Source organism: Gasterosteus aculeatus, chromosome 2 (assembly GCF_964276395.1).
Source record: "Gasterosteus aculeatus chromosome 2, fGasAcu3.hap1.1, whole genome shotgun sequence".
In the NCBI taxonomy this organism is placed as follows: domain Eukaryota; kingdom Metazoa; phylum Chordata; class Actinopteri; order Perciformes; family Gasterosteidae; genus Gasterosteus; species Gasterosteus aculeatus.
The window spans coordinates 19,484,603-19,628,781 of NC_135689.1; the positions used below are offsets into that span (position 1 = coordinate 19,484,603).

At 42.1% G+C, this 144,179-nt stretch overlaps 5 protein-coding genes across 11 annotated transcripts; 1 reads left to right on the plus strand and 4 right to left on the minus strand.

Annotated features, from left to right (window-relative positions):
- Positions 1 to 6,704: 6,704 nt before the first annotated feature.
- plagl2 (pleiomorphic adenoma gene-like 2) lies at positions 6,705 to 41,838 on the plus strand. Of its 4 annotated transcripts, none has more exons than XM_040193717.2 (4): positions 6,705 to 6,980; positions 34,373 to 34,522; positions 34,616 to 35,121; positions 35,947 to 41,838. In XM_040193717.2, exons 3-4 carry the CDS (start codon positions 34,781 to 34,783, stop codon positions 37,430 to 37,432), a joined length of 1,827 nt encoding a protein of 608 aa, XP_040049651.1. In that variant the 5' UTR covers positions 6,705 to 6,980; positions 34,373 to 34,522; positions 34,616 to 34,780; the 3' UTR covers positions 37,433 to 41,838. The 4 variants fall into 4 exon arrangements, with proteins under 4 accessions (XP_040049651.1, XP_040049652.1, XP_040049653.1 ...); XM_040193718.2 differs by having other exon boundaries at positions 6,718 to 6,904; XM_040193719.2 differs by lacking the exon at positions 6,705 to 6,980 and adding an exon at positions 7,000 to 7,449.
- A 1,596-nt stretch (positions 41,839 to 43,434) lies between these two features.
- Positions 43,435 to 60,219, minus strand: tm9sf4 (transmembrane 9 superfamily protein member 4). 2 transcript variants are annotated; one of them, XM_040192451.2, is made up of 18 exons: positions 60,005 to 60,219; positions 57,199 to 57,309; positions 56,660 to 56,759; positions 56,418 to 56,574; positions 55,994 to 56,141; positions 50,070 to 50,193; positions 49,867 to 49,988; positions 49,594 to 49,705; positions 48,765 to 48,835; positions 48,531 to 48,663; positions 48,126 to 48,207; positions 47,942 to 48,017; positions 47,758 to 47,841; positions 47,346 to 47,521; positions 47,180 to 47,243; positions 46,972 to 47,091; positions 46,659 to 46,748; positions 43,435 to 45,813 (listed from the first exon to the last, which is right to left on the minus strand). In XM_040192451.2, exons 1-18 carry the CDS (start codon positions 60,020 to 60,022, stop codon positions 45,664 to 45,666), a joined length of 1,938 nt encoding a protein of 645 aa, XP_040048385.1. In that variant the 5' UTR covers positions 60,023 to 60,219; the 3' UTR covers positions 43,435 to 45,663. The 2 variants fall into 2 exon arrangements, with proteins under 2 accessions (XP_040048385.1, XP_040048386.1); XM_040192452.2 differs by lacking the exon at positions 60,005 to 60,219 and adding an exon at positions 59,919 to 60,001.
- A 140-nt stretch (positions 60,220 to 60,359) lies between these two features.
- hck (HCK proto-oncogene, Src family tyrosine kinase) lies at positions 60,360 to 74,277 on the minus strand. The gene is made up of 13 exons (XM_040192454.2): positions 74,015 to 74,277; positions 68,819 to 68,958; positions 67,712 to 67,742; positions 67,456 to 67,558; positions 67,252 to 67,347; positions 67,006 to 67,109; positions 66,068 to 66,217; positions 65,524 to 65,676; positions 65,243 to 65,425; positions 64,806 to 64,882; positions 63,406 to 63,559; positions 63,027 to 63,158; positions 60,360 to 62,266 (listed from the first exon to the last, which is right to left on the minus strand). Exons 2-13 carry the CDS (start codon positions 68,948 to 68,950, stop codon positions 62,064 to 62,066), a joined length of 1,518 nt encoding a protein of 505 aa, XP_040048388.1. The 5' UTR covers positions 68,951 to 68,958; positions 74,015 to 74,277; the 3' UTR covers positions 60,360 to 62,063.
- Positions 74,278 to 75,782: 1,505 nt separating this feature from the next.
- rbbp8l (retinoblastoma binding protein 8-like) lies at positions 75,783 to 86,941 on the minus strand. Of its 2 annotated transcripts, none has more exons than XM_040194332.2 (14): positions 86,650 to 86,941; positions 83,481 to 83,563; positions 83,346 to 83,388; positions 81,335 to 81,430; positions 80,911 to 81,023; positions 80,641 to 80,716; positions 80,017 to 80,204; positions 79,891 to 79,934; positions 79,541 to 79,602; positions 78,636 to 79,290; positions 78,444 to 78,543; positions 78,290 to 78,348; positions 77,985 to 78,126; positions 75,783 to 77,320 (listed from the first exon to the last, which is right to left on the minus strand). In XM_040194332.2, the coding sequence occupies exons 2-14, from the start codon at positions 83,539 to 83,541 to the stop codon at positions 77,259 to 77,261; spliced, it is 1,701 nt and encodes a 566-aa protein (XP_040050266.2). In that variant the 5' UTR covers positions 83,542 to 83,563; positions 86,650 to 86,941; the 3' UTR covers positions 75,783 to 77,258. The 2 variants fall into 2 exon arrangements, with proteins under 2 accessions (XP_040050266.2, XP_077950102.1); XM_078093976.1 differs by having other exon boundaries at positions 78,636 to 79,293.
- A 29,225-nt stretch (positions 86,942 to 116,166) lies between these two features.
- On the minus strand, positions 116,167 to 122,954 carry gata5 (GATA binding protein 5). Of its 2 annotated transcripts, none has more exons than XM_040194365.2 (7): positions 122,277 to 122,954; positions 121,248 to 121,857; positions 119,511 to 119,680; positions 118,435 to 118,563; positions 118,102 to 118,186; positions 117,819 to 117,937; positions 116,167 to 117,281 (listed from the first exon to the last, which is right to left on the minus strand). In XM_040194365.2, exons 2-7 carry the CDS (start codon positions 121,756 to 121,758, stop codon positions 117,162 to 117,164), a joined length of 1,134 nt encoding a protein of 377 aa, XP_040050299.1. In that variant the 5' UTR covers positions 121,759 to 121,857; positions 122,277 to 122,954; the 3' UTR covers positions 116,167 to 117,161. The 2 variants fall into 2 exon arrangements, with proteins under 2 accessions (XP_040050299.1, XP_040050300.1); XM_040194366.2 differs by lacking the exon at positions 122,277 to 122,954 and adding an exon at positions 122,024 to 122,269.
- Between the last annotated feature and the right edge of the window lie 21,225 nt (positions 122,955 to 144,179).

The following is a 144,179-nucleotide window of genomic DNA, read 5'->3' on the forward strand; positions in this document are numbered from 1 at the left end:
GACAGAATACATTTTTTTGGCTCCAGATTTACTCTCAACTTTAGGCTTCCTGATTCAACATTCAGTGACGAGTAAAACAGAGAATCTAACATGTATATAAACATGTCATTGAGGTTCTGTTCTGAGTGATCAGAATTGAATCAAACAAATAGTAGTTGTCGAGACTTTAATGACCTAATATCCATTTTCATTTATCCTTTAAGCTAAAAGCCTGTGTTTGGCTGCTGTGCTTCTGAATGAAAACATCAAAGTAACAAAAACATTTTGGAGGTTAAGATTTCTTTATTTATTGTTTTGCAAACACTGTTGAATAAATTGTATCTTTCCTCTCACTTTTGGCCACAGCATGCCTTAGTGATGGAAAAGTAAATAGTCATTTGGGTTCTTAAGATTTACCTTGGCCTTTAATTAGTAGTTTTAAGAATACTAAGCAAACTGTGTTGACGAAATGCTTGCTTTTAACCCCCTTCAGCACGTGTGTGCCACCCATGTACCTTATCAACCTGCTGCAGTCCCCCGGTGCCGGCTGCTTGCGACCTGATACCCTTAAACCGCCTTCGTCACAGAAAACTCTATCTCCGCCGAGATAGACTTCCCCACCTCCCGCTCTGGCGAACACGTAAACAGGAGGCGAAGAGGGCCGTTATTTGCATGTTGTGTAACATTTGTGTTTTTGCCAGAAATCATTGATTTTGAGTGCGTGAGAAGTGAATTATGACCAAATAATAACTTAATTAATTTTAATTCCTTTATTTTATATATATATATATATATATATATATATATATATATATATATATATATATAGTTCATATAGACTAAGTGTGTCATTTTGTTATTGCCACTGATTATTTTACCAAAAAAAAACAAGAAAAAGCATTGACTAGAACTCCACCGTAAAAATGACAGCGTCACCGTATTAGACATTACGGGCTGTTTTTTTTAAACTGTAAATTTCACAGTTCGGAACTGTTATTTGTTTACAGTAATTTGCTTTAAAAACAATATACGGTAAAATACCAGCAGCAGTGGTTGCCAGAACTTCACCCTAAAATTGACAACGTCCAAGACTTTACAGCATGTTTTTTGGCAGTTGTAAATGTCACAGTTCAAAACTGTTATTTGTTTACGGCAAATGACTATTAAAAAACAGAAATATTACAAACTTGTTGACGTAGTTCGTGTTAAAAACAACATATTTGTTGAAAATACGGTAAAATACCGTACTGAGAAATACCAGTGATAATGTATAAGACGTTACGGTATGGTGTTTTGGCCACTGTAAAGGTTTTTCATTTACTCCAAATGAAAAGGTGTATTGTAAAGCTGTATAAATTATATTGAAATATGATACAATTTTAAACAGCTGTTAAACTGTCATCCTAATTACAGTCCTTGTCAGAGATAAACACAGCACTATAAGATTTACACTTTATTACAAAGTAAATTGCACAGAGAAAATGCAAACTCCACACAAAAAGACCACTGAGTGGAATCGAATGCAGGATTTTCATGTTCTGAGGAGACAGTGCTAATCAACACTCCATCGTGCCGTAAGTAAAGGACTACTGCGGTGTATACTGGTTTTGTTCATATTACGGTGTATTGCTGTTTTTAGTAAAAGGTTCTACAACAGTGAGATGCTTTACAAAGCATGACTGTAAACAATACAATGCTAGCTGTAAAGTGTATGATATATTTTATCTCCATTGGCACCACAGTGGTCTGTATATTTAACATCAAAATTTTACAACAAAATAAATTATTATATATTTTATTTTATTTGCATAAAAATCACAATATTGAATGAATTCCATATTACGGTGCACTTCTTTTGTGAGTACAATTTGTAGTACAGTTAACAGTGATATGAATGCCAAAATAATTTTCTGTGCTGACATAAATATTTATGGTGTTTCACTGGCAAATAAACTTAATTTAACCCATTTCCATTTAATAGTGTATTACTGTTGGGATTTGACACCGTAAATATTACTAACTTTTTTACAGTGTACAATGCTAATCAGTAAGTGTCATTGTTAGACAGTTGCAGAAAATGCTCCAGTAATGTGATGATATAGTTATAAAGATTAAAAAAAGATTTTAAAAACAAACAAACACAGGACTGTTAACCAGGAGACCGCTGTTGGTAGTGTTGGTGCGTCATTTTGAAGATGCGAGGTTGGTACATATATGATACATTATTTATGTTGAGTTCTTATTATAAGCTCAAACATGATGTTTTTTATGAATGGAACTCAGTGTTATTGTTTGAATTCACACATTTAACGAACTAAGCGTTAGTAGTTGGGACGAGAAAATGGTAGATTCTACAGAGCACGACAGGGACAACCTTTTTCTGTAGACCAACGCTTCAAGCGGTGGGTCCACACTGGGGTCCCTACAATGTCACAAAGGCAGCGCTGGCAGAAAAAGTTTGGGTATCAATAAAGTAATTCCTAAATAGGTCATTAAAAAACAATTTGGTAAGAAAATCCAACCATTTTCTGTTGGATTTTTCATTAGAAAAATCCAACAGAAAGTAATCTCTGTGTCGAACAAGCGCTGATGAAACGAGAAATCATCTCCACCAATGAACACGACTTTAGTGGTATTTGAAACGTTAATACTATCTCCATGAGTAGAAGGCTAACCTTCGTTTACACATATTGTAAAACTAAGAGTTGAAATGTATTTAGCTTGTGTTAAGCCCAGACCTTGTTTCAGGCTTCTAACCAAAGAGCCATTGGCTGAGATGATAACATCAGGAATTTGGCCTACAGAATCACGTTAACACTGCAGCGCTCTATATTCACGCCGCTGTGTGCCACCGAGAGCTACGGCTGTGTCTCTCATCCCCCCAAACCTTTTAAGTTGTTTATCAATCATCCCTGCTATTGTAAACCGCCCATCTGCTTCAAACAAATAAACATAAAAACAAACACAGTCGTGTCCCACCCCGAAGAGAGCATCGCTGGGTATCCTTGTGGTGAGAAAATACACTCCAGATGTGAAACACATTGTCCCTCCTACTAATTGCTATTGTTTTCACTGATTTTGGATCGCTTTTATTTTCGGTCGGAGAGGCTTGTTTGAGCTTCAGGGCTTTATTGTGAGTCTGATGGCGTTGAGACGAGAGATGTGAATGAAACTGAGCTGCGGATAGGACTACTGTTGATCACGTAAACATGGGCAGATGTTTCCACTCAGCTGCCTGATGAGGACATTACTTAGGGGAGGTCATCAGAACTTCTGTCTCTCGCTCATACCCTTGCATTGCCTCCAATCGGGGACTAATGAGGTGTGCGGTAGCACAGGGAGACACGCAGGGGGGAGTGGCCTGCTACGGAGAACGTCCCCACTGTTGTCGTCTTTACTCGCCAATTTCTGAAAACATGAGAGAGAGTGAGGGAGAGAGAGTCCTTTGCGATGTACGACAAAGAATCACCTGTAAATAGGTAAATAACAGATACAACTACTGCAATGTCGCTCAAACAAACAAACAAAATCGTGTACAAAATACAAAGGCTCCCTCGTCTTGGTTGTGGGAAATTGCTTCACCTCAGCTGTCCATCTTTAGTTGTCCTTTTTGCTATGTCCTTGGCAGGGAAAAGTGGCAGGGGGGGGAGAAACTAAGTGAAGATGGGCGGGATGCACAGATACCGAAATTGGGCCGATACTGACTCACACAGCGGGATCAGGGATTGACCTACATTGAGTTTACTGGGTTCTGGTTGGGCCTATATGTGCCCATAGGCCAGGCGTCAGTTATCTGCCGGTGGACAGAACAGCCGAGGTTGCTATTTAGAGGTATTTCAGGTCTGAAATGCAGAAAAGTACTTTCTATGAAGACGATGTTTGACTTCATCAAAGACCTTGGAGAGCTTCCAATCGAAGAATTCCTCTATTTCTTTTGACTTGTTTTTACCGGTGCACCATAAATTCATAATAACAAGTGATAACTTGGTATATGTACACATCTGCAAATCTAGTTATGATATTTGGTTTAAAAAGGTTATGAGAGTTATGTTTAACTGGAATGGGACTCAAAGCTCAGGTCTTGGTATCGGAACGGAAAAAGTAAGATCCGATCACCCACAGCCAATCTAAAGAGGGATGGTCACCTCATAAAACCTTTTTTTGGTACATGTTTCACATATTGTTCTGATAAAAACAGGTGTCGTAATGACATACACTTTGGATGGAACATGCGGCTTGATAGTAAAAGTAATCTTATTATCAGGCTCACATAAAGTTTCATATGTGACCTTCCTTCCTGTACCATTTGGCAGTTACTTTGAAAGAATGAGGGAAAAAAAAGCCTTCACCAAACTGTCAGACGTCTGACATCATCTTTTTTTCCAAACATAATTTATTACGGGCAAAATAACCAGCTTTAAACAGTTCATTGATTTGCCTTTATAATACTTTATAATGCCAAAGTTATAATAGTTTAATTGTATAACTTCCCAGAGATGATTGGATTTAAAAAATGAGAAAATCCCCCAATGATTATGTATTATGATTATGATTATATATTATTTATTGCATTTTATTGTAGAATATTTATTCTACAATAAAATGCAATAAATAATAGCAGTCTTATTTTGCTCAAATATTAACGTCCCTTCTGTTTCCCGTCTTTGTATTATATCTAAATGTGATTTATTTAAATGTGCAAGGATAGGATTCATTTGCTGAAATTTACAATGATCTCATATGAACTTTGAAAATGTCTTTCTTTGCACTTCTTTAAATGTCTTAGTAACTAATGAATAATGGATATATATATAATATATATATAATTTTTCTTCAAGGTTATTTATATATAAATGAGTCATTAAATATTATTAGTTAAATGTATATAATTGGAATGTTTATTGTTATTATTAATAGTATTACCTGCGAACAAACAATTGCCTATATGAATGCTATAACAGCCGAAACTGCTGTATTTTGGGTTTCAGTTCAAAACTCAATTATGGTCATTTTTACCGCTTTTAGAAAATAATTGTTTGCCTGAAGATAAAACAGTGACGTGACATTTTTAAGCTCAATCGAAAGCTGAACGACATCCTGGTCTTCACGGTGACATGTGCTCATTTTTAAGAATGTACAATACAACTTCTGCAGCACGTAACAAGATCAGTTCCACTTCTTCAACTGAACGGAACGGATCATGAGGCCGATTCCGATTTAAATAATAAATACAAAGATGACCGTCTACGGAATCTAAGAGGACAAAACACGCGCACACTGCGGTGTATGAACCCCCCCGGTCGAACAACTGGCACTTTCCACCCAACTCCACTGTATTCAACATACCGAACGCCTCTTTTATTTTTGGTGCTTTCACGTTCGGTCGTAAAAGTCGCAGTAAGAGGGAGCAATCGATTACTGGGCAAAAACGCCAATAAATAAGTTCTCTGTGATGCTGTGAAATCTTTTTTTTTCACCAAGAAGATCAAGTGTCTATATGTTGCCTTTTTTAAAAAGGAAATGAAAACAGGCATGAGACATGAATCTTGTTTTTAGGGGTTTTCGCACTGTGATCTCCAACAACATACACACGGGCGGGGGTTCTACAGGCGGTTATAATGTGAGCAGTAGGGGCAGCACTTGAAAGCAGCATTATTGAAGAGTCTCCCTCTCTCCCCCAGCCCCCAATGCTCCCTCCGCACATACACGTCCACCCTGCGGGCTCGGTGCGACGGGTGGAAGCCCGGCGAGGGGAAAGGGTCGTTGGGGAGGGGGTGGGGTTAGAGGAAACGAGTTAATGTGCCCTGGAAGTAATTCTTTAGCCCCCCTAAACAACAACAAAAAACACAAGAAAAACATAAGGTGGGAGAAACAGGATCGGCCCACCAGTAGCCGGTGGTAGCTGCCAGTGGGGGGAGGGAGGGGGGGAGGGGGGGGGCGGGGGTCCGAGGCGTCCGCATTCCTGCAGATGGACTCGAACACCCGCCTGCGTCCTTGTGGACACTGGTTGTCACGGTGCACGGTTCAAGTACATGGGAAACCACATGTTCTTTGAAGGGCGACATTTAAACTATTATGTTTGTCATTTTTTGCATGATTTATTTTTCGTTTAAAGACAATAAATACAAGAAAATGTCACGGTTCAATTACAGTCGTATATATATATATATATATATATATACATACAAAGTTTTATATACACACAAATATTTATATAATATAATAATAAATATTTTTTACGTTGAGTTCATTATTACAATATTTTGATTTCCTGTTTTTAATAGTAAAACATTTTCAACTATTTCGTTCTCATTGGGATGTTTAAACTGTTTAAAAATATTGAGAAATAAACCAAGTCGTAATGAGGAGAAAATCAATCAATAATCTGTATGTATCTGTATTTTTATGAACGATTTTTTAGAACTGCAAAAACGCATAAAAGGTATAGACATTAAAATGAGGATCAAATGAAACAAGCCAAATTTATAGACCAAATATTGTAATAAAAGAATTAACTATTCATAAGACAATTTATAAATATGAAATGCCAATTTGTTAAACTCTGGCTCCGCTATATGTAATAATGAATTGCAATAGTTTAAAGGGTACGCATGAGTTGGACTGCAGGTGTATGATCTGAATAAATCGCTTGTGAACTGGGGACACTGGTCTGAAAAAAGAAAAACAGCGAGCTGTCCCTGCTTGAAAAAAAAAAACTTTGTGAAAGTGTCCTGACGTCACACTCCCACAATGCTTACCGCCCCATAACTCCGCTGCAGCCGCCTGAGGGGAGCCAGGCATACTCTCAGGCCCCGAATATAACAACAATTATTCTGAGGAGGGGGAGACAAAACATCGGCAAAAGAAGAAGGAAACGACGGATCGAACTGGGGCGAAAATAGCGGCGGCGTGGGGCTCTCCCGCGGTGAGTGTCTGGTCCGAGGTGGAAGTTACCGGGGCTCCATGTGAAATTCAGTAATGCGGTGCTGGAAACTTTTCCGGTGGGTACAAACTGCTCGTCCCCCCCCCCCCTCCTCACCCCTCCCTCCCCCGTATGTGTGTCTCTCTGCCGCTCGGTAACAGCTTCTGCACGTCCTGCTGTTTGCACGTGTCGGCTTAGAAAACAACTTCTGCTTTTTTAACAACTTTTTTTGGATTTACATCGCAGCCTCGCGCGGACGTGCGCGGCGCTCGACTTGTTGTGACCGCGCTCGGCGGGCAGCTATCGCGGCGTCGGGACTCGTTTTTTCTGCGTAATCCTCGCGTTCTTTGGCGGCAGCGTGGAAAGGGAACGTCTGCGTGTATTACTGTTAGCTACGCGGTCTTCTTCTTCTTTCGGAGGAAGCAGGGTGCGGGAATTACGTTGCAAAGGCGATCGGGAGGTTGTTGAAACGCTGTGCACATTTACCCCCCCCACCTCCTCTCGTGTTCCGTGCATGTTTTTTTTGTTATTTTTTTCGGAGTGATCTGGTAAGTTTGGAGCACCCCCCCCCCGAAATATGCTGAAGTATTTAACAAAAGTTGGTGGCACGCTGTTGCAAGGAAGAGGGCAGGAGTGTGTCCGCTTTACGAAGGGGGGTGGGGGGGTGATAAAAGCGGCTGTTTTTTTTCGTGTGTGTGTTTATGCTCTTACGTTTTACAACCGAGTGTCTTCATATTATTAAGCCCCCCCCGCTGCAGCTCTTCACCTGCATTGTGTCATGCTAGTTTCGGACCCTGCATGTGTCTTCTGTGAGGGAGAGAGTGCCTCAATAACGACCAAGACACCCCTGCCCTCCTCCCTCCCGTCAACGTTATGGGGGGTTGGGGTCAGAATGGGGGGGTTCCCTTCATGCACTTGTTATTGATGGCTGACTTGCCTGCTACTCTTTTTTCATTGGTTCAGCAGCGTGGCAATGGGCAAACACTGCCGTTGAAATAACTTCCAGTTTTGGGGGGCGTGCTCCCTTGTGTGTGTGTGTGTGTGTGTGTGTGTGTGTGGGGGGGGTGTTGTTATTTGCTGTTGTTACGTCAGTGTTATTACATCAGCTCCAGGCCACAGGGAGCTGTGTTGGTGATTGTCTCATTATTGAATTGGCCAGGCTGTGAGAATGGAAAACGTGTTATTATTAAATAAATGGGATGCTTGGTGTCCACTGGAGTGACCCAAGAAGATGCTGATTATATTTGGTATTTATCAAAGTGGTATTATTTTGCTATTATGGTGACAATTTATTTGAGAAAAGAAGGCAAAATAATTGGTGATTTAGTGGCAAATAAAGCAATAATTGTTTAACACCTGCAACATTGACGAAATACATATATGTGTGTGTGTATGTTTATTTATATATATAATATATAATTTCTCTCGAAAAGTGTAGCAGGGTTTTTTCCCTCCACTTGTAGAGTGGCGCTGCATGTTGCATCAAGGCCCGGAGCTCAATAATAAGGAAATGGAAGTGGTTCTGTCACGAGACACAATGGCTTTGTTGCTGCCAGTCGCTGTGCACGCTAAGATCAGAGTGTGTTGTGATGTTTGCCCCCATCCTTCCTGACAGGGTTTTCCTCAACATTTAAAGAACCATATTGTAGGTATTTTGGTACCCCTGTTGTTTGTGTGTAATTGGTATAAAGTATTATATAGATTTGTGTACGTGGTTTAACTATAGTGGTGAGGAATACATGGATAAATTACTTATTTGATTCATTTTTTATGTCACAGGCCAAACAATAATGAATTAATGCAGTTTTCCAGAAGATACCCAGCATGAAAATCTGAATTTTCAATCTAAAATAAGGCACAGTGCATGAAACAGTTCAACTTTGACGTTACAGTATAACTGCTGTGCCCAGATAGTACAACAATACTGCTTCTCTTAAATGTAATCTAAATGAATTCAATACATTCAAACTAATACAGGGTATGAACTAAGATGGTAGGAACAAATATTAGGATGTATGTAAAAACTAGAACTTTAGATTAAATGAAACAAATACTTACATTACTTACATTTCTATTTGTAATTAGGGCTGTGCGATATGGCCAAAAATCCATATCACAGTATTTAGAAAGATTCTGACAGGTAAACACCTTAATTCATTGACCCTGAAAAGGACCGGTGGCTTCCCCGCCGCTTGCTGGCCAACTTGCTCGTAACTGGCCGGCGAGTTAGTTTGTTAGCGTGTTAGCCCGTTGTGGCTGTTAGTGTTGCCACCAGAGGCTCGACAGACTTCGCAATAAATTGTTTTCTGATCTGATGTAACTTATGTCAAACTTTCCAAAACCCAAAACCCTACAAACAGACACAGCTCCTCTCTTGGGCACAAGTTGTGTTGGTGCATCTCTGGTCCCTTGTTGTGCTCTTTTCTGTGTTTTCATGCAGCAACAGAGTTACTTCTTGTTGTGAGCTTTACCCAGCATGCAGTTCGGCGGAGTAATTTTTATAAATATACAATTATTAGTGTTGCAAATAGTCTATATGTCACAAGCTGTTGTGTTGTGGTGTTTTACTCTTTATACACTTTACACTTTATAAAGTTATAACCATGACTCAATCTCAACACACGTAAGATAAGTAGCTGCGACCGCTGGCAGCTCCTCGATGACGTGTAATATAAATTATATGATATGTTAAATTATGTGTTTTTGCAACCCAAGAGGTTACGTCGGAAATCATTTCATTAAATTTATTTGACATCTAGCAATGGATGTCAAACAAATAGATGTGTTACTATCTTACAATAGTCAGATTTGTTAATATTGTAGAAAACATTGCGTGGCAGTAAAGCCCAACAGAGGTGTAGCCAACCGCAAAACATTTCATCGCAATTCCAACTTTGAATATTTTGTCCTATCCGTCAGCAATTGTGTGCTACTGCTACTCGCTGGTACCCCGAGCTTTCTGAGCTTCTTCTCATTAACCGCCGTGCACGGCCATTACTTCCATGCGCCCTTTGGTGGGAGGCAGGACGTTTCATGTTTTGCCCCTTTGTGATGGAGCGAATGTTTTGTGAGAGAGTGGGGGGAGAGAGAGAGGGAAGGAGGGAGAGAGAGAGCGTTTTTCTAGCCGGACGGGAGGTCTCCTCGTCTAAAGGTCCCCCCCTCCCTTGCGCCTCTGCGGGCAGCGGTTGGTAGTGGCGGCAGCGGCGGCCACAGGCTGATTTCCATGAGAAAAGAGCATCGCTGAGGTTTAATGGAAGGGACGGCCCCTTTGACGGGACAAGTGGTAGTTAATAACCAGGGAAGAATCGGAAAAGCTCTGATCCCTTCCTTTGTACTTCTTCACCTTCTAGAGGCAGCAATGGGGGGCAGGGGTGACGGGGATGGGGGCATTAGGGACACTGGGTTCACGCTAGAATGGATGTTGTTCACCGAGGGGATGCAATAAGATTGGGCTATTTATTATTTTAAGAAATTAAATGAAACATGGCAGAGAACATGGCAAACTAAGTTGGCCAGCTGTTGATAAGCGTTTGAGAAATTTGGATTCCTTTGTTAAATGAAAAAAGGGGATTTGTATGAGTTGTCATATTCCGCAGGTATGATAACAGGACAAGTAATTCTAGGAAGAATTGTTTGATATGTACCCAAACCCTGTCAGCTAGTAGCTGTTCCTGTCCAAGCTTTCTCATTGTAGTTTAAAAGTAATATGTTGTGTATTAGTTATTTAAAATGTATATGAAGGTTTATAATTTCAAGTATTGTCATTCACTTAGACACTGTGCTACCAACAAATGTTTTAGATTCAAAGTGTGACCGTAACTCATCACATCGGTTCTCGTCACAGGGAAAAGTAGAGTTTGACAGCGAAGAAAGACGCCATTTTCTTTCGCTGTTCTTGTATGACCAGTTGCTTACAGCAATTGGCCAACGCTAGCATGCTTTTCACAGATAATGCTAGTGCTAGTTATGTTTACAACATTTAGCTTTACCAGTATTGCCAGCGGATACCGCAATGTGGCCTGCTAGCTTACTGAGGGGGAAGTAGAGTCGTTTTTCTAATAATCTTCTATAGGACAAAAGGAGTCGCCCCCTGCTGGTTGGTAGAGATAGTACAAGTTTAAGAGCCTTCAGCATTGGCTTCACTTTTCAGGCCTGGAGGTTGCTTGTGTGCACTCTCACCTAGTGCACACCTGTCTGTTTATAGACATATCGCACACTCTCTGAAAACGCGTGCAATAATCTTTGGTGCTGCGATATTCATTTTACATATATATGAATGTCACCAACATTTAAGTTGGTCGCGCAGCCTCCGTCCCTTTTCCTTGTGGAAAGAGGGGCGGGGCTTATGCAGCGCGCACACAGACACAGAGCGGACACCGACAGGTGAAGAGAAGCAGCGACCCAACCCAAAGATAACTAAGCTAAAATCTCGCTCCAAACAACAACCATCCGCACAGTCTTTCAACCTGAACTACTTTTTTTCATATTTTTTTCACAGTTCGATTCTAATGTCTAACTATTCTGACAAAAAAACGTTCTTTGTACTTTGAAATAGCATACTTTTATTACTATGTTATTATATTGTCATTATGTAATCAGTGGCATAAAATGGTCTGAAAATTGCAATAATATCGCACAACAGAAATGTGATATTGTGACAGCCCTAACTTTCGATAAAGCCAAAACACACAGGGAACACTGCTCTTTACGTTGTTTAAAGTGAATACAATACATGTACTGCATTTACTTGGCAACCATGACAGAGAGTAGAATTATGCTTTGCTGTGTAAAGCAAGTGTTCATTGCAGCACACACACATGCATAAACACACACACACATGCACACAGCTATTTACTGGGGTAATTAAAGTTAAAATGAAAAACCTTTTATTATGCAGAGGCACAGAGTTAATAATACATGCAGCCACATGCTCTCGCGCCTTCGGACCGGCGGGTTCTGCAGCATGCCGGTCACAAATAGTAAGAGGATGAGATGCTTGGACCACATACTGCCACTTTTCCTCAAAGATCTTTTTCTAGTAAGCGCGGGGCAGCTGTGGCTATTCAGAACCTAGATCCATCCATCAACCAGCACCCACGGTTTACACACACACACACACACACTTTCCTCTCTTTCTTTTCTCTCCCGGGTCCATTTCCTCCTTGTACCTTCCTTCTTTTTTTCTGTGCCCTTTTTCCTTTCTCGCTTTTTTTTCTCTCGCACCCTGTCCCTCCATCCCTCTCAGTTTCGCCCCTCATCCATCCTTCTCTCCCGTACTGAGTTTACAGGCCCCGGGCCACTTCCGCCAGGCTGTCTGCAGCAGATTTATTAATAGGCTTTTCTCTCTCTGCAGTAAACACAGCGCTGGTTAAGGGGTCCTCTCTCAGACACTGATAGACTTGTACTTAACCTTAGGCACTGTATGACTCGGGAATAGAAGGAAGTCTGTTTTAGAGATGATCCACTGCAGATGAAGTCACCGAGGGACATAAACACAAGTAGTAAATAGAAGTGGCTTCCAGTAAGGCGTTTGGTGACATTTGAACAGGTCGAGTTTGTCATGTCACTAAGTCATTTTACGACTCAACACATTTTCTTTCCCGACCTGGAGAATGACTGCAGTTTGATCTGCTGCCGTGCACGTCAAACAATGACGGGAGTAATGGAAGGAGTCATGAGATGCAAAGTGCACGGGGAGGATGTGTTTAACAAACCAACAAATCCTTGCGTAAAAGATCTGAAGATATCTTAGAAAAGGTATTCCTCAATTGTCATTTTACTTTTACTCCAGCAACACCTGCCGAATTCAGCTTGTTATATCTACACAATATTCATAGTAGGGCTGCAACTAATGATTATCTTGATAATCGATTAATTTCTTTGATTAATCAATGAATCAGTAAAAAAAACGGCATTAATAAGCTAATTTAATTTCCAACCCTTTATTCTAAAACAGAACTGCAAATTCACATTGCAAAAATACTTCAGAAAGTACAGGTTGCTCCTTGAACATAATAATTAATAAAAAAATAAAAATAAATACAAATCAAAAAATGTAACAATTTAACATTTGTTTTAACGTCAGAATGTTCTCTATACTACACTCACAAACTCTCACACTCACAAACACACCCCCATGTTCACTTGAAGCTTATTCATTTAATTATTACCATCATTGTAGTGCAAGTAAATGTATACACCCCATCTAAGTACAGCTAAAAAACAACCATGTGATATGTGATGAATTTAAAATGGCATTTGTAAATAAATGCATTACAGGCTTCTTAGTTAGCCGCGCTGGTTTGATGGATGACAGTGTCTACAGGCATAACATCAACTACCGTGAAACCCACAGTATATGCGCAAGCGCACTAGACTACCGTATATGACAGCATTAAAAAGTTCAACACACACAAATATATTTGTCAACAATAACCGATATGGGACAAAGCACGGAATATATAATATATATATAAGACAGATTGAAAAATGAATGCCATTAATGTGCAAAAGAGGCGAGTAAATAGAAATGTGTCTTAGTCTTGCTAACAGCTTTAGTGCTGTTATTAGCGAGCTAACGCTAGCTTGATCAGCTGGATGACGAGTAAAGCTGTCGCAGAGCTGCTGGAGGCTCGGTGCTTTTATTTTTGCTCCGCGCGCATCTCCGCAACTCATTGAGTGGCGTAAGAATGACGCAACGAACCGATAATGAAATTCGTTGCCAACGCTTTTAATAATCAAATTTTATCGATTTCAGCGATTCCTTGTTGCAGCCCTAATTCACAGGAATCAATTTAGTTAACTTAAGGAAATATTTGGTTAGTGTTTTGGAAAAGATACTTGTTTGAGCTCAAATAACTACTACATTATGAAAGTTACATGATTAAATAAACCAACTGACTAATTTTTCACTTTAAACAGAAGTAAGATAACAACCCATGGCTGTTACCATGTAGCGTGTAAAGGGTCTCCGTTTCCAAATGTTAGTCTGTCTGTTAGTGTAGTAGTCTTCTATTACTTTGATGAGACATTCATTTGATAAAAAATTAAAAGGCAGTACAACAATAAGGCTGAAAAACAAAATAATTTGTATTTTTTTTATGATGACTTAAAAGTCTGTCACTTTTGGCTGTAGTGTGTGTTTTTGAAATATATATGTCACTTATTGAAGTAGCTATGATTCATTCCACATTCTTCTATATATTGTTTTGTGTTGTACAAAAAGCGCTCACCCATAAACTGCAAACCCACAAGGACCTGTGATTTGTTGTAAACTGTCACAGAGGTATTTTATATGAAACAGCATTTTGAAACAAACTCTTACTCTTACTTTTAGGATTGTCTTTGTTACAGATGAATCTACTGATTCTCTTATAAAATGTCTGAAAAAATGAAAATAAAACTAATACTCTGATCAAGTTTCCAAAGTGGAAGCGGAAACCAGGGAATTTTGTATTTATTCCATAGACGCTTTTTAATTTTTGATGATGAACAAAACCATGAATAATTAATTTATTGGGAAGAGTTTGGTAACAATCTGAGATATTGAATTTCTTTGGGATGAAATAAAGAATATCAAAACGCAATAAACTTGCTCATAAAATGAATATCAGATGATCTAGTTCCCACCTTCTAAAATGTGAGTATATACCGTCCCAGCCAATTGAATACTTTTGAAAACAATTAAATTCATACAAAACTTACTAGACGCCCAGGATATAAACAAATTTAAATTAATTTAAATGTAATATTTATTACATTACATGTCATTTAGCTGATGCTTTTATGCAAAGCGACTTACAATAAGTGTATTTCAACCATAACAAATCTTACTGCCACGTGCAGATCTTCCTGCACTTTTTCCCAAACACAACTGTACTCCGAAGTTGCTCATTCCCTTACATTTTGGTTCATTCTAGGACTTATTTGGGCTGTGTCAATGTTCACATGGTGATCTGCCATTGGAGCAGAAGTGGAAGTATCAGATAAAGTGCCGGTACAGTCTAGATGCATGCAGGGAGAGGACGATGCATGCCCGAATGTTTATCGAGATTCAACGTGTGTGTATGTTAACAGTAACATATAGTGAGTCAGGAAATGGGATGGAACCTGATCCATTCGGAGAGAACGAGAGGAGTATGACTCCTGACACACTCCCCGCTGCTCCTGATTCATCCTTAGCGAGCCGACGAGTATGAGTAGGCATGGGGGGGGAGGAGTGCCCGTCACAGCGCCTGATGACGCATCGCCTCTTTCCGTCCTTCCGAAAGGGATTTTTAATAACAGCCTCCGCCACCCCGCCCTGCTCAGCAATCCCCCCCTTAGTAAAGAATGGCAGAGCACAACCTCCTTTGAACAACCAGAATCTGTAAAAGATGTGGAGTGATGAGAGTTAAAATCAACCACTGGATAAATTACTCTCTTGATTAAAAAGCTTCCGTCTGACAGTTGTTGTTTGTAGACATACACACACCCTGACTCAGTTCAGAGTGAGACACACATCATGGCAGAGAGAGGAAATAGATCTGAAGTGTTTCTCCAGTATATGCTGAGAGCTCTGGTTGTATCACACGTTAGTGATGATGGACAGAGCTCGATTTTAAGGATAATAAATGAAAGCCCATCACTTAGCTAATTGTTTAGCTCAAAATATACTTTAAATATTTTGTATACGTCTTGTTCTGCTGCGCAGGAAAGACAATTTAGATACAAGAACAATATACTTTTAATTTTGTAATAATTAAACAGTACCAAAACAATATCAACAAGGAACCAAAGCAAAATGCAGAATCAAATTTACGAGTACTAGTATCGGTCCAATAGTCCAATAGACCAATAGACTGCAGTGCAAAATAGAATACATATATATATATATAGTATATGTACATATATGTACAAACAAAAAGGTTTTTTTTAACGCCAAGGCAATTTTTTTTCTTCAAATTAAACAATATATTAACTGTTTAAGCAATACTGTAAATATGAATAAATAAACACTTGGCTTCAAACCACGGCATTGAACTTTCAAACTTCAAACTATGAACAATATATTAACTGTTTACAGTTCACAGTTTACATTACATTACATGTCATTTAGCTGATGCTTTTATCCAAAGCGACTTACAATGAGTGCATTCAGCCATAGGGATACAAACTCAGAAGAACAAGAAACAAGAAAGTGCAAATAAGCCAATTTACGATTTGCTATAGATGAGTGACGTTGCAAGTACAATTTACTTAGTGTTTCCCCTCTGTAAGAACTTGAAGTGTATCTATTAGTTCATTGGAATTTGGGGAATATTAATCATTTCATTTTAGATTTATGTTCATTGTGCAGGAACTAAAGATATGTAACATATATTGAAAAGCATTTCGGTTGGATTGACGCTCCTTGCTTCGCTCCATTTATTGACGTCATGATTACAGCAGGTGCAACACAAAACAGCTGCATCAGGCAAGCGAGCATATTGTGTTCTACCATGTGATATAGATTATTTCTATATTTAGCTTTATTAACGCTTTGCTTTCTCTTCGCTCAATCTCTAGTGTGTATTTGTATGTGGTGTGTAAATAAAGTTTTTTCAATCGGCTCAGGCACCGAAAGCAAGCACCGAAATTCCCGTTTTGGTATGCTAGGACCGGTCGTATAGTAACCGGTGCCATATTAGTACCGGTTCTCGGTACCCAACCCTATTCAGAAAGTAGTCTGATTGCCTTACCCATTATATACTGTCTTTGGTGACAGCTCCCGCAACCTCCACCTCGTTATGCCATTTGTCCAATGATGGTCCAGTTCTGTGGTTCTGTCGGACAGGCCACCTCGCGTCAGCAAACCTGTCAGCTGTGGACGTGTCTGTTGTCCATGCCTTGTCTCATTCCTGGATCAAAGATAATGACATTTGACGAGGCAATTTCTTTTCTTGTTTTTCCATTCTGGCATATCTAGTTTTGCAGTTTAATCAAGTTGGCTTTGTTTGTGTGCCTAAACGATGAAGTATCTGCACCAACGCAACATTTAAATACCACTAATGCGAAGATTAAATTGTTATTCTCATGGGGCATTTTACTGTTTGCCGCCCATATATAAATTGTCACTTGTTGCATACCGGCAGGATGCTCACACTCTTCCTCCCTATTTTGTCTCCTCCAACGTGCACATCAACCTGCTCCCCCCTCACTGTACATTTCTCTATTTCCCCACTTTCCTTAAGCGTACTTTTCCATCTAATTATTTTTTTTGAGTACCATTCTCTTGTTAGAGCTTTGAATTCCCCCCACCCTTTTCTCTACTCTCTCTCTCTCTCTCCCCTCTTTTTTTCTCCCTCCTCTTCGCCCGCCCGCCCCCCATAACCACTTACCAAATTAAACAGCCCCGCCCCCTCGAATGCATTCCATCAGCTTCTTGAACACACACACACACACACACTTTGCACCAATCACGTAACGGCACTCGGAGGGCACTTCCTCGCATCTCTCTTCCTCTCCGTCCACTTTCTCCCCCTTCTGTCTCCCCCTCTCTCCGTTCCCCTCAAAGTCTCAGGGGGGAACGACAACAAGTTGGAAAAATGAAAGTGGGTTGACAACTGCGAGGTCCCCTCTGTGCGTCCCCTCCAGGGCCAGTGTGAAGTTTTCAGTTTGATTGAAGGCCTCCTTTCTGTGGTGTGCAGTGTGAAAGCTGTCCTAATTGAATGATAAAGTGCCCTGAGATGGAGTCCAGTGAATAGCCAACAATGGCCAGCCTGTGTGTGGTAGAGGGATTTTGGTTCACATCCAGCCTCAGCCTCTCTACTCCGAGAGGGGAGCCTATTATAACACTCTCTGCTGGACTCGGTCACGTGACGCCACCTCGCTCCCTGCTCCTCCCCCACTTCCCCCACCCCTCCCGTTTCCCCCTCGGCCAATCCCGTCGCATTGCCGGCCTCCTCTTTGCTCTGCTGCTTTTGGTTGGATGGTCGCATTTTGCCAGCAAGTGACTTTCTGTGGCAGCTATCTGTGTGTGTGTGTGTGTGTGTGTGTGTGTGTGTGTGTGTGTGTGTGTGTGTGTGTGTGTGTGTGTGTGTGTGTGCGTGTGCGCCTGTGCCCGTATTAGGTCATAGTGTACACTGTACACTGTCCACTGCTCACAGGACACAGAAAAACTGACAAGGAACTTTTGACCCATTTACCTATTATTAATGCAGCATTTCCCCTGGGATTACAGCTTTGGGAGGGGCAGACGAGTGTAAAATAAAATTTCTTGGGGAGGGGGGGGTGGTTGAGCTTCCCCGCTTTATAATGGTAAGGCAACACTGTAACACTGTTTACCCATCTACTTCAGTTCTGGGTGCTTTACCTGAAGAGCAAGTTTGCGTGTTCTTAAGGTGGTCTGAAGGTCAGAAGTTAAGAAAAACAAACAAAAATGGGAACAACTCGGTAAAGAGGCATTTATGTCTTATTGGATTTGTCCTCCAGCTCCGGTTTTCAAGGGATAACTTCAATTTTAGATTGAGGGATGTTTTTTGTGATGCTTTTAGCCTTTACCCAGTTCTCAATCTACACAGTTTAATGTAAAACTTGAGCAGTATTTATATGATCATATTATATATATATTTACATATACTGGTTTGAACCCCTGCTGCTTTGGATTGTTGTGAAAGACCACTATCTCCCTGTATTCTCAGCTAGATGGCAGCATGGCCACCAAGAACCCATTTGATATGTTTTTATTGACGGTTAATCTGATAACTGGGTTCCGTGGTTCCGCTGCATGTGTTTTTTTGCTCCTGGGGGGTGGGGTTGTGTGCTCGCCGGGTGTGGTGCAGTGCGGGGGCACATTGTGGTATGGCATGCCGGACAATCTGTTAACTATTTTACCCTCAGACTGAAACCTAAACCTTTTTCTCAGAGGGAAAATACACACACACACACACACTCAGAGAGCTTCTAACAGAGCTCCTTACATTCCCCGTCATCCGCACACACACACACTCTTACACACAAACATACACACACACACACACATATAAAGTGTTGGAGCGGTAGTGAGAAGACCACCCTCTGTCATCCCAGTCATTCAAATGAGTGTGTGTTTTTATCTCTGGGGGATGAAAGAAGGGAGGAGTGCTGTGTTAAAACTGGGGGTGCAACAGATCACAAACCCAAACGGATTCGGATCATATTTTGGATCACCAAAGAAAGGAGGAGTCAAATCTAACTTTGCTTTCCATGTATTAAGTAAAAAATAAGGACTTTTTCCTACACATGGCCCCCCCGGCCAAAGAGGCGAACCCGACGTTGTTGTTCCCAGGTCTAAAAACTGCGTGGGATGGTTGTGTTTTAGGTGAGATTTTAGGTTAGGTGTGTTGCAGCTTTTCGTTGCCACTGTTTTTAAACGTTTTTAAAAGTTGACATACCGTCTCTTCCACGTTAATTGACGCAGCCTGAGCCCGCCTCTGCTTTCGATAAAGAAAGCAGACAAGATATACCCTGCGATAAGTCAATATATTGAGTGTTGTGTCAACATGTGTCCCATATATATATATATATATATATATATATATACAAGTGATGAATAACCAACGCGAAAATACTAAAATTGACTTCTTTAGGGATTTTATTGTGAAAGGTAAAGACAGAAGGACTAGGGCTGAATTCAAATAGTCAAACTAATTACCTCATAGGAAGTCTATTCCTAACCACCTGTCCTTGACATTAGGAGTTACAGAAATAAACAACCGCTGTGTTTACAGAATCTGACTCCTTCACTAATCTACGTAGTGTTATGATTCGGCGGATGTTGGTGACGTTAAAAGAAACGCACCTTAGATGCCTTGGCCCATGTGTTGTTACAGGGCTAAGTCATGCAGTCATGAACAAACAGTTTCAAAGTATTACTTTATTCACATGGTTGCAATATAAATGAGTTATGCTTATGGTTACTTACATAATCGGCGTCTCTCGGCCGTTATCGTTAGTTCACCCGCCACATGTATATGTGGGACGGAATTATCTCTCTTCCTTTCGTAAAGGATGGTCCGGTGGTTCCTATGCTAAAGGAGCTAAGTAGGGAAGCATTGAAACTCATTATTCAGACAGCTCTTATTATTATTATTGTACTTTCGGATGATTTCACTCAGTTAGGAACCTTCCTAAGTAAAACGGACTATTTCGGGTTGCCTTTGTCTTTGAAAGGAGTAAAACAGTTTGCCGTTCTAGTTCAGACTACGGAGCCTCCTTAATAAATTACTCACAACCTTCTCACAACTTGGTTGGTTACTGCCTTTATTGGCACTACTTTTAGAAATCTGCATTGGGAGGCTGGGCAATGCACTGCTTTTGTGCTACCTTATATTATAGTTATGTGAGAAACCAGGTAGGCTGGCTGTACGCTTTGATTTTCTTAACGTTGACAAATTCCACACAACAACAAATGTTTTCATGACCTGATTCCACTGTTGCATAGAGCTCCATTGTTGTCCGAACACACATCATTGAGCACCTCTGTTCATAGGGGGACATGTTCCTTCATCACCAGCAACACACCGTCCCCTCTCACGTCCTGGTGCAACATATACTGGCACCAAATGTGGATTCATCCGCCGCTGAAAATGGTTCCTTACAAACACGCTGTTTGCTGTGTCTGAGTGACGTTTGATAAAAACTGCATCGACCAGTTGATTCAGGAAACATGTGGTAAATATTTTCGTCTCTGGTGCTGAGGCTGAGTGCCACAGGCATTAAAAAGAATTAGAAGACTTATTGGACTAGATAGATTGTCTACTTAAACAGGTTTTACAACTCAAACTTTGTTGTTGACAATTTATAAAGGTCTACTATTTATAAACTAACATACAAATGACAATGAGTGTGAAATCTTCACCCAATTTGGAAATGACAGTTAAACTCAATTTAATGTCACTAGGAGGCTATAGAAAACGGGCCCTCCATCTATTTGTTGGTTGTTAAAATCAACGTGGAAGTCAACATCGAATACTTGCTTGTGTTCAAATAACAACGTTGACCTCAACAAAATAAATAATCGGGCTGCGAGAACCTTATCGAAACTTGAAACTGAGTTTCTTCTTGTTATGATTTATCTGCCTGTCGGATTGCCTTTTTGGGAGCTCTATCAGATTCCAAAACTCCACAGAATTGGCATTCTTATCAGTAAAGAAAATAGAAGATACGTGTTGGAAGATCAGTCCATTGCTTGTTGTGTTTGGCACGCCATGCCCTGAGATCACCCAAGAAATGATATTGGGTTCAATGAAGGGGGGAAAAAACTCACTTAGCATGGGAGGTGACGTGGTCAAGCTGTGTAAATCTCTCCCATTAAACCAAAACTTCAAAGTATTTGAGGACAACTTGTTTTCTTCAGCAACACCGGTGCTTGAGCTTCTTCTGCGACAGATTTTTCTCTGATGTCTCTTGGCTGGCTGTCTGCTTGAAGATGAGAAAAGTCTTGACAAGAGAGGCAGAGGATCTCTGGATGCCAGGGTGGAGAAAGAGGGATCCATGGCCTGTCATGTGTCATGTGGTATGACAACAGATCGGTTAATATAATATCTTCCTACCGTGCATTTGAACCTCAAGACTGAGCTCGATGTTGGAACATATCAGCCAAAGCATTTGTGAAGGTCAACACGCCACACATTGTGAAGTACAGCACATTCATGTGGGTGCGGGGGGGTAGAGCTCGCAAATGCATGCATTGCAAGTACCACATGAGGTCACGGAGGTGGTACCTCTACCTGTTCTGGCGAACCATTATGCTAGGCCTTGTCAATGCACGGCTGATCTACCGTTGTGACTGCAAACTTCTTGGTGTCAAAAAGCCAATGGAGCAAAGGATCTTCCAGGCAGAGGTCGCAACAAGCCTCATTCTGAACTGAAAGGGGGCGGCCATCACTCAACGCCACGTCCCCTCCACCCCCTTTGAAGAGAGTTTGTGTTGGAATTCCAGATGATGTTTGCCTGGAACAGGTTGTCCTCTGGCCTGTAAAGAGTAAGGAATAAGTTTACCATTAACGCCCAATATGACATATATGTAACATCGTAGATCTCTAACAATAAGGCGGGTATTTTGAAAACTATGGCAGAGATACGTTCCAAACGTTGAACTCAGGGAGACGTTGTCCAGCGGTTGCAGAGACCCGACTTGCAAGAAGATCCGAGGGACCGTTCATTGCTGCTTGCACCTTTAATTGAAATTGTAGCGCTGGAAAAAAAGTAAGCTATGCACTATTTCTCAGAGGAGATTGTTATTAAAATAGATTTATTGACACTGACAATAATCATTGCAGCCCTGTTAGATGTCTATGCAGCTGCCTTACCAGTTTTGTATTGTGCGTCTAACTGCACTCCATAGTACCTTCCCCCCTTCGCTTGTGTCTCTCATCTGTTACCGTATAGGTGCTGCTCTGCTTCCAGCACAAAGACCCATCTGTGAGTTCTGACACTGGGGAGGGGCTTTGCTTTTTTCCAATCTGATCAAGTCCGGCCTCGGTGTGCGAAAGTTGTGCGTTTGCGAGCCGCTCTTTACCAAAACACCCCTTCGCCCGCTGCTGATTGCGAACATTTGCGTTGTCCGCCCTCCTCGTCCCCGTCTCTCACTGTCTCCCAGCCAGCGGGCTGCTCTCTCTTCTCTTTTCATCTCGTTCTGGTTATGTTGTTAAGCCCCATCTCTCCTGCTCGCTTGTCACACGGCTGTCATCCGCCTCCAATTCTCAGAACACGATCGAGTTTCAGAAAAAAGAAAAAAAAATTCAAGGAATGCAAGCTGCCCACTGCCCTGTTTATGCAAGAATGTTGTTTTTACAAGTCTCTACCTTTTAACACCCCTTTCCTGCAACCCCCCACCCCTCCCACACACTCACACACACACACACACACACACACACACACACACACACACACACACACACACACACACACACACACACACACACACACACACACACACACACACACACACTACTTTTCTCCTTCCAATACCCTGAGCATTGTTTAAAAATACACATGGAAAGCGGATTGAGACGGAGACAAGGGCGTTCGGCAAACAAGACACGAAACAGAGGGAAAGTTAGAGGTGGACCCAGAGGGTAAGAAAAGAGGAAAAAGTGGGAAAAGACTGTGGAAGCTGTCGATTTGTGTAAACAAAAGCCAATGGAACAATACTCGTTGTTTTAAGCTGAGCTGACGTTGCCAAACTTAGAAATTATTTGTTGCTGACCCCATCCGAATCAGAGAGAGCCAGTGGCAGCCTGGGGAAACAAAAGTGTGGCTGGACTGACTGTGTGTGCTACAATCAGAGCTGCTAAATGATCACTGTGTGTGTGTGTGTGTGTGGGGGTGTGTGTGTGTGTGTGTGTGTGTGTGTGTGCCTGTGTGTGCCGGTCATTCGTAGGTTCACTGCAAAGCTGATAACCTACAGCGAGTGTTGTTAGCGTTCAACAGGGACAACGTCACTCTACAGATTCAGTATGAGATGCTGGAGGTAGAAACATAGTAAACCATCACATTGTTAAACAGGAGGGGGCTCGTTGGGTCAAACAGGACTTTACCCCAGGAGATCGCTATTTGTGTCCAGTGTGAAGGTTTTGTTACTTAACTCCGGTACTAAACTAAGACTGTGTGCTTAAGATACCTAACAAACATAACTTATTAAAAACCTAACTGAGTTGTTGCCTTAACCTAACCAAGTGAACCTAAGAAACCAAGCAAAGCTACGTTGAAAGTTTATTTTGTAAAAAACACGGTGTGTATGTGACGAGCAGAAACACTACGTCTCTTATGAACACAGGCGTTTATTTTAAAGAAAAAAGTGAATTTCGACTAGCATGATTACTTTAGGGCGGCACGGTGGTGTGGTGGTTACCACTGTCGCCCCACAGCAAGAAGGTTCTGGGTTCGTCTCCGCCCAGTGGCCTTTCTGTGTGTAGTCTGGCTGGGATAGTGGTGATGAGACCAGACGGAATTATCACCTCAGTTTGAGCATCATTTGGCTCGAAGTCTCGGTTTTCTATTTAGTCTCATCGCCGCCATTTGAAGCAACAAGCAAAGGTGCACTGTGCAGATTGAACATGTGTGCCGGTAATGTTGGATTCATGCAAACCACAGTTTCCCCCTTCTAGCCTGTAGGTGTATCACACGTGTCTTCCCTCCCTCAGCTCCCGCCCCAGATAGTCATTGTAGCCCATGCAGGTGTCTCTGCAGTTAAAGTGCAGTTCTTTGTGGAACTGTTTTAACGCTTCCTGTGGCTGTCATTCTGTATGTTTGCTTCTGTCAACTGTTACCTCGGTGAGCTCTATTATCTGTATTAGATGTTAGCTCTGCCAGGACTTTTACCAGCTGCTGACGAGCTCTCCTCCTGCCGACGTGAGGAGATGCGGCCCGTGAAAGTCCGGCGCTCAGTTCAAGCTGCAGTGATGCACAGATACAATTGTCCCGCTTAAGTGTGCAGATGGAGAGAGAAACAATAAGTGATCCGTTGTGGAATCAAGAGTCCAAACTGAAGCGGCTGTTGCTCACTTGAGGCCCCACAGGAGTACTGAGGAGACAGACGGACAGACACAGAGATGCACACATACTTGTATATAGTACTACTCGGGTAAATATATCAAACGTTCCTGAGAACAGCTGTTCACACATTGGACTTAATATGGCATTTTTGATACAGTTTAAAAAGTGTGCATGTTTGTTGTGTCCGCGAGGGCTCTGCTCTTAAACCATGTCGCAGAGAGAAAAAAGAAGAGGTGGGGGTCATTGGCGTGACGCCCGCTGGCACCGTGCCCACATCTCCGGCTGCTGTGGAGCTCCGTGTCACAGGCAGGACTCCCTGCCAGAAGGGCTTTCCCCAGAATGAACTCTCACACACACACACACACACACACCTCAGTCATGCTGCCCATGTGTATAGTGTCAACATTTTGATAAAGCCATGCCAAGCAAACGGTATGTCCTGGCTGACAGTCTGACTTGGCAGTTTTCTTTTTCTCTGCTTACTAAGAAAAATAATAATGTGCCCTTTTAAAGGCGTTAATATAAACTTAATGAATTTACGTGGAAATGCTGAAGGCCAATTTACTTAGGTACTTTATTTAACCAGCTGAGAATATACATTTTATACTTATTCTCCTCTAGGGCTCGACAGTAACGTTAATCCCGTCGGTCCCCAGTGAGTAAATGCGACAGTGATCACTGATAATGCGACATTGTGACCAACAGTCTTATCGAAATCAAGCGGTTGGCACTGGAAAAAATGGTTCTTTGCAAAACATTTGTAACTTAAGGCTGTATTCTGTAAGTTTGTAATGTTTACTGATAAAAGCTTTTGATATGATTAGTTAGTTAGCACATTAAATGCTAGTGTAGGAGCGTACACTAGTGTTTACAATGTTAAAGGATGTCCTATTTTTTATTGTACTCATAAATATAATATATAAAGAAAATATATTTAATATATTACAAACAAATGTAAGTTGCTCCCCACACGCACAAATTACTAACCTTATCAATTGAAAAGAGCTGTTATGCATTTTCTTTGAAGACCAATGGTAGGAGGAGTATGGCTGCATTCACCAACTGGCTTGCAAATCACAAATGATTTTTATAAAAAAAGAAGAAGAAAAATCACAACTCTGCTTATGATTCTCTGAATCACTCGTAACACTATTTCTGTATTTCCTGCCCTGTTTTGGAGGTGACTACACACAACAGCTTAATTGGTATATGCACAGTAAAGCCAACAGGTCTATTTTATGAAATCTATGCATTATTATATTAGTAATTTCTGGCCATTTCAATTTTTTATATCCATTATTAACTTTCTATCATCAAAAACACACAGTCAGCTGACATTAGCAGCACATGTGTTCATTTGAACTTTGTTAATAACAGATACTGTGTGATAGAAGTAAACTATTGTCAGAAAATGTTTACAGTTATCTTAAAAAGCTATCTTGTTTCCCACCGAGCCAACGTCAATGTGTGGGGGCTGACCGCTGAACTGGAATAATTTGTTCAATATTCATTTGTAACACAGAACTTTATTGGTGTAAATACAAAACGGATTCACGCTTATACAAACGTTGTACTAAAACACACATCACTGGATATAACTATACACAATTCACACTATATACAACTCCCATAGCTGTAGTACACATTTCTCGTTTTCAGGACACGCGAGACAGACGAGGTGTGCACAGAGGGGGGGCCTGTGTGTGTGTGTGTGAGTGTGAGCGTGTGAGTGACAGAGACGGAGGGAGAGCAGGGAAAGGACATGCAGCTGAACGAGTACGCTGCGTGATTTAAATAGCGTTAAAAAAAAATACACCAAACGCAATGTGTGGCGGCCGGTGTTGAATCTGCCGCAAGTGGCACCGCCGCAGATTAGCCTGTGCGTGGGAAACATTGAACATACAGCAGGCAACACGACTGTCCCTTATGAAACAGTCACATTCAAACAGTGTCCGGTTTCATCATCCAAAGTTGTCAAAAAGCGTAAATGAAAGCTTGTTGTCACCACATTAAATAATGCGTAAATAAACAACAATGAGGAACATGCCATTACTTTAAGGTGCACATAATTTATGTAGTCATAAAATACTATCAGCTGCTTTCAGTTCATACTGCTCACTAAGCTCTGTTGTTTTTCTAGTATATTATTAAATGGGAAAGAGTGGTGCTCGGGCAAATGTAAATTTTTCTATATATATATATATATACATGTATACATATATGTGAGTGTGTATCAGCTGGCAGCTAACTAACATCATGGCATGGAGGTGTTTTTTTCCCATCCCCCAAAACAACTCAAACATGTTTTAAGAACCCTTTAATATCCCAAAGAACCATATGAAAAACAGAACCATCCATTAGATAAAATGGTTCTTTAGAAGCTGATGGTTGGAACCACACCGCCTTCGAAAGAAACATTTAGGAATCTTTTTTATTCTGGGTGTAGTATGCAGTTTAAATGTCAATTACAGAATAATAAAAATGAATAAAAATATCATTAAAGTAGCAGCATATTTGAAGGAAACCAAAGTTAACTTGAAACTAGATTCTGATGGTGTCAACGACCCTATCTGGTTAAAAAAGTACTGGTAATGATGTACTCTATTTCTAATTCCTAATTGCCTAAAATGTGAAAAGTGGAGTCCCTTAAACTTGGTCACTCTTCTATGATAAAAATACTTTTGGTTTATTCCCTCAGTAAACATGGTGAACATGAGTTTATGGTCTCACACTCATGCTACAGCTTAATGTTAATGTAGTATGAAATGGTCCATTTAGAGTCAGATTGACCATTTAGCAGAGTGTGTTTTATGGAAGGGCTTAAAGTGGTTGAAAAGTAGCTGTTGCGGTGAGATCCATATAAGGCGTCTCTATTGCACTCCTCTACATTGAGAATATGGTAACTCCTGTTCATTGGTTAGAAAAGAAATGACGACGCCCACTTCCTATAAAGGGGATTACGGTTTTAGTGTGATACAATAAATCGGTTCCGAACACATTTTCCTGTGTTCATTCCTTATGAATGAACATAAACAGAAAGAGATACCAAGCTGGTCTACATGTGTGGAGTCAGTCACTCTTCTAATTAGTCTCCACTGAACCTCCAATCATCGTTAAAGTGAGTGTTACCCAGATGTCTCGCTCGATTCGACAGTAGCAGCAGGAGCCCAGAGAGAGGCCGGCAAACGATTATGACACGGCTGAGAATATAGAGCGTCGTGGCTGTGATGGTGATGATAATGATGATTCAATTTAGCGTCTCCATTGCAGCGTGTTTGATGTGGGTTCATGTTGGGCAGCTTTTAGACGCACATAAACAAGGTACAGGCTTTCAGATTAAAACAGCTTGTTTGGATAGGTGCCTCCCGAACGCGTGCCGTCTGCGGCGACCACAGCAGGAGAGCGAAGAATAGGAAGTGGCGAGAGCAGAAGAAGAAGAAGAGAGGGGAGGTGAGGGTCTTAATGAGCGCGTGTTTGAGTTTGGATGTGGTACACAAACCAATGCAAGATGAAAGAGTTGGTGCATCTGGGTAGTTGTCGCTCATTATTATTTATTAAATGCGGTATAGGCCAATTGTGGACAGCAAGATGATTCCTGAAGATGGAACGTAGCGCCTTGTGATGAGACCTAATCGGAATTATCCTCACTTTGTTGTGCAGGAGAACAATAACCGGGTTTCTGTTTGTTCAGCAATGATCAGTGAGAAGGAGCCGGGGGGCAGATGGACTAAACTAATCTGAGCACAAGGAAACTCGGGGGGAGTTCAGAAGGGAAGGAATGAATAGTAAAACGTATTCAGGCTAAACATTTACTACTACAGCAGCAGACAGATGGTCCATTAGGTCCATTAGGTGATGACACTCAGGTGTGCCAGCTGCCGTGGCTCAGGAGGAGCCTGTTGGCGGGCAACGGCGTTGCAGTTTAAAGCCTTCTGTCGGGAGTCGGACGGGGGCGGCCTGCCCTGGCGTCATGCTAGCCAGCTAGCCTCGTTCCATTAGCCTTCTTCTCATCTGAGGAATTGAAGCAATACAGAAAGAGCCATTCCATTTTCCATAAGAAGTTGAAATCTTTTCTAATTTATTTATAAAAAAAACTGCTAATTATTTACCATTAATTATGAGCTTTGTTTGTGTGTGCATCTTTTTAGGCTGTAGGCCTACTCATGTGGGAGGTAAAGGCACGTTCCTGTTGGTGATCCGTGTGTGCTGTGTTGGGCTTGAGAGGAGTCCACGCTGCTCATTGTGTGACCCCCCCCCCCACACACACACACACACACAGAACTGACTTATTTACTATCTTTATAAGAAATTCTTATGAATACTTGAACCAAACAATTTGTTTTGGGTCTTAAATTCAGTTGGTTAATGGTACACTTTTCTTACTATTAGTGCGGAATGCCTTTTAATCATTTACTCTCATCCTGTCTGCCTGAAGACGCCCGCTTGAAACTACTGTCTCCTCCAGTCTGCTTTGATTGGCTAATGAGAAAAATAGGGCGTTTGGCTGCATTTCGTACGTGTGGTTGTTTCACACGTACGAAATGTATGTTCACCTGCTACTTCTTCACCCAGTATTTGTTTATTAGTTGTAAATAGGTTATTTAGTGCATCGTGTACATGCGGGTGGCTAGCCCACATTCAAGCACCAAAAATACTTTTTACACCTGTAAAACTACTAACTTTCCCATTAGCCTCAGCTGTACTTGTGCGAATGGCTAATGCGCAACATGTTCAAAGCCTTTTTCTTTCACTTTTAATCAACCTGTTTCCTGAATGTAACTGTGACCTTTGGTAAAATTCGGGTTTTGAATCCTGACTGTTTATGGGGAGTTTAGCATGTACGTTGCACGGGAAATGGTCGGATGATCACTTGCAGGAACCCTTTTGAATAAGTGCAAAACCAGCGTTGGCTAAGAGCTATTTACATCTTCTTTTAACTCCACATTAAAAGTGGGGAGAGGGAGGCAGTGTCGTAGTGAAGGTGTTCCGTGGTGACAGTTAGATGAGCCCCCCCCCCCCCTCGAGCCAGACCACAGCCTGGGCTATCTTTGGCCAGGAACACTGCTGGTTTTCATGGCCACATCCCGGCTCAATGTGGCCACGACTAACTGCCGGGATGGCTGAGGGTTTGGCATGCATGGCAGTGTGTGTGTGTGTGTGTGTGTGTGTGTGTGTGTGTGTGTGTGTGTGTGTTTGTGTTTGTATGTATAGGGGGGAGCTTCACAAGCAGGAAAGGAACTGAAACCTGTGGGTGGAGGGAGGAAGGATGGAGTGACAGAACATTGTGGATGTCTTTTTCATTGAACTAGTTTCATGAGAATCCCCAAAGTCCTTTGCAAAAAATGTGAAACTGCATAATAATGAGGTAGCATTTGTTCATTTCGGTAAGAACTACGGCTGCATGTGTGTGTCAAAATGACAATGCTTCAGCTCCATGTTTGTGGGTTTCATCCGTCCGTGGAAACTATTAAGTTTTACTACACAAAATGTCTGTTGCATGACCTGTAAGGATTGACTGTTAACAAACTCTTTGCAGAGTATAAATAACAACAACAAGCAGCAAAATGAAAACTCTTTGAACCCTTTATAATATTTTTTGCTATTTCATTTTAGATTATTCCCATCTCGTTCTCGTTGTTTGATGCACAAGAGCTGTCCTGTAAATTGTGGTTAGCCAGACAGCGAATGTTTGACATGACAGATAATAGTAGGAATAATAATAGTAATACATAACTTTATTTGTACACCACCTTTTAAATAAGAAAAAGTGCTTGACTTGACAAAAAGAAGCCATGAACATAACAAACGGGGAAAATAAATAATCATTTAAATGTATGGAATAAGATGAAGACATGGTGGAATTATTATTTTCTTATTTCTTTTTTTTAATTGCTGGCAATGGTTTCTGACATCACAATGAGCTGATGGTGGCCATGCTGGCCTTCATCCTCCTGGGCTTCAGGTTACCGGTCAAAGCGCTTAGTAAAGCGTGACCTCCGCCCCCACCCCACCCTCAACTGGCTCTGGAGTCACTTGACTGCTGCAAAGACCCCTTGTACCAGACTCCAGTTCTTCCCTCCATTTTTTTCCCTGTTGACCTCCTTCATCCCTCCCTCGTTTACCCGCTCCTGCTTCCGCGCCCGCACAGAACCCACTAAATCAGTCAGAGAGCTGTGACTTTAAAATCCCCTTTAAAGATTTAATCCTAAAAATACCTTAAGACCGAGCTGTCTTAAACTTTTGAGTATAACAATACGCCCCCTCTCAAAGTCTGCTCGAACATAAAAGTGACCTGCTTGGAAGCACAAGCTATTTCTCTTTATAAAAACATGTGAGCACACGTGTTACACATCTTTAAAGACAGCAGGTCCAGTCAACTTTTTTTTGTCTAAATCCAGAGGTATTGTGTCATCAGTTCTCCTTTTATCTGTTTAAGATCAAGTGTGTGTGCTCCCCTGGCCCTCCCCCCACCACACACACAGCCCCCCGCCCCATGAGTGTACGGCTGTTGTCACCTAAGCTGCGGACGGTGAACTCACTTTCTATATTTAGTGTGTTTGTTGTGTACTGTTCTGCTATGTGGATCAGAGTTCTGCTGGACCGGGCCGTCGAGGCCACAAAACAACCCAGGAAACAAAAGAAGTGAACTCCGCGTTGCTCAGTATTTCCGTGGCAGGCTGTGAAAGGGTTAATGGCAGTCACTCAGCATGCAGGAGCCGTGGCAGGCGAGCAGGCAGTGCGGGGGGCTGACCTCTGACCCCTCAGGAAAGGAATGTGGAAGCTCTTTCATCCAGGACAGAAACCAAAAACACCGGGCAGTTGAAAAGTGGCGGTTCAATTCCGGCCCTCAACTCTCTTTGATTAGGAGCAGTGCGCAGAGGGTCCGTGTGAATGTGCTGCTGAGCGCTCGTTGCAGCCATTTTGGGATGAAGCTCGATCCCCGACGCAGCGGGGCCGTTTCTCTGTGATCAGCGCAGTGACGGCCGAGTGTGATAAGTGGTTGGAAGCGGCTGCGGTCGGGCTGGCGGACAACCCGGTTATGAGGCCGTGTGTGCTGTGACCTATGACCTACAACATGTGTGGTATGTTTGAAGTTACGTAACAAACAACATGGTCATTATATGTGAATGTTATTTCTAACTATTCTTCTGCGAGAGTTTTTTTGTCGACAGGTCGAATGACATCACCTTTTTCAGAGTATAACTTGCTGACTGATGAGTCGGTGTTAAATGATACAACATTATTTCTTTATTTGACATCAGTATAAGTAGTTATGTGACTTCCCACATTAGTTCATGGACTAACTTTTTTAAGGTTTGATTTCAGCGTTATATCCATCGCCATCTGGATTTTGTGATCCATCACACCACTTATATTATCTATTATAATACGGGTAAATGAAACCCAGCGTTCTGATTGGTTGAGAGTTATTGAGTGATAATGTACAGTTGCTGTTCACGTTGACCCGAGCGTTCCATATCACCGCACACTCAAAGTAGCAGGTTAGATTTTGCGCGGCCGTTAGTTGACATTTTAGCTCGGTGGTGAAACCCGTAAATGCCACAAATGATCCGTTTCGGGCAATGCGAGCTTTCGCAACCAGACAATTAAGGTGGACGTCGTGAGCGAATGAGTTATTGCGCGACGCGATGCTGTTTACACGTACGGGGACTATTTTCTCTCTAGACTACTGAAATGAGAAACAACGTTTGGTGGCTACAACTATTTTGTGCTGAAAGGCAGCTATTTACTTACTATTTTACTTACTATTTATAATTTAGCTGGTAACCGTATTATAAAACAAAGGTACTTGAGGCAGTACTTTATCTTCAATAATGTAACATTAATAATGTTAAATTATTAATAATGTACATTATTGGACGATAAAGTACAGCCTCTCGTACCTTATTGCTTTAATAGAATTGAGCAACACATTCCTGATATAATCAGCAAGTATTTGTCAGTTTAACATTAGCATTAAATCATTCTTCCTCTATCTGAGGTAAGGACGTCCTTACTGGGGAGTCATTTTATTATTTATTATTACATTGCTTTCAAAACGTATACGCTGTTCTTTAAACTTGAGAAAATGTTTGAAAAATACAAAGGTTAATTTAAGAAGTTAGAAGCTATGAAACTACAAATGACCCTTCAAACAGAAATAGACAGTTACGTGATTCACTTTAGCAAAGCAGTTTCATTCGATATATTTCTAAATCGACTACTCTTTAGTAATAAGAATGCATAGAAGAAACCCCGCTCATTTATCAGCGCGTAGACGTGAAAGAGTTCGTTAGTTCACTTTTAGTGTTAAATCAGGCATGTCATTCCTGAATGAAATATCAGTATTTCATCATTTCAAATTAAAGTGAAAGACACTAGATGAGATTGTCCCATTACGACTCTCCAACAACGTCATAAGACATGATAACATGTTGTGTATCACCCAGGGCATCGTTGCTTGATGCGGTGCTGCTGATCAATCTGAATGTTATATTTAATTCAATTGTACATATCTCATGATATATCTATCTATATATCTTTGTATATTAGCTTTATTTCAGTGTGCGGATTCTCCTCATTGTACTCCATCTGTCTGCGTGCACGCCTTTTCTTGAGTGCGTTTGAGTATGCCCGCTTTTTTGAAGGTAGGGGTTACATGATGTTGAGTTTGGTGTGAACTCTGTGTGTGTTGGACCGTTGTGTGCAGAGGACAGATGCAGGGAGACACCGCATGGTTTCAGGCCGGGAATGTGCGATGTGGGTAGGCTGTACAATGGAGCCGGGCTCCTTGAGGGTGGTCAATGGAGCTGGGCGTCACCCCCCTGCACCCTCCCTGCTGGGTGATGACTACCGCACAACGCCACAGCTGTCAGGTCCTCTTAACGTTCTGGGGAGAACCGCCACACATGCGTGTTGGGGAGACGTGCAGGGAACACATAACTTATAAGCAATGCTGCTAACGCGTAGCAGCAATTACAAGAACGCGCACGCCACCCTCGACTGTGCACGTGCCTGCCCCCAACTTGCAAAGACACACGGAAACACCTGCAAAAGCAACGTGTTTGCTGTGTCTTACTTAACTTATTGACCTCTCATACAGAAAGCATGCCATTACTTTTGGATGCTTGTGTGCGTGTGTTTGTGTGTGCACGTGCCGGTGCGTTTTCTGTCACGTATGTCCACATGGGCTCAGGTGACAAGACGGCCGGAGCGAGGCCAACATGGGCAGCGTTTGTGTGTCCACTCAACCTTGAACTCAGCTGGTGTGCTTGCAGGCAAGGGGTCACAGGGGTCACAGGGGTCAGTGAGGGTAAATAAGGGAATGCATGGAGGACAAACAACTGAGGGTCAATAGATGAAGTGCCCCTCCCCCCACATACACGCCCCTCCCCCAAACTGTCTCATCCCGGGGTGGGGAAGAGGAAAGGGGTGTGTGTTTCTCTCTCCGTGGACTTACAGGAGCCTTACACAGTGTCATCTGTAGAGACACCTGATGAGGACGTGTCATTTCATTCACATACTTTAAAAGGTTGCTTAGTAGCTGGAGCACTGCGATCCTGTCATCTGTCATGGGGGGCTCACACTTGTCGTTCAGCTCCCCCTAGTGAGCTCCAGGAACACTTGCTCCCGGGAGGACTGTGCAGATGACAGGTCATGTCTGTTTTATAAGAATTCCTTCGCAACTCGCTGGGATTACGGCCATTCGGAATGGTCTTTTAGCTGTGGTGCCTGTGGCCCAGAGTAGAGCAGGGTCTTCTATCAGAGGATCGGTGGTTCAATATCTAAGCGCCAAGACATTTAATCTCAAATTGGTGTGATAAAGTCCTGTTGGGCTGTACCTTGCTTGTTCTTCCCTGTCATGAGGTCTTGAATGTGTGTAAATGGGTGAATGATGACGTGTAGTGCACCTGCATTTTGATACCATTTGTCACAGGTTCAAATTCTAAATAATTCTCTCTCTCCTTGCAGGACGATAAAAATGCAGAGCAGCCTTTCTCCCTCACCGCCAACCATGGCTGTTGGGACCGGGTGAGGACGAGAGGACACGAGAGCGAAGGAGCGGAGCACCGAGGCAGAAAGAAAAAGCTGGAAAGAGAAGGAGAAGCGGTGTTTCAACAGGTAATCGGTCTGCTGGGATGAACGCTGAGCTTGATGTTGCCACAGACTTTGAAACAGTTCCCTTCAGAGTATACACTGTCCGTCTCACCGCAGATTTTGGCGAACCTCGATGTCCCCGCTGGATTGTTGACACGTTCTGTTAGCTGTCTTATCCGGCCCTCCCCGCCCTCCTCCCCAAGCACACAACGTACAACGTTGAGCCTGCCGGGCAGGGGGGCCACGGGTGAACCTTCATGGCCGTGGCACTCTAGGGCTGCCATGGCAGCTGCTGCCGCCGATGCCTCACACCGTATTACCGCACTGACGCCGGAGGAAGAGGGACAACGGGCTGCCGCCAAGCTGTTTGGGAGTGCCGCCCCGCTGCCACGGATAGAGAGAGAGAGAGAGCGAGAGAGGGGGAAAGAGAGAGAGTGGGAGACGGGGGACGAAGGAGAAGAGGTCGGGAAAGACAGAGGGAACGAGTGTTTGGTGTGCGGGGCCCCGTTCGCCTCCCAGGAGAAGCTCCGGCTCCACATCTCTGGTCACACGGGAGAGAAACCCTTCCACTGCTCGCAGCCACACTGTCCCAAGGCCTTCAGCTCCAAATACAAACTCTTAAGGTACCAGGAGTACCTTTTAATACAATGTGATGCACAGCTTTTGTAACTTTCTATCAATCTCCCAAAGTGTAAGTTAAGAAAAAAGCTGTAATTTTAGCTTCTATTTAGTATATGCACACTTGCTAACTACCATTTCAGAAAGCAATATCTGGCCCATGTCCATCTTCTCTATCAATATTTGTAGATCACACACTTGTATGTGAAAGACATCACTTGACAAACCCACATAGTCTCCAGACTCTGCAGTTCCCCGCAGCCTCATTCTTAGAGATATCCGGCAGTGGTTTTCAGTTAACCCCAGACCAAAAGTACAGACAAGGCAGAAAAAAGTTAGCAACTGCCTGGACCAGCTCTCAGCAGCCAAAGAGCTAGATCAGTTGGTGGAAACCAAAGTCAGAGCTGAAAAGATAGTGACTGTTGGACTTCCATTTATCAAGTAGCAAAGAACTCCAATGATAATGCTGCTTTTTAACTTCTGTTATGCTGTTAGCTTAGTAAAGTGTTACCTTCTGTAATGTGTTGAAATATCAGTTGTGTGTTTACAGTTTAGTCTGTTCCCACCAAGTGGCTAAAACAATCGATCGATGCAGGTCAAGGGGACTTGAGGAAGATTGTGGAAAATATTGGTACTAGCCTAGCTGTTTGAAAAATTCTGAAGGATTTGGGGTTCTTGCTTCAAACCACTGGGACTCATTATGTGTACCTGGACACAAGAGGTTTGACTGAGAAGAATTCAGGCCTTGCTTAAGCTTCCTGACCGACTGCATCATAAATGTGACATTGAAACGAGGTTTGTTTAACGTCTGGTTTTCCTGTGCTCGGCAGGCATATGGCCACACACTCTCCACAGAAGACCCATCAGTGTTCGTTCTGTGAGAAAATGTTCCATCGCAAAGACCACCTAAAGAATCACCTGCAGACCCATGACCCAAACAAGGAAGCCTTCAAGTGTGAGGAGTGCGGGAAGCACTACAACACCAAGCTGGGATATAAGCGCCATGTGGCCATGCACTCTGCCACGTCAGGGGATCTCACCTGCAAAGTGTGCATGCAGAGCTACGAGAGCACACCCGTGCTCCTGGAGCACCTCAAGACCCACTCCGGAAAGTCTTCGGGTGGCGCCAAGGAGAAGAAGCACCCGTGCGACCACTGTGACCGCCGTTTCTACACGCGCAAGGACGTGAGACGACACATGGTGGTCCACACGGGCCGAAAAGATTTCCTCTGCCAGTACTGTGCCCAGCGCTTTGGCAGAAAGGACCATCTGACGCGTCACGTTAAGAAGAGCCACTCACAGGAGCTGCTGAGGATCAAGACGGAGCCTTCGGATATGTTAGGTCTTTTAGCGTCCGGGTCACCGCCCTGCTCTGTGAAGGAGGAGCTCAGCCCCATGATGTGCGGTATGGGTCCCAACAAAGACCCAATGATGGGCAAACCGTTCCCTAGCGGGGCCCCTTTTCCGATGAGCATGTACAACCCCCACCATCTCCAGGCCATGTCTAATTCTGGGGTGGGTCACCCGCACCCATCCCTGATGCCCGGTCCCTTGTCTGCAGCTATGGGTATGGGCTGCCACATGGAATCTCCCGGACCTCTTCACCCACGCTCCCATCACCACCACCATCACCACCACCATCACCACCACCACCATTCCCCTCCACTGCCCTCACACCACCAGCCTCAGGCTCCCCAGCAGCAGCACCAGCCCCAGCCAGCCCACAAATACCAGCTGGGATCTACCTCATACCTGCTGGACAAGCCCTTGAAAGTGGAGATGGAGAGCTTTCTCATGGATCTGCAGAGTGGCTCTCCAGGCCCGGTTCCCTCTGCAGATCCACATGCTGCTGCCTCACCCACTAAGGACGGACTGGAGCCCACCTCGGGCCTGGTGGACGAGCTTTGTGGGGATCACCTCCTGTCCAAGAGCCCTGCGGTGATCGCAGAGTCTTTGTGTGCTGCTAACATGGACTTCTCCCACCTGCTGGGCTTCCTGCCCCTCAACCTGCCTCCCTACAGTGCGCCCATGGGCACGGGAGGGCTGGTGATGGGCTACACCTCATCTGTGACCCCCTCCTCTTCCTCTTCCTCCTCCTCCTCATCTCTGCATGCCGCCGAGCCCCACGCTACGGCGGTTGCCATGGCAGCAGCTGCTGTCGCCACGGCACCTTTTACCTCTTTGCAACCGCAACCTCAGGAGCAGCAGTGCTCCAGCGGGGGTCTGGGTCTCGGACCCCTGCACTCCCACCCACCAGTGTTCAGCTCCAGCCTTAGCACCACCACGCTGCCTCGCTTCCACCAGGCCTTCCAGTGAGAGAGCCTTTCCTGGGCCCCAGCTCAGCTCAGTGTGGATATGTGGGGGTCTTTCCCGGGCCTGCTTTAGATTAGAATGAACAAAAAACAGAAATGAACACGTAGAAGCCTTAAATGAAAGTACACAAAAGCTTTTGATTTAGCCTTAAAAGGAAGTTAAACCTCTTAGAGCAAAAATGAAAAGAGAAAAGAAGTTGAAGCAGCTTTTATTTGCCCCCCATACTATAGTTATAACAATGTATTAACCCACCCACCCTTTTTGGTTTCCATTTACTCCCCCCATTTACTCCCCCTTTCCATCCCATATTTAGTAGTATAGAGGGCAGCATCAGTAGGCCAAAAGGCGTGGTACTGCAAGTAACAATATTAAAAAAATTAAAAAAACATTTTTAGTGAAAAGTATGTCTTGTTGTGACCCAGAACAAAAATAGTTTGAAGTGGATATTTTGTTTTACTTAATTTTTCTTTTCCAAATGTAAGAACATGTTAGAGCATGTCTCATCTTTGAGTTTTGAACCAGCTACTCTAATAACCTGAAAGCACCTCATCAGCAGGAGGGTGAACCTCTTTTTCTATCAGTGAAGGAACGAAGAGAGATTGACCTTGAGCCAGCGATTGACCCTTAGCTCTTCAAAACACTCCTCTTGATTGCAAGACAAGAGCCGCAAAAGTCCCCCTGCCTCTGGTTTTAAAAAGTTCTCTTTAAAACAAGGGACACAATTAAATCAATGTCCACCTTATTTTTCTTTGAGCTAGCTTATGTGCTCCTAGAGTCAGGTCAGCGACAATGAAAATAGCCCATTTATATGACAAACAGACTCTCTGTAAGTGTCTGCCTGCAGTCACCAGTCACACACATGTCCACCCATTTTTTTAAGGAAAAGGAAAAGTGAGTGAAAGTGTGAAAGTTGGTTGAAATTTTTTTAAATCTCACGCTAGCCTTTTTTTTTTACCGTTCCTAAAGAGAAGCACTTTTTAAACTTTTTTTTTTAGCAGATGGCACTTGACCGTTGTATCCTTCCTCGTGACTTCTGGAGGTTCTCAAAGACTTTCTCCTGACTTCCTTCACCTGCCCCCCCACCCACCCCACCCTCTCCCACCCCTGCCCCACCAACAGGTATCTTTTAAAGTCCAAATGAGAATTGCATAATGATTATTGCTGCCGTTACTTGGCATCGTCTCACATTTTTAGGCAGTCTTTTAAAAATAAGATGAATCATCATGGTAATGATAAACCCTGACATATGTGAATGGCAAAAACTAAACAAAAGATTTCAGTGACAGATGAGTAAAATGTTATAAAGAATGTTATTGCAGTGTACGAAATATCTCAAAAATGAATATTATTATTGCTTTTTATCTCAGTAAGGTGTATTTTAGGTAGACGTATTAAAACTTAAGTGATGATGTTTTTTGATGTCTGGCAGGTTTACATTTGTGTGTATCTTGCATTTTTGATCAAACAAACGGATGAAGTATTAGCTTTTTTCCCTCGAGCTCTTTTCTGTCCTATCCGATCTATACCTTTACCTTTACATGTGCTTGAGTTAGTATAGCGGAATCAGAACTGTGGATGTGACGGCTCTACAGAAGGCTGTTAGTGCCTTAATTACCAACAAGGATTTGACCCATGTAGATTGTTACGATGTGGACGTGGACGGCCTACCGATGTACGTCTGTAGAACGTCATCAACAGGGTTAGGTAACCTCTGTGCCGTGAGGAAAAGTCCCTGCTAACCATTCACAACCAGCATATTTAAAACCTGAGCCCAAAGTGAACATAAGCAGTGAAACTGGTGCTCTTCAGCCTGTCGGTCAGCTCACACAGAGACGTCGTTCCAGTCGTAGAAGAAGCGCTCTGAACATCGCCGTGGTCGTGCCGTGGCCGAGCCCCGCACCACCTCCAATCACCATTAAGTATTGAGTTTGAAAACGAAGAAAAAGAAATCGGAGCACATAAAAACAAAAATGATAACACATGTTGCTGCTTTTAGCTGCGGTTGCTGATGTATGACAACTGTACACCACTAGAACATTTCTTTTTTTTTTAGTTTTTTGTTGAAAGATGGACAACGAGCTGAAAACATGCACAAACCGAAACGACAAAGTGTTCATCATACCCCGGGCTCCATCCCCTCTTCCTCCTTCTCTCTCAGCTGCTTCGTAGAGTCAAAGGTAAACGGGGTCAGAAAAACACGGCGATATCCGGGAGAACGCAGTCACCGAATTCCCTGGCTTTGACATTCAAAGCCCCGAGGGAAGTGACACATGACTGAGTGCTCAACTCGAAGGTATCGCTCACAGTCATATATTTGTTTTGTTTGTCGTCATATGCTATATTATTTTCTGTTTGTATGAAACAGGACCTCGAAAAACAACACAACACATCACCTCATTTTTGTTTGTTTTTATTTTTTTTCTTACCAAAACCTGGGGAGAAGAAACTACATTTTTGCACAAAATTCTACAAGTGTTGCCTGATTTAGCGATACTACGGGATACGGAACCCCGGCGCTGAGCAGCTAATGAAAATTCAAGCAAGAAGCTTCCCCACAGTCTGACTGCTAAAAAATCCACCGCTATAATCCAAGATTTTATCTTCCAAGTTCTGAACCAATTTGAAACTCATTTTATTAGCCTCCTCCCTGGAAAGTTATTATTTTGTTTATGTCTCTTGTAAAATGATCAAACTTTTCTTATTGATCCTAAACAAATTAGATGTCGGCACCTTTCTGAAAACTAACATGATGTATTAAAAACATTCTATATATAAAAAAAAAGGTTTTAAGAAAAAACATCTTGGCGTAAGCCACATTTGCAGCAATCAAATTGAGCATCTAAAATAAAGTGTAAAGAAATGTATTACGTTTGTCCTCCCTGGGTTTCTGTGAGCTAATCTGAATTCTAGCACTTTCAACCTTTAAAAAAAAAAAAGAAAAAAAAATATTTTTTTCTTTTAAAATTTCAGCTTATGTGTTCATACGTTTTGATTTTGTATTGATCCTGTACATGTATGTGCCATTAGTTTGACGTGTAGACTTGATCAACCTTTGTATATTTCTCTTCTCCAAAAGAATAACAGTATTTTTGATAGACTTTTCACTAATATTCTTCTAAATAGGAGCCCCCTGCCCCTCCTCCATTTTTTGTTTTTTGTTTTGGGTAAACAGCTTTGCCCTCACTCTCATAAATCTATCTAATCAAGGTCTACAGCCAAGCGACGAGAACAGCAGCAGCATGTCTGTCACTGTGAGGCGCTGGGACAGCAGAAGAAAATCGAAACTTAGCACTTAAAGTGTCCATCCCCTGAGCTGCTTGTGCATCTAAAAGAACAACTTAATGCTAATAGTGACACATCTGTAGTACTAGAATTTTAGTTTGTGTGTTCCGTAGTGAAGCTCATAATTTTTCACATCACATGTGGTAAAAAGTAGTTAAGAAGTAGAATATTTTTTTGATATTTTAACAAAGTCTGGCCGGGTGAAAAACTTCAACAGCCATCTACTCATTTGGGTATCATCAGTAACTGCGCCGCTATCACCTGATCAGTTACAAAAACACAATTTCAACATTTTCAGTCGTAGTAGTATGGACAGATACTCTGACACTGCGGCAAGGCGCTTATACTTACATACTACATCATGGGCATGAATACAAAATGATCACATGAGTGATTTAGTCACTCTGACACCCTCCACATGAGATGCGATGCATGTTCCCGCTCCCCCCTCACAACTGCTGGCGTGATGCTATCTGTTACTTGGCTGTAGCTCTATTACCTCGACCTGCACCTACCAGGGATGCACTTATCCTCACTTTTTCCTCTTTAGTACTTTTGCAGAATACAAACATTTAAGGGAATTTGTTCATCAGTTTAACTGATTTGATTTTAATAATGCTTGCTCTTCCCCCCCTCTCTTTTTTTGCTTTTAGTAAGAAAACTGGATACAGCCTAATGCAGGCGACATCCACATGTAGTTTTATATATTTCTAGCTTAATGTAAGTCTTGCATTCCAAACTCTTTGTGTATCTCGTTTAGGGACATAGCCCATCTTATTTTTATCACTTTCTATACAGCCACATCTGGAATAAAAAGGGTGAACGAAAATAGAATATTTGCATTCACTTACACTATTTTATATAGCATGGAGTTTATCAACTACAGGGAGAATTATATAAATGATGTGCTTTGGAGAAAAAGAAATGAGAAGTCTTGCTTTTTTGTTACATATCTCACATGCGATCAGTTGCTGCAGTGTAGAAGGGACAGATTTGTATATTGGTTGATCCAAAGAGATGATGAACACAACAATAGAACTATTGACTTATTGTACAGTACAGTGTATCTTTGAGTTGTCATGTGTTATGTTGAAATAATTAAAAGACAAACCAGCGGTTTCATACCCTCTCTGCATTCAATTTGTTTTTATTTTGAATTATTTGTGTCTTTTTTGTTTTTGAACTGTAAACAAAAGAATATAACAAAATTCATAATTAAATATTAGATTGAGTTGTGAGCTTTCCTACATTGTTTCAAGAGTGTGTGGATGAAGAACGAGGTTGAAACATGTCAACCATAGTTAGTGCTTGCTAGTTAGCTAGCTAGCCAGCAAGCTAGCTAGCTTGATTTTATGCTAGGTAACAGAACATAGAAAGCTCAAAATGATGGGGGGCTTCATCTCCTAATATTTAGCTTGGCTTCACTGGTTTTGAAATAATGTTTCCGCCAGCCATGACCTGTTAATTTACCTCATGCTAATATTAGTGTGGGGATCCTCGCAGGGGCATGACTGGTTAATAGCTAGTGTGATGATCTGATAAGAGATTTCACAAAATAGGCTAAATGAATAACGGGAAACCACCCTGAGCTAACAACAACTGATAAATAAACTATAAATCAAGTCTCATGATTTACCCTGTTGGTTATCCTGCCTCCTGCCTTTTTAGGGTGAGGGTGGAGGATGTGTGGTTTCCCATTCTATGGTTTTGTGGTCTATTTGTAAGGAAGTCCATAATTCATGAGCGCAGTGGATAATCCAAGGTTATTGAGTTTTTCAACCAGTTTATGGGAGACTATTGTGCCCAGATGGTTGATGTAATCAACAAATAGCATCCTGGTGTAGGTGTTTGAATGCTCCAGATGGGATAGGGATGTTGGAAGCGCAATTGAGACCGCATCCTCCCTAGATGTGTTTCCTCAGTAAGCAGGCTGCCCAGTTCTGACTGTTTTTGGGGCACATGGTAATGGTAGTGGATATGAGTGGGGACAACAGAGTGTTGCAGTGAGAGGTTAAAGATGTTGTTTAACACATCTGCTAGTTGGGCGGCACATGGCTCCAGTGTGCGGCCTGATACCCTCGTCCTGCTGCTTTGCTGGTTAATCATCATCAGACTGGGTCTCACCTAATGGCGCTGTAGGACAGTACAGGGTCTTACCTTGGTGGTCGTGTTGTAGTGGTTTTCCTCTTGCGCACCCCTAGAGGCAGCTCATACCACACTGGATACAGCTGGATCTGGCCCGTCGGGAGGTCCAGCTCGGCCCGCTGGATGACTTTGCTAGTGTGAGTAAAAATTGCTCCTATTCTTTAATCAGTCCACTGGGGGTCACACTGTTTGAGTAGGCGCGAAACACTCTGACCGTTATACCAGCTGCCACTTTTTCGCTCAGGAAATAGGGCAGCAGCGTTGAGCAGACCCCCAGCACCCCCCAACCCCAGCCTGCCGGACCATTGCCTATGATTTAACTGGTCTGGCCCACTTGAGATGGAAGAGGCTGAGTGACACCCTGATTTAACCTTTTGTCACTCACTGTCTGACACTCACTCACACTCTGACAGCTAGCAGGCCTTCGGGAGACATAAAACACAAAAGGCTCCTCTAGAGTTTGTTCCGTGTGGGCCTCTGTGGAAACACGATAGATATGAAATACGAAGGGCTCATTCTAAGCGAAAACTACCACTTAGTTCTGCATATTAAATTCAAGTCGGAAAAAAAAAAGAAAATTTTTAAAAAAACGTTACTTGTCATCACTTTATTGTTTTGTCATTGTACATTTTGTAATTGGACATTCTGTAAAAGAAAAAGAGAAAAGTAACTATCTAGTTCCTTTCAGTCATCATGAGCATCATGCTTTTGGCGAAGCGATGACGGGACCGTTACAGAGCGCCACAAAACAGCAAAACGCAACCATAATAGAGCTGCTTCCTTTTTAAATTTACATTGTAAACCCTTAGCCCATACATACACACGCATGACCCCGGGCCTTCAAAAAAAACAAAAAACGTGACTTAAAGCGGTTAAATTTAAATGGAGGAAATCCTCTGGAGCTTTATGGATAAAAAAAACAACTCTCTTCAAGCAGCTCAATGTGTATGGGTAGGCCCGATTCAAATAAAGGAAGTAGAGGACATGGAAGGAGGAGTGACGCCCTTTTAACCTTCTCGCCCCTGGAGAAAGGGTTGATTTGGGCACCTCGTCTTTGATGGTAAAATCACTTTGATGGTAACCATGAAGACAATGATAGACTAAAAGGAATGTCCTGTTTATTTGATCAGCACGTATCATCTCGGCTCATCGGGCCCATAACATCCCCCATCGGAATGAACTTTAATGAAGTACCAGTGTGATCGGGTCAGAGGGCAGCAGGGAAGGAGGTCAGTGCTGATTTGATCACGATCAAGGAAGGCCCATTTTGTAAAATACGCTCCTTCCCTTTCTGCTATTCGGATGCAAATCAGCTGCACTGGCTGGATTTGGTCGAGGTTCACTGTATCCCCGTTTCCAGGGTTTGTGGGAAAGCTAAGCTGCTCGTTAGCATGAATCAAACTGACTGAACACACGTTGGTTTGAGGAGGAATTTCTTGTGTATTTGGTTAAATGTCAAACTATTCCTTTAATGTTGTGATTATTAAACAATGTCATTGACATGTGTATTTATTGTTCCAAGCTATGGGACAAATATATATATATATTTGGTGTCTTGGGGAAGCCATTAGCTCAAATTGCTTTGTTCTAAATGTTATTTAAAAACGTTTTAAGCTGACAAATCTGATGTAACACATAAAACCCCAAAATGTCAATTCAACAGGGGGACAAAAAAATTAATACATTACTTAACAGATCTATTAAGAATTACATGTCAATGCTTTGCAACCCATAACATCCAAGCACTGTCAGAATCATCTACCACGTTCACCAAATATCTGATATTATACACAAAAAACATCACACATTAGATTCAAACTTAAAGAAATGAGGCATCATTTGTCAATGAAAATGGTCCTTTCAAATAACCAAAGAAAACTCAGCTTTCTCTCCATTGCTGCATAGTTCAGCAGACGCCCAGCCCTGCTCAGGCTACGCGGACGGCTCGGTTAATAAGCAGAAACACGTTATTTTTGTTGAGTTTCTACTGGAAAAGCTTCCAAGACATATTGGTGTTGTGGACTTGAAAAACAAAACGAAGAGTGACTCCTACTGGTAATTTTGCACCAATTTGTCTTCAATTTGAGTGGCTGCTTTGGGGGATCCCACCCAGTCCGTTCAGAGTGGCAGTGCATCATTCAGAGCCAATGGAAAGCGGGAGGGAAAATCTCCACTACGGTCAAAACCACCACATGGGAACCAAGAGAACATTTAATTCATCCGTTCTGGTGTTACAATGCAAAACGCCAGGGCATGATTTCCATCCATACGAGTTCACCACAACAAAGTCTCCAAGGTTGCTGAAACTGAACCAAAGCAACATTTTAAAGCAAAGACAATGGGAAAACAATAAAATTGCTTTGCAGAAGGTGATATAAAGAAGTTGGGTCATAGATGAATCCTGCGGTAACACAAATCCACCCCCCCAGATAAGTTAGACTCATCGAAAATGAAAAGACAAAACTGAAATATGAAGAAACAGTCATCTGACAAGCTTTGGCCCACTGTGTTGTGTGCAAGGTGGAACAGCAGGACACATTTACTGTCCCCATTGGAGGACAATTCCCCCAAAGTCTCAGTCCGGGATGGTATAAGAGGAGGGGGACGGGGCGAGGGGGAGGAGGACAGCCACTCCGCCACCATGCTGTTCTTCCCCACCAGGCCAGTGGATGGGGCTCTTGTGCCGTAAAACCCCTCCTACTTTCCTTGACACAGAATTCAGTGCTTGTTGGACATGAAGAATAAAAATATATACAAAAAAAAAAGAATGTAACCAAAAATAAAGAAAAAAAACACATCAAGATGACTCAGTCTATCTTGACTGCAGCGTAGATTTTCCTGATGAACATGTATGCTGCGTAGAAGCCGATTGTGCCCGTGAGCAGCCAGAAGGAAAGCACCATCAGGGCGGTGTAGCCAAAGTACAGGAGGGAGGGGATGAACTCCACGATGTCCAGCTGGGGAGAAGTTCAGACAGAGCAATGCAGGTCAATATGCAGTTTTTTCCACTTTTCTATTCACCTCTGTGAAGTTGTGGACTTTGAGGAGGGTGCTCATTTTAGCGCTGATGGACAGTGGCTAGCGGTTAGCTGCTAACATCGCTAGCTATGGTAACAAAAGAGACCCGTCCAGTACTACAGTGCTGCCTGCAACGTGACTGAAGCTTTGCGTGAGTATGTATTTCTCTTTGTGTAGTTAGATGTTAAAGTTCAAACTATACGTTCAGCTCTCATGCTCTACAGTGTTTTCCCTAGGTTTACAACTTTAGGTGGGGAAGGGGGGCAGTAGTCGGGCGAACAGTTCGACCGACTATTATATGCCCAACTTTTTCAGAGTCATTTCTGCACCTCAAAATGCTTTTGAACCCAGGACCTCCTGCAGCACCGTAGGTTCAAGGATTTCATCCTGATACCTGATGGCAGTCAGACTGGCGTTCTCCAGCCTGTAGCGGTCTGTGCGTCCCTCCATGGATACGCCTCCCCAGACCATCATTGGCCACCACCAAACCGCTCATGCTGAACCATGTTGCAGGCAGCATAGTGTTCTCCTTGGCTTCTCTAGGACCTTTCACGTCTATCATGGGTGCTTAGGGTTATTACAGGTTGTAATTTAAGTTCAAACCTCAATGACTTTTTAGTGTAAAGAATCTACATATTACACCAGCTTAAAACACCTTAAGCCTGACTCTCACTGACCCTGATGACATCAAAAGATACCAATTATATTAGTCAATGAGTGTGTGTGATTGAAAAGAACTAGTGTTCAGTAGAATCAAAGAGGATATCCTTATGTGGCTTTTTACCTTGTTGATGAAGTAGAAGACAGCGTAAATGAGGACGTAGAACGCAGAGCCTCCGGACACCAGGAAGGTTCTCCACCACCACCGGTAGTCCTGGTAGTGAGGAGAAACACAGAGAGTGTGTGTGTGTCTTTATACACTTCGCTGGATCACGCTAGCGACACACATGGTTCAACTCTACAGCCGATCGCTCACACTTCTACTCTCTTGTAAAGACCTCTATCCCTTTATTCACAACTTGACATGATGTATATGGTTTATTGTATTGATAGTGTGCCGTCAAGTCTAGTTTACACATCGCCCCGAATGAACTCACCTCTGCACACAGCTGGAAATAAACCATTACGATGCTGATTTGAGAGCAGGACACCACCAAGATAATGAAGACCAGAAACAGGAAGCCAAAGAGGTAGTAGAACTGATTCTCCCAGATGGCCTGTAGGTGGTGACACACACACACACTAACTCAGGACAAAAAGGGGATGTGGCTTTGAACTGTAGACAGTAGACTTCAAAGTTCTCACGCTGAAGATGAAGAAGAGCTCGATGAACATGGCACCAAACGGCAGGATCCCGGCCATCAGGATTCTAGAGGAAAGGAAAGAAAAGGAAAAGCTCCACTCAAACATCAGCCACGGCAGTTAGAAGCCATCGATTAAAGGCAGAAGGTTGCATTGGTCGCACGCTCACCCTACAAACTTGTTCATGTACCAGCGCTGCTCCGGGACCTGCCGGGGGATCTGGTTGGTGCGCACGGGGTTATCGTATGGCTGTTTGCGGAAGCCAAAGTAGTAGCCCAGGTAGACCAGGGGCATGGAGATGCCAAACCACATACACAGCAGGGCCAGCATCGTGGTGAAGGGAACCTGGAGCGATGGGAGATCCGAGGAGCGATTTTTACTCACACGCTACTCTGGACGAGAAATGTATTCATCTGCCACTTCTACCAGACAGTAGAAGTTTGGTGATGAAGATGAATTTGCCCTTTGGCAAAGTGATATTTTACAAATCTAATATTGACGTCACTACGAGCTAGCGTCTCTAATTGGCAATAAATGTAGGTGGAGTGCATTCCTTTGGAGTTTCGAGTCATGGTACTCACGGCCCCGGACGAGTGTTCTCCCCAGATGAAGCAGTTTAGGATGAAGCAGATTCCAAACACCACGGCCGGATACAAAGTAGCCGTCTACAGGGCGAGGGGGAGAAGAAGACACAACTTCAGCCTCCCTGCACGCAAACCTACTGTACCAAACTACAGAGAGGCATCTTGTTTCTTATTGACTTACACAAAAGGCTCCTTTCCTCCACCGATGGCCCTTCAGTGTGCGATACAGCCTGCCGGCGAAGTAGCCGCCGAATACGCTGTAGGGAAAACATCAACAGATGAAAGAGTAAAAAGGAAGAGCCCCCCCCCCCCCCCCCCCACACAATTTTTGGGGATTTTCTCAGAGGGATGAGTTTGGCTCATACCCCATGAACATGAAGAGAAAGCAAGCAGTGGTCATCAAGGCTCCTCTACTGGATGGAGACAGCATGCCCAACATGGCAACAACTATAACACACACACACAGATAAGATCAGTTCATAGATGGAAAACAACTTTAAAGGGATTTGAAAAAATATTTAGATATGTTTAGGCTTCATCTTAAATAACACAGCTGTTTCAATGGTTTTTGGGGCATACTTTGCAGAGGATAGTAGTGTGGTCTGTTGCTGAACAGTTTTCATTTGCATATTTCGGTTGTCCAGAACAACACTCCTTTGACCAAATTTCACCTCATGCATAATTAACAGGAAAAGACCATTGTGGTCTGAGCAGAGGTTGCACACATGTCAGGATCTGCAGAGGACAGGTTATAGAGACCGCAGACTCACATATGACAATGAGGATCATGCAAAAGAGCTGGATCCCCGAGCCCAGTAGAGAGCTGAGGATCATGGGATACTGAGGCGGCCTGAAGACGTCGCCATGGACATTCTTCCATCCCGACTCCTCCATAGTGTCCTCCTGGTCGCATCATAGAAAGAAGAGGTCGAGTCAGTCGGATTTTCTCAAAGACATTATATGCATTACTTGCTACAACACAAGCAGACTGTGTGTGTTCTTACTATGTCATCCTCTCTGTTGTAGTTGGCAATGTCTTTCCTCAGGGTCCTGATGATGATCATACTCAGAATACCTGGACAGAGAAAAAGCAGAGAACAAGACGGAGTCAGTCAGCCAGAGGGAGCCGGGTGAATGTTAGTTACTGATGGGCAGGTGTCTGTGTGGTAGCCTGTCATCAGCATATTCCTTTTTTGAGCTTTGAGTGGTCAGAAAATCAGAAGAGAGAAAGACAGTACAGTTCATTGAGCATTCAGCACGGATAGCAGAGGCAATAAGTGTGTTTGTTGAACCGTTTGCTATCAGGCGTTCTCACCCAAACGTCCACCAGTCGCACAGGCGGAACAGAAACGGTGAATGCTTGATGGAGCTCAATGAACCACCGCATGTGTCAAACTGAATGCCGATGTCGGGAGTGTGTTTGTGGATACCCCCTCGATGATTTACCGTACGACGGCATCAACAGAAGGTTTCAGTTTGCCAAAGCAGAAGAACAATGGACTGGACAGTGCGTCCTTCCCCCGGCTGCGTTCAGAGCAGCTAACACTACAGAGTATCACTGCGTGAATGCCTGATCGTGGACAACACAGACGGAAAGTGGATGGTTGAATATGAGAGCTCACATTAGCATTCAGTGAGTTGTTGTGCCCGAAGTTGGATTCAAACGACCATACAATAGTGGAAATGGAGCACAAGCCATTTCACTTAGTGTGAAAACCGCAACGTCAGTACTTCCGGTTAAAAGCGAGAAGTTGTGCAGCGTGAACCGCAGAGCGGCCTGACCATGCCCACAGTTGTGGAGGGTAAACAGGATTTGTCAGGAATACAACGTACCGGAGAGGAAGAAGACCACCACCACGGAATTGACGATGGAGAACCAGTGAATTTGGACATCACTCATGGTCAGGTAGGTGTCCCATCGAGACGCCCACTTCACCTCACTCTCCTGCACAGAGGAGAGAGGATCAGCTGACCTTCCTCAACATTTATCAAGCTTTATTTAAACTCTCGTCCTAGAAAACTGCTGAAAAAACAAACTGGGTTTCATCACGGGACCTCAATGCTTGGACATGCATGATATATTCAGTTTTCGCTCTGCTCACTGACCTCCCAGTGGACGGAGTAGGTGAAGAGGACCTCGTTCTCCTTGTTTGGGTCGATCTCCTGAGGGGCAGAGCCGCTGGCCTCTGGCAGCGTACACGTCCTGTCCTTTTCCACTGCCTTCAGGTCTGGGAATGAACAAATACTGGATAAGTACCCGAGCACAACAATCTATATCTCACTGGCCACACTACGCGTGTTGAACCTACCCTCTACTTTCACACTCTGGGGGATGACCTCAAATCGCACCACCCTGTAGTTGTGAACTTCCTGTTCCTCAAGCTTCTCTCGGTGGAAGTACAGAATCAAGGAGAGGTGGTTGTGCAGATAAAACTGGACAGGACAGGAGAAGAGAAAAAAAATAAGTGTACTAAAAATACAGGCAAAATAATCATTTCGGGACATATGCATATAAAACCACATACATAGGAATGAGTTTATTAGTCCTTTTATGGATACGAATTTGTTTTTATTGTGTGAGAAAGCAAAGACAGTTAAAACCAGAATCCCCTTTCCTTTATTTTCCTTATGTGAATACATGCAGAAATGTTAATAACTCAATGTTACAGTACTACAACACCAACATCTTTTTGAGAAAATTTGTAGAGGGAGGAGTATATTATTATATATTTGGAGTTGTAGTTATAGTGTGCTGGCTGGCTAGTCCCACTACCACCCAAGCTTTAAAATAATGACATTAATAAGTACACAAACACAGATCCTCCACTTATAAATAAATAAGTATCAAACAACCAAATATACCCTGAGATCATTACGAAAATGTGTCCAAACTTGACTGGTACATATGGTATACAGGGGGGAAAATAAGTATTTGAACCCCTGCCGATTTCGCAAGTTTGGCCACTTGCAAAGAAATGTGTGATCTATCATTATAACGGTAGGTGTATTTTAACATTGAGAAACAATATCAACAAACAAATCCAGGAAACTATCTTATAACATTTATGACTTTATTTGAATTTGATGCAGAAAAGAAGTATTTGAATCCCCAAGAAATTACTTAATACTTGGTGGAGTAACCCTTGTTGGAAAGCTTAGACGTTTCTTGTAGTTGGTCAGCAGGTTTATGCACAACCCAGGAGGGATTTTGGTCCACTCCTCTTTGCAGATCCTTTCAAAATCCTTCGGGTTGTGTGGCTGTCGCTTGGCAACACGAAGCTTCAGCTCCCTCCACAGATTTTCTATGAGATTATCTTACGTGGAGCCCCAGACCGAGGGCGATGCTTTTGTAACTTATTCCATTGTTCAATCAATTTAACTCATTCCATTCATCAATTTTGTCTCTGACGTCCTTGGACAACTCTTGCCCATGGTGGTGAGGTTGATAGTGTGAAGTATGAATCTTTGAAAAGGTTTCTTTTATATACACATCACCTACTGAGATCAGGTGTCCCTTATTAGGCCAAATGAGGACTAATCTGTGTGCTTCTTGGGCACATAACTGGTCATTGAGAGCCAGAATTCCTGCTGTTTGGTTGGTGGTTCAAATACTTCTTTTCTGCATCAAATGCAAATAGTCATAAATATTATAAAATGCAGTTTTCTGGATTTTTTGTTGATATTCTGTTTCTCACTGTTTAAAATACACCTACAATTATAATTAAAGATCACACATTTCATTGCAAATGGCCAAACTTACGCAATCGGCAGGGGGTTCAAATACTTATTTTCCCAACTGTATATGGGGCAAGAGGAAAGGTGGAAAGGAATGGTGTGTAGGGAATATGACTACATAATTCACACTTCTTAGTGTCAGTTCTAGTGTGGTTCTACACACGGTTTCATGCAGTTATTTAAGTAATGTGTTATACACGTAAGTATGACTGTTCCAGGATCGCGGCCCCGTTAAATATTCTATTATTGATGACGTCGAGCCCCATGCTTGTTATTCATTCTTTTTTGACATGTAAAAATAAACGAGACACACACACACACTTGTGTACTCAACTTGAGGAATTGCCTTTTGTGTTTAAATGCAACTTCCACACTGGTGACCCCGACATTCGTTTGCTTGACGTATTCACAAAAACGACTCGACCATGACCGCGAATGCTGTCACCCTCAAACTCCCCGAATTCTGTGAATCGTCGGCACGGTTTGCGCAGACTGAAGCGCAGTTCGCGTTGCGGCAGATAACCACTGATACAACACGGTACTACTACGTTGTGTCAGCTCTCGGTAACTCAACAGCGACCCGAGTGGTGAGTCTTCTTAAACATCCTCCAGCTACGGAGAAATATGCAACACTCAAAGCCCACCTGTTAAAGATCTTTCAACTGTCCGACGCTGATAGAGCAAGCAGGCTTTTCTCCCTCCAAGGACTGGGTGATAGCAAACCCTCTGAGCTCATGGACCGTATGCTGGATCTCCTGGGTGAGCATAGACCCGATTTTCTTTTCATTCAACTTTTCCTGCGTCAGCTGCCTTCCCAAGTCAGAGCTGCATTGGCCAACACCACGATCACTGACTGTCGAAAACTGGCTGAAGAGGCTGATCAATTTTTCCTGGCAAGTCAAGGCTACTGTGTCATGGCCGCGCTTCTTCCCACACACGTCGCTCCTGTGACAATTGAGGATTCCACACTTGTCGCGGCAACCTCTTCTCGTCGGCAGCTGTCTTCAGGCCCCCAGCAGTCTTCTTCAGGCTTGTGCTTCTATCACGAGAAGTTTGGACCAAAGGCTCTTAAATGCCGCTCGCCATGCCGTTTCGGCGGGTTGGGAAACGCCAGGACCGGCGCTCATTAGTGGCCATGAGTGTCGGCCGCGTAGGCAGGCTGCTTTTTATCCGGGACAGCATCTCCGGACGACGTTTCCTGTGCACAGAGGAGTGTCCTATCTGCATCCTGTTTGCACCCATGGCCCACCGATGGAAGCTGCTAATGGGACCCCCATCCGCACGTATGGAATAAGGTACATTGAGTTGTGTTTCGGAGGGCTGGGATTTTGTCACGGCAAAAGTCGCCGTTTTTCTCCTCATTTTTTGTGTGCACATGGACTGTTGGTGGATGTTAAGAACCGCCGTTTGATCGACGCTGTCACGTTCTGCTCTTATACGTGCACGCTCAGCGGGGCTGACTCCATACGACTGTCTAGCATGCTCTCCCCATCAGATGACTTCCACCGTCTACTGGCTTGTTTTCAAGCACTCACTCAGCCCACTTTCTCTGCGTCTGCCGTGAAGCATGGTGTGGAGCACCATATGCCCACTACTGATCCACCGTCTACGCCCGTGCTCGGCGCCTCGACCAAGCTTGCCGTTGCTACGGCTGAGTTTTCTAACATGGAACGCCTTGGCATAGTCTGCCGATCCGACAGCCCGTGGGCGTCACCCCTTCACATCGTCCCCAAACCTGGTGCCGGCTGGCGCCCATGTGGCAACTACCGGCGGCTTAATGAGGCAATGACACCTGACAGGATTTTTCAGCACACCTGGCCGGTATGGTGATTTTTTTCTAAGGTAGACCTCGTCCGGGGCTATCATCACGTGCCCATGCACTCACTGGACATTCCAATAACAGCAGTGATTACGCCGTTTAGTCTTTTTGAGTTCTTAAGGATGCCGTTCGGCCTTAAAAACTCAGCCCAATCTTTTCAGCGCCTCATGGACTCTGTTTTACGTGACCTGCCTTTTTTTTGTGTATTTGGACGACATTCTGGTAGCAAGCATGTCCAAATCTCGGCACCTGTCGCACCTCCGAGCACTTTGAGCGGCTCAACCAACATGGCCTGATTATTAACCCTGCCAAGTGCCAGTTTGGTCTCTCTACCATTTACTTCCTGGGACACAGAATCACCAAGGACGGTGCAGTCCCTCTCCCATCAAAGGTGGAGGCGGTCACACAGTTTCCACGCACGCTCACCGTGAAAGCCCTGCAGGAGTTCCTCGGCATGGTGAACTTTTACCACGGTTTCATCCCTTGAGCCACTCAGCTCATGCAGCCCTTGCACAAGGCCTTGAAAGGTAAGCCAACGCAGGCTGTGGACTGGACTGAGGGCAGGGACAAGGCTTTTGCTGACACTAAGGCAGCCCTGGCGCAGGCCACCATGCTGGCACATCCTTCAGCCACAGACTCCATCGCCATCACCTCGGACGCCTCGGACTACGTTGTCGGTGCCGTCTACGAGCAGTGGGTAGGCGGGGCCTGGCAGCCGCTTGCTTTCTTCTGCCGCCAGCTGCGTGCTAACAAGCGTAAGTACAGCACTTTCGACCGGGAGCTACTGGTTCTCTACCTCGCCATCAGACACTTTCGTTTCCTGCTGGAAGGTTGACACTTCACCACTTCAAGCCGCTGGTTTTCGCCATGGCCAAGGTGGCCGAGCCGTGGTCCGCCCGCCAGCAACTTCATCTGTCCTACATTTCCGAATTTACAGCACATGGCCGGTAAGGACAACCAGGTGGCGGACTGCCTGTCACGGGCTGTGGCAGAGGCAGTGCATCTTTGCCTGGATTACAGCCGCATGGCAGCGGATCAGACCACAGACCCAGACATGCCCGCCCTGAGGACCTCGACTACAGGTTTGCAAATGGAGGCTGTGGTTTTTGGTGAAGCCGACACCACGCTCATGTGTGACGTCTCCACAGGCAGTCCTCGGCTGATCGTTCCCACGGGGTGGAGACGACGCGTCTGATGCTATCCATGGTCTCTCCCACCATGGTTCGAAAGTGTCACAGAGGCTGGTGGCGGCGAGGTTTGTTTGGCACGGCCTCAAAAAGAACGTAAGAGACTGGGCTACCACTTGCCTTGAGTGCCAACAGGCCAAAGTACACCGCCACACTAAAGCTCTGTTCCCGGTGCCAGAGAGGCGGTTTGACCATGTTAACGTGGATCTGGTTGGCCCTCTGCCCTCCTCTCATGGTTTCACCTCCCTGTTGACCATGGTTGACAGGACCACCCGTTGGCCCGAGGCTGTGCCACTGACATCGTTGGCATCTCTCGAGATGACACAGGCATTTATCGGCCCCTGGGTTGCCTGTTTTGGCACCCCTTCGGACATATCCTCTGACCGGGGTGCGCAGTTCACGTCTGAGCTGTGGAACGCGGTGGCTCAGAGCCTCGGAGCGAAACTCCACCGCACGACTGCATACCACCCGCAGGCTAACAGACTCTGAGCGATTTCACAGGTCGATGAAGGCTTCTTTTCTTGCCAGCCTCAAAGACAGCAACTGGGTCGACAAGCTCCCGTGGGTGATGCTTGGCATCAGGACTGCACTGAAGGAAGACTGCAGTCCTCATCCGCGGAGCTTGTCTATGGCCAGCCACTGCGGGTTCCAGGGGATATTGTTCCTGCCTCCACCGTTCCCTGGGTCTCTCCAGCGGGCCGCACTACTGGACAATGCTTTTCGCACCTGTCCCTACTTCCCGTCACGGCCTCCCCCAGTCGCACATCCCTGCTGGGCTTCAGACGGCTAAATACGTCTTTATTCGCCACGACGCTCACAGGGGACCGCTACGCCCGCCCTACGAGGGCCCATTCCGTGTTTTGGGGACGGGAGACAAACATTTTATGGTGGACTCTCCATTGACCGCATCAAACCAGCTCATTTGGACGTTGCTAGGCTCATTGAATTGGCCCAGGCCCCACGACGCGGGCGTCCTCCAGCTCTGCACCAACCCCCTGCTCCTCTCCCTCCCAAAACTCCCACTCCATGCCCCACGCCCGTGTCATAGTGGTACACCTGCCACGGTAGTGGCTCCTCGACCCCCTGTGAAACACAGCTGTTCTGGCCGGTTAATACAACCACCTCGCCGATGATTTTGTTTCTTATATGGTGAATTCTGGCGGGACGTGTGTAGTGAATGTGACTTCATATTTCACCCTTGTTCTTAGTGTGGTTCTACACACTGTTGTTTCATGCAGCTATTTAAGTAATGTGTTATACATGTAAGTATGACTGTTCCGGGATTGCGGTCCTTTTAAATATTCTGTTGATGACGTCGACCCCCTTGCTTGTTAGATTAAGGGGCTGTGCCATTTTGTTATTTATTTGTTTTTGACATGTAAAAATAAACGAGACACACACTTGTGTACTCAACTTGAGGAATTGCCTTTTGTGTTTAAATGCAACTCCCACAGGAGGATGTTCAAACTGTAAGATCTTAGACGGCGTCTACCTTGTTGCCGTCGACGAAGCCTAGCCTATAGCCGTGTTCAAACTGGACGTCTTTGGCAGAGTCCTTCTTCTGCTGCTCCTCATCCACGGCTGCCTCTCTGTTGGGGTAAAACTCCAACCGGGTGGCAACTGGCAGGTTGTCTGCAATACTGAAATTCATAGTGGAGGAGTTCAATTTGTTTTGGTTTGCACACTGAAGAGAAGAAAAACCAAACTTAAATATATGATTGAGAAGAGAAAGGATCTTCCCACTAGATTATGCTACAAAGTACAAGAACTTCAATCATTGTTTTAGACTTTATAAGGCTTCTGAATAAGAACCATCGCTGCAGTTAAAATAAGTAATGCCTATTCCTCTTTGCAAGCAATCAATAACAGCAGCATTCTGAGGGATTCCCCTGGAAGAAACAGGAAGGGATGCTTACAGGTGCACATAATACTCCTCCTGGACTCGCTCAGCCACCAGCTTGCTCTCTTCTATGCTGAGCTTTTTCTTGTTGCATACCATCTCACACTTCCTATCCTTGTTCATCTCCACATTGTAGAGAGTGTTTACGATACGGTCCCCGCGCAAGACCTCACCTGTAATAATTATAGAAAAAGATGACATGAATGAAATAGTTGGGTTGGATTCTTTAAATACCACACATGCCGCAGGTCCACTTACCCAGGTTCTCTCCTTTGTAAAAGACAGAGTCTGGCTTACAGAAAGGCAGCGAGTAGTATTCATAAGGAAGCTGCGTGCGAGAGCTTGTAAGCTTCACCGCCTGAAAAACAAATCACATGTCTAACCAACAGTATCATGCTATCAAGCCATCGTTGAGTGCATCGTCTGCGCTTCCGTCATCAGGGTTTCTCTCAGGGTTAGAATTTCTCAGGGGATGGGGAGCAACATTTTTAATTTTTGCTTGTAGATTTATTAGGGCTGTCAACATACAGTAAGTTCAGGTGGTTGTGTCTTTCATGGTGTTGCGTAGGAAAAACAATGGCTTAAAATTGGTGATTAAAGTGATAAGCCACGCCCCCTATTCGTTGCGTCTAGCGCAAATGATGCGATTCATGCAAATTGACCAGAAACAGGAGTACGCAGCACGTTATTTTTGAGTGTTTGAGGTGAGGCGTTACATTTGCGTTTGGTGTGAACACAGCATAAGACAATGGTGGTCTTTTGTGAAATCTGTGAAAATGAATGATATTCAGCCATACCTTCAGATCTACTGTGTCCCCCTCGTGGAAGTCCCGTGGAGCGACCCCGGGAACGTAGAAGGGCCGCGTGAAAGGGAAAGAGGCAATCAGCAGCAAGGCCCACCACGTCTCCTGCAAAACAGACACAGATATTTATCACGCGCACACATACACCGCGGATCATGTGTGTCACAATGTTCCAGAGTAAGAAACGCTGATCCATCACACTGCTATCCATCTATGTGTGGCGTGAGTGCGTGTGAAAACATGGAAACACGCGTGTCACACAGGGAAACCGTGAGAGCTTGCAGCCCTGTAGCTTTGTTGCTAGCTTGACAACAAATTTCCTAACACAGTCAAACATCAAGCAACACAAGACAAAGCAAGACCCCAATTAAGTTCCTGAATAGTCCAGCAGAAATATATACATGCAAAATAACCTACAATAACACTTGTGTGGGCCTATAAGATCATGAGGTCAGAATGCACACACAATTGTACCGAATAACACACTCTTGATGCAATAGGCTACATGCTTGTGGAGCCTGAGGGTGGATCTTCACCTAATCCTTTTTATTTTTAGTTAAGGAAATATGAATGTAAGAATATCAAACTATGCAAGTAAATAAAGCATTGTTCATCCAACAGTCAAACAGATACCAGGTAAAAAAAGGAACCTTACAGATGTTTTATTTATTACTATCATAGATAAATATATTCCATTATCCTATTTGTGGTATCGTATCGTAAGTATCGGGTACCATAATATTTTGGCAGGTATAGTATCAAAGTCATAATTTTGGTATTGTGACAACCCTATTATCTACACAATGTAGTTTTGGGCCAAAGACTTAAAATAGAAATAATTGTTTGAGGAAGAAGTGCTCACAGCAAAATAAATTAGACATACAAAGGTGTAAAGCAGAGAAATCGTTTCTCCTGGTAAAGTCGGTGGAACCGCAGTTATTGTTTTTAACCTTCTTAAAAGTACAGACCCAACGTATCCCCGAGCTCCACAAGCTACAACAAGGGATGTCAAACTGTGTTTGTCATTTTCTCTCAACTATTGTTAGGAATATGTTATTTGATTGACATTGGCAGATATTATGGGGTTCATATAGTGACTCTGTGGTAAACATTAGTGCTCCTGCTGCTGCTCTACCAACTAAACTTGGTTTATTTTAAATATTCTTTTTAAATCGGCTCCTAAATGCTTACAAAAATGACGCTGATATAAAAAAATGTACAGATAATACGCACTTGTAATTTGTTTATTACAAATGATTAAACATTGTCGCCCAACCTCGCTGATTTTCCTGCTATCGTGCAGGCCTAGTTCTGAACAGAATAAAATGGTGTATGTTCGTGGTGGGGGTGCAGACCATGAGGAATTTGATGTTGTAAGAGAAAGAAGAAGTACAGTCGCTGTGCATCGCGATTCAAATGTCTTTTAACAAACGCCTTCAGGCCGGACAAACCGGAACTGGAAGGAAGTCAACCAATTCCCTTCCATGATGCAACTGTGTACGCATAAATGGAATCAAAAGCTTAACTGTTACATAGAAAGGCATTATAAAGTATGGCAGGTAAAGACGCCTTGCCCTCTCTCACTAAAACAAACATAACATTTCAGTGACTCATCAAGTTGACCCGGACAAATCCAGGATTTGGCATTATTGGATGCACTTTGCCTGGCCAAATGGAAAAAGACAAAGCCTAATATTTGTGTAGTAATGCCGGGGGAATAAACTTCAGCTATCTTATCTAAAGAATGCCAATAAAACTGACTACATCAAGTGTGTTCAATCTGTGAAGATTCTAAAAGCCGATGGACACCGAGGGTCCTGCATACCAACTAGACACTGAGGGTCCTGCATACAAACCCCCCATAGAACCATTTAATACGCCATGACAACATACATGGTAACTTGGGAGTGGGCTGGACATCATGCAAATGTAAACCGAATAGCCTTAGCATTTACTTCTTATTCCCACACAACGAGATAACGTACTGGCTTAACCAAAGGAAGCCCCTTGGGGTTGAGACTCTGGGGGGGTGGAGAGCGTAGTGGAGGACCCCCTCCTACCTGCCGCATCGATTTGAGGCAGCACTCATGCAAGCAAAAAGCTAGTGTCTGGATGTACAAAGCTACAGATCTTCCGGCCCGATGCACGGGACCGGATGCATCGCGAGTTATGACACGGTAGTGAAGTTAGCGAGCGTTGCTTCGGACACAAACGACATTTAACGTTACGTTAGGGGACAGTGACATCACGTTGGCAGTGTTAGTCCACGCCGTGTTGGCCTTTCGTAGCTCATCTGCTGCCGTCATCTTGACAGCTTTCGGAAGTTTGAACTCCAGCGACAACACGCTTAAACGGACGCTGCTCGGCAGAGTTGCTAGCAGCTAACATTGAGAGCAAAGTTCGTCTACCTGGTTTCTCAGGGCTGTATGGCGAATGACAGTCTTAACAACTGACTACGTGGCAAGTTATACCAACTCAGCAGTCTAGTATATCCGACAAATGACACAAATATGTGGTTTGAGCCACAGCTCATTGATGGTCAATCTGGGAAACGTTAGAAATAAGCTAATGCTAACTAACGTTAGCTAACTCCAGCAAGCAGTTAACGTTAGCTAAAATGCCAACATCCAAACACCATCAAACTCCAGGAAGTCAGGACCGAAGTCAACGTTAAAACGTTCTTTAACGACCCAGGTAGACAATTCATTTCCCACCATTGCAACGGTGCGTCCGAGCTTATATGGGGAGAGACTAGGAAAGAGGGGTAGTTTGAAGAAAAATAGTTCGTTTTTCCACTTACCATCGCCGCGGCCGCCATTTTGAATACGTGTCACTCGTGACGTAGCGGAAGTGCTCTTCGGCCACTTCTTCTTTTACTCGAAATACGCATAGTTGACGTGAAACCGAAATAAGCCACTAACCTGCTTAAATCAACGAATAGTTATTTCTTCATCAAAGCCGCTACACAATTTCGTCCAATGCTAAATACTGGCTTGCCTGCTAACCACTATGAATATGTATGCTTTCAAATAACGATTTGGCTTTACCTTCATGAATGCACTCAATGCATGATGCATAATGTGTGGATACAAGTATGCAACAATGCAGGTATATACATGTCTTGCTTTTAAATAAATTTACATTTGGGTGGATAATTGATTCTAAAAGTATTTATTTGAAAATGGTCATTACAGTTGCATCGAGACAAGCGTCAAACAAACAAAATATGCAAAGAGTTACATACTTAAAAAAGTAAATAAAGTTCCATTAAAAAAAAAAACGTCTCTCACTTTCTAAATGGACAACCAAATCCTGAAATAACAACATCTTAAATATTCCCTTTAAAATTGAAAGGATCTTGGTTCACAAATGCCACATTCACATTATCTAAAGAGTGCACAAAAAAGGAAAGTATTAAATACTTTTAATGAAAAAAATAAAAGGCTGTTGGGAAGATCATTGCAGTGAAGATATCCAGTACCATTTGCACAAATAAATTAATTATTTCACACAGAAAACAAGAAGGCCTAAAATGTGGGAAATCTGTTTCTACTCATTTTTTTCTTTTGGTTCCCAAATACATAACAAATGTTTATTGAGCAAAACAGGATTAGTAAGCATAATCAGTTATAATGGCTTCAATCTAAACCCTATTCCCAAATAATTGTATTTATTTATTTGCGTAGTATATACACAGCGCGTATGGAATATATAATAAATGTTGAGAGAGAAAAAGGCACAGCGAAGGTTCATGCTAATGTCAAGCCAGATTGTGCTGGAACAAATCTATGGAATATAAATAGAAGATTCAAGCATATATCAACCACACAGTATCTTTCACTTTCAATGCAGGACTTAATGTTTGTTGTTGACATCGACACATCTAAAAATGGCCATACTTTGGTTTGATGGATGCACAGTGTGTGCTGGAGTAGCCAAATTGAGGATTTCTCGTTGGATGAAGGTTGACAAGTGGCATGGCTTTTTATTTATTTTTTGGTTTATGAAAACGTTTTCACTTTGAGCAGCCTGTCCATGATGTGTAAAGGGGTTATTGTGTGCTTCAAGTGAAGCAAAAATAATAATAATAATAATACATTAATACAATGCTTTCTGTGTTGTCTTGCATAGATTTAATGATATATTTTTATCCCTCACTTTTTCTTTACGTAAAGCAAACAATGTTCACCAACATATAATCTAATAATAATGATTGCATTGTAATATTGATACTCCGCATGCTAGCAGTGGTTGTAATGTATTAAAACAGCTATTATCATGCATTATAAAAATATTATAATGGTGACCAACATGGCAATAATAATACACATGGTCTTTGCTAAAAACATTTCAGTGAGTGAACAGTAATTATAAAGTATTATGATACCTGATATTATAAGTCATTATATAATACTTGTAATATATTATGATCCTTGCAATAAAGCCTTACAAATAGTTAAGCGGGCTTATAACTTTAAGCTTGTACATTAAATAAAAGGTTAACATTGCTTCAATATATTGCGTTCCTTTCTCTTGTGTGGTTTTATCACTTAAAAATGTCATTCAAAGTAAGGAGACCCAATGAAATATAAAACATGTTAGGATAAGTGATGCCTAGCTTCCTATAACATATAGTTAATTTTGTGAAACCTTTGTTACAAAACATTACATGTGTGTGAATGAGATGGAGAGAGAGAGAGAGATAGATAGAGAGAGAGAGAGAGAGAGAGATTGGTAAAAATAGAGCATGCATGATGTGAGTATGTGTGCTCTGAATTGCACTACTGCATGTAGAAACTGGACTCACTGTTAAGTATGAAAGGAACAGCATATAAGAGTAAGACAGTGGACGTTCAGCCTCATGGCTGCTGCTGGTACTGGCTCTCTGTGGCGGTGTAGAAATCCTCCAGGACACTCTGCAGGTAATCAAAAGTGGGGCGGTCCTCGGGCTTATTCTTCCAGCACTCCAGCATGATGTCATAGAGTTCGGTGGGACAGCTCTCCTGGCGCTGCATCCGGTAGCCCTTCTCCAGGGCACGGATCACCTCCGGGTTGGTCATCCCTGAAACAAGAGCATGTAAAAGGGTTAAAAGAGTCTGCAGGGGGCGGACCCATCTGACTTTTTTGTTCTGATGCTTCAGCTCACTGTGCATGTCTAAGGAGAGCTTCAAAGAGCTGCTAAACTGGAGTGTATCATGCTGGTTCTTTCAAACCAAAGCAGATTGGATTTTTCCATTTGATTATTACAGAAAATCAAAAACCAGAAAACAAAAAAATTCTGGGGCAAACAAGTTTATGATACTTATACATAAAGATAATCTTCACAAATGAAATCAATTTTTTTTTATCAATCACTAGAATAAAAGCAACACACTTTATCACTGCACGTCACTGCTACTAGTCTCCAAGAGGAAAAGTGTTGTTGGAAACGAAAACGCAAAAATGCTGACATATGTCTCGGTTTTAGGGGTCATTCCAGCAGCACTCTGTAGCTGCAGCCTTGTTACAGCTGCACTTGGCATCAAGAGCTAATCCTGAAGTTGAAAAACACTCCACAGCTGCGGCAAAGTGCGGCTTGCTGCAAGTTGCCACAGCGAGAGAAAAAAAATGTGTTTTTCATTTGACTTTTTTTTCTGAAAGTTTTTTTTTCTCCCAAATTACATGCGCTTGTCCTCCTTGACACATTTCCCAAGTGTCTGCCGATATCTTCACCACATTTTGGAGGGCGACTTTAAACCAAAGACATTATAATCAATGCGTTCAGTTTAGTTACAGAAATAGAAAGATATCTTTGTCAGAACTGAAACCAGTGATTCACTTGCCTGGGTATGGTGTACGTCCATAGCTGATAATCTCAGTCAGCAAGACGCCAAAGGACCAGACGTCAGATTTGATGGTGAAAGAGCCATAATTGATGGCCTCCGGGGCTGTCCATTTTATGGGAAACTTGGCTCCTGGTTTGTAGGGCAAAAACAGTCAATTCATGGTGAAATAATTAGTTTAATCTCTTTTCACACTCAGCAAGCTGCACAGCACACTGCTCTCATCTCCACACTTCTCTATTTTTGGCGCCCGTGTTGTAATCCTACATCTCGTTGACACAAAGTAATTCCCCCAGAACTGGTGAAACCTGTGGGTTCCCCAGTTTCCTCATCACTTATGCCAATGACGCCCGGCTACGTAACGTGTGTCGCGCCGTACCTTCCCTGGCCGTGTACTCGTTGTCCTCAATGATGCGAGCTAGGCCAAAGTCTGCGATTTTGCAAACCAAAGCCTTGTTGACCAGGATGTTGGCAGCTCTCAAGTCTCGGTGGATGTAATTCCTCTGCTCGATGTAGGCCATACCCTCTGCGGTCTGGAGACAAAATAGGCAGTGGAAAATAATCCACAGTGGTTAATAGCAACTCCATCTAGCAAGGACATTGTAAAAAAAAAACCTGGACGCTTCTAAAGCAGCATGTCCTCATCAAAAAGAAAACCTCCATGCTTTTGGACATTCAACACCTAGAATAGACACTGCTCCTTTTCTTTTAGCAAATCCCACTGTTGTTAATAATAGAAAACTATAATTTACTACGCATGTATGTATGAATTCATTTCAGGCACGTGCACACATAGACCCCTAGTGGTGCTTAAGCACCTGCCCTTTTGCCCTGGATGAGAAAAGTGCCCTGTCTGTTGGAGCCCAATTTTTAAGTATATATTTAAGAATAAAAATGACTCTCTCCATCATCAATTTCCCCCCAAAGTGTGTTTTGATATGTGACGGGGCATTTTTTTGAGTTCTTTGAGTTCTGTTTCACAATTTCGCCCAATGGAGATGGTGTGAGATCTTAAAAGGAGACCTGGGATGTTTTCAGAAGACGCACAAAAGAATGTCAATCTCCTAGCTAATCATCAACCAACCTCTGCATAGCAACAGACACACGTACGGGGACTATTTTCTCTAGACAACTGAAAGGCCATACACAACATATTGTGGCTACAACTATTTTTGCTGAAAGGTAACTATTAACTTCCTATTTATAGTAACACCTCAAACTGTATATAACTGTTTAACAATATAGATGATAAAGTACAGCCTGTCTTATCTTATTGCTTAAGTACAATATGGCCTTGTTTGGTCTGTTTTTGCCTGTTATTTTATCATTATTTATTAAATTTGAGTTAGTTTGTTTATAAAAATGTGTTTATTTAATTATTATTATTTTTAATTTCATGAATCATTTTGGAAATGGGTTCCCTTTTGTTTTGGTTTGAGCACCTACCCCCCAGAATGTCTGTGTACGTGCCTGATTCATCTTATGTATATTTGAACGTTACAGTAACAGGTCTTGGTGGGATTAAAGCAAATTGGATAATTTTCCCATGAACTTCTACACAATCAGACTAAATCTTTACAACCAGGGGGTCTGTCCCTTTGTGGCCAGGAGAGAGAATGCGAGTTTGAGGCAATTGGACATTTGCAACACTTTGTAGAACGATAAAGAACTGTAAATTGATTGAAAATCATCATTCGGCTTTTGTTGTGTTGCATACACGTTCATATTAAACAACTAAAACTGTCACGCATAGAGTGAAGGAGCGACGTTGACTCTCACTTGGGCAGAGAAGTCGATGAGCTTTGGCAGCTGAAGGCGGTTGCCCTCATCACTCTTCAGGAAGTCCAATAAACTCCCTGCAGACACATACGCACACACATTTGATACCAGTATTCAGGCTCCCTCATGAAGTTGAAAGGTGTACTGCAGATATAAATGTTGAATAGACTGTGCTAGACACATCGTCACCCTTGTATTTCTAACTGTGTGAGGACTCTCATTGACATAATGTCTCCCCATACAGTACAGTAACCACCACAACTAAATTTCAACCCAAAACTTCCCCCAACCCTAACGTAAGCTATACTCCAACTTGTACTTTAAAACCAAGTCTGAATCTTGAAAAACTGGCTTTTGAAGGCCTAAATGTTGTCTATGTTGTCACTCAAATCAGGCCTCGCAAGAATAGTTACAAGTACACACACACACACACACACCTTTCTCCATGTACTCAGTGATGATATAGATGGGCTCCTCCTTGGTGACCACAGCATTGAGACGGACCAGTTTGTCATGCTGCAGAGTCTTCATCAGGTTGGCCTCGCCCATGAAGGCTTCTACTGACATGGTGCCAGGCTTCATGGTCTTCACTGCCACTTTGGTGTGCTTGTTGTATGTAGCTTGAAGCAAAAACAAACGTTCAGAATCAGAAGATTGAATTGCCGGCTTCCCATGTCCCTCAGTAACTGCACCGTAAAACGATCGGGATCCATCTCACCCATCCAGACTTCTCCAAACTGGCCGGCACCAAGCTTCTTGTCCATTTTGAGTGAGGATCTCGGGATTTCCCAGGCGTCTTTCTCCCATGGCTTCTCCGGTTTGGGGCTCAAGCACGGGCTGGTGAGGTTTTGGCAGAGGCCATCTCCCTGCTCTGAAATAAACAAAAAAAATGTTCCTGATCTGAAAATCTGTTATATTATATACATATTATAATATAATAGAGATCAGCACTTTTGTTCTTACTTATAGAACTTTTCTTCTCAAAAAGAAACAGTTGTAACTGAAGAGCAATTAAAAATTTCAAATCATTATTTTTTTGTAATTGCCCAGAAACTTTTGGGAGAATAATTGAAGCACCTTATGAATGTATATCTGTGGACTATGTATGCTAAATCACAAGTATGGCCAGCTTAACAATGCGTGTAATTCTACAACACACTATTTACAAACTACTACCACACAGTTATGTTCACTAGACTCTCTAGTTAGATTACAGTACAATACCGGAGGTAAAAATCCTGCAGCTACAGAAGTGAACTCACTCTTGTAATGGGTGACCAGCTCCTGCAGGGTGGTGAAGGTGTTGCGCGGAGAGATGTAGAATCCTCCGTTGTCCAGCGTACGTATCTTGTAGTGTTTGACCGTGTCCCCGGACTGGGGATCGCCATCCCTCACAGACAAGGAGTAGCTGCCTAAAACAGAAAGAAGACACCAGCAATTATCTACAAGGGATTGTGTTTTTTAATGCTGATACCAATATTCTTCTTGTGACAGCCTCTGGGACGTCCTGCTAAGTAACGCATGAAGGGGAACAACAATGGTGTTGTATTGTACTTTGACAAAAGTCCAAAAAGGGAAATTTGACAAAAAACAGATAAAAAAAGAACAATCGAAATCAACAGTGCAGAACGCTCATCAATAGCTAGTGTGTCTACACTATTCTTTCGATTTTGTTTTCCACTGAGGATCCTACAATCTGCAATGGGATGTGGTAACTAGCTGATCGCTGTAGCGACGCCAGGTTAAACTGCTCGGACTTTGTCTTCAACCTGACACTTTTGCTCATCTTTTTTTTAATTGACGGATTTGTGCAGGATGTTCTTGGTCACACTAATGATTATTCTCACTGAATCTGCAATGTCCTCCTTCTTGGTATCGGCTCAGCTCACTCAAAAACCTCTTCTGAGGTGCGGCTTAGCAGGTGCTAAAATGAAAAATGAAGGTCTTTGCAGGTACAGATACCGACATATAATTCTAGTGGGTAAAAATGATTTAAAGAGATAATTTATGGATGAGTCTAAACATTCTTCTCCTTTTGGTATAAGGGGGGGGTAATTCTACCCATTGCGCCTTTCATTTCTAACTTCAAAGTCATTAGTGTGTTAACCAACTCTATGTATCTATCTGTTAAACGCTAACTGCAGAGATCAAATTATTTAGTCTATTGCAACACAAAAGGACAAATCATCGTTTAACTCACCCCTGGTGGTCTCGCTGTCTCGGATCATGAAGGATCCCGCTCTGTTCCCCGGGGCCAGCAGCTGCCTCTCCGCATCTTTCCTGCTCACGCCCTTAAAGAACCACCTCAATAACAGGAAACAGATCAGTTAGCGCAGAAACCCACTCAATAACAAACTACAAAAAGGGGCCATCTAAATATGGAAGATTAGTCTATATAGAAGATACTCACAATGCATACAAATGGGATTTTAATGAGTGCACTTACTCCTCAGCCTCCAGAGTATCTTTGGCCACATAATTACTGGGGATGAAGCCCTCCTGACCCGAACTAATTAACTTAGCTTTCCACCACTCCCCCGATCTGCAAAGAGAGAATAGGACAGGTTTTGTTGTTTGATCAAAGATGCAGCTAACATATCACCCTTATCCTCATATCCAAAGCAGACAACTGTACTCTGTCGCTACTTACTCTGTTAGGATTCGGAGCTTATCTCCCTTCTTGAAGCCAAGGTCGCCCTCGTGGATGGCTTCGTAGTCGTACAGCGCCATGGCGATGCTCTCACCTACGGCGCCTTGGCCCAGAACCACAGTGAGGAGAAGTGAGACACTGGCGGTATTGGCGTGTATAATATGTATCTACTCTCTGAAGAACTGCCTGAGAAAAACATATTTGTGCTTGTACACGCAGCTGGAGGTGCAGTGAGTAAATGAAGATTGTGACTCACCACCTGAAGAGTTACTGGATGCCATATTTTTCTGTAGAGAAAAAAACATGAGGTGGTATAAGGCAAGGAGACCCTTCGAATGCCCCCCCCCCACCCTTCTTTCAACACAAATCGTATTCAATTCTACTTTTTGCTTATCTAAAGCAGGAATCTGTTTTAGTGTCTCGGACTATTACGTACCATGTAAGAGCCACTAAAAGTTATAATCTATCTTCTTTATAAGTCTCAAATTGTACCGGAGTAAAAGCACAAAGAAAACAACCATTTGAACGGGAAGGACTTTATCTTATCAGCTTTTCAAAAACCGGCATGCTGTCTGTTTGGATGCAACATAATGCCACATTACAAAGGTACTAGTTCAGCTGGGTAGAGACCAGAGATATAGAAAGACCCATGTAGACATGCGAGAGATAAGACAACTCAAGTCCTGTCTCCAGAACGAGTGCTGTGCTTCTGTCACTTCCTCTTCCTTTATTGGGGGCGACAGAGATGTTACAGTCAGCACACAGGAAGCAGTAGCCAAAGGAACCACACTTGACACTCAGCACAGCTGCTAGTTTACCAGCAGAACTGATCAAAGTCTGGCCAGTATGCAAACAAGCCACAGCAAAATGTTTATTTGGAAACACGCTTTTATGCTTTCACTGCTACTGCAATTGACACACTTAATTCTCCTGATTCTTCTGCAGGTGTGCACATCTGTGACCCTAGAGAAGTCAAATCCTCCAGTATCACCTCCAAAAGAAAAGATTAGAGAAGAAGTCCTCGGGGGTAAAACTTTATTTGAGTAAGTAATTGAAAATCCACTGTTTATTCTTCTATTTTAATATATATACTACATATACTTATATATATTATATATTTTGTATTTTCTTATTCATCTATGTGACTATCTATCTATAATTCTACTTTTGATGTATAAAGTGAATTTTCCTAAAAAATCTTCTTCAGTTTCACTGACGGCCTATTTTTACTTGTAATGACGTGTTTCTAAATTGCTGGAACTTAACAGCGTCTGAATCAGTTAGTTAGAATGGGGAATTTTTGAGGAAGCAAAGTATAAGTCCTAACTTCTTCCAGTGACTTTTATCTGCCACTACTGCTTACAGGTTTGCTCCCAGGGATTCCTACGGTAGGGTCTTTGACGTAGTGGGTGGTCAGTGTGTGGCTCTGCTGGTCGCCGTCGTCCGTCCCTTTGCCCATAGGCTCCTGCTCCTTCTTCGAGCCCACACAGCCCATGGTTGCTTCTGCAGCAGGACAACAGAGCACAAACAAGAGCATATGTTTCTTCTTCATAGAGAGAATAGTTGCACTCACAACCATTCAATAAAGAACATATACTGAGTGAGCAGATGTTGAGGAAGTGTTTGTCGCGCTGTTAATACATGAACAAATAATATATTAATTGACCTTTGCATACTACAAAGGGCACTATGCTGGTCAAACATTATTTGAACAAACACTACTAGTAGAAAATACAAAACTACTTCCTTTCTTACGGTAGATTTTAGGCATGTGGGATTGGCCTTTTGTAACAATCCATTCTGGTGTTATTTTAGAACACATTGCAGATATTGAAGGCTTTTTCCCACCAGATAAAAAAGCTGAAGTCAAATATTATGTGTACTGTGTTTAACTTGCTACAAAAACTGTTTGTCAGTAGTAAGGTTCAAGGTTCTTTATCAAACAGGTAATTGAATTCAAGCAATCTGATCATCTGTGGCATAATACACTCGGCTTCCCTCTGTTTCCGCAAAATGACATGCAGTGCTATTTAGAGAGAAGGTTCCACAATATTTCCCAGAATTGATGCCAGTGTGATGCACTTAATACAATAAGCCTTGAGTACCACAACTCAGAAACTCTCTGATCGGTCTTGATGACAGGGAGATTATATCCATATGGCTTTAAGTGCACGTTGGTGCATGTGAGAGGGCCCCACCTCATATAGCGCACACCCTTGAGTTTGCACTCAGGTAAAAACCCTGAGGGACACCCACATGGCAACAATCACATGGTCCTTAAGGCGGATAATAATGAAAGTGGGAAGTAGGGTCATTTCTCGCAGACTTCGATACAATTACACTTCTTTATTTGAGGCCCTTGTACACTGTTTCCCTTTTTAGGCTCAGGTTTCCTCGAGTGGAACAAACATTTTGTGGACTGTGAAAACAAGTTTTGCTTATCTTGGTAAACTTTGTCCACTGGTAAAATGCTCTTTCAGTGAAGAGAGTAGAATAAAAAAAAAAGAAAATATTAATATTACAGAAATGAACACGAATGTCTTTGCAGCTACCGTAGATATTGAACTACGTCCACTCAAGACACCTATTCAGGCGTAATGTCTAGAGAATACTTTGTTTTCACATGGAATCTAACTGTGTATCCTCATGTAAATGTCAATGCGGTTATCTGAAAAAGGTTTTGGAGAAGCGAGAACAAAGAGGGAGTCTGTGACGGCGGATAGAAGTTGTGTTTTATGGCACACATACATGTGTAACCTGTCTCCCTTCAGCTCATGGGAGCAGCTGGTAATGTTTATCATAAACAGCAGAGCCCAGTTACCACGTTACAGAAGTCACATGTCATTGAAGAACAACCAGAAGTAGACCAGAGACCCTCAACATCCTTCGTCGGTGCATTTCAAATAACTTTAAACGTTTCTACAAGGATGCCTTTGATGAGAATCTACGGACGGAAACATAATCATTGGCCCACTGCTCTACTGCCACGCACCGCTGTACTGGAGTGGTAAGGAGTGGAAAATTTCATTTCAACACAGGAAGAGCCGGTGTTCTGGAGGTCAAAATTAGCGCATTTGCTTCCCTTTTTTTCTCTGTTCCACACCTCGTTCCTCTTTTGATGTCTAAATTCATGGGGCAGAGGCTTGCGAGTATTAAACAATGGCGTCTACTTGTCATGTTATCACTGATACAAAACGGAGGTCAGCGGTAGGCTGGTGCTAATGCATTGCCCTAGTTTGGCTCTGTAAAACAGCTGAAGCTGTCATTGATTCATCTCAGTCACTGAGTAATGCATCTACAATGTCAAATTTCACATAGCCTGAATGAAAGGTGGAATCAGCTCACATTGCAGCTTCTGGTGAATGCAAACGGTCCGACTTTCAGAGTATCATAGTGAGATCCATTGTGGCTCAATCACTGAGACAACAGCAGAGGGCCCAATGGCCTCACTTAGTAGACATATAAGTTAAAATTCCATAGTGTGGGCACTATGTCCGATTTGTTTTGCAACCAACAGCCACACAGACAGCCCTAGGCTCCATAAAACCCTTCATGTTAATAGGTACATAATGTCCTTTAGTTCAATAATCAGACAAAGTCAGACGAGGTTCAGACAAATCAACTGGGTTTATATTTATATTAACTATTAGCTCATTGCATAAGCATCTTTGTATGTCCCATCTAGTATCCTAGCTACAATTCTTTAAAGAATCAATCAAATAGTCTTAAAGTTTTGCACCCCAAAGGTTAGGTTAGTTAAGCACAAAGTCTGGATATCAGTATTTGCCTCAAAAGTCAAGTGTTGGTTGGGCTGTAAAATGTGCTCGACAGAGAGATTGTACCTGTGGCCTGTGACTTTTGGGATATAAAATGCCATCATGTGATCATTTTATTCAAAAAGAAAGGAAGAAAAATGAATCTGTAAAATGTGTGCTTCTGTTTCTCTTTGATGTTTTGACCGTTGAAAATAGACGTTGATCTTGGCGTAACCTACATGAATAAAAGTTTTAATCAAGTAGTATATGTTTTGTTCCGTCTGTGGGATCACCTCTGCGACAAGAATTTTGAAGAAAGATAATTTCTAATGCTGTAGATCCCTAATTGATCCACCAGTCATCACCAATTTACATTGCATTACATTACATGTCATTTAGCTGACGCTTTTATCCAAAGTGACTTACAATTGCACAACAAGTGCATTCAACAATTTACCCTTCTCTAGGTAATAACATTCAACAACCATAAAACACACGATGAAAGACAAAACGGTTAGCTTAGTTAAGCACAAAGTCTGGTAACAAAGAGAAACAGCTTGCATTGCTGTGTGCAAAGACTCACAATCTCTACAGCTCACAATGTAACAACATCTTTCTGTTTGTGTAATCTGTAAAAATCTGGTTTTGTTGCGGATTATGTGCGGGATTATTTCTCAGCCAGCAGCAGTAACTTGTTGGAGTCTGTGATGTTAGTCTGGTATCCTTACCTGAAAACATGTGTATTCCCATCACACAATGGAGCCACTGTTTGATTTGTCCATTGTTGGCACTTTTGAGAAATAGCGCAACACGGCGTGGGAGGTGGACCACAGACCATATGTGAGTAGTGGATATAGTCACGTGACGTACATTTAAGTGTTGAGTTGTATTTAAGATCATTTTTATGCATCTGGCTCCACGCAGGATCAGGAAGAGTCAACCATATTTAATACGTACTTTATGTACATAGCATAATAATGAAGATTGAAAAAAAAAAGTTGACTGCTCCAAAACGTTGCTGACCATTCCATCTCACTGTATCTAGGGCCAGGTTCATAATTATCCAACCATATCATACCATGCAAACAAGAGCCACTGTAAACATCATCACAGCCCTAAATCTGCTATCAGACAGGCGGCTACATTCAGCCAATCTTTCGGGATGTGAGGATAGCACAACGACAAGCACAACAAGAAACATTATAGATTTGCATGTGCCATTTTGAGCCTAGCAAGCTCAACCCTAAATCCATCCGTCCCAAAAACTGTCCAATAGCTGGTAGTTCACTTCCTAAATCCTGAAGGAAGTGAACTACCTCCACCGAATGTCCCGATTACAATTGAATGCATGAAGGAGTGATATTGGAAAAATGTAAAGATTTTAGGTGGTCTCTCCACTAACCCTTGTGTTCATACCGCCACACAGAAACTATTTAGCTTTTTACTCCCCAATCAACCTACGCTGATCTGAGCCAACCCAGAAAAGAGAACCCATACAATAGGTTACATACTTACGTTGTACAAAAGTATTAAAATAGTATTAGTAAAGAAATGTAACAGTAGTAACAGTTATCTACATATCAGTCTCTAAATATCGCGGGCCGGCTCTGAAGCCGTACCGGAAAACTAGTTGAACACAGACTCTCAACAGATGGGTATAATTCATGTATTAGATAACATGTATTCTGTTATGAGAAGTTTTGTTAAGCAGATTTTGTGGGCTGTGTTTGGGAAGGCCTCAGGCCATCACAACGGCACCTACCAGCCTGGCACACCACCAACAGGAAAAAAGAGACAGAAAGAGAGAGAGAGAAAAAGAGCGAGAGACAGTCACGTGTCATTAGGGAACTCATCCACAGCAAAAGTCTCTGGACCAGTGAGGTTTGTGTTGGACATCATCGACAGTCCTGTTGGACTGAACCAAAGCTCCTGCACGCATCTATAAGCTTTTTTGTTTGCTGCTGCCACCAGCAACAATATCCAGTCTAAATCTGTCAGAAATTTGTTTTTTCACAATTATAAAAATCATCAAGCCATGCAATGCCCCAGATTCTCCAAAAAATACACATTCTGCTTCTGCGTTAAAGCAAGACGAACTCAAGACAGCAACCCTGTGTGTTGTGTCAAAATTTGAAGTTACGATAGCTACTTTTCACAATGTGTGTGTGTGTGTGTGTGTGTTGGGGGGTGGGGGGATTCATCAACCAGTCTGATGCAACGCTGGCATTTCTGCAATGTACACTTTAATGCTTATGTTTCATGCAGAGCGTGTACACTTATGAAGGGATGCTCTCCCTCACGACACAAACAATGTCCTCGCGCACTTCACTGTACATATACGGTAGTGTTCTTTCACTGTTGAGTTTGTGATATCAAACCCACTGGACATCTAAAATGAAAGTTATTGCTGACGGTGTCGGAACAGAAACTGGTCTAGTTGCTGGTTTTCGGTTAGATGGACAAGCTAAAAATAAAGCTGTCGCACGCACGCACGCCCACACATTAGACCTCTCACTTCACAAAATGCGTAAGAAAGTGGAGGAATGCGCTGTAATTTAAATATGTCTTTTCTTCAGTGGACAGCGGAGCACTTTCATATTTCCGCTATGTATAATTTGCGCACGGTGACGTCCGCGGGCGGTGCTTGTTTTAACATTCGAGTTCCTCTTTTTTTACGTCTCCTTTTTAGCATCATTGTTGTAAAAACGGTATATCAATGAAATAGGTTATATCTCCGAGACATTTACTTCGTGATGTATACAAATGTACATAGTCTTTCTTACGGTCATCTTTCAGACACTTACCTGGTTTCAACACACTTCCACAGTTACTCTTGCGCTCGTATAGATGCTCTTCTAGACTCTTCTGACCGTAAAAAGCATAATCCTCATTTCTTTTCCGCCGGCTCCATCGCCTCGCAGAAGTTGTGTCTCTGTCGGCTTGCGGCTGAAGATGCGGACGCGGCGCAGCGCACTGGACTGGTAAGAGGAAGTTTGCGCCGTGCGCGTCTCAGTGCGCGCTCCAGAAGAGGAACAAACTCACTCACGGTTTCACTTAGTCTTAGACTGTCTGCCGCCCCCCCCCCCCCCCACCCACACCCAGCTGAAGCTGAAGAACGACAGCTGTGCGTCAGAACGCAGAATATATATATATATATATATATATATATATATATATATATATATATATATATATATATATATATATATATATATATATATATATATATATATATATATATATTTTTTTTTTTTTAAATATATATTTCTCATGGAGATTTATTTTCGCTAAACCCGAACGCCCCAAAATATAACAATGAAGGCAGATTACTATCTATGCTGTAATTCTTAATGGCGGAGTATGGCTAGAGAGAAAAATGGATTACGGTTGCCATGATTGGGTGGAAAGAAGTGAGAAACACGTTTTGCATAGTGTGCAGCTCCAACGTGTATTCAAATGTGGCAGCCATCGCGCACGGTGCGCGGGCAGCAGAGCCGGAGGCGGGCACGGCGCAGCCCCGAGGGCACCACAACAGCAGCTCGGCAATAACATATGAGAGAAAGCTGCCGGCTCTCCACTTGTAATCCTTAATCAACATTCAGGATTAGAATTTGGGTTCACTCTGAAACCCAGGCCACAGTGACAGCGAGAAGGAGGGCAGTCCAGGGATGAGGATAAGAAGGAAACAAATTAGAAGAAAGAAATAGGAAAAAAATGATGCAGGATGATGAAAGATAAATAAAATCCCCTGCATGAGGAATAGAGAGGGATAATTTGTGTTTAGCAGCAGCTCAGAGCAGTGTGAGTGAAATTGTGAAGTTCGAACCTCGGATCAAGAAATGCTCCTTTTACTTCAGCCTCGGCTGAGACAAGAAGTCAAAAAGAGTCAAAGAACTTTGACAGAAGCCAGGCTTCACAGAAGCAATAAAATTGCAAAGTAAAATACGGTATGAATAGTATATTTTTCGAAATAGAGAAGTCCCCTGGTCCACACACCCATCTAATAGCTAATACACTTTAATAATAATACATCTTATATCATCACAGTCCATCACATTTTAACCACCCATTGCTCAAAAACGGCCAGACAGGAGAAAAAACTTCCAAAAAAACCTTTTGGGGAGTAAACTTCATCAAACTCCAGAAATCCATCAAGGAAGGAATATGCATCCTTCCGCAGGCTATATCTATACAGTGAGATGCAAATTAAATTACTTGTACAACTATAAATTGTGTTTAATGAATATTGCAGTTATTAATACAAATTGCACGTGAAAAAGCAGAACCATCTTGAATCTTGATGGAAAGCGCTGCTTCACTGCAGGCATTCACATTTACCTAAAAATCCAAGTGCTGAATAGACTGAATAGAATGCTTTCCACTGGTTTCTACATCCACGTCATCACATTGTAACCCCCTGCATAATGTCTTAAACCAAACATCAAATGTGTTGTTACTTACATTTCCTAAAGCATTGTTCACTGGGGATAATCAGTTTCTAGTACATATGAATCTGTTGTGTGGTAAACCTGTTGTTATTTTAGGACAAATTAAGGCTGGATCAGAGGGAGCTACAGAAGCAACATTCAAAAGGTTTATTTCAGCATTAGACGTAGTGCATTAAGACAAACTTTTCAAAGAATATATATTGTAAAATTAGCTAAAACTACCACAACATTTTTGTAGGAGCCATATTGAGCTGCATTTTATGTTTCTTTCCTTTGAATAGTAGTGAGTGTGTGTGTGTGTTTGTCGAGTGAGTGAGTAATATGGCCACAGGTCTGTAATGTCTGTATACCCCACCTAGAGGACGGTTGGGAGGCTGTGTTTTAAAGGCAAGGAAAGCCTTTAAAACACAGGAAGACACAGCAGTGGGTGTGGCCTGAGAGGGAAACAGTCTTTTGACCGTGTGGTGGAGTGACATGAGGAGCCATATCCCGCCATATAAGAAACTGCTTTAGTTTAATTGTTTGTTATTTTTACCTCATGTTTTTGGTTTGTAAATTATTCATATCAAGCGCAATAAATGGTCATTGCACCGAACTGGATCACCTTCTACTCCTCATCTTTACAAACAGCACACATCAAGATATCCAGCTCAGCCACCAGTAGTAGCTGATCAGGGAGTAAAAGGGACGAACGGAAAAGACTACTATTTCTGTTGAGGCCACACAATGGCACAGTGTTTAACTTGATGTAGTAGTACTTCAAATAGTACTTTAAATACAGCCATCTCATTTGAATTCACTAGAATTAGAGAGATACAAATAGCAGGGCAAGGCTGTTTTGTCCCCTTCCTAAGTACTGTGCTTAATGGGCTCTAATGGCTTTAGAAATACATGGTAGAAAAACTAGAAATCAATATGACAGCATTACAGCTGCACCGGTCTTCACACACAGGATAATACAAAGGGCACCACTTAATTCCTTGAGTAAATATCAGCTGGTTCTGCCTTTGTATTAGTGCTATACAATGGTTGTTTATATATTTACTCAAAAAAAATTACACAATCACAAAAGTGTGGGTTTTTCATTTGTCTTTTTTATCACTTCCGTGCACCCGGGTTACTGCACACAACTGTGAACGGAAAGTTAATACTTGCAAAATATGTGCATTCTGAAAATGAAAAAGAGGAAGAGGAACATGTTTTTTCTTGGGTAGTCACTTATGGCGAGGTGAGGAGAGTGGAGGTTCCGTGGCAGAAATAGCACTGACAGTATGTCAGTTTGAGTTGTACCTTACGGGCAGTTACGTGTTACAAAATGTGTGTTTTGAGCCTGATCTTGTCTCAGTTCTCCACCAAACCACCATAGGCTGCTCAACAGGATATTAATATCCTTGTATATTACAGAGGATTTTGGACTTAAGAATGTCAAGTGGACAAAAACAAAACCCCAAACAAATGCAAACTTTGCTCTGCGTCTTTTGAAGTACAGCAGACGTCTTGGTTAAAGTCGTTTGTTTTACGGGATGTATGTACTGCTCATTGCGGTGCCCTCAGGGGACAAAATCAAATGGAGGTTTAGGTCAATGTAACATCATGCTCTTTAACAAGTGCTCTTCTCCTCATTTCTCACTGTGATCTTGATGTTCCTCTCCCACTCAATATCTATGAGGAAGAAAGAAAAGGAATTGTTAAAAACAAATAATTGATGAGGGTTGGGTTGAAATATTCTACGTTTCCAATAAAAACACATTGTCCATTGGAATGTGGGTGCCCATATGGTTTAGAGGATTTGGAGCTGGTTGAACATAGTGTTATAGGGACATATTACCCAGAGAGGTTAGAAAAAGATACACGTTTCTAAAATGCTACCTTTACACAGTTATCTATAAACTTTAGTTCTATCGTTACCTTTTTAATCAGTTCGACGCCAAGTATTTAATGTTCAAACCAATATTCCTGACCCTTCAGTGCATTTAGTGACATTGTGGACTCCTTGTAGCTCTGACAGCTTGAATAGCAGCAGTGTAGACACGGTTTCATTATTCAAATTTGTGGGCGTACAATTTCGGAAACAAAAACAGTTTTTATGGCTTGTCTCTCACTCCCTTTCTTTCCTTCGTTCTTCAGGCATTAGGGCCGAATGCGCTACTTCCGACCATGAAAAGCAAGCAGGCTGATACCATGTGCCTCTATTGATTTCCGCTTTATATACATGAATAAGTCAACAATAGGGAAATCTTGACCGATCCGATTCTTTTCTATTTTCTGAGTCGGGCACAGCCTTGGGAAAAACACACAAGGATTTTAAATGTGAACCAATGCTTACGGTCGGTTTCTGAGTCCTGATTTTCTATCTCCACTGGAGCCCTCTTCCTCTTGCCGCCGTGGTTCCGCTCTTGTACTGATGCACTTCCCTCCACACCTTGCTCCTCTGAGCTGCTTCCTGGCTCAGCGGGTGTTGATGATGACTGTGATGAGGCAGAGAAACCACATGCACTTAAAAAAAAGGGGCCTCTTTTTCAAGCGAAAATTAACTAGAACCAGCTAATATTCTTACATGGAAACTGTTACATTAAGTGAGAACATAACACTGCTTCACTGTGTCTGCTCTGGTGGCGTGAATGACCTCACCTTGCCCTTTGATAATAAGGCTTCTTGCAGATCGGAATTAAGGTTCTCCAGCACCACTACTGTTGGATACATAACACAAAAAAGTATTATTTCCCTGTGCACAGTAAATACATGCTTGAACACACATAGATGCATATGAATCTAAGGTCTTCACCTGGACGTAATGATATAGTGAGGGTGGGCACCTTCTTCTCGTAGCATTGGTCTGTCTTTTCGTTCACCTCCTCTTTCAGCTCCTGCTCGTTGACTACCTCCTGTGACAATCCATCATACCATGAATCCTGTTTGTCCCATCTTTACCATAAGATTCCCCTAATTTCTTTTTTTGATTGCCAAAACAAATTACCTTGTGATTTTGGTCAGTGGAAGATTCTTGCTCTTCTTGTTTTACTGATGGACTTTGAGTCCATGAGCACAAGGGAGGATTGTCAGGAGAAGGTGATGATACTGTTCCAGGTGACGGCGGATTGGCCATCCCATCCTTGTCAGGGCTTGTCTGTACTCTCTCTCCACCATGTAAGGATAATGGTGAATCCTCTGTTTCCATTTGCCTGGGTTGGGAATTTCCTCGATCCGATAGGTCCAGAGGCCAGTCATAGGCCTCTCTTGCACCTTCAGCAGAAAACCTCTCTGTTTTGAAAGGTGGAACTTCCTTTTTCTCTTGGGGCTTGATTTTACTCTTGACAGGCTCTGGAACACTTCTCAACCTGAACACTACAGTTGGCTCTTTGGAATTGGGCTGAGGGGTGCTCTGCTTTTGCCAAGAAGACTCAAAAACCTGCCTTACAGGGCTGGCATGTTGGCTAGTTGGAATCAGGTTGGGAAAGCGTGGCAGGTTTGGCTTGGGAGAAGGTTGGATCAGACTAGTCCCCGGAGAAGCTGGGGTCACCCAGTCTGAGGATTCAGATATGGGCCAGGGGATACTGACAGGGCTGCTCTTGATGGGCTTAGGACGGCAGGGGACAGGAGCATGGAGCACGTGTCTGCTGGGGTTGACTTCTCTACTAGACAAAGAAGAAAAGTTTTTAAGAAGGAGAGCTTTAGGAAGGATAGTACATCGCTGGTCCTGTCCTTCAACAATCTAACAATTTGCACTAATGCATTACCTTGTAATAGTAATATGACTAGAGTTCCCACAACTAAATTTATACTTTTAATTTTGTTTTTGTTTTTTCAGCACACCCAATCACTAATTGGTCCCATTCAGCAACAGCAATTTTATTTGTTATTTCCCATTTCCCTCTGTCCCACCTTTTTTCTCTAAGATGGGTTAAACCATGTTCCGTCCTCCAGGTGAGAGGCTTGTAGAACTCCTGTGAGAGTAGAGAAGGGGCAGGAGGTCAAAAGTATATATATATACAGGAAACACATAGCTTAGCTTAGCATAAATACCACAAAGAAGGGTCAAAGAATCCCGGACTTTCTCTACAAAAGGAGTCAAGGATTAAATAAAAAGGAGAAACAGATTGCTGTTTAGTGAGCTTCAGACATGCAGTTAGTTGGATATTTTAGCCCGCTGTTCCAATCGCATGTATGCTCAAGCTAATGATCTCCGTACAGATATGGAAGGCCTATTTTGAGCTGAGAATTTAGAAACTTACAGAGTAGCTTCTGTTCATCCCTCTTAATCGTCTGTGTTCACTTTCTGTTATAAAACACAAACAAGAACTTCATGTAAAAATGAGCGCTTCATAATCAACAATAGCTCCTCTTCATATCCTCCTCACCTTCAGCTCTTTGTACCGTCTCCGTTTTCATTGCAAAGCTGCCATCTGCTGGCTGGTTTCTTTCCCTGCTGGTTTCCTTAGTGACGAGGGGAACAGGTCCAGATGAAGGTGAAAGGTCAGGGGAGCTGTTTGGTTTGACCCCTGTGGTGGTGCTGTTGCTATTGGAGGGGTGATCGCTGGGACCTTTGCTACAAAACACACACAGTGTTGGATGCGGTGTGTGAGAAATCATTTTTAGGTAGTCCACAATCAACCACTGGGAGACCATTTTTAAATGGTCATTGTTATGATATTGGCCATGCAACAAAATTCAACACAGCAGGTTGGCATCCATTTTCAACACAGGTGTATGAAGAGAAACTGGCAGAGCGTTGGAGCCTTGCGTGAAAGTTACCTGGTGGCGCAGGTAAGTGGATTATACATCTCTATGGATCTAAATATTGAATAAAAACTCTTGCTTGCTTGTGTACTTCCTCAGAAATTAGTTAGTTAAAAAGCAAGTGTATCTCCGGCCTAACACCTCAGCATGGGCCTTGAGTTTGTGTGTTGCTTTGTCTCAGCAAAGCGGTGGTCAATTGAATGCGTTATTTGATGCCGTCTTCTATTTCGATGCATCATACTCACTTGAATGCTGCTTTGATACTTCTGAGCTCCTCTATAAGTTGCTTGTTCTCCCTTTTCAAGTTGTTCATCTCTCCCGCTATTATACAAAACACAAGACATAATCAGAGCACTTTAAATTGTATTTTTTAGGGGGATAGGAAAAAACATGAATGGGAGGTTGAAATAAAAGTTGTGCCAAATGCCAGAAGCCAACTGGAAGCCATTAGAGGCAAGCCATGGATCAAGAATGGATGAAAGGTGGATTTTGAAAGACGGATGTGACCAGACTACCCAATAGAGTGATGTGCTGGATGCTCTGTATCTGTGAAGACTCAAATTCCTGCTGTCTCCTCTTGGCTACCTCCTGAGTGACTGTGCATCTGTCACACAGCCCTGCCCGCAGCCTACACAGAAAACCACACAACACCAGAAGCCCAAATGAGTTCCAAATGACATCATCTTAATGTTCAGGTATGGGGTGGCCAGCAAAGTTGAACATATATCAGACTGTCCGCGAAACCAGAATGCGTAAGTTTTGAAGAAAGTAATCGACAAATGAAATAGAATTGTATGCTTTGCCGTAGCCTCACTTGGTCCAATATAACCATTACTGGTGGAGGCTAATGTTAGCACACTTTAAAATGAATGAATATTTTCTTTATTTTGTTTAACAATTTTATCATAGTTATACATATAAAGGCTGACCGTACTGTACCTGTTTTCTAGTGTCTTGATGTTCTCGGTAAGGACTCTCTGCTGTTCTTTCATCTGCTGGTTTTTTGAAAAAAGATCCTCCATTCGCTTTGTGTCACTGTTTACATGCACGCATAAAACACACACAGACAAAACAAGAACAAAGGATTGTTGAAAGGTGATGCTGATCGGATTTCACATCTTCTCGTTATCAGTGAGATGATACATCGTCTTTCATTCATTTCTACAGGCAATGCGTCTAAAGCCTCTGCATTTACACTGCTGCTTGATACATTTATATAAGTAGAAGAACACAAAAACACACTATAAAAAGTGAAAGTAAAATGTGCTTAAAGCTCAATACAATCTTTCTGCATGTGACAAGAGAAGGTGGTGCTAAAGAACTCTGATTAAGAATTTCTTATGCAGAATTGCAAATGCAAAAGCAAAGGTTTTGAGGCTTTTGTCAGAATTCAGTTTTAGTGTGTGAGAAATCACAAAAAAAACATATCTAGAAACACAAAAAATAAATTTCATAGTAAATACAGCTGTTATAATATTAGAGTTAATAATATTATTAACAAGTTCCGACTGAAAACAAGAAGAACTGGAAATAATAGTCAAAGTTGCCTAGGAGTAAAATGAGAATAAGAAGAGAAAAAAAGATTGAGATTTTTTGCTTCTAAACTTCTAAAAGTGCTTGTTGAAAACAAACAAACTGAAAACATGTCGGACACTTTCAGACTAATTGGTGTGTTTTAGTTTTTTAATGCCGTAGTTTAGTTTTACTGTTGTGTAGCGTGGCCAACATTTAGTCTGGACCATTCTACATTTTGGGGAATATTTGTTCACTGTAAAGTCAAGGTAACAAGGGGTAAGCATTGGATATAAAAATCATTTTGTGGTATTGCTTTATTAATTAAAATGTACAGTATTTACCATGCATTTCTGGCTGTTGGCTGTACCTAACCAAACGGCAAGTGATTATGTGTGAAAAAGGCCACTGTTAAGAGATAGCTACATATTAATGTTATTTGATCAACAATACAAAAAAACTTTTTTTAAATAATGAAAAAACGTGCATTACTGATAGAGGGAGGTCATACCAATCTTACAGTTGTGAGTGATAATTATCTCCAGAGATATATCTCAGTCATATGCAGACCCGGTCTACCTCGCATGCTGGCTATCCTTGCAAGGTGCGGGGGTTGCACATGTAGACGTAAATCCCTTTAAAACATATTCTTCTCAATATTAACAAAATTCCTGCCACTTGTGGTTTTGTCTTTTTGGCACTTGTCGTGATTTTTAGCAGCATTGCAGCTCAACAAGATTTGCTACCACAAGGACTGCATGCGGAGTTTCCACTTCACTGCTTGGTATTTCTAAACATAGTAACTTCCGTTCACTTAAAAAAAGCCATGATGTTGGAAATTGCCAAACTTAAGGCTTCAGAACTGCAGTCCACAAACCACTGCTGATAGCACCATGGCTACGTCCACGTCAAATATACAGCAGCAAAACGGGACCTATTTGCAAATTGTTTAGTTATTCACTTTGACATAAATACATTGAAAGAAACGCAGAAACCCAGCAATGTTTTATATTTTCTACCATGTTATTTATTTACCTGTGTACATATAGATGCTGCTGTAGCAAAATAATCTTCCCTTTGTAGGATTAATAAAGAAATTTATCTATATAGGTTTGAAAAAAATGAACGGTTGTAACAGTAATCTATAATAATCCCCCTCCTTTGACACTGTATTTTTTTCAGGGGAAACAAAAGAAAAATGTAATGATTCAGCACCAGATTGAGCGACTTGTTGCAACATGAGCTTCCTCCCGAGCTTAACACGACACAGACAAAACCCAGGTGGCCAGGTGGAGTACGGGACCAGCACGACCACCTGGTCCACAAAGACGTCAGAACCGCAGTGGTGGAACCTGTGCACATCTGAACCTGAATATCTTGTTGGTGTCGTATTAACGTAATGGTGCAGAGATCTCGGTGAGCTCAGCGATTCACTCACCAGCCTTTCTTGTTGGACAGCTCTTGGATTTTGCCCTGCCAACCTGGAAACCAGTAAACACACACGGTTATAATTCTTGGTAATTCTATGATACGTTACAGCTTTTTCTCTCCCTATTTCACAATTTTCTCTTACCCTCAACTTCTCGCTCGTGGACTTCCTGCAGTTTGAGGAGTAGGCTGTTGAAGCACTCCATTGCAATTAGACTTTCAGTCTGACTGTACGACAGAAAAAGGGAGAGAATAAGTAGATTGTTTGAAATTGTACTGAATATTATTCAAGTGAGGCACACTGGACAAACATAGATAGAGATAGATAGTTTGGTGAAAACATCCACAATTCTCATTGATATGATTCCCTCACTGCTTTTTCTATTTGAGTTACCATGAGATGATGCCTCATTTGCATATATACACACAACCTTTCAGGCAATTTGTCATAGAAAAAAGGATTTTTTTAATGCAATCAATCGACTAGTGACTAGTTTACATTGACATGTATGTTTCCCTTTTATCCTATGTACCTGTATCCCTCTCATAATGTGTGTCACGTTAGGATGCATCACACACACCGTGAATTTATAAAAATCCTTCACTTTCCCCCAAATATTAGTCTCAAACTACTAGTGTGAGAACACAAAAAATAAGTAAAACGACGCCTGAGTACTGCTGGGTATTTGGGACGCGTCGCACACTGTCAAGAGCCGAAACTGCAACACAAATGTGTTATATCAAGGAAGATTGGAGACTGGCTGGACTGGTCGAGCGAGGACTGTCACTTAATCTTTTAGCATGTGTTCCATGTACACAAAACACCGCTTTCAACCCTTTGTGAAACGTAGAGGTGCACACATGCGCATCAACTGTGTTTCGCAAAGTAACATCGTTGTTTTGTGCGTGAAACTTCTGATCTCTCCCATGCACGATCCCCCACATGCACAAAATGTTATCAATTTGATCAGTGGGGATCCGGTGCTCCCGACATGTCAGGATGTGTCGGCTGTTCAGATCAGCAGAGCAAGAAAATACCTGCCCGTCCTTCTGTTTCTAGATCAGGCTTTCTCGCTCTGCCAAATAGCTCTCTTCAATGTCAGCCAGTATAGCGAAAAAGGAGTTTAGCTAAAAGTAAATGATGCAGTCAGATTGGTACAGGTAGTTACAGAATGTGTCTCTCTGTAGTTGTTAGAGATTGCTACCTCCTTACATTTAGGTTTACCTGAGGCAAATGAAAGGGATTATTTTATTGGGGGATGTTGACACCAAGCTAGCTAGCTAGCTACATTTTTTTTTGTCTCCAGTAAACAAGAGTGAACGAGCAAATTCAAAATACAACAAATAATAACTATAGACATCTCCCTATTTTTTACATTGATATATCTCTCTAGTGTTTCAAAACAAGATTGTCATTCCCTGGTAATGCTAGTGAAAACTAAATTTCATACAGTGTCCCTCATAACGCTATTGTACCATCTAACTATTGAGTGTCAGAGGAGAGAGAGAAGCAGGAGACTGACAGGGCTGAAGGAATCCGTGTGATCGAGGTCAATGATCTACAGGGGAATACTTTTTTATTTCAAATGAAAGTTCATGTTTGTGTTGTACAATGTAACCTTGATCCTGATATGCTGTCATTTGTGTTATCTTATTCTGAATTCATTCAAAACTACAGAGCAAAATCACTCTTTCTGATCGAACCAATCTATGAACTGTCAGAAACAATGACTGCGGCCCTAAACAGCGGCTAAAAGAATTTGCATATCACTCCCAATGGGCCTAAGCCCCCCCTTTATTTGAATCCTAGAAACGTCCCTGTTTTAGTGTATTTGAGGCCATAAAACACATTGCACAACGGCACATTATGCTGTTATATTATAATCTTAACATGTGCCGTCTGTTAGTTTGTTCCACTAAATGTTTTTCTTTTCATAGGATCAAACTCTTCAAGGCCAACGTCCTTCCTCGTACTTCCCCCATCCACAAGACCCGCCAAACGAGAGCGATCTGTACTATTCCCCGCTAAGCAACTCAAATCTCTTCACCTGTCACCTGTCTAATGGCAGCAATGGAAAGTTTTGAAGTGTTGATCTGACCCCCGGATAATTGCAATGGAAAGCTAACTGCTAAGTGGGGTATAGCTACATCCCAAGCGGCCGTCTCGCATGCTCTGCTCCCTGCAAAGTGGTATAAATTAAGGAAGAGCTTTTGGGGCAGCTCCACTTCTTTGTTCTCTCATCTTGGACTGAGGTCAGACTGTATGCAGCACACTCACTATCGCCTCTCCAGGCTATAGGTGGCATTACAACACCGCACGGGCCGAGGCTAGCTGGTTATACACAATCCTGTAAACTCTTCATATTCGGCTGATAACGGCATTTTTGGATAATGTGGATGCCCTGGATAGGCACCATGAGATGGCTGTGAAGGGCCTCTAATGAACAAGTTGGTTGCTCTATTGTAAACGCTTGTCAAACACCTCCCGGCCCACTGGGAGATTTGACGCTTAATCCAAAAAACCTTTTCAGCCGGGAGCAGAAGTTTGTACTTTTGGACTGGCTGACGCGCAGCACCAACCGAATGCTGCACCAACAAAATGTCAACGCCGGGGTCACAAACTCCTTGTTAAGAGCTTGTCTCACTCATTACATTAAAGGGCATTTAGCTGACGCTTTGATCCAAAGCAAATTACATTACATTCTTAACCCATGGCTTTTACATTTTGCCCGGGGAGCAATTAGGGGTTAGGCGTCTTGCTCAACATGGGACATGGGGCAGCCAGGACTCAAACCACCAACCTTGTGGTTACCAGCGCACCCTCTCTACCCCTGCGCCACGACAACCCATCAGGTGTAGAATCGACCCATCAGGCGTGGAATCACTAATTTTATTTTTGAACAGTGACAAACACACAGACGTGTGTGGACAGAATATGCTTTTTGTGCAAATAAGATTAAACGGCAAAGGACAGTCTGTTAGACTTTTATGAGCCCAACCCTACTATATCCCTAAGCATACGATCTCATGGTTTGCCAATTGTTTTATTGTACATCGGGTCTGCTTATTTAATGCTTGAAAAGAATCTCTATATCTATTTACATAGATTTCTGTACAGTTTGACAACATTGCTTAAATCTTCCACAATGAGCATGCAAAGCCTGACAAGGCCATGATCAGTGCGGAGTTTCAGCTCATGTACTTGACCTCACTCCCAGTCGCACATACCTGCACTTCCCCTCCCGACTCGTCAGCTAGACGGTCTATACCGGCCCTAGAGGCAACAACGCAGATGTTACTCAACGGAAACTTACCCCACAAAGCCGAGGACTCCTTTAGCCGGCCGCTCGCTCGGGCTCCAAAGATGAGTACACTGGTACAAGACGGACAAAGCAAAATAATGAAGAGGAAGAGAGGTTGATGAGGTGAGGGTGAACGCCCCACACCCTGCCCTGCTCACATCTCCACCCCAGGGAACCGGTCGGAGCTGTCATCCCCTTAAGGAACACAAACACTGCGGCCCGGGCAAGTTCTCCCTTGATTTTCCTGTTCCAGCTGAAATCCCACATAACCGGTTAAACCGCCTCCACAGTGCACTGCGGGGATAGGGGAACAAAGCCGATTGAGAAACACAAGCACACACTGTGCAGAAGCCTGCCGTGGTTGTAATCACAAGTTAGAGAGGAAGAGTTCTCGTTTTCATTATTGTGTTACTTTTTGCCAATACATTAACTAGAACTACTGGAGTCAAACTCGTAAATTTCACATACTTTTTCATGTGAAAGTTACTTTTTGTTTTGTTATTGTAAATCCTTTATGTTGGGGTCTTGGCCAGGAATGGAAAAATAAATAACAACAAACAAACAACCCTTGGAATGTGGAACTTGAATTCGTACTGCAAATACCATGTCCCAAACTTTAACTTCCCCAATTAAAAACTCAGTGGTTGTGAACAACACAACAGAAGTGTTATAATAATAGTATCATACCTCCTACATTATACACAATTCAAAAACAATCCTACCTTGAGTTCAGACATTGCTTTTAGGCAGCTGTGTATGTGAAACAAACTAAAAATCAGTGACAGGGTGTGTTGGACTGGCTATGGTTCTGGTATGTAAATTCCATAGCAAAACAACAGACAGTAGAAATGAAAAAATTGTAGTCTGTAGAGCTCAACTTGATCCATTTTCAATTACGAGAACACCATTTCCTGATTCTTGAACTAGATTCCTCACAACCGGCCTGACGGGATGAGGTGCCATCTTCTTCTTCATCCTCTTAACATTTGAACAGAAACATCCCTGTTGTCACAGGTATCATAAATATCTATCACAAGCTCAACAGTTTGATCCTCTGCTTATATTGTCAGCATTTATTGACAGAAAAAAAAAGAATGTGGACACATAGCCAGAGTAGGGGAGACCCTCCAGGGTGGAGAATATACGTCAGAAAAGAGTACAGAAAAATGAAAATAATTGTATAGTAATTGTACAGTATAGAAATTGAGAGAAATTACAGCCTCATATGAATAATAGGTATATGTAGTTATTGCTGAACACACATACCTCCCTTAAGCGCACTATTCTCAATAAGGAAGATAGAGATAGAAATTTGTTTGGAAGGAAGCCTAAGGAAGAGGGGGAGGTCCCAGGTGAGCCAATGGAACAGACCGAACGCAGGATGATAATACAGAAAAAGAGAGCTATCAAGAGATATGAAGCTACCCACAAAGAGATGCAAAGATACACAAAATGACAAGGAGATCCACAATAACTGAACAACTTAAAGAGAAAAAAAGAGACCAAAAACAACAGCAACTACAAAATACACACAACAACTAAGAAAAGCACTTGAGATACAAACAGAAAACCAAAGACTACCAAAAGACAAGTACTTTGAAGAGATGCAAAACCATCAAAAGACACACCACAAGAGCATGCAATGCAACGTCACAGAGAAATGAATGTCAACATGACCACAAAAAGATGCAAAATAGAAAGCAACTTGCTCAGACAATGGTGTGAGCCCTGTGAGGCAGGGGGGTAAAATCAGGTTTTAAAATATAATATGAATTAATATAAAATAGGAAATTAAAGTTACCAGCAACGCCACGTAGTTTGAGGAGTCTAGGTCTCGATAAAAACAGGTTATTTTGTACCGGGGCAAGAACAGCGTGGATCACAAAACATAAAATCAAGATTAAAAGATGTTTTTATAATAAACTAAAACCCCAGGAAATGGCTGGTTTGGCCACCCATCCGTCCTGGGCCCTTCAAACTCTCATGGACACCACCTGTTGGTCCCATGTCCTTTCTCCTGGTGTTCTGCTCCGTTCGGCTCGTTTCCGTTCCCTGCCTGTGTGCGGTGCCCTGTTCCTCCTGCTCGTCCTTAAGCATTTTCCTTCCTCTCGTTTTGTTTCCTACCCGCTCCTGCCGTGTTTCATGCCCTTTAGCAGTGGCTGTGAGAATTGGGAGGGAGGGTTGGATCCTATCATCCTGTGACGGAGTTGGCCAGTTGCTTCACTTCCAGCGCTCCCTGTAATCAATTAAGTCCCTCCAGGTACATGTGATTATTGACTGCACCATGCTAAAATGTAGTAAAACAAATCATGCTAAAATCATTAATACAATAATTTACAGCAACAACCCAATGTTTTCCTGGTGACATCAGCACTGAAGCAGAGAGGGAGTCAGACAGACGTGAAAGGTCACGCCCACTAGTTCAACCAGTATGATCTATATATACATCTTTATATATATATATATATATATATATATATATATATATATATATATATATATATATATATATATATATATATATATATACTTTGGAAAGGTTACCAACAAATGGAACCTAATGTTGGTGTAATATGCTCAGATATTTCAGATTTTAAAATGCTAAAAGTCCCTTTGAATGAATTGGCTGCAATCGAAGGCCTCACCTAAAAGTGAAATATTTATTTTCATCCACAAGAGGGCCCAGTTAGACCTCTTGAGTGGACAGACGCGCCACATTGGTCTGGAAAAAGCAGATTATTTTTGAGGCAGATCAGTGTATGACGACTGATCACTGAAGCAGTGATCGGAACGAGTTCTTCACAGAAGGTTAAAGCAGGTTGGGTGGTTTGAAAAGCATGCGACCACGAGCGGTGTGTGAGGGGTTAACCGGGAGGTGAAGGGTCAAGCCCGCAATTTATCCCTGCCTCCCCCATCTCCTCTCTGCAGATACTCCTCAATTGCTGCTTTCAACTCATTTAAAATTTGATGAAAAAAAGCTGAACAAATTGTTTTAACATGAACACTTAATTATTTCAAGAATGATTATAGTTACTGCCTGTGCACAGTTGTAGGTTGGTGTAATGTTGTCAGACAATTTTTGTGCAAACTGAAGAGGGTAGGAGTGGGGGGGATGCAGGGCAGCACAGCCAATCCAAGAGGAGCATGAGTAACATGAACAAACAGAAAGCAGCAGCTACACAATCCTATCAGAATATGTGTGTGTGTGTTTTATAGGGTGAGTCTGTCTCAAGAGCTTTCTAGTACAATAAGACAGAGAATGGTGAAGTCTGTGAGAGGGTGAATGTGGGTGTGAGGGTGTGTTAGTGTGTTTGCTCGCTTGTCTGGGTTGTTACGTTCACTTGAATCTGTTCATGCATAACTTGGTATTTACTGTAATTCATACATTTTACAAACTTTGCATGCACATTTTAGTAAAACTATAGTTCTCATATCTTGCTCGAAATAAGCAGCAAGGTTTTATTGTTTTTTTTTAAGGAAAATAAACTGTGTTCTCTAGCTAACAGAAGTTTCTCAGCATGATAACATTATTAACATAAGATAAGTGCTATTTTGTTTCTGGATTCCCAACGGCCTACACTTCTCAACTTGGGAGGCACTGATACTCAGCATTAAAGTGTGGGCCAAGCAATTTTGTTGTTTGAAATTTTGTTTCAACAACATTTTATACAGACAATTATAATCCCTACATGATCGCTCCAAATGACTTTTGTTGATCGCCCTTTCCCCCCTGAAGTCGACCTTTTGGGGTTTAAGTGAAATGTTTCCCCAGCCAAACAACAGATTGGTACGGATATTCATGGTCCCCAAAAGATGGACATCAATTACTTTGATGACCCACTGACTTCTCCACTCAAGTTTCCATTCATCCATTGAAATGTCACAAAATAAAACAGTTGCAGACATTCATGATCTCGAGAGGCTGGTTTTCGTTGACTTTTTCTCTCTCACCATCAACTTTCAGCTTGTCTGCCATGGTTCCGTTCGCCATTTAAGTTCTCAAAAAACTCATCTGCATCAGTTTTTTTTTAAACTGTAAGTGTCTGAAGATTTGCTCAACTTCCAGGTTTAACAGCTTTGCATATGGATCGACCCGGGGCACTTAAAGTTACGACGCCCATTTGAACCCTCCCTACACGTTATTATGTTCATTCACCAGCTCTCACTTGCTATGATGTTCATCTGCCCTCTCTCGCTTGACACAAACACACACACACCCAACTCTCCTTCTCCTCTCCTTTCCTGCACCTCTTATTTATGATCATTACCTTGACCTGCACCAGCCATCACTAAAACACTCACAGGCCAGTAAATCACTGAAGTCTCTCTCTCTCTTTCGCTCTACCCCCCCTCACTCTTTCTCTATCATCTGTTGAGGAGGCAATAGGCCTGACCAATCAGACAGACATTGTCACAGTTGTTCTGGTGGTATGAGGAAATAATGTTTGAGATTTTATGTTTGGTTTCTATTATCTCATTTACTTTATTTCCCATCTGGAAGGGAAGAGACTGTAAAAGCTGTGGGAAACATTCCCCAAAGGGGCTATGTTCTCAGTAAAAAGTTACCGCATCGGCACTATTGCAGGCTTGCTCTCAATTAGTCAGCTTAATCTTAGTTCACAGCCCAGAGTGAAATGCAGAGCAGCAGCTTGAATAACTAGCGTTTTGATAAAAAGGCACACCAAAAGGATGCATCACAATTGATGGACAAATACTATGTTTGACAGCGTGCATGATGTTGATTCTGAGTGATAACTATCTATGTAAGTCAACTGGATTATTTTTTATAATATAATTTTTAAATTTATTATATAACTTAATAACATAATTTTTTTTTTTTTTTTTTTTTTTTATTGCGGCAATTTTTACCTGTATTTCCATGGCAACATTGTAGACTTACGTTGTGTAACAGCTCTACTCAGCTATCTTAACTCTTCAAGTAAGAATTATTAAAACACTCTATTGCTTGTATATTTTTCACTGGCGACTACTACAAGTGATATTAAATGTATTATTTATTAATGTCAAAAGCATTTTTCTGTTCATGCTTTTTATATCAAACAAAATATTCGGAGGAATTCTAAAGATATTAGATTGATGAGGAGGAGGCAAGAAATTCCCAAAAATAAACCACTTAAACAACATATAGTAGTTAGCCATCCTTTAACAAGAAATTCAAAAGATAGATATTTTGACAAGAAATTACACAAATATAGCTGGTAAGATTTATTATTGTAGTGTAAATCATAGTTAGACACACTCACACACACAGATAAGACATGAAAGCAGTGGGCAGATTTACAAGACTCTGCAGAGGGCCTTTAAAAAATACTGCTGCATAAATGTTTATGCAGCTCTCTCCATGCCAGGCACTAGGGGGAGGCGAGCACGGCGGGACAGCCCAAGACCGGACACTTTGCAAAATTAACGGCCGCCCATGAATCTAACGAGCCGTTTGCATTTCAGCGAGGGAAGGCGTTGTAATGGCTGTAAATGTTTGATGGAGGCTTTGACTGTGGTTTGCAGAGGTGGTGGTTCACAAGGCTTGTGCGGGCCACAGCATAACAAATTTAAAAGACAAAAGTTTGCACGGCTCCTATTAGAAAAACAGCTTAGAGGAAAGGCGGGTTTGTCCATCATACAGCTTATGTGAACACACAGTGCTTCTTAAGGGGCTTTGTTTCTGTTATAACATGTAATACAGTGTATTGCTATTCTTTTTATTTATTTTTAGTTTTTTGAATCTATTGCAATGTGTGTCTGCTTTGTACTGTATTATGGATCCCTCTGGGTCTGAAATAAAAATAAATATAATATCCTGTCTCGCTATATATGCTAACACCTTGCATTTAGCACATTACTGCATAATTAATAACCATCCCAGCACCGATGTGAGCCTATTCCATCTACAGCTGGCGCCATCAAATAAGAGTGCAAAGAGTTACAACGGCAATTGTTCCGCCAGTCCTCTGGTTGAACTTGGTATTATGACCTGCGTGTTTGCAGGTGTCACTAAACCTAATTGCACTCAGACATGGTCTACGGTGTTGGAGAAGGGAGAGTAGCTTTTGATGAGATGAATTGGACCCTTCATGGTTACGACGGTATGCGTGCTGGACCCTTGCTGATACACACACGCACACACACACACACAAGCATGCAAGTCTACAATGCACAATGGTGCATTATTTCACCTTTGAACAACATTTTACGTGTTTCCTCCGTGTGGTTCGTTTTGGTCTCTTTCTGGCTCTTGAGGCAACTTGTGAAACGTGAAGAGTGACTGAAATAAAAGTACATTTTAAAGGAGAAACGCAACACTAATTTTTACGTCCATATATTTTTTTCATATTTCTACTAAATATGGTTACATGGTTCACTGTAAAAAAAAAACGTAATTTTTTTGTGTTCACCCTGTCGGAACACTACCTTTTAGCGCATGTCTCCTTAAGCCCCCCTCCCTAAAAAACACTTCTGTTCTGAATGGCCTGCGAAAAAAGTATGGCACGTCTTTGCAAACATAGTTCTTAGGCCATGGGTGGAGTTACTTCAATGAGGAAGGGGCATATATTCTAATAAGCCTGTATATGTTTTTAGATCTTAGCCGCCTTCCCAAATGTATGCGTGTGTATATTTCTGCCTCACTATATATAACGTATGTCACTTACAGCATTGACATTGATTGTTAGTTGAATAAATTCTTTGCACAACACAAATATCTCACATCCTGTTGCATTGCAGGCTGAACAGTAAAAAGTTCGGATCTAGGTGCATATTAATGTGACTGGGAATAATAGTGTCCTCTCTATAGCCGAGCTGGAGAGCATCCACATTTGGCAGTGCAGCCCGGGCCACCCAGAGCGATGAATAAACTAGGGACTTCAAAGAAGCGTAGAGGTAGGATAAATATTTCAAACCCAAGCAAGACGAAGGAGAAGGGAGAGCGAACAGGCTGAGGCGAGAGGGAAAGTGTACGATAATAAGACACAAAAAGACATGCAAAAAGAGGAAGAAAGGGCCAATTACTGAGCTTGTGCTTGGCTAATGTGTATCTGTGTCTACACAGGTGTGTGTGTTTGTTCATACGGTGAGTCTGTCTGCCAAGGTCTTATGGCACTGGACCACAGATCTTGACATGCATGTTTTTGTGTGTGTGAGGGTGATCTTTGTTCTCATATGTGGTTATTAATAGAGTCAGTGTATACAATAATAATATAGGAAAGAACCGGGCAGCTTGAGGATAGCTCAAGGTCCTTCCTTGTTATGCCTGTGTTGAACACAGACACCACAAAAAAGTGCTCACACACTTGTGGAAGCACTATGAGGGGTGGCATTTTTTTGTCTTTTCGTAATTCATTTCACAAATATCAGAAACTCTCTGCCCCGCAGGTCCTCGCAGGACAGTGAAACTGGTCAAACTACTTCTAAAAATTCCAGTACTTCTGTTCATGTTAAAAGTGACAGAAAACCACCAAAACGGATAAGCGTGGTCATGCTCTTGGCTTGGTCATGCCACTAGGAACAATAACATTGTTCTAGAGGTTGACTATCTTACTGAAGTTTCAACAGTTTTCTAGACACATAAGATGAACAGAAATCAATCAAAGTGAGCTCAAGTAGACAAGTTGTTAAATATCACTGTGGTGTGATATAAACTGACTTTACATTTTGTTTTGTTTTAGGGAGCCAGAAGAAAGCAAAATTCAGGTAAAGGAGAGCGATGTGTCTAGTGACATTCAGCTACTGTGGCTTGGAAATATTTTGCGATATCTTAAGTTACAGTTAAATTAGCTTGTATATGCAAGAAAATAATAAAATGTCTGCGCATACGATATTGACTGTATTGATTGATTTCCTCTTTTGTGAAATTGCAATATTTCCTTTAAGTAAAAACTTAAGTAAAAACTATTCATGGCCTTAAAAATGACCAGAAAATGTTCTCAGCCTGAAATATAACATGCTGCGGAGGTGAAGCATATCTTCCTAAATTGAATGAAATTAAAAGATTAAACCTACTCTATCAGCATTTTATCCATTTTTCTGTTTATAAGGCTCCTACTGTCAAGCCCGGCAGGTTGCTAAGGCTAGCGGCGGAGGAAAAGTCCCGCCTGTAGGTCCGACCATCCCATTTCAGGGGCTGCTTGGTTCAGCCTATGGGGTTGTTAAAGGACCCAGCCCAAGTTGACATTGAAGGCTGGGCCCTCCATCATGAGGATGCAGCCCACCAAATGAGACACAGATTATACTGCATCTCCACAATGGCCCAGGAACACCATGAGATCCCACAGTCAGAGATGTGGCCCCCGGAAAGGGAAGTTTGGGTCCCTGCTGGGAAGCACGACTCAACCCATGACAAGCCAATGAGGATGAGATGAGATGCTTGAAGACACACTGTGATTGACAGGTCATTGCTAACAGTGACACTACGTCACTTCCGTACATCAATTGCAAGAAAGCCAACATGGCGATGCCCCTATTTTTCTGAAGTCAAGAAGTAAAAAAGGACTTGAATGGCTTGTTGCTGGTCGCGTGAACGCAGCATCTTGGTAAAATGTGTACACGCTCACCCTGAAGAAGGTCCCACTGACATTGGGAAATAGGTTTCTAATTTACAAGGATGTACTGCAAAATTCATGATTCTGCAAACCAACATGACTTATGGAATTGAATCGATGTTCTTCAAAATGAAGAGGGATGCACTTCTGGTTAAATATTCAGGTCTCATGTCCCACTCCACTTCCACAGTCCACTTCGCTAGGAAGACACACTCTTCCTTTGCAGTCCTTTGCAGTCACCAGGCCTACTATCTTTTATGCTGACAGACGTCTCTGAGTTGATTTGTTTGTTTGTGTTTCAGCGGTCTACAATAAGACGCCGTTGTTGCGGGGGAACCGTGCGAGCCCCGTTGCTGTGTTGCCGCCGGCTTCCTGTCTGTACCGGCCTGTTTCCTGTGTGCGTTTTGCCCCATGACAGGACGCCTGCAGACTTCCTCCCCCCAGATTAGTGTGTGTGGCTCTGCTGATAAAAAGCGTAGCGCTACTGTGTTTTTTTCCCTCTCCATTTCAATATGTTCCAGATTCACATTTTCTCCTGTTCCATCACTATCTGAATCCGTTTTTAGTTTTGCACACTCGTCACGCATTCACCAATGGAACCGTTTAAACATTTACAATGATGACATCTGTCTCCATTCTGGCTAATGAGATGGACAAAAACTCAAAGACATGTTTTTTTTATAACAACCAGACAAATGGGCCACACGGGCCGAGAAAGGGGGGGTAAGAGTTGGTGAGATGACCAACATTAGGCATTCTTCTCTTCCTCCTCATACTGCAACTCCTCTCTCACAAAGCCTCAGCAAACAGATGCTTGGCCTTGGATGGAGTGAGTGTGGAGGGAGCGTTTGGAGGAGCAAGATAGAGAGGCTTTGCCCTGATTTATGCCCTGTTTCTAGGCCGCAGCCTTCACAGAACACCCTGGAACCTCCACCCCCCCCCCTTGTCTTCTGTTAAGTTCAAGGAGTAAATGGCCCTATAACACAAAACTCTTGTGGATAAGTAAGCCAGATGCATACAAACAGCTCAAACCATTGCTACTGTCACTTTTTAAGTGAACACCTTTAGGTCTCCTGGGAAAACAAAACTGGAAGCATTGCTAAATTCCCAACAAAGAGTAGCCCCGCCTGTCCCATACTTCTGAAAAATATGCTCTTTACTCTTCTCACCCCGCCGTGGCCGCATTGGCTGTCAGCGTGCTCATTCATCCCGGGAGGAGCCAATGAACGATAGCCTCTGGCGCAGAGCTGAGCCAATCACGCCGCACAAGATTGTGACATTGAGGAAGATGCTGGGAATTACCGCCTCATGTTTATGGGCCCCTGCCTGCATGATGGAAAGCAGAACCCCATGAAGAGAGAGAGAGAGAAAAAAAGCAATTAGGCAATTACACCATCTATTCCTATCAGGATTCAACATCACACTGTTTTCTTAGCCTCTTCAGGGGCCGATAAGGGACAGCCGCTCGATGAAAAATGAAAGACCTGTGGAGGACGGCAGGGAAGAGGAATGGGGAAAAAAGAGGGTGGGGGTGGGCTGGATGGCAAATTGGGATGAAAAGGGGAAGAGGTACGTGAGGAGGCAAAAGTGAGGGATAGAAAGGGGAGGGGAGGAGAAAGTGGAGGCAGAAGGATGTTCAGGAAAGATTGATGAGTAAAATATGAGTATACAGTACTGATTTGATCACCTGAATTGTGGAATAAAAGATGATGGCCTCGTCTCACCTATCAGGGCCATGACCCACCTAAGTGGAGCCGGGCCAACGTTCCTGTTATTAATTACACCTGTGTCCAACTGTTTTTAAATCTTCTTGCTTTATGTTTTAATGGTTTTAGGTACAATACAAACAAAACTTTCTTGCATTGCCTGTGTTTACTAAATTACTGTGAAGAAGGCCCCGTTGGATGTCATTCATGGGCTTAGGTTGTATTATAAGAAATGCGTAATATTTTTGAGTCAACTGCTCGCTGTGAATTTGGTTCGTTACCATAATCACAAATTTGGGACAAAACAAAGTCTCCATTTACATTGTGTGTCTTTCAAATGCAGCACACACTCATCAGGCAAAAAGAGAGACACTCAAATCTAAGTGGTACATTTTGTATTCATTCTTGCTTTGTGTTTACCCAAAAGAGAAAAGAGAAACGGAATAATCGGGAACTGAGTTTGAATGAAGCAACCTAACAAGGAGCTCGTTCCAGCTGAACTCCATAAACAACTTTTTGTAGCATGCCATTGCTGTGAGGACAAGACATGCACATGCTGGATTCGACCACAAGGACACAATGTAGATGTTGACCATGTGAAAGCAGTCATGGCGCTGTGGATGCTGAGTCACGAGATTAATCCTGAAAGACCCACTAGAAACTGATCCATCTTTCTGCAGTGGGGAGCAGGACACCTGGGTGGTCCGGCATCGCTCTTGCCCATTCTCTCTCCTTGTATGTCTTTCTTTTTTCTCCCCATCCTTTTCTCTCTTTCCCATTGCTTTCTCGTCTTTCTCCTGCTCTCTTTAATATATACTTCAACATTTCTTTGTCTTGTCCAAATAGCAAACTGTATCATACCTAGATTAAAAAAAGTCCAAAAGAATGTTCAGCAGTGCTTCTTCCTTTGTTTTTCCTTTCCTCTGTTTCCCCGTGTTGGACTTTCTCTTTGTTACAGAGCCAGTTATTCTCTCTTTGAGTATGCCATTGAGAGACACGTAAGGTCCTCTAAGACCATTTCAAAACCAATAAACAATTGTCAAGTGAGAGGGAAAGCAGAAAGAGCGCAGCCACTTTAAAAGCACATCAAAGCGCAGAGGGAGGAGAGCCATGTGGTTGGGAATAGTGGATGGACACACACACAGTTCTCTTTCCCTCACTGTAGAGCAGTCATTCCCAAAGGATGGGTCAGCACACAATGGTGGGTTGTAGGAGATTCTATTTGGGTCCCTGGACAAATTGATATCTGCCCTTAGCTTGATTTCAATAACAAATATATAGATAAAGTTATGATGTATCAAATGCAAACCTCTTCAAAATAGATGGTTTAACCTGTTCAGGTTATTGTACGGTGTAGCGGAAATGGCAGGGACAGTAATCTGTGCACATAATCTCTTTGCTCTGAATTTATAAGATCTGATAAGGCCTGTTTGTTGCCTGTCTGTCGCCTGTTTATCGTTTTTAAAAAGCGGGTTCCCAGGTAAATAGGTTGTGTTTTTTCTCCAAAAAGAAGGCTAGTCCCCACATTATGCACGCACACATGAATCGGGTAAATAATATTCAGAAATAAAGCCTATTGTTGTTCCCTTTGTAAGCCTGGAAGATACTCGGCAAATATAGAAGTGAGTTATTTATTAAATACAATATATATGTGAATAACCCACTCTCCCAAATAGTTTTAAAAAATCCTAACCAATTTTTGGTACTGTTGGAAACAAATATTTCTTCAATATCCATTTAATATATTGTATATTTAGAAATGTCGTAATAGACACAATACACCCCTGGGTTCAGATGGCCATTTGAAGCACAAGGGATGTGACCCGGGTCACTGATTTTAACCCATCATTTGCTACTTTCTTTCACATTAAAATCTTTTAACTAACTAAACTGATTCCTATAACTTATCTCGTTTTTTTTTAACTCTCCTCTTTTTTTTCAATCTGGCATGTACATCTCCCACAACAGAACTCATTTGTCAACAGTTTAGATTTGGGTGCGTTGTGCAGCTAGAGTGGCCTCAAGCTGCTAGCCTCGAGCAAGATACGAGGAGCGGGCTAGTTGGGTCAGGGAAACAAATTTCTATCATATTCCACCGACTTGTATAATGTCTTTAGTGCTAACAAAACAGACTTAAGTGACATATGTTGAGGTAAATAGTCAAATTTCACACTTGTTTACAGTACCACAGCTTTCACATGAAGTGGTACAGACTTTAGTAATACCCATAATTAAAGAACAGGTGGATGCCTGGCAAAAAATTTACCCCTCACACCTCCACTTTCGGACACCTCCCCCCACCCAAATCTCTCCTCCCTGCTCTTGCTTGGAGGAGCCAGGCTGGCTGAGATAGAGGGAGCCAACCCATCTGTAAGGCGGTAGAAGATGGAGGAGGGGAGAGGGAGAGAACTCGGAGAGGAGGGAGATAAGTCGACTTCACAGCACGTGATATAAATCACATCTAGACATGACAGTAGGACATTGACCAGGACTGCTGATAAAGCCCAACAGGGAGGGAGAGCTAGGGAGAGACAGACAGAGAGGGAGAGAGCAGAGTATGAGGGAGAGCAGGAGGAGAGGTTCTTTTAGCTTATTATTACCCCTACAAACTCCCAATCTTCAGCGATCAGTGGTCACTAATGAGCAAGTCTGTAGAGGTTCCAGAGTGAGTGGGTGGCATTGTTTAATGTCATTGTCTGCTTCTGCGGCCCTCCACTGTTACAAAGAGCCTGGTCTTGTTATGAAGGTAGAGTTGGGGGGCTCATGAGCTCATAGTCTGTTAAGAAAGATTTTCTGTGAGGTGATTAGATGGTCTGGCGTAAAAAGGGTGTCAATTGATGAAAATGATCCGTGTTAGTGGATCGGACCATTGGGGCCACTTCTTCAGCAATAGAAGACTGTAGAATAGAATACTGTCTGCCATTATTCAAGAGCCATCCTCGGGTTTCAGTAAAACTGAAAAACATTCCTCTTTTGGGGAGCAGAGACGGTTAGAGTGTGGGGCAACAAAGCTAAGCTACATTAGCTTTTATCCCCACATTTTGGACTCTTTGGCTTTCTGCTAATACTCACAGGTCAACGTTATCAAGGCAGCTTACAGTTGGTCTGAAGCTCAAAATCACATTTCACGTTTGTCAAAACGATGCGCTGTCAATGCGCTGTTGAACAACATCAGGAAATGCGTTGTCTTTACAATTTTGGATTTCCTAGTAGCTGCCTGAAAATGTCCGAAATAACTATAGACAAATCAGTGGGTTTTAGAGATTTAGAGACACTAAATGGGTAAGGTCAGTTTCCTAGGTATAGGAAACTGTATATGTTCCTGGTTCAGATTTTTAAAAGCCCTATGTGGAAGTTGTGACATTGTGAATTGTGTTAAAAATGGGTATAGGGGACTGTCATTATTTTGAAAATCATTCATTTATTTGGCTCCGGCTGTTTTATATGGTAACTCAAGCAAATTTACACAAATACTATTAATTATTAAGCGTTACGGAGAGCTCCTTGTTCAGTGCTCTCTTTGCATATGAGGATTTTCCTTCTCAGCTTCTGTTTTCACACTCTGTGGGCACAGAGAAGGGGTTTGTAAACTGTTTGACACCTCTACATTTGTGCTGCTTTGCTATTTACTCCAACGGCTAATTTGCTGCTAAAAAGTACTTGGTAATGCAACTGCAATGTAACACTTTTTGACTCTGTTGTTCTATAACTTTAGAAGTGTGAAACAGAAGGGATACAGCAACGCTGTCGCTGTACACAAATTATACTGACAGCTTGAAACAATCCTGAGTCACAATAAGACTACGTGGACATGTCTCCAACTGGCTCATCAAAGACATCAAAGGTGAATAATTCATAGTCCTCTACTAGACTCTAAGCCTATGGCCCCCCTGCAGACCTTATCAGGGAGCTGTGACGTAAGCCTGTGCTCTCTCTCTCTCTGAACATTAACACCCCCACCAGCTGACCTAACAGAATTGAGTATGCTGTTCTTGCCAGACTTGCTCCTGGAGACGGAAACCAACTGGCTTCGCAATCCAGTCGCCAAGTTGTTGGCATTTGTCCCTTTCTGCCGACCAGAATGATTTTAAATCAGAAATGTGCTTTTATATCAGCCTCCCATCACACATGAAAAAAGACAAAATGACATGTGGCCAAAGAAATTGGTTGGGTTTCAAGCAACAAAACGTCAGGTTAATGTTATAAAATACGGGTTGCATTCAAAAACGTCACATAAAAACCTTAAAAACGCTTTACAATTACAATTACAATTACCCATCGAACAAACGTTCTTACATAAAGTTACGTACCAAGCATAACTTAGAAACATTAAATACATAAATAAATAACAACTGCAATTTAATTTAACTTCTGCAAACCAAATGTCTAATTTAGTTCCGCACGAAACAGCGGGCTGGTTGTTTGATTGCTCCCAACCGGTTTCAACCAACATTTACAGTTTACAACATTACAACATTCTACAGTTTTTACTATGTATTTACTTTCAATAACTGTATGCTCATATTGTATTATGCTTGCTGCCCAAAAGGCAAAAATATGGACTTTCAACAAAGCCTTGACTTCCTCAAATGCTTACTTAATGATCACTTGGTTGGGCTTCTAGCTCAACACTTCACCAAGTTCAAACCTGCAACTGTTGGCTCGTAACGGGCTGCATGTCACTACCAAACACTCACTGGGTGATTTACTGGGTGGGGAGACAATGCTAATCCCGGGGTTCAACTGTAAATGTGGGTCTTGAAGAGAGAAAGACAGAAGGAGGGATAGATGATTCTTTTAAAGAATATTTTTCTTTGTGTGAATGTACTTACAGTGCGTGTGTGGGTGTCTGTGTGTGTGTCTGCGTGTTTGGGTCTGGGTCCCCCTCAGCAGTGGGGCCTGCTGCCTGTCATGGAGAGTGGTCTTATCTTCTGCAAACATTTACTTAACCCTTTGTCTTACAGGACTCAGGACAATGAGACAGGCATGAAGAATCCCAGCATGCATGCATGCACGCACACACACATTCACACACAGTTGTTATTTGATACCAATTCTCCACCCATCCTGCACACGTTTTGTCATGCTTCACCCGTTATAGACATTGATTGCACAAATTAATCACCATGTGCTGGATTTAACTCCAAATAAAATGTGTATAATACTAGTTTTTGGGGGGATTTATGTTATATTATTTTGTGAAGATGAACTATCAAACAATTTGGCTTTACTACATTCGAATCTTTTTTGATTTCATAATGATATTTTTTTACTTTCACAAATGAGAATTATCTTATTCAAAAGACAATGGAAGAGACAACAAAAAGTAGTTATTGTGAGGTCACCCATTGGTTTGTAAACTGCTGTTTTGATGACTTGAGTTTGGGGATTTTGACAACGCCTTAGATTACGGCCGTCGCTATGTTGTTTCTTTGCAACCATTCATTACCATATTTAGAATGTGGAGGATTGGTGTAAAGACGCCTCGTAAGGCTCTGGTGGCGGCAGTGACCTGTCAATCACACAACCCCTCCCTAAAGCATACCCTGCTTTAAAGACTGTTTGACCCAAATTTTATTTTTGGGGAGGAGGAGAAAGGGATGGAGAAACAGAGAGCAGGGGAATAAACTTAAAATAGTAGAAGGGAGGCTCACTTAGTCCAAAGTGTGCGGGAAAATAAAGATCAAGACTAAAGAAAATCACAAGGACACAAGCAGAAGAAAATCAGAAGATGGGATCATTCAAATGATGTACACTCACCAGGGTGAGGCGAATCTAAGTCTGCTGTGATAGTACAGAGATTGAACGAGAAGAGAGCAGGGGACAAAAGGAAAGAAAGAAAGAATGAAAATAAATGTAGGTCTGAAAGGGAGAGAAAATGGAGAGACGAGAGAGAGCTCTGTGTGCTGTAGATACATTTTTACAATGTTTACAGAGGGAAAAAATAAAATAAGAAGTCAAGTTATTTTCTTATAGACGTCATGTAATTCTACTTATTTTTGCAACTACAACAGTTGCACCCTGATGGTCAGTAGAGGAAATGCAAGTGTTGAGACTCTTCACTATTAGCTTGATTTTGCAGAATTGGACGTTGATGCCTAGTTAGGGGACATCGTTATAAAAAACAGGAAATGAGGGTTCACTGTACGATTAGATACGTGTGAGCATGGCAATTCAATATCGCTTCAACCGAACACCCATGGGAGGTTTTAGAGTTACACGGTACGAGTTCCCAACCATTGTCATCGAAACACTGCCGGAAGAACATTGCCGCTGTGCTGACAGATTACGCCGTAGTGTTTCCAAGCACCAGATTCCTATTGGAAAACCACTCATTTTACTGCTGCAGTCAGATCTGCTTCTGGCCTGCCGGGCCTCCCTTACCTCCAGTGGGCCCAGCAATAGCGTGGATTCCAAGGATGGAATAGTGTTTTACTCTACTTGTTATGTGAGGTCTTTGTTTTCTGTTTATTTTAACCATGTAAAGCATCTTTAAGTACTTTGAAAAGCGCTATATAAATAAAATGTATTATTATTATTTGAAGCCCGAAGCCATCCCTGCCCATGTTGCTGGGGAACATTGGAGGCATGCAGCCGACTTAATGAGACACCGTTTGACATGATTGGGCTATTCCTTTTGATTGCCCCATCTTTTGTTCTGGCTGAGCTGGCTGGAACTATTTATTTCTTCTTTGCATTCAAACCACTTGTCTCGGCTGCTGTAAAGACAGTTATCTGTATGTTTAGCTGATGTGTGAGAAGAATGCAGCAATCAGCCTTTGTTTCTGTCAGCATAAAGGAGGTTGGACGCCAGCAAACAAGTGTGTGTGTCTTTACATGTAACCGTCTGCATGTGTTTAGGATTGTTAAGAGATACTAAAGATGTTGTTTATATTAACATATAAGAAGAAGAGGAAGGGGGAACACATGCCGGTATAATCACACAAAAAAGTCCAACTTCAGTGTTCATTTCAAGTCAAGCCGATTTCCAACCCCCATGTCGTCTAACATGTATGCGTGTGTTTGTGTGTGTTCTTCATTGGCTTGCCATAAGCATTGCAATGGACCTTTTTAGAACCAAACAACGTGACTTTTTACAGGCATATGGCGTGCTATGAAACACATTGCGGCGTGTCATTGAATGCCACTTATTAGCATCTAATGCAACAAATGGTTAGTGAGTATAAGAATATTCTGGGTCCAACCCTATAAATCTCGGTCGTTTGTCTTTTAGGTTTTCTTTCTTTACATAATGATAATTAAGTAAAACATTTAAAACATGCAAATGAGTTTGACGCTTCAGTTCAAAGTCAAACTGCCGCTCTCCCTCTCTGCCGGGTTAACCAGCGGCTCGACTTGGCTAAACCCACTGCAGTCAGTCAGTCTTTGGTCTGCACATTCCTTCCTCTCATGGAAATCAACGAAATAAATAGGGTGCATCCCAACGCAGGAAGCGTAGGGGAGGCTGCTCCGCGGGTTATCCAGAGTGCACATTCAGAAGCTGCAGACAGGAACAGATGAGCCAGCAAGAGATGAAGGCATGGACTGAGATGTTGGAGAGAGGTAGAGAGAGAGAGAGAGAGAGAGAGAGAGAGAGAGAGAGAGAGAGAGAGAGAGAGATGGCAGCTGACAAAGGCAAGGGAGAGCCAAACAGATGAAGGTGAGAGGGATGGAGGAACAGAGAGCAGGGGGATACATTTAAAAAAAGCAAGAGGGTGGCTCACTTAGGTCAAAGTTAGCAAGACTAAAGAAAATCACAAGGACACAAGCAGACAAAGGAGACCAAATACAGTACGTAGCAAGAAAATCAGTAGACGGAACCCTTAAAATTATGTACACTGAACTCGACAGTACAGAGATAAAAGGAGGAGAGAACAGGGGACAAAAGGAAAGAAATAAAAGAAGAAAATGAATGTAGGTCTGAAAGGGAGAGAAAATGGAGTGAGATGAGAGAGAGCTCCATGTGTTGTGGTACTGATAGGTGCAGGAGTGTTGGCAGGGATGACTTCACCAACTGGGGCTCCAAACTGCTATTTGCATAAAAGTTATTTGAGTAAAAAAACGTGACCAACTCTTCCTGGTAACTCTGGACCTCACATCTTAAGTTCATCCTTCTGACCTCAGCCATTTGGAGAACAATCAAAGGGCCGAAGTTATTTTTATCACCAGATAAGTTGAGAATTTATACAAAACAACAACTATTTTTCTCTATTTAATATGTACCTCATTATATGAAGTTTATGTCCACACTAACAATTCAACGATTTTCTGTCATTTTAAGGAAAATCATATTCATTATGTGTACTTTTATATTCAAACTCTAATTCTGGATGCCAAATTTAGCTGGTTAGAGTTAGCGATTAGAGAGGGTCTTCTCATAACCACAGGCTCAGATTTTGATCAGCCGTGTCGTAATGTCCCTCAACAAGACACCTAACTTCAAATGACTCATTGTAAGTGTCATTGATTAAAAGTAAGTAAGTAAGTAAATGGTATGTAATGGTAAAATGGTATTTAATGTAAAATGCTTGAAAGTTAAAACCTCAAGAGGGCAACACAGAAGAACGCTTGCTAAAAACAGCAACAATCCTTTCTTTTTCAATGTAAAGCTTTTTTGGAATGAAAATGGTTGAAGTATTTTTGTAACAGTATTTTTTGTACTGTAAGTGAATCCATAATGGACCCGGCTGCTGGTCTGCATTTCTGAGGGGAGATCAGTCAGGAGTCCATCTATGATGAGTCAGTGACCTGCAGGCCAAATGGGAGGTGATGCTATTTGTGTGTGTATGTATCCATGAATGTGTGCGTGTATATCCGCATTTGTTAAAAATACCAGCAGACCGTTGGAGCCTTTGTGCCGGTCATCGCCGACGCCAACCTGACAACAACTCTGAGGTGGTGCTCTGAGAACCGTGGTGACGCCTCCCCCTGAAGGGCTGTACCTGGCACGCATCACTCTGCACCTCTCTCTCTCTCTCTCACTCACACACACACACACAAAACACACATTCTCCGCATTTACTATTTTCTCTATTTCACATCTAACATATATTAAATAGCTGTTTTTAAGTTTTTCACCCTATTTTGCCACACACGCTTATTTAACCCCTTATCCATATAAGTAGAGAAACTTCCTACATGATGTCCATGTTGGATATTGATAGGAAGCTTAAAATCATAGTAGTGTAGGAGAAGGGACATTCCCATTCAAATCAGTGTCGGAAGAGCAAAAAAATTATTTGGAGGTATGATCATTTATCACAATATTCTGTTTTCTGTTGCAGTTGAAATGGATCCAAAACTGTATTCTTGGTTTAACCTTCTTATCCGGTCATGAGGCAAATTGTTATGAATGGCCGGCAATAACCTGTATCGTTGTGCTTGATTCATTGCTTGATATATGCATTATGTCAACTATTTACACATATGTTTTATTATTGTATTTTTATTATTATTTTATTATTATTTGTCACTTCTTCAGGTTCTTTGTCACTATTTTACAGGACAAACATGGTGATGATCAGATATAATTTTCTGTTTTTCTTTTGGTCATCAAATCCAACAATAAATACTATATCCTACTAATGAAGATTGTTCCACAGCCTGATAAAGATTTCTCCTCAGATTCAGGTTGCATTAGAAAATAATCAGTGAGGCACTCTGTCACCGTGGGTTACATGTTCTATCATCACCATAAACACAAACATCTTAGTTTACTGTAACTTGATCCCACACACAGACTGATTACGATCCTCAATGCTTATAATCCACCGCTGGAAATATCCCCATGCTTTAGTAACAAAAAAAAAGTCAGGACCAGTACATTGAAAAAAATTGGCTGGTTGATTTTGGTCTTATTATATATTTTTTTTTATCAACAAAGAGGGAAAAAATACACCACACCGGACAAGTAGATATGGCAATCTTAACATCCACATAAATGAGTTTACTGCATTGACAGGTATAACCTTTGCCACTTTAACGGCTTTCTAACTTCTATTTCCAACCACCTTAAAATGGAGACATTTTGGAACGTGTTTTGGAAAGACGACTTATCAATTTGGATATAGCCTCATAGCTTCACTTTTGATCAATTATTGAATAACATACTGTAGAACACATCTTTTCTTTAGGCATAACATGGTAGCTGAGCACTAAGACTGTGGAAAGTCATTCGTGCTAAATCATAGGACATTTGTCCGATCCCCATAATAAAAGTTTCACCATGGTTACCTGTTTCAAAAATAAAGAAGCCACCGACAGAGCTCTCTCTTTCTTCAGATCTCCCTGCCTCTCTTTTTATGTATCTGCTCCAAGAATAATTCTCAAACCTTCCATTTCTCAATCCTCCCCTTTCACTCCTTTTTTTATTGCTTTCTCACTGTCCATAGATCTCCTCCTCTAATCAACTCTTCTCCTCACCCATTCCATTCAGCTTCCCCAAAACCCAACCAACCCCAGCCACCCACCCATCCCTGTGCCTGGGTGACGGAGAGAGAGCGAGAGGGAGGGAGAAAAGGGGGTGGGGGTGTTGAAGGGGAGGGCCTGTGGGGGTTGAGTAAGTCTGGACTTGACCCCTGCTTTCTGGGCTCCAAGTAGTCTCCTCTCCACCCTGGGCCAATGACGGATGGGGAGACAGCCCATCACACACCCACACACAAATGTGCAAACACACACAACATCCACTCCATTACACACACACACACACACACACGCACACACATCAGGGTGAGTGATTTCTTTTTACAACACTCCTACATGTAAAATACACATAGCACCCATCCTTATATAAAGTCTAAAACACATTCAAACACAATTCCAATCTTGGAAATGGGAGACATGAAATCATGTGATGGATGTCCAATAGGACGTCTGCTAACAAATCCATCTGTCCTTGCATTACTTTGCGTCTACATGCCTGTGTGGGCACCGTGTGAATGTGAATTTGTCTAACGCCTATACAGTACTGGGTTTAGTGTACACAGGTTGGTGTAAAAGGGCACATGCAGCAGTAGAAACAGCAGCATAGATACTATGTCATGAACATGGATTGGATCTTTATGCATCAGAAACTTTATCATGTTAAGATGGATAGTAGTGCAATCTTATAGACACTGTTCTTTTTGCGATAGAAACAGTAATGAGGAGACCTTTAAATGAATTCCTCATGAATTTCATATATTTTTTATGATGTTTTCCATTCGTTGTTTTTTTTACAGTCTGAATTGTCCATTTTTGACATCTCATTGTGCAGTCTTCTGCTTTTTTTTAGTGGCATGCAACTCCTAATGTTTAAATAAGGGCAGTTGAGTAATACACATAAATTAATTTCCGTTTGGCCAAGTTCTGATGCCTTTGCATAGACACCTGTGTTCTAATGAGGCTGTTAAGTATTCAATGTGTCTGAAACTTAAGTATAAATTAATTTAAAGTTTCCTATGTGAATCCTCTGTGGTAGTACCAGCCATCCAACACCATGCCTCTTGGTTGCCGTCGTTTTGGCTGTGCTTAGCAATGTGAGGCACTTCTCGCCGGCAGGGCCATCACAACGGGTGCCATCACATGTCACAAAGTGCCTTTTCTTCTACTGTCTAAGGCCTATTGCCGGGTAAGTCTCTGCTCTCACCCTGCGTCTCTAGACCAATGGGATGAGCTACAGCTCAACATACAGAGAGGTCAACTATACCACTTCAGTCATTTTTACACAGAAAGTAAAAACATGTTCACCTCAATCCAGGCGAGTATTGTGATGTATTCAACAGAGCAGCGTGCGTCCGCTGTCTTACTACATTACATCCGTATATGTAGTAAAAACAGAGTCTTAACCTGGCAATGTTGCTTGTCCACTGTTAGGGGCTGACTGGTGCTATGGGGGGGCACTGAGCCATCTTGCTATAGGCACATGTTTCAGAGGGATGATGAATCATCTGCGTTGGATTGAGTAAGAAAAGACATGTGGATGACAACATACAGTCAGACAGCATATATCTAATCTGAAATAAGGAACATTCATACTAATTTCCCCCTCGAGGGTGTATGTTGCGCTCCCCTTCCCCTGCTCTTCCTGTAACCTTTTCTTCTCAAGGAAACAATCAAACTCACGGCCACGGAAGTCATCGTTTCTCGGGTGTCTCCGGGTGATCCATCACCCCGTTGTTTTTTCCGTCTTATTTTAGGCCTCGCTCAGCCTCTTCTGGTGTGTGTTTTTCCTCCTAAAAATGGAAGAATAAGTCTACGAATAGACCCCAGCCTGGGTTAACGGCTATTAATATCTGCGGGATTATGTGATTCATGGTCTTCGATGGGAGTGAAAATAAATACTTTCATTCTCTTTTACCACTGACATATTCAAGGGACAAAGTCACCAGATGCACAAAGAAACATTTACCAGTATATGGTCTCTGTTTCTGGCTCCATGCAAGTGTTGCTGTTATTCAGGGTGAGTGTTATTGACTCTAGATAAAACTATGAATGCGGCATGTGTGGCTGAAGTGGCTTCACTGTGCCCCTCAAATAACCCCTTGCTCTTGTATTAGTCCGGGTTGGGCTTAAAGTTAGGTTGGGCCAGACTTTTTTTTTTTTCAATAATTTCGTATAATTGGTCAGTACAGTTTTAAGTTCTTGTCTTTGTTCTTTCAAGTAAATTGTTCCTACATTAAGTTAGGATGAGATTCATACAATTAAAATGCATTTAGGCGAACAGGTTACCAAGAGAAGGAGAAGAGAAACCACAAAGAGTCTAATGGGTCAGCCATCTACTTTTGGGCTCACATTTAACTAAGATTTGTCACCACGGGAAACAGTTTCAACCCATGTTTTCCACATATTTTGTATTGAAATCTGGAATCAGGAAACATGTATTGCCAGAATATGTCAGACATACAAGGCATTTGACTTGGCGGTTGGTGCATAACAGTCGACAGTACGACAACAGTGCAAGAAAAATAAAATAAAATGTAATGCTATGGGTTATTGTAACAGGATGGCACGGAGGATAGTGAATAAATGGCAGCGCAGCAGTCAAGAGGTAGAGGCAGAGGATGTCTTCGGAGACAATTTAATAAAATAATCAAATCAATCAAAGAAACAAAATAAATCACTCCAGTAATTCCAGCAGCCAGCAAAACCTAAACACAATTTAAGCGCCCCGGGGCGCTATCTGGTTTACCAAGGTCCTCTCCCCAAACTGTCTTCTCCTTTCATCTTCCTTATGTAGCCCCTCGACGACATGAGGTCCAGGTGTGTCTCCTGGCACACCTGATCTTGATGAGTTCAATTTCTGACGCTCGTTTAGGTGGCCCGCCTTCCGAATATATCTCCCCTCCACCACTCTGTCCCTCAGCTCCTTACTGTTAGTAATATAAGGCTATGGGTTTGTTTAAAAATAAAGGAATAAAAGTTAAAGTTAAGTTACAAATATTAAAAAATTAAAAATCAAAAATAAAGTGCCCCAGCGAACAGAAAGTGACAAATGCATAAGTATATTTCTAAACCTTATGCACAGTGATGTCAGGGCAACCTAACGGGAGCCAGACTTAATTGACCTTGCTTTACAGGCCCCACAAAAGGGAGAAATCTGACAAAAAGTCAAAACTAAAACAATGCAAGGAGGAAGGTTTGTGAAAGTATGTTGCTTTATCTACAGGGGAGAAATGATACTGGATTTTATAACCATGGAATGTTATCAGGGCAGCAATTATTTAGTCTTTGCTAGAATGACCTCAGGGTAAACAGCGGAAATACAGTGTTCTTGTAGCAAAGTAATCTACCCTCACTGCGTTGGCACCCTCATTGTGTCCCCTCAAGACTGAAATTGGTTGTTGTGCCTCGGGTATACTTTCCGTGTACTGTACTTAGTTGAGTGGGGCACATTTATTATTCACACTAGATTTGAGAGTTTGTAAGGTTTCTGACACCATCTGAATATTTGGGAATTATATACAAGTAGATGTGACTAACAGCTGACCTCCTTGCCCAAACCTTTTCCAAATGAGCGTCCAACAGCCAGAGGCACATTTGCCACCGACTACCAGGGGGGACCTAACCTGGAGCATCTGCATCTGGATCGGTGAATATGGGGACCGTCTGTGGTCTGAACAAAGCAGCTCAAGATACAAAACATCTGCTTCCCTTAAATCAAGAATGTTCAATCAATTTTCCCCCAAAATGTAAAGAGTCAAGGTTTATTGCCATTATGCTACACAGGGATGCACAATTATATTCAGATTTACCACACACTAGACGAAAAACATGAGTAGATATCAGTGTGGGTTTTTTTGGAATTGCTTCAAGTAAACAGTGTCAATTCTCTGCACAGACAATATGGCCAACATCTTCACATTAAAAAAGAGACATGTGTAAAAACATTTTTGCGCTGACGTTTACAGCTGACTGTAAACCAAAGCCACACTACATGAGATTACTTTGAATATGAGAATATAGTGTTAAATGAAGTGGTCTTTTATTTAATCCACCTGCTCCGCGGTTTCTCTCATCCTGCATGAAGCTACCCGGTTGGGTTAGTAAAAGGTTAATGAGTGGGAGGGAGGGACAAAGGGGTGAGGAATGAGGAGCATGCTGAGGAACAATGCTCATCCCACCTCAGAACAATGGTGACAAATCAGACACCTCTGCTGACCCCAAAGTAGAGGCCAGAAAAAAGAGAATGTTCTAATGAACAACATCTCAAGTGAAATGTAACGTCAGTCAGGAACGTGTGTGTGTGTGTGTGTGTGTGTGTGTGTGTGTGTGTGTGTGTGTTTGTGTGTGCGTTAGTGTTTGTGTGTTCTCCTCCGCTGCACCTCCCTCCAGCTAAGATGCACTTTGGTTTATGGAGCCCTTGTTGTATTTCAACATTTGCCCCTGCTCATTCTGTGGACTTCAGACCGCTGACGACGTGTCCCCCTAATGCAACCTTATACACAGAGATTGCAATTATTATTTCATTGCGTCGTACACAACAAGATCATAGTGATAGTGCATACAAACTGAGAGTTAACATTGCTAAGTTATGATAAGAAGAATTAAGTTCACTTTAGAGTTTCATTCACGTTATTAAAATTCCTAAGTAAGCAGATGTATTTATCACCGCTTTGTTTTTGTAATGTTACCTGTCATGCAAGAAGAGGACTCTGAAACTGAAGATCTCATTTAAAAAGGTCCCCACTCAGTGATACTTGGGCATATTCTGGAGTATCTTCTACACATAACCAGTGAAGCGTAAATAATGACCAGTGATATCAGCAACAGAAGGAGGTTGTGTCTTTTTTTTTAATGCCCTTTCATCTAGTGTATTTCTCTTTTCTCGGGGGCTGTCAGCAGCAAAACACACAATGTTAGAATGTGCTACGGAGGAGCAGAGTGGGGAATGTTGGAAATTCACACAGTTGGACGCAGTCGGAAATTACAACTGAAATCTTTGGATTTTCCAGTAGCGTGTGACAAACATTTATAAAGAAGACCGGGGAGATAGGTGGCTCAAATGCCTCATCCAACAGACAACCTTTCTGGTCTAGGGTGAGAAGTAAAGCGTTGATTTATTTATTGTTATTTTAAGCCACAGCACCATCTTTTCCTAAATCTTAACTCAGGACACTTAGTACAAGCAAAAAATTACTAACTAAGTTTCTTCGTGTGAAGCATTTTAAAACCAAGCGTAATTGAATAAAAAAAATGATTTCCTAAAGCTAACAAAATCATGTCCGGTTAAGAAGGAGGTTATTTTGAAAAGACTGTATGAGCTTTATCTGTGTGAACGATGGACTGAAGCCCACACACACCACAACACAGTCGGTGATTAGAGCCGTATGAACATCCCACGACAACGACATCAGCAAACACACAGTAAATCTAGTGCAACTCACACACACAGAAACAAAAAGAAGAATGTTGAACAACTGAGCAGACAGCTGGCGGGAGTTTTGATTTAATGGCTGAAAATGAGTTGAATAAATGTGTGGGCTACACTCTCTCCCACATACACACAAACACACACACACACAACACACACAACAATTCAACAAGGACCAACAGTACAGAAGAGAATATCCTGTTTGTTTGCAGGCAGTAATTGAATGGAACAGCCGAGGATCACAGTCCTGGGAACGACCGTCTGGGCCGTAGACAAAGAAGGAAAAAAAAGCCATTTCTCACTATCGGCCGCTTGTGTTGTTGCTGAATCATGGCCTTCTCCCGCATGTCAGTCCAAGTATTTAGTTGCAACGCCACACACACACAGTCAGATTTTGCAGTGCTGAGGACATGAAGAAAGGGGGAATGTAGGCCCTCACCAGCTGAATCTCTCTCTCGCTCTCTCTCTCACAAAGCAAAAGTGAAACCTCTCTCCTAAAGTCGAGATCAGGGTACACAGGGAGGTCTGACACAGAAAAGTTGTATTAGAGAAGCGGCAGTCTTTATAACCTTGACACCAGTCCGACCGCAGCCTTGATGCTTCCAGGTCTAAATCAAATCCAAGGCTTTTTTATCACCACTGGCTGTTGTTTGAAACAAATGAATTAGTCCTCTTCACCCAAAAATAGTACATTTACATGTTAATAGCAGGAAAAGCACAGGTAGCCAAAGGGGAATGTCGTAAATTCATTGCATGAGACCCCGTGCAGACGGACTCTAGTTTGCCTGAACCCGGTTAAACCAGTCTCCGGATAGCCCTATTGTGCAGACGAACGCACTGTATCCGCACTCCAAAGTGAGTAAACTCGAAATCCGATTGCTGTTGGTGTTCGTCTGCACGCTATCCGCAGTTGTCTGTAGCACCTTAAAGCGCCACCAACAGGTGTGGGGGATGTACTACAGCGGTGGTGATGTAACCCATATATGCCATCACCAGGTGAGTTCTCCCATGTCTGAAAACAGTTTTTTGCAAAACGTTGGCACAGTTTAAAACAGGTTATTGGGAACATTAACATTCTCATGCCAATATAAAATATGCATTTGAAAGTTTACAATTTTGTGAAACCTGTGTTAAGGTTACACCACCAGAGGTCTTGGTAAAAGAAAGGGACAGCCAATAGATGTTGATGTTGACACAGAACAGGGGGTCTGTGAGCACTCCCAACCTCCTCCTCCAGTCACACTCTGCAGGTTTCACTGTGACAGGCTTCTAATGAAGACACTCAATTCAACAACAATTGAGTGTAAATGTGGCCCGAGGAATTGTTTGAGTGGAGGAGTTGCCTCTTTAGCACTTAGTCCTCACTGGCAGAAAGAGCTGGCCTGGTAGCTCACTGTGTTTGTGTTTGTTTAGGGATGGAATGGGTCCGGGGGGTGGGGCGACTTTTCACTTTGAGGTTACGACAGTTGAGGATTTTTATTATATTGATGCTGTTAAGAGGTTTGATTTCCATTCTTGGGAACTTCTCAAATATCTACTTTACAGGTAATAGAAAAGGAATCGGTCAACAACTGTGACGGTACTGTCACTGGCACTGTGGGGTCCTCGTGGCGCAGGGGTTAGAGAAGGTGTGCTGGGAAGCACAAGGTTGGTGGTTCGATTCCAGGCTGCCCCATGTTCCCCATGTCGAAGTGTCCCTGAGCAAGACACCTAACCCCTAATTGCTCCCCAGGCAAAAATGTGAAAAAGCCATGGGTTTAAAGTGTAATGTAAGTCGCTTTGGATAAAAGCGTCTGCTAAATGACCTGTAATGTAATGTAATGTAATGTAACGGTAAGATGATAAATATAATATTGCAGAACAAAGCCAGCAAGTGAGTCATATTTTTACGTTTTTTTAAAGTACTGTTTCGAGGTTCAAGAATGAATATTGAATATCTACTTCACATTTTGAACAAATTTTAAACATTTCTCATTCATTATCTGTTTCTCTTAAACACTTGTTTATCCAACAACTGCTTAACGGTGGGTTGTAAACCACTTATTGCTTTCATTCTCTGCTTATTTAGTTATATTTTCTACCACGTTACCATGAAGTGAATCAGTTGATAAAACATCCTTAGCTTCACTGTAATAGAAATGACATTTTTTTAATAAACCAGAAAATAATAATAATTTTAGAGAATTCATATGAAAACCCACTTTACTCTTCTCTCTCCCACACTAAAATAATAATGCATCTTGTGGCCTCTCCCACTAACAGATAACACGGCCACATCTTGGCCAACAGTCATAAAGCAGGGCAGAGCCGCTGGGGCACCGGTGCCTGGATGTCGCCGCGTGGCAGTAAAGCAGCCTTGTTGCTGCTGACAGGCCGGCACTTCCCTCAACACTGCGTTCAATTCCAACCCATAAAGCAGAGTTGGAACGCAACCTTTGGTCGACGCTGGCAGCTTAAGCAACCAGCAAGAGAACACACCATCCCTGTACACACACACATACATATCCCTTAGTGTGTGCATTGGAGAATGGGCTGATATAGCTTTGATAGATATACATGGAAATGCAAAAACAATCTCTGCAGAAATGCCTGAAATAAAGTGCAGGGATATGGATCAGAAAACTAAATAAAATATAGGATAGAAATGCCGGCCAAAGGATTCTACTATCAGTGGAGCACAGAATAGGTAAATTAAAAAAGATACATTGAGCTAAATAAGACTATAAAGAAGTGTTGCTGATCTTAATTGTAAAATACAATGACCAGTGCCTATGAACATGAATTTATTCACACCCATTAGTTAAAATTATTTGCTGGCAATAATTAATTAATGGTTGAAATATCTAGAAATATAATTTTATATATACATACTTAAAATAATGGATAATTAGCAAACATTTAGCAAAACATCATAACCCGATGATGACACAACACAAAAAAAAATAAAATAATTTACATAATTTAGGAAGAGGTAGCTAAATATGTAAAATGGCTCAAATTATTTTATGAAGTGATGGAACAGGAAGTGAAAAAAGGAATATGTAAAAGAGTTGAATTAGTCAGCAAAGAGGAATGGATAAATAGTTGAAAGAGTTATCTTAATTTATTGTTTGAACAGTCCAAACAGAACTACTCACTAAAAGAGAACAGTGCAATTGAAACCTAATCAAGCCAGTTCAAACATTCAATTAAAAAATATTGTATCCAGTTTTTATCTAGTTAGAAATGTTAAATAACATCCATTCATAATCTATTCATGAGAACCCTTTCTGATGGTGCTGACGAGGACTACCTGTGGGGGTCTTGTTGGATTTTTATTTAAAAAGTTCCCATGTCTGAGCGAGAACACCACACTGATATTATTCATATTGAGGGTAGATATTCATTACACAAACAACAAAAAAACTTCCAAAAGTGATAGCATGTGAGTCGGTTTATTGACCTTAACAGATTCCAAAAAGAAAAGAATAAACAAGATAAAATTCTTTAAAACATTACAATAGAAATTCCTTACATATTGACAAAATACAGACAATAATTTTAGATTATTAGGTTTACAATCATTCACACTTGTTTTGATGTAACTGAATTTGCTTAAAATGAAAAACTGAGTCATTGCACTTTAATTGTCAAACACTAAATTAAACAAACGTTGTGTTTTATGATGTGAGAATCGAGAATCGTGTCTGCTGATTGTCCAATGAATCATACAAGATGGAGCTTGTGTCTTGTGAGGTCACTCACACAACCTAAGCGTCAACACACCAGCCTCTAGCCCAGAGAGCAGTGGGGCTATATCTGTTGCTTTTAGTGTGCACATGACTTTCAACTGTCCTTATCTCAACATAAATAATGGGCCCATAAAAGTTAATCATCTACACACCTGTAATGAGAAATGTTCAACAGCCATAAAAAAGGTATTTTTCTCCCCACTTTCTGCTTTTTTTCCTGCAATAACAATTCTGTTGTTATGCAAGACCACGGGAAGGTATCCACGAACACCAGCCACAACAACAAACTAAAATCTATTGTCAGCTCTTAAAAAAAAGAGGTTATCGTTACATTCCACTTGATTGTCTTTGCATTGGTTTAATTGGTCCGGTTTTCTCCAAAGAAAGATTTATTTTAGCAAAACGTAGTTGTTGCTGTCTTTCTGAATAAATGGGAATGGTTGGTTGGGAGTTCTTTTTTAGTCCTTGTTCAGCGAGTCCTTCGCCCTGGCGGAGCAGTGGAGGCGGCCCTGGAGGTACCACATGTCCCGTCCCAGAGCCATTGGATACAGTATGGCACGGACTAGATCAAGGTGTACGAAAGTGTGCCTGAACACATGTCGCCATAACCGGTCTCAGTTGTCTCCCACGGCTCCGGAGTGGAGAGTTGTGGGACAGAGGCTGCGGACGCCGTCTGTAGACCTCACGCTTGAGACAAAGCACACCAAGAGTTCTGTGGGGCCATTGAGCTCAAGGTAAAGGGGTAATCCTCGTATTTAATGTCCACGTGTCCAGATCCTGGGCTGTCTAAGTGGGATGCTGCCTGCCGGGCAGAAAAGACACATTTGGAGCAAAAATAATCATGAATGAAAAATTGCTCATTGTGATGACACAGGACATAAACAAGTAAAGTTCCCCTTTTGCCTTGAGAGGACCATCTCACTCTTTATACTATGTCAGTTTGCTTCAAGCGTCTAGCAACGGGTACACCGATGGTAAGTTACTAGCCTAAAGGCGCCTTGTTGCCTTTGTATCAAGACACCCGAAGGGACGCTGACACAAGGTATCACAGAAGTGAGACGAGGCTTGTCATTGCATTGGCCTGTATTTTCTATTGTGCAGAAAAGAGAGTATGAAGTAAGTACACACTCATACGACCAAAAAAATATACAAAACAAGACAGACCTACGTACTGAGGAGAAGGTAAATAAAGGTAAAGACAGAGAGTGAAACAGTAAGAAACAGAGATCGAGCAAAATGCCTACTGCTAGTGCGCTAATTGGCTGGTTAGTGGTCCACATTTTTAGAAAGATGGCATTGCACGCTATGCACCATACTTTTGGGTGGATAGGAGGGTTACCTGAGTGGCAGACGTGCCTGTCTGTCCAGTATACGGCGAGGACGCCATCCTGGGCTCGCTCTTAATAGTCGAGGCGTGTTCTGAGGCTGTCGGGGAGCTGGTGTCAGAGGCAGCGGAACCTAAAGACAAAACCAGAAATTGGAAACGTGAAATTAATTGCATTTCAGAACAGCTTGTTGTTTGCTGATTCTGACTTTTTTGAAAAATTTGAAAAACTTCAGATATTCAGTTCTAAAATGAAAAAGTAAATTAAACTCTCCCCCTTTCTTTCCATCCATCCTACCTGTGGACGTTTTATTCTTGGTCATCTTGGGTTTGCGCTTCCTTGTCTGAATACTCTCTTTCTTCATGGCTAAAGGTCTGGGCACCTGCAGGGAGTACAGAGCAAACTCACATTAGCTGAGCATACCTCCCTGTCCCTGATGTACCACGAAGTTGCGGTGTCATGGCAACCATCACGAGCTCCCCTCCTACACTGCCGTTCTGATAACAGCGACCACGATGCCCTTGGAGAGGTTTTTACGCTATGCAAGTACTTAACCGCTGCCGAGTGTAGCAGGAGTTACCTGCAGACAAGGTAGCGCAGTGGAACCCCTCCCCCTGCGGTGCAACCTACCCCATGCAGCTTCATGTAGAGGCCGCAGGCGTTACACACGGGTTCCCCCTCAGCGTTGCGTCTCCACAGCGTGGTGGTGCTGGTTTGGCAGTTGGTGCAGCAGAGGCCGGCCCGGCGGGACGTGGTCTGCTGCAGGTTTATCAGAGGGAGAAATTGTAACATGTCAAAACAGTGCTGTCAGAAATGGGCTCCCGGCTCGGACCCTTGTACTCTTGAGCAGGATGACTGTGCCAATTTGGTTCAACAATGATCCCAAATTCTCCTTAATGGTCAGAGGTCCACAAATACTTTTTAAGTCTTGCCACTGTGGTGGAAATGTCAGCCCTGTCAAGTTGCTTTGAAAGGCCCCTCATTTAAAAGCGTCCCCATCCAAGGGCAAGGTCGCTGCAGGGAAAATAAAAGCTGGCAGAGCAGCCCGGCGGTGAGGAGGGGGCATTGGGCAACGCGCAGCTGCTCTAGAGAGGCGAGTTCCTGAGAAATGCACACCCGGGAAGCCTTGATACTCGGCGCTCAACGCATAACCTCAAACACTACTACTCTCCCTTTACAAAATGCTTACAAGTACAGCATGAGAAATTACCTGCTCTGGCCTCTATAGCGCATTACGTGTTTGGCTATTTGATTAAATTTCTGGGGAAGAATGTTTATACACACAACAATGTAAATATTACCATTTCTGCATTAGAAATACTGTATTTAACACAAATAACAGCAGAACGTAACATAAAGTAAAGCAGTAGAGAGTAAGTTGGCTTGCTTGGGAAGGATGGGAGAGGAGGGGGGGCAGGAGGCAAATTGAGGTTGATAATATTATCAGAATCATGTTATTCTAATTGGATATGTTTCAGATTTTACTGTTTTTTTATGCAGTGTTTAATTTCCTGTCATTATCACTGTATGGTTTGTTTGTATCATTTGACTCTTCTAAATATTAATATTGTTGTTGTTATTATTATTATTAGGAAATATCATGATATTTCCTAATAATAACAACAACAACAACAATAGCTTTCCCATAGGAAAGTCAAGTATCTTTTAAAATGACCCATTTAGTTAATTCGTCGGTCGGTCCTCACCAGTCGCTTCTGCGGTTTAATGAGCGGTCGGTTGATGCCGTTCATTTTGTGGTAGAGGCCGCAGGCGTTGCACAGGTAGTGTCCCGTGCCGTCCCTGCGCCACAGCGGCGTGGACACGGAGCCGCAGTTGACGCACTCCCGGCCCTCGGTGGACATGTCGTCGATCAGGTCTGCACACACCAAGACACAATACGGCATAAGATAGAAAAGGGGTTGTTAAAATAACCTTTGAATTGCATTATTAATCCGGTAATTATTTATTCATTCATCTCATCGCAAATATTCTCAGTTGAGCTGAATTTAGTGCACCACTGCAACCTTCATCAGTTTTGTAATGTCGCAGTCTCTCCTATGACGGCATTCGAATGGAAATGTGAAATCATTCCATAATGAGGGGGATGGGGGTAGGGGGTCTAGTTACTGGCCAATGCATGATGAACAGCCAGCAGGAGGACCCCCCCCCGCCCCCCTCTCCGTCCGTTCCCTATGATGAAAGAGATGAGAGGGATGATGGGGTGTGGGGGCGTTATCAGCCTGAGGGATCCAGGGGTCCCCCCTCCCATCCGTCACAGCTCTGACACACGACGGACTTCTAGCATCAGTTGGCCACATTCCTAATCCCTCAATTTCGAGCGAGACGTGATGAGGAAGACCCATAGGTCAGGGAGGAAGGTCTGCCTTTCTTGTTGGGGTTTGATGCTTCAGAAGAAAACGGTAACACATCAAACAATAAAAGCTGATCCAAGTGCAAGAAAAAACACTGAAATAACTTTTATAAGACCATTATATAGTGTGATGTTCATCGCAAATAAAGGCGCGCCAGGAGGGGTCATAATGATGTTATGAATATTCAGGGCCGCTTTGGTGAGAATTTTCTCCTCAAATCAACGAAATGAGATTCAATTTCGTGACGTTTCGGAGAGGCGTGAACGCGTCTGAAGGCCAAGCCATCAAACACGGCCTGTGCCGGCCTGTGTCTCTGATCAAGGTGATAACTGCTCCGGTTGTTGAGCCCCTTCGTTTTGTGTCTCGTTGTGTATTGAACCAGTCATCACAACGCTGCACTGTTCTCGCGGGATTTAATTAACATGTTTGATTGATTGTTTTTAAAACCCCTGTCAGTGTTGAATACGAAGAATGCTTATTGTCTAAAGCTAATAAGCAATTGTTTTGGGGGAATTTGATTGACCCCTCCTCTACCAACTCTCTATCACCTCTTCAGTATAATGAATATGGCTTTTACGATCGCTGATAAACGAACGCACAAACCGCTGAAGTTTATTTATAGTCATGTATGACAATAACAGGTAATGATAATGTCCAGAAGATTGATCTGTGTTCATTTATTGATAGAATTTGTAAGAAACTTAAATATACTTGATTGAAAAATATGAACGAATATTTCCGTCATTGGTGTATTAAGGCCAAAAGCCGAGGGTTGGTTGTATCAGATTATTATTTCAAAGGGAGTTTTTAAACGTTTAAAATGATTAAAGTTAAAGTTAAAAAACAACGTTCATGTGAAATGAAAAGTTTATGATTGTAGATCCAAAAAACAAGTAATATAAAATATTAATAAATAACAATATAACACATTCCTTATTCCTTTTCTTTTTTTATATCTACTGTACTGTATTTACTTTATTTTTCAATGGCTATGATAATTACACGAATTACTTTAGGAATAAAACTCACTTTATGATCACGGTGTCTAAAGGTTTCGGGCTCCGTGCTTACCCAGACTGGACCTTCTCCCAGACAGTCCTCCGTGCCGTCCCTGCAGGCTGATCACTCCGCTCTCGAACGACCCCGGCGTCCAGGAGGACGTTGCCATCTCCGGGCTCATGTACGCGTAAGGGCTAGAGTACGATCCCGCGACCGAGCGCACCAGGGCGCCCCCGTACTGGTCTGCCCGAGCGCCGTTGGCGAGGACCAACGGGCTCTGGTAGGTCGCGTCGCGGCCGGTGTTGCTGCTGACTGGGGCGCTGTGCGGGTACGAAAAGCCGTGCGGGGGGTGAGGGCTGCCGGGCGCAAAAGAGGAGCCGTCTGTGCCGGTTTGGGGCCAGCCGTGGTGCCCACCGAGGCCGTGGGACTGGTGGGTCGAGTCACAGGTCTGCAGGTAGGGCAGCATGGTGGGGACTCGGGTGGTGGGGACGTAGACCGGAGAGCTGGCCGACGGGTGGATGTAATTCCCGGTGTCGTGTCCGTACGGGGACTGGTTGGAGGACATTGCCAGGCTCTGATACATCTTCACAAACCGTTTGGGAAATCGTGTCCACCCTCAGATAAGTCTGCCTGGGCCGTTTGGAGCAAACGACTTAATGGGATTCTCGTGGTAATTGTTGTCCTATGGAAATAAATAACCATATGGAGATTTTTTTAAAACGTGAGAGCTGAGTAAAACACTATTTTTCATATAATCAGTTTGTGTTTGTTGCGTTACAATCTAAAACATCAAATGTAGAAATATAGTTCGGCCCAACAATCATTCAGTATCATCAACAATATTTCACCTGCATCATTGCGACTGGCACAAAAATGACGAGCGCGCATAGGGGCCCCTGCAGACAGAGGCGACTATCGGCGGACCCCAGATATCCTGTCGCCGCCTCGTTAAATCACAACCATAACGGAAACCGAATCGAACTGCACATGGTTTTCTATCAGTAGACACACTTAAATCACGCAAAACTCTGATAGCAGCGCTCGGTGTGCGAGGAACGGGTTTTTTTCTCCTTCCAACGGGCTCTCAGAGTATTATCTCACCAGATAAGGGCGACCGGGTGATAAAGCAGTCCGGGTCCTTGAGCCAGTCCACGGATCGGACAAAAGCTGTCACTCCACATAGACGAGCGCAGGACGACGCAGCGCAGCGGGAGCGTCTCCAAACGGCTCCGGTGGTTGTTTTTTCCTGCGTAAAAGTTGAGCGCAATAATCGGTGATCAGTTGACCCTGAAGTTGTTAGTATTTGGTTGTGAGGTTCCGAGACGATCGCCGTGATTCTTTTTCCCCAGCGGTATATCTCGAGATAGTAACCGTCGCTGATAATTGCTGATATGGGAGTGCTTCTATTCGCTCCCCTTACTGGAAATTTTGTATGGGAGAATTAAACACGTGACGCAGCCTCCACCACTATGAGGTAGGCCCTGGGTGGGGAAGGAGGGAGGGAGGACCCTTGGCTGCTGGACAGAGCAGGAAAGGGCCCAAACGAGAAGGTGGACTAGGGTGCAATAAATACCAGCTTTAATCCCACCTGCATTCACTATGCAACGTATTTGAAATCAGGACGACGTATTGGACACATTTTAATCCAGGCTCGACTTGAGGAACCCCAACAACCTTAGGAAGGCTTACTTTTATACCTGACCTTATTTTAACAACGCCGATTTTGCACAATATGACGCTCATGCAACATAAATAATCCTATACAATCTATTTGATGCTTTTTAGGGGGATATTAATGGTGGAGTTGAGCTGCTTCTGCTGGGTGCTGCTCCGGACCGCTACTTTAATATTCCAAATTCGATGTGTTCGGGGTACATATATTCTGAATGTATAAACGCTAGATAACTAAGCATTAACTGCACGTTGTAAATGAAGCAGTAGAGATCAACCACCGCTCTGGAGATATGCGACAGCTTCTTGGAGAGATGGAGGATGTACAGCACAAGTTATTGTTCATTTATTCATTCATTTATTTAGCAGGGACAATGCACATCAACAAGTGAGCCAGACTTAGCCAGATATGCTAATTTCCATCTGCTGTCACCGGCCAGATGTTTTTAAGGCAGCCTAAAAAATGATTAATATTTTTATTCACAGAGAACAAATTCTATGCTCGTAATCAGGACCGTAAAAGAGGAAAATATATTTTTAAGGTAATATGGCGGGTACTTTTTCACTTCTTCTAGTATATTACATATTGAAAAGGGACTTCCTTGTGGCTTATAAAAAAACATAAATAATTTGCTATTCTCACCGCAAAAAAACGATTTTCCAGACAACGGTTTGTACAGACTACAACCGTTGCCTGGAAAATGAAATAGCTTCATTGGTAATATCAAGGCTGTGTGTGAAATTCTATTCCTATTAATCTTCACGTTTATCAGAAAGATACCAGCGATCCAATAAATTCTCTCTCTAATTTCGAAAATACGAACTTTAGGGTCAAGCGAGGTCGAAATACGCTCCTTTAGTGAAATATTTAGATTTTTGATTCACATTTTCTGAAGAAACACACTCAGGTGACTGAAGCATATTGGCCGACTAATACCATTACGGTCTGACACTGTCTCTAGTTGTCCATTAATTAATTAAATCAATTCCGTTAGTTCCACAACCAAGTCCCGTCGGTCAACACTTCATACCCATTTGTGAAACGGTTCAAATCCGCCTGCAGACATTTAGTCGTTATTATCTTTTAATTTTCATTTTGAGGCCAAATTACATAATAAGGCCTTATTAGTTTTATATGGAAATCTATTATCTATTTCTATCAGCATTTTAGCAGTTTATTTTAATTTAATTTAATTACAAACAACAAATAGCAAAATTATTAATACAAATTTAATTTTGAATAGAATATAAAATGAAATAATAAAATAGAACAGGCTTTACGACCTCCATACGGTGAATGATTAAACTAAAATAATTAAGCTTGTTATTATGTACACGCAACAGCATCTGCAGGCACACGTGTTTCCACCTCTTTTGTTGTTAACATCAAATCCGCCTCTTCATCTTGGGCCCCCATTGTGAACTTCTTAGCATATAGTTATATTCCAGTTTGCTATATAATACACTTAATTTAAGGGTTTAAAGGGGATTTAATAACCTGCAGATTCAGTTTATCACAGACATACATAATTATGTTTTCAAGCACTCAAAAATACCCATATGTTTATCACAATAATCACAATAAACACTTCATAAGTGCATCATAACTGCTGCCTCTAACTTACATTATAATCAAATCATAATGCTATCTAAATGTCGCTCCCTCCTCTGCTGGCTTCGTGCTTTTTGAAAGTATTCATGTGACGTGTATGCTTTAATCAAGGTCCTGGAGCGTCGTCCTTGCAGAAAGGGGGAATGCTGAAAAAAAAGTTTACACAACTTAGCCAGTGTCCGCGAGAAATTATGAAACAGACATTCCAATTCAGACGATAAGCTGCCTTGCATTTTGGGGTTTTGTGGGTCACTATTGTTTGAATCCAAAAAACACAAACAGAGAGCATATCAAGGCTGCAGTGATTTTAGGCTGTTCAAAAAAAAAAGGTTAATTTAAGTAGATTCAGCCTGCTCCAATCAGGTCACATTCTAGACATGAAGAATCCTCACTTCCCCTTGTCGCACCTGTATGTCAAGTTGGGTTTTTGTCCTGTCTCCACGTTTGTTTTGTGACTTCCTGTTTTATTTTGGAAATTGACTCTCCTCTCGTTTCAGGTTCCTTGCCCTTCCTCATGTGTCACCAGTCTGACCACCCTGATTCCTGATTGTGTCCACCTGATCCCACACTTCCCTCATGTCTACTTATAGTCTGCGTCTCCCCTTGTCCTGTGCCAGTGTGTCATGTCCATTCGCCTTGCACACCCACCACAGGAAATAATCAAGCCTAGGTCACAGTTTTTGCCACCTTGTGGTCTCCTCGTGCCGTTTAGAGCTCCTCAATTTAGTTTAGAGCCTTTTTTGATTGTTTTGTTAATTCCTCTGTAAGAGAGATTTTGTTTTTTATTTTGTTAACTGTTTTGCCAGAGCATTTCCCCGTTCATCTCTCTTCGGAGAAGTTTTTCGTTCCCAGGGACTTCCCTGTGTTTTTTTGTTGGACAATAAAAGCTGAACCTCAACTCTGCATCCGAGTCCTCCTCGTGACACCCCTTCCTCTTCTTTTAAGCTGTATTATGGCTGTGGACACTCGTTCGATGAAATATCACCTAAATCAAAGTTGTATCCCACCACTGATAAAGGGTGTGATATTTAGAAGCATGTGAAGTGCAGAAGAAAGTTTTTTAAATGATTCACACTAAGAGTAAACCATCATCAATTCAACATGGCCCTTTGTATGATGTAACATGAGGTCTTGTTTACCCTTTTAAAAAGCATTGCCATGCAAAATGAAACAACCTACAGACACACGTCGCTCACTCAAACGCTTGATTGCTTCTCATCAATCAGTACATAAATCAATATAACAAAGTTCACATGTGAACACAAAACAGCATTCTACATTCTTGGCCTGTTTTCAAAGAACGTGTTAGGGACGAACGAAAAACACAAACCTGAAGCTCATGCTGCTATTTGTTCAAATTAGAATGTGCTCTGTGTCCTTGCAAAATGCTAGCATTGGAAATTCATTTATGTCTTGATTAAAAAATACAAATAGAATTACAGGTTCACAGGGACCAGAGCACTGTTTAAATAAAATGTCAAATAAATACAAAATTTAGACTGACAGACAGACATATTAAATTGTGATGTCTATGTTTTCTTTAGTCTATAGATTCTCAATGTCTAAAAAAAAGAATGTAAAACCTAGATTGTATCATTTGAAAATATAGAAATGTTAAAAAAAGAAAAAAAAGAAAATATAGAAACGTTTTAGTTTGAGCCCAGCAGTGCAAATGGTTCACGGTCCGTGTGCCATACTGCGGCTACATGGATCTTATATTTGATTGTGTGTTGTGAATCGTGTTTCAGAGATCTGAAGAGTTGTGGGTTATTTGTCTATCTATTTTCACCAAAAGAACCCCATTGCAATTAAATTAAATTCAACTTCATCATCCAAAGTAGGACAAAAACATGACAAGAAATAACACTGCTTAGAAGTTAAGAGTGTGCAGTTCATGAATGCTTGTGCTACCTTTTCACATAGATGGAAAATGTGGTAAACAAGAGAGTAGATTGTTACAACACGGCCCATTTTATGATGGCAGGGTATGAAATAAAGACACAAACCATCAGTATGGGCCCCTCATCCATCCATGGATGAGGTGTGAGTAGCGGTCCATCACAGTCACTCTGGTTATGACAATAACACAAAAACGGGGCCGTGGCAGGCCGCGTTTCTGCTGTTTGTGGCCTGTTATATCCAACATGGGTACTGCTTTTTGAAGCGTGATCAGCCTCTAACGGGACGCTGCCTTTTACTGCCGCTACGGAATTCCCTCTATCTTCATTATGCATACACATGCCTGCTAGATAACTAAGGAATTTTTCCTAAGGTATTTATTGAGAGAATACCCTGAAGTTGCGTGTGTGTGTGTGTTAGTCTTGTTTTAGAGGCCCTCTAATTTCTTGTCAGTGGTGCAAATTGATGCTGTGATCCCCCTCCAGATAAGAACACTGCAAGCTTTATTCTCTGTTATTAACCTCCAGAGAAGCCTCCAAGAAAAGCCCAGTGAGAAACACGCAGGAAAATAGCTCTGATACGTGGAGGTGATGAAAGAGTAGGTTAAAAAATCGTTATGGTTTTTTTTTAACTCATCTTGGCTACATCTCTTCTCGTGTGTTCGGACCCTGAGAGATGTGCACGTGGTTGTTATTAGGGCTGTCACTAGATTAAAAAAAAAGCACATTTTGAAATTCATTAATTGCGATAATCATAATAAAAGTTTGTTTTTCTTCTAGACTAAGACTACTACTACTACTTCTAAGACTACATCTTACAAGTAATGAGTAATCAATTTAGAAAGTGTGTATTTTAAACATTGTTTTTTAATTGTATTTTTTAAGCACAAAATGACACACATTTGATCATCTTCAAGGCTGAATTTCACCAGGTGGAAGATGACACACTAGCGACTCTTCCTGCTGTCTTTGCTGTGCTCTCAACTCTCCATCAGTGACGGCTGTGTTTAAAGTGCCAACAATCTCCCGTCAATTAGCCAGGACGTGCGCCACTCATTCCCTTCTGTTTGACACGTGAAGGAATTCCTCTCCACAGTTCTTCTGTTTGTTTAACTTCCAATGCAAAAAGCTCTCTCCATCTTCAACTATTGCCTCGGTTTCTCCTGTTTAAATGACTGCAGCTAGCAGTAGTTTCATTTTTTCGGGGACAACTTTGTTTACTTCCGGTGTGCCGGAAAATATTTGATCACATTTATCTCGGCAACATTAATCACATCCATTTTGACAGTCCTAGTTGTTATATCATTAAGTGTACAGCATGTAATAATCTTTGTTTTTCCAATCTCCTTCTAGTGTATCAATCAATGACATTAAACTCAACACCTATGCTAGACTTAGTGTGGGGAAAAAAATACAATCATAATTACAATTAAAAGATACAAATATGAGGAAATAAAATGATAGAAATAGATACATGGAACCTTATATATTGTTGAAACAACAAAATAAAAAAGAAATCCTCACCATTGGTTCTCAAAAGTATTTGTATTGTATCATATAACATCTGCTTTCTGCCTTTTGTCAAGTAGCTGATAACTCACACAGGAGCTTAAATGTTTGATTACTCTGTTTCTCAGTGATGGATGTTGTCTTGTTTTCTGCCACAAGCTTTTCCCAGACCTCTGGCAGATTTCTGTGGCCCCCGTTGAGCCACGCCTCTTCCCCATCTACGTCACGTCTCTGGTCTATTGCCGGGTTGTCAGATCATGCCCCAGAAAATGTGAACTTTCTCCCCCTTTCTTTCTTGCAGCTCACCCTGTGTGGACTTCTAAACACGCCAGTGTACACACGGGCAGCAGATAGAGGAGGAAGGAGAAGAAGAAGAAGAAGAAGAAGAAGAAGAAAGCTTTCTGTGGGGCTGGAAGTGGCCCCTGTGGGAATGTGAAGTAGGAGTCAGGCTAATCTCCAGCGCCCCATGAGAGACTGGCTCCTGTCTGCCGCGTCCCTATCTGTGTGTTTCGTTTCAGCCTGTCAGGCCCTATCTGGGCAGCTGCTGCCGGGTTCAGGACCAGCGACAGAACAGAACTCACCGAGAACTGGAGCGCTTACAGTGTCGTCTGCCCTCCTTCAGTGAAACAGATTTGTGTTTATGCAAGTCAGGTTTTCATTTATACAATTCATGCAAAAGATTTTGAGCATGTGATGAACAAAATGAATTTGTCTAGTTACGTGATGGATAAAAATAGAGAATATTATGCATATTTTGCGAAATCCAGTGGTACATTGATATCTGAAGATGAGTCTACTTCTAGTTGGTGTAAAGATTCCAAATGTTGCGACTTTTTTTATATCTGAGATTAATAGGTGATGGAAATGTGATTCGCTGTTGAGGCATAAAACAAACCCCCAAAATTGCATGAATTAATACGACTACACAAAATTGATAGTCAAGTTGTTGCCAACGCTCACGCTGACTATAAATGTCTGTGACAATTTATTGGCAATCCAATCCAACATTTGATGACCAAAGTAGAGGAGTGTCTAGGATAGCACTTAAACCATATCCAGGCACTGGTGTGCTTAGAGTCAGTGTTTTCTTTATCAGCAGTGTAATGAATAGAATCCAGCAAATTCCTGTAAAAAAGTAAAAAAGGTGAAGACATTTACTTATTTTGTATCTGCTACAAACTGAATTGGACATTTTATTCCATTTTGAAAAATAAAAGATCCTTTAAATGATTATATTCATGATGAGAAATGGGCTTCCATAGAAAAATATAGATTGTGTGAAAATAAAGCTTACTTCCCTGTGTTAAAATTTGCTTCTGACAGCAAGCAAAAGTAAATGTAAACTTTTGTAATTGACAAATGAAATATTTGTAAAGTAATATTACTTTACGGAGACATGTAGAATAAACACATTAGAATAGTAAACACATTAGATGTGTTTGCATCTCAGTACACAAACGTGTTTAGCAGGCATTTTCAAAATGAAATTATGTGTAATTGGTTCACCAGCGCTATACGTTTTAGATTTTGGTGAAATCATGGTAATGAATATAGTTAGATTTTTCTGTTTTGTATATGTGGCAAGTGGAAAACAAGTAATTGTTGCTTTTTTTACAAACTTTATCACAAGGTTTTAAAATGTAATCTAAAATATTGTGTTTGGCGACACACTTCAATGGATCCAGTTGTTGGAAGGAGATGTTTTCACAACTATGTAAAACTATTACCAGTTTATTTTACCAACACCTGTATACCTCATTAAAACTACTAATGTAAAAATGTAATAATTATGTTGAGATATGTAAATAAATTTTGTCCAACTGTTCAAATCCCTGTTAATTTTAATAACGTTTTTGTTTTGGAGAAGTGAAATACCTCAGCTATATGCCAGCAGGGACAAAAATCACAATGTTGAGTCCTGGTGGCAGATCAGCCGGAAATTAACAGCTGATAACAAACGCAGTACTCACAATAAGAGTAAGATTGCAGAGCTCTTTTCATAAGCATGACAAGAAATGGGGGGACAATAATTTTAACTGAAATGTGTGGTCTACACACATTACCCCAAAACAAAATGGCCCAAAGCTCATACTGAGGTAATGAGGTTTAGAAATCAGTGAGTATGAAGACAGACGAGCGGCTGTGTGGTGAACGAGAACAAGGCGCCTCGTAGGGGGAAGTGAGACCAGATCTAAAGTAGCACCTTAGAGACTGGCCTGGCTCTTGCAGTTACACTGATTGGTCTTTCCTTCAGACATACACAGTGGGCCCAGCCACAGCAGGAGGGTCGCCTTATTACAGTACACATTCTGTGCACACTTCCCACATTCAAGGATTCAATTTATTGGCTTTATGCAAAAACACAAGAGCTACAAATGAATTTCATCGTGCCGGTTGCACAACATTTTGTTTTCTCATCTTCTACATGGAAATGCAAAAGGGTCATCACTGATAAGCAGGGGGCGACTCCACTGTATAGACATTGATGAGAAATTTTCTCTATTTATATCTATTTCTCTATTCCCTCAGTAAATATTGTAAACATGAGTGTATGGTCTCAATCTCGAGTTAGAAGTCTTCTTCAATAAAACATGATGTTCATTTAGTAAATTACTGTGCATTTAAAGTCAAACAGACCATAAAGCAGAGTATGCTCTAGGGCGGGCCTAACCAAGATTGACAAGTTACTGCTGCTACCAGAGCTGTATACTACGTCCTTACTCCAACATTCCAAATTCCAGTAACTTTTATTTAAGGGTTGCATAAAACCACAACATCCAACCAATTGGTGACAAATAGCTCAACTTCCTTTATACATTGTAAGACTTTAGTCTATTTTGTAGGTGAGGCTGGAGAAAGAACAGAACAACTCCTCATGGATATTTCTGATCTGGACACATTTCTCTTCACTTTCTCAGTGTTACTTGTATCCTCAAGTTGCTTACTTTATCCTATGATTATTAGAAAACAAATATCATGTGGAAAACTTGGCAGAACCTTTTTAGATGTTACCGCTCAAGGACTTTTCCCTGGTTATTTAAATTGAGTGTCTAAGCACCGGTTCCCCCCAAGGCTGCGTTCTTTCCCCTCTGCTCTTCTCCCTGTACACCAACAGCTGCACCTCCAGCCACCAGTCCGTCAAGCTCCTGAAGTTTGCGGATGACACCACCCTCATTGGACTAATCTCTGGTGGGGACGAGTCCGCCTACAGGTGGGAGTCTGACCATCTGGTGTCGTGGTGCAGCCAGAACAACCTGGAGCTCAACGTTCTAAAGACAGTGGAGATGGTTGTGGATTTCCGGCGGAACAGAGCCCCAACCTCCCCCATCACCCTGTGTGACTCCCCCGTCACTATTGTGGATTCCTTCCGTTTCCTGGGCTCCATCATCACCCAGGACCTCAAGTGGGAGCTGAACATCAGCTCCATCACCAAGAAGGCTCAGCAGAGGTTGTTCTTCCTGAGGCAGCTGAAGAAATTCAACCTGCCAAAGACGATGATGGTCCACTTCTACACGGCCATCATCGAGTCCATCCTCTGCTCCTCCATCACCGTCTGGTACGCTGCAGCCACAGCCAAGGACCAGGGCAGGCTGCAGCGTGTCATCCGCTCTGCAGAGAGGGTGATCGGCTGCAATCTGCCGTCCCTGGAGGACTTGTTCGCTTCCAGGTCTCTGAAGCGAGCTAAAAAGATCGCGGCCGACCCCTCCCACCCCGGACATAAACTGTTTGTGCCCCTTCCATCTGGCAGGAGGCTGAGGTCCATCAGGACTACGACCTCCCGTCACACGAACAGTTTCTTCCCGTCGGCAGTCGGGCTCATCAACAGAGCCCGGTCCCCCACCGCCTGACTATAACACTCCACCGGTCACTCCCCCTCACACTGCACATGCCACTTTAACTGCAATTCATCACTTTGTCACTTGTCACTTTGTCTCTTGTCTGTTACTTGTTTGTTAGTGCACTTTATGCTTAACTTTTCTTTTTAACTTTTTAATATTTAAAATTTGTTTAACTTTATTCCCTTGTTTTTTTACTAACCCATAGCCTTAGCCTTATTCTTACTAACCCATTGCATTAGCATTTCATTCCACTTTATTTTATTACCTGTGCACTGTTGTCTTGTCTGTCTACTGTCGCGCACTAACCGCCAAGACAAATTCCTTGTATGTTTGACATATTTTGGCCAATAAATGTTTCCTGATTCCTGATTCCTAATGACAGATGTTATGCAACCCTTTTTTTAAAGGCATCATGTGATATTGGCCTCATGAAACGTTTACATCTCTACAGGTAAACATTGAGGAAATCACCCACCATTTTTTAAATACACTACTTGAGGAACATAGTTAGCCCAACCCAGCTCTGTCTGTGCTGTCATACTGTACCTTGATGATGTTGAATCACTGTCAATTGTCATTACTTTACTTAATCTTCAGCAGATTGAGCAGTTTTTCTTCCCAAACAATGAAGAAAAGATAAATTGGGTGTGAAATATCTACCCCTGCTGTCCCATAAAAAGCCAATTTACACAGATCATTTACCCCCGGTTCAACTGCGCAACACGAGGCTTCGCCACCAGCTGTCACACTGAACTGCTGGCGCCTGCAGTGGGACAAAATGGCCTGCGCTTGCACGTTTGCACGACCCAATGGTGCTTTCCATGTGCATAGGTGTTTGGGCTTTTCCAATGCTGTTTGTATCGCTGATTGTTAGGTTCAGTCTGGAGTGCTGGATTAATGCAGAGAACAGCACTTTTTGAGTAAGGTCAGTTTCTTTTGTACACTCACAGGTATTAGGTTCCAGTATTACCAACATCGTTATTGTAAATTTGTTGTCACGATACGGATGGCATGGAAGTGGTGATAGTGATATAGTGGTTGCTAGGCTACAGAAACTTGGACACAACAAGACTGTCTCTTGTTCGCACCAGAACTACTACATAACTTCATCCCCAACCCACATCCACCCACCCAGACACACACTACCAGTAAAAAAAATTAAAAATATAATGATAACAAACAAATTAAACAATTACAAAGAAGTTGTAAAGATAGGGTGCTAGACAGAAGTAAAATGCACTGTGATCCAACCATGCCCCCAGAGCGCCTCTTAAGAGACACACAACCACACAAAGATGTCTTTGATGTTCCCATATCATCAAAAGCGGGCTCACAGATGTGATTTGCGCTTGCTAACGAGCAGTTATGGGGTCAAAACTTTCTGGCGGATACATTGGCAGAACTTTAACACCACAACGTCTGATCCATTCTGTGCAGACTCTGGCTATATACGGCAATCAAACTTTGAATTGAGGTTCAATAGTAGTCAGCAGACCTCAGTTCAATCCACTCATGGGTTTCGCAATGTCCAATGTCTCCTCATACAAAGCTTTGTATTATATCTATATTATATACGAAAGGTTTTGTGCCTTTGTTTACCAAATGATGGTTAATGATCTGTTTCTGCTCGGTACTTTCATGTGGTGTTTTCAACACAAACAACCATCTTCACAGAAAACTGAACAATCACGATTGACTTAATGCTTCACAAGGAAAACGGACAGTCATCTCCTGGCTGAACAATGTTGTTGCCCCCACCCGCTCTGTGTGTCCTTCAGTGGTCTTTATACGTCCTTGTTCATCATTACAAGGATAACATGCAATATCATTTTTCATATAGCTCTGACTACTGAATGGAACCAGTCTGGTATTTTGCTGCTTTTTGGTCTGGTACAAACAGTAGCCTATGGTGGCTAATGTTAGTCGTTAACAACTTAACTGTATTTTAAGAAAATACGGTTGTTGAATTAAGCTTGAGTGTTCTCCCTCAGACATTTTAATCCGTTTATGAAACATTTCTTTGAGTGCACATTTCTGCAGATTTTGGCTGACGAAATGACTTAACTCAAAGCGTAATGAAGTTACTAGGGGCAACATGTAGTCATGAAAAATGGTAAACAAAGAGCAGGGCATATAGAACAATGAACATGAAGGATAGAAGGACATAAAACCAAAGCAATGCAAGCATAAATTGCTTTCAATACCTTGTTTACTGTTCAAACATTACACTTGGTTATCAAAACTTTTGACAAAAACTAATGGATTATTTAGCAAATATTAGTGTCAAGGAATCATAACGACAAAGCTTCATTTTTGTTTTTAGAAGGGGAGTTATCTTCAAAACGATCTAGTTCACAGCGTTTACAGTCCCTCAGGATGTGAATTGATAGTGATACCTGTCCACTCTCGAGCAGCTGTGTTGGACAGAGGAGTCACCGGATTAGACATTGACCTCAAGAGGGTCAAATGTACAAACCATAAACATTTTTTTCTCCAGAAATCACAAACAGGATGCTGCTGATCAATTTTCAGCAGTTGAATCAATTTACCTTATCAATAGTAATCTTTTCAGTGATCATATTTGGAATGTGGAAGAGTGACATAGAGATATTGTATACTGTTATCTGTAATGACAGTCAACCCACAGATGTCTACGTTCTAACTTACTAATTCTATTTTCCTTTGGGCGATCTTATCAGGAAACACCGCATAAACTTCCATTGTTATGCAGACGATACTCAACTGTATCTGTCGATCAAGCCAGAAGAGACGGACCAGTTAGTTAGACTCCAAGAATGTCTTGGAGACATCAAAACTTGGATGACCGGCAACTTCCTGATGCTAAACTCAGAAAAAACGGAAGTTATCCTGATAGGCCCAGAGCGCCTTCGAAGCCAGCTGTCGCGTGATACAGTTTTTATGGATGGAATTGCTCTGGTACCCAGCAGCACCGTCAGGAATCTGGGAGTTCTCTTCGACCAGGATATGACCTTCAACTCGCATATAAAGAAGACTTCAAGGACTGCCTATTTCCATCTACGTAACATATCAAAAATCAGGAACTTCCTGTCTCAAAGTGATGCAGAAAAATTAGTTCATGCGTTTGTCACTTCCAGACTGGACTACTGTAATTCTTTGTTATCAGGCTGCTCTTGTAAATCTCTTAAACCTCTCCAGCTGATTCAGAATGCTGCAGCACGTGTATTAACAAGAACTAAGAAAAGGGATCATATCACTCCTGTATTAACTTCTCTGCACTGGCTCCCTGTTAAATCAAGAATAGATTTTAAGGTACTTCTCCTCACCTACAAGGCACTTGCTGGTGAGGCACCGTTGTATCTTCAAGAGCTTGTAACACCGTATTGCCCTACAAGGCAACTGCGCTCCATAGATGCTGGGTTACTTGTTGTTCCTATGGTTTTAAAAAGTAGGCTGGGGGCCAGAGCCTTCAGTTATCAAGCTCCTCTTTTGTGGAACCAGGTTCCACTTTCAGTCCGGGGGGCAGATTCGGTTAGCTCTTTTAAAGTAAAACTTAAAACGTTCCTCTTTGATTCTGCCTATAGTTAGGGCTGGCTCAGGTTAGTCCGGACCAGCCCTTAGTTAAGCTGCTATCCGTGGCTATGCTGACGCCTGCTGCTGCCATCATCATCATCATCATCATAGATATTAATCATATTACTTTACTCATAAACCGACATTACCCTCTCCTAAAATCTCTGTGCTCTCCCTCCCCACAGGATTCTGTGGATGGTGGTTCTATCTGATGGTGGTTGCCTCTGCAGTGGTCCTGCTGTGCGCCTGGCTTACTACTCACAATTACTTAAATCATTTCTGTCATAGGAATTGCATGTATTATACATTGTTCATTCTGTACACATGGCATCCATTGTAGTCTGTCCATCCCGGGAGTGGGATCCTCCTCTGACGTTCTCCCTAAGGTTTCTTCCCTTTTTTCCCTCTTGTAAGGGTTTTTTCATTTTTTGTGGAGTTTTTCCTGTGCCGATGGTGGGTTTCGGGGCAGAGGATGTTGTATGTGTACAGACTGTAAAGCCCTCTGAGGCAAATTTGTAATTTGCGATTCTGGGCTATACAAAATAAAATGACTTGACTTGACTTAAATGAACATTATGCTGTATTGAAGAAAGGTTGAAACTAGAGATCGGGACCATTAAGTCATTTTTACAGTGTTTACTGAGGGACTAGATCAAGTGAGCAAGGGGCAACCGGAGGAGTCATCCCCTGCTGGTCAGTAGAGAGAATGCTTGAGAAAGTTTGAAGGCACAACAACCAATACACAACATATCCTGCTGTGCAAGTAGAGACGAGTGTACCAACTCGAGGCAGTATACAGGAACAGCTCACACTTGCGCGACTTGAAGTGCTTGGCAGACAAAGTCCAGGGCGGCCGTATCACACATGCTTTTATCTTAAGTAAATGTCACTCAATACATTTATTTGTCTCTCTGTCAAAGCTAAAGCTGTTGGAATGCTCAGGTAAGCCTGACGGACTCACCCACTCCGTACCAGCCTTATGGTCTTCCAAGGCCAACTCAGGTCACGGTCTTCAAACCACCTTGGGTGAGCTCTATACACAAATGCTACCTTTAAATACCATTCATGCTGGAGTTATCATATTCTCTTGAGTGTCTGAAAATCTTTTTTCTCAAGCTTCTTAAAATGAGCATTGTCTTTTTCAATGCCTCATTATCTGCTACAGTACTGTGTAATAATGGTGTGTTTCAATTGGGAGATTTCTACCCGTTTTTATTCCTAACTCGTCACATTCAAAATGAAATGAAAGACAAACAGAATTCTAGCGGGTAAAAGTCTCAAGAGAGCCCTGCCCAGCTCGTTAAATACTGACTCAGTGCCCCTCGTGACGGCCGAAGTGAACCCACCAGCGACATTGTCAAACATCAGACAACACTGAAGATGTATAAAGAGTGAGGCCTCCGACGGAGAGCGGGTTGGTGGTTTGGTCAAGTGTGAACTAAAAGTTAACGTTGATTCATCACGTGAGTCGTTCGTCACTATATAGTCCTGTTAACATGAACAAGCCTTAGGTTTTCTTAAACCGTACTGTGGCAACGGAAGATTTGTTTAGATTGAAAAGACACCTTGCATGTGATCTGTGGAAACTCAGTTGTTTGCTCTCTGTCTGGAGCCTGGGCGTCAAACTCAATCACAGAGAGGGACAAAATTATAAACTGGTGCTACGTTGAGAGCAAAATAGGGTTTACATTTCTCAAACAGGATAGGAAATATATGGGTTGAAGTGCAAACAGAAAACATATTCAGGTAGACAATACACTTTATGCGCATATACCAGAGCCAGAAGTTTTTTGTCTTTTGCATCATTGAGGCAACTCCTGTGTGGGTTTCCGTTTCATCACACAGAAAAGATGCTCTGTTTTAGGGATAAAGCTTCAAATCGCCCCCTAGTTATTCTTTTTCATGATATGTCATTACGCCGCAGGTTAATCAGCTCCATTCGGAGGTTCACTGGTGCTCTTTCCCCATCAGCTGCAAATAACACTGCAATTAACACTACATGACATCATTCACCCATTCACACACTGATGACAGGAGAACCATACACAGTGACACCTGCACATCAGTAACTAACATTCACACACTGTAGTCGCTACAGGAGCAATGTTGGGTTAAGTGTCTTGCCCAAGGACACATCGGCACGCGGGTTAGCCGGGCCTGGGATCGAACAGACAACCCTCCGATTGGAGGACGACCATGCTCCACAGTCTCCCCTTAGATGACTAGGCAGTTAAAATGTATATATCTGCAAAGTCTGCAAATCTCTGAGCCAACTGTGTCCAGAGTGATCCCAGAACACGGCAGTGGAGACAGGGTTTCTTGGTGTTTTTGCAACATGCAACGTGCGGGTTCTCAAGCATCCCTGAAGCTGGAGGTTCACGCACTGAGATGCGTGGTTATGTTGCTCACAAATCATGTCTCATATCGCCACTTTACGTCCCTGAGTTCTGTGGCGTCTCTCTCCCTTTGCTTTCCAGAAACTTGTAGATTTCCACATTCAATTCATTTTATTTTATATAGCCCAAAATCGAATATTTGCCTCCGAGGGCTTTACAGTCTGTACACATGCAACATAATTGATCCCAAATCCCGAATGTAGCAGTATAGAGGTGCCACCCTGCTGGCAATTAACACCAGGTGGCTGCAATTAGGTGGGCCGGTTTAAAAGTGCCACGCCTCCACCAGCTCGTCCTCTGTAATGACAAGGCTAAGAAATGGCCATACTGGTCTTAACAGTTCCCTTTATACAATTGGGAAACATCAAAATGGAAGGTGCGAATATTGCCAAGAAGAGGAAACTGTGGACCATGTTTTGATGGCATGTCAGGAGGTACGAGGCAGAGAGAGAAGTCCTGAGAAAGGGGCTAAGAGAGCTGGGTGAGGCAAATATGGGCAATATACTGAAGAAGGGCTTTAGGGACAAGTGTTGGGAACTGCTGTTGGCATATTTAGAGAAAACAAGACTAATGAATAGAATGAGAATTTTTTGTTTTGGTCTAGTAGAGGCTTAATTTCCTTACGTCCACACTCCAGATTAGTGGGTGGCGGTAATGCACCGGAAAGTTGTTTGCCAACCGCCATAAAAAGCAAAAGAAGAAGCTCTTCCTCTTGCACCTCTGTTCTATGAGGTGCGTCATTTCCAGGCGACTAGATGCGTGCTGCTCTGTGCTCCCGTGGCGTATTTGCTTGGTGAGTGTCCCTCTCTACTTGGCGTTGTGGATACTGCCTGAGTTAAGTAGAAACACGGTATGATAGAATGGAAAGTTTTACAGTCAACAAAATATCAATGAAACACACAAGCATTCTGAACAAAAGAAAACTCCAAAGCTCATATAAAAATACAATTATTGTATCTAATCTCTGCGATCTTCAGGGTTAGGCCACATATTTTCATCAACATCACATCTGATATTATCCAAGGCGATGCACCTGGGATAAAACCGCTTGGTATGTCGGATCCACCCTTGACAATCATGAACTGTGATGTCCCTGCAGCCAGCATCCATGGCTTCAAGGAGGGACATATGATGGTCATAAACCTTCCACCTCCATGCAGAAAAGAACTGGGGTTGAGGAAAGGTGAATAGGGTGGAAGGAAGAGACTTCAGTCTTGGGTGGACTTCAAACCATGTTGTTATTGCTGAGGAGGGATCCCACTCCCGGGATGGACAGACTACAATGGATGCCATGTGTACAGAATGAACAATGTAATACATGCAATTCCTATGACAGAAATGATTCAAGTAATTGTGAGTAGTAAGCCAGGCGCACAGCAGGACCACTGCAGGGACAACCACCATCAGATAGAATCACCATCCACAGAAGTTTGTGGGGAGGGTAAGCACAAAGACTTTAGGAGAGGGTAATGTTGGTTTATGAGTACAGTAATATGATTAATATCTAAAATGATGATGGCAGCAGGCGTCAGCAGGGCCACGGACCTACGATCTGCGGAGACCTAGGGAAAAGCACAAAAAACTCCCGGAAAGAAGCTGAATTAGTCATGTGCATTAATAAAACGTGAATTATTGTAGAACGAGCGCATGAGAGGAGCGCGGTGTGGCCTAAGAAGTCCCCCGGCAGTCTAAGCCTAGCAGCTTAACTAAAGGCTGGTCCGGGCTAACCTGAGCCAGCCCTAACTATAGGCAAAATCAAAGAGGAAGGTTTTAAGTTTTACTTTAAAAGAGCTGACCGACTTTGCCCCCCCGGACTGAAATTGGAAGCTGGTTCCACAAAAGAGGAGCTTGATAGCTGAAGGCTCTGGCCCCCATCCTACTTTTTAAAACCATTGGAACAACAAGTAACCCAGCATCTATGGAGCGCAGCTGCCTTGTAGGGCAATAAGGTGTTACAAGCTCTTTAAGATACGACGGTGCCTCACCAGCAAGTGCCTTGTAGATGAGAAGTACCTTAAAATCTATTCTTGATTTAACAGGGAGCCAGTGCAGAGAAGTTAATACAGGAGTAATATGCTCCCTTTTCTTCTTGTTAATACACGTGCTGCAGCATTCTGAATCAACTGGAGAGGCTTAAGAGATTTACAAGAGCAGCCTGATAAATACTTATAGTAGTCCAGTCTGGAAGTGACAAACGCATGAACTAATTTTTCTGCATCACTTTGAGACAGGAAATTCCTGATTTTTGATATGTTACGTAGATGAAAAAAAGGCAGTCCTTGAAGGTCATATCCTTGTCGAAGAGAACTCCCAGATTCCTGACTGTGCTGCTGGGTACCAGAGCAATTGCATCTATAAAAACTATCACGTGACAGCTGGCTGCGAAGGCGCTCTGGGCCTATCAAGATAACTGTTTTTTTCTGAGTTTAGCATCAGGAAGTTTGGAAGATTGAATCCTGCCTCATCTATGTATATGTATACATTCCTGTATGCCATACTGTACTGTAACCTATTACTGTGTAGATTACCTACTTGCAAAGTTTATAGAACTGGATATTGAATATACACTATACCTGGACATATTGTCATCGTAGCTCCTTGACTCTCACTGTTCCTCTCAAAGGGAACAGTGTAGAGCTGCTTCATCCGCACTTTGTGTGAACAATGTCTGCGTAATGATTGTGAGGCTGATGCTATCAATATTGTCAAATATCTCACGGTCCTCCACAATTCTAGTTTGAATTTGATGCAGTTTTAATGCATTATTTGCAACAACCATTTCTACCATGTAGAGTGTGTTAGTGTTTGTCTTTTTATGTTTGTTTCCAAAAACATAAGAAAAAAAACAACTCTTCAAAGTACTCTTTTTACTGTACAACCCCTGCCACTGAGTCTAAGCCAGAATGGAATCCGCTGTGAATGGCCCAATTTACTCAACATAAATCAACTGTGTGTCAATTATTCAATTGTTTGTTTATTATCAGCTGAGATATATAGTTTTTGAACTGATATTGCAGGAGCAGAGGTTTCTACTGGATCTAAGGTTTGGAATATTGTTTTTGCTATTGTGGGATGATGTGTGTCAACATTTGTAAATACTACAAAAACAATACATTTTTTGGGAGGTATAGCTTAAGAAAATGTTGTGGAAATGTGTTCACTGACATGAAATGTGTGAAAACGACATGAAATGTGTGAATGGTATGGCCATAAAAAATCAATGCTGTGCTAATTGTGTTTAGAGTGACTGGTTGGACAAACACTTGTTAGCGACTGAAAAAAAACAAGCGTTTATGAGCTTATGAAATGTTCAACTTTGAGAGCTTTACCACAAAGCGGAGATACGATGTCTTCACCGGCAGGCCACGGACACGATACAAATGTGCAGAGGGCCGAAACCACTCTGTTTTTTTGTTTTTGCCATTAAGATTGAATTCAAAGTAAAGGCAGCGATTCAAATGCAACCCGGCGAAAATATGTTTTGTAAAATATTGCATTAAAATAAAGCCTAGCTTATGCTTCTGAGAGACGCAAGGACACGCAGACGCAAGAGCCCCTTGCGTGTCCCTTGCGTGCCTTTTCCTCCCTCCTTGCGTGAAAATGATTGTTTCATGGTTTTAGAACACATCTTACAGCTAAAAAGGTTAAGTGGGGTGATTTTGGATAACCATCTTTATCAACCAAAACATAAATAAATGACAATATGCATGTTTTATTCAGTTACTGGATTGATGGTTTCATTTCCATAGTGTTCAATATGTAATGGAAGCAAAATAGCCAAATAACACGAAAACTGATTAAACTAGAAAAATAAAATAAATAAATGAAGAACAGGAGGTAAAAATGGACAAAAGGTTGCACACTGAGTCATCATGGGCTGGTTGCAGAAACAACCTATAATCATTAGCCGTGGTTATGCAACCGCTATCAGCTGCTTCAACTTCGCCCAGACGACTATGCTGACCTGTTGGCTCCTTTTATCTCCAGCACGGAGATGCTAATTGTACACATTCCCCCAAAACATTTCAACAAATTAAATGATTGAAAAGTATAGCTGGCACACTGTATATACAGGCTTTTTTCAATGAATTCCATCAATGCTCTCCCACAATAACAAAAAACATACCCGTGTACTGCGAGGCGGCTACGATGCTCCAATAGTGTCCTTTACATTGTTTATAGTTGTATTAAATCATTTATTGCTCTTTTAATCTGCAAACCATTTCTCTATATAGCTGGAAAAAATAACCGGTTTAGTTTTGATATATATATATATATATATATATAAAACAGCACTGTCAACATTTTAATGTGTGTGATTGGATAGGGAAAACTTTATTTGATGCTTCATTTCCAGTATCAACTGACCGTTTCTGACCTTGAAGGCAACTGCAGGTCAACAAGTGCTGTACAGAGAGCCACCAGGAGGGGGCAGCATAGACATTCTCAGCAGAAAGCCTGGGACATCCCTGCAGTGCGTCTGCACAGGCTGAGACACTGCAGTCAAGTCACAGTGGACTCGATGTTCTTATCCCCGCTGAGTGTTTATTTAAAGGCTAGCAGTCCGTTCGCTCATCAAAATCATATATATATATATATATATATATATATATATATATATATATATATATATATAGTAGTATAGCTTATTATTAACCTCTTGCTTTACAAAGTTTGCAAGCTAGTAATGTGGAAATCAATGTGACAATGTTTCATCCATGACCAGTACAAAATTGTTATTAATATTTACTTTTTTCACTCAATTTGCTTTTTAAACTCAAACTCTCAGCGCCACATATTGTAGCTTGATGGTGAGCGGATGCTCTGTTTGGAATCGCAGCCCAGAGTCCTGTGATGAACCACCACTTACATTGTTTGTGTGTGTATGTGATCGTGTGTGTATGTGATCCGGACATCATCTACTAAAGGTGATCACTGCAGGACCACAACAGATCCACAGTGGCTCACTTGTCATGCCTGAGGAAGTGAGATACGTCGCCTTAAATAAGTTTTTGTCAACAAATATATTTTTTCAGCATATACATTTGAGCAGTGATGCATTTATGAGGTGTTTTTTCCTGTCTCTTTCTCTCTCCAGGGTGGGATGGTCGGTCACTGGGGACTCAGGTAATAGCTCCCAGTTTGTTGAGCTGCGGAGAGCGGGAGGCATGCTGACCATAATCATATTAGGCAGCACTTCACTAAATAAAGCAAAAAGGCCCTCTCATCTAATCCATAGAGCCACTACGTGGGCCTCCGAGGCGGGCATGTGTGTGTGTGTTTGTGACGGCGTGAATAGATTAAGAGTGCATGTGTGTGGTAGGTGTTGGAAGACAGACGAAGAGAGAAATGCATTTTTTTTTTTGAATTATCCATTTTACACTAAACAAAATTACCTCAAAATTTCATACTTTCTTTATGTAGTCATATTAGTGCTTAATCCTCCAACAATCAAGTAAACACATACATGCCCAGTGTGTTTAGTGCACACACACACGCTGTTTATTTGAATTGTGGGCGTTGTGTCCTTGCTGCCTGGGGCCGTTCATGTTTGCTGTCCGAGGCTGTTTTTGACTAAGGGAGTTTCTGCATGGGGGGAAATTTGAGCTTGTTATAAAGATAGAGAGTGTGAGAGAGAGAGAGGATGACAGTCAGGAGGTTTGTATGCATGGTGTCCTAGAGATACCCCTGCTGTTTATTAGAACGTGGCTCTAGGGGTCCTGCCCAGGTAGCTATTCCTGGACAGCACTGAGGCCAGCAATACCAACAGCTGCAAGACCTTTACTGACCTGGGACGGCACAGTCGCAAAGTACAGTCTTTGCAGGCAGCAAAGTCATGTGCATTCTTAAAAGATGGATAAATCAAAAGGTTCAAACTTAAAAAATGTTGTGTGCGTCATTTTTTTTATATTAATGAAGCTGCAGTGTGTCTTTGGTTAAATCACTTTGCATGGTTGTTTTTATTAAAAGGTCAGAGGTTAGGATTAGCTACAGAGCAGCACAGGATCAGCTACAGAGCAGCACTGGAAATGAAGACCTGGGTCTATTTTATTAATTTAAGCTACACAACAAAGCTTCCTCGTGTGAATACAATTGTGATCCAATATAAATTAGTAAATCTTCCCAAAGAAACATGTAGACTGGTGTTTCACAATGGCATTAGAGACAAAACATTCTCATTTATGACCTGTGTATTCCACTTTTAGACGTGTCAGGGGCGACATGGTTTTCAAAATAAACTACTGCATTCAGTTTCTTCTTTTTTTACTTTCATACAGCGTCCTTTCTGACAACAATTCCAACAGTTGTTCATTTTAAAGTTTGTGTAACAAAACTACTTGGTTAGACTAGGTAAAACATTAAGTTTTGCATTTGAATAAGTTCTTTTTTGGGGGTCAAATAAGTATGCTTGTTCCTTGATGTAAGTATGTGGCGTCAGGTGAGTCAGGCTGGTTTCACCCGGTATTTGCGGCTATTCTTGAAACAATTAATGGCGAGGTATGTAATGATATCATTTTGTTTGTAAT

Coding starts and splice junctions, on each gene's coding strand:
- plagl2 (XM_040193717.2), top strand. CDS start 34,781: ATGGCAGCTGCTGCCGCCGATGCCTCACACCGTATTACCGCACTGACG. Junction 35,122..35,946: donor TCCAAATACAAACTCTTAAG/GTACCAGGAGTA, acceptor TGTGCTCGGCAG/GCATATGGCCACACACTCTC.
- tm9sf4 (XM_040192451.2), bottom strand. Junction 47,092..47,179: donor AGCTCTTCTTCATCTTCAGC/GTGAGAACTTTG, acceptor CACCACCTACAG/GCCATCTGGGAGAATCAGTT. Junction 46,749..46,971: donor ATTTCCAGCTGTGTGCAGAG/GTGAGTTCATTC, acceptor CCTCACTACCAG/GACTACCGGTGGTGGTGGAG.
- hck (XM_040192454.2), bottom strand. CDS start 68,950: ATGGGCTGTGTGGGCTCGAAGAAGGAGCAGGAGCCTATGGGCAAAGGG. Junction 66,218..67,005: donor AGACAGCGAGACCACCAGGG/GTGAGTTAAACG, acceptor TTTCTGTTTTAG/GCAGCTACTCCTTGTCTGTG. Junction 63,560..64,805: donor TCATCGACTTCTCTGCCCAA/GTGAGAGTCAAC, acceptor TTTTGTCTCCAG/ACCGCAGAGGGTATGGCCTA.
- rbbp8l (XM_078093976.1), bottom strand. CDS start 83,541: ATGGAGTGCTTCAACAGCCTACTCCTCAAACTGCAGGAAGTCCACGAG. Junction 79,603..79,890: donor GGATGAACAGAAGCTACTCT/GTAAGTTTCTAA, acceptor CTACTCTCACAG/GAGTTCTACAAGCCTCTCAC. Junction 79,294..79,540: donor ACCCATCTTAGAGAAAAAAG/GTGGGACAGAGG, acceptor TTCTTTGTCTAG/TAGAGAAGTCAACCCCAGCA.
- gata5 (XM_040194365.2), bottom strand. CDS start 121,758: ATGTATCAGAGCCTGGCAATGTCCTCCAACCAGTCCCCGTACGGACAC. Junction 119,681..121,247: donor TGGGAGAAGGTCCAGTCTGG/GTAAGCACGGAG, acceptor TGGTGTGTGCAG/ACCTGATCGACGACATGTCC. Junction 117,282..117,818: donor CAGGCACGTCTGCCACTCAG/GTAACCCTCCTA, acceptor TCTGCCCGGCAG/GCAGCATCCCACTTAGACAG.